The following is a 144,179-nucleotide window of genomic DNA, read 5'->3' on the forward strand; positions in this document are numbered from 1 at the left end:
CTTTTATTTTTGCGTTTCAGGCAAAACTACATAACACTTAAAGACACTTCCGGCATGTAAATGGAGAACGAAATTATAGTTATACCGAATCTCCTACACACAATACCAAGGTTACCAACTTTGCTCAGCTGACCGGAGTGAGACGTTCAATTCCCGTAAGATTTCTTTGCGCCAGCCTGAGAGTCTGAAAACACGTCACACCAGATGCATGATAGATGGAAACCTGGGATATTCAGTCGAATCAGATCAAATATGATGCTAAGTTAGTACTAAGTTAAAATATGTTCCGGACTTGTAACATGCACCCATGATTTGGAACAGTCAGCAGGCTGTCTCTGGCCACGCCCCCTACACTCGGTCCGGCCCCTGGCTTTTCCTGAATTCTGATTTCTTTAGATAAACATTGACTTCATTCATATTGTTATTGATTTATCGACAGACCATCATACGTTTTAGACGTCATAATAACAACACTCTATTGATCCCCAAAGAGAGAAATTCTCTCCTTGCCTGCCCCCTCTTACTGTCCATGATACACAAGCACATATGTAGAAAAACGTCAGCTTGGAAGCCAAGGCTGGACTTAACCTACTCCTTAGGGTTCAACTGGAAACTGCCCCATGGCCGAGCGGTCTCAAGCCTCCCACGCAGCGTAAATGGCCTTTCAAAGTAAGGTGTATTCTGTTCTCCGAAGTAAGGCGTGGGTTCAAATCCAACTTCCGACAAAAGTTCTTCAATCGCTACAGCAGAATTTGAGCAACTGCTTGGCTTTAATTGCTTTGTTTTATTTTTGCGTTTCAGGCAAAACTACATAACACTTAAAGACACTTCCGGCATGTAAATGGAGAACGAAATTATAGTTATACCGAATCTCCTACACACAATACCAAGGTTACCAACTTTGCTCAGCTGACCGGAGTGAGACGTTCAATTCCCGTAAGATTTCTTTGCGCCAGCCTGAGAGTCTGAAAACACGTCACACCAGATGCATGAGAGATGGAAACCTGGGATATTCAGTCGAATTAGATCAAATATGATGCTAAGTTAGTACTAAGTTAAAATATGTTCCGGACTTGTAACATGCACCCATGATTTGGAACAGTGGCCAGGCTGTCTCTGGCCACGCCCCCTACAGTCAGTCCGGCCCCTGCCTTTTCCAGCGTCTAGTCGGGAAACTTCGACGCATTTCGTACCGCTGGCACGAGTTCGGCTGCTTCGTTTCAAAATGTTTAATGTAGAACAGCGCTATGAAAGCAAATGTTAAAAGACATTATGTCAGGACTTTCACTGAAGGCAGCAGAGCATCATATGTTACTGCTAACGTTTCGTGTTGTGTTCAGGTTGTTAAATAACATATACTGTCATTCTGATTTCTTTAGATAAACATTGACTTCATTCATATTGTTATTGATTTATCGACAGACCATCATACGTTTTAGACATTATAATAATAACACTCTATTGATCACCAAAGAGAAATTCTCTCCTTGCCTGCCCCCTCTTACTGTCCATGATACACAAGCACATATGTAGAAAAACGTCAGCTTGGAAGCCAAGGCTGGACTTAACCTACTCCTTAGGGTTTAAACCTGAAGAACAAAACAGTGAATCTGTTCTGACTGAAGTAAAACCACCTTGATAATCGACAGCAGCACCGATCAGCTCAGTCCTACATACAGAGCCAGCTGGACCAAAGAGCTGAATAAGAGGGTGGATGTGAACAGTAAAGTCTTACATGCTTTATAGAAACACGGTACAGCCACATCTGTACTATTACACAGGACACATGTGAGGAACAGGAGACATTAACAAAGAGCATGAAAATAGCTAGAGATTATCACACAACATGTTGCACTATTTTGTAAAAACAGGCCTGCAGTTGTTCCCCAGCAGCACAGGGCACAAGGCAAGGGCTCACTCTGGATGGGATGGGATCTCAAGTTTATTATTAAGAAAATGAAATAAAAAATATTTTTTTCCCTTAAAATTAAAATGACAGTTTCCCATTACTGTGTGATCAGGTAAATGCTGCTAGCTGGACCCCCACACTACTGTAAATGCTGCTGAATGCTTACCTCCGTTTTTCATTATCCCCTCCTTCTTCATCATGTGCAGAGAAACAGGAGAAAGGATAGTTAATAAAAAGCAGGGTTTGCACTGTCGCCTCACTCCTCTGGCACGTGTACTCAAGTCTTCGCTGGAGTTCCGTGTGTATGGAGTTTGCATGCTCCCCCTGTGTCATTGTGGGGTTCCCTCCAGGGACTCTGATTTCCCCCCACAGTCCAAAAACATGCTGAGGCTAATTGGAGTTGTCAAATTGCCGGTAGGTGTGCTTGTGCGAGGGAATGGAGTGTGAGCGTGTCCTGCAATGGGTTGGCACCCTGTCATGGGACGTTCCCTGCCTTGCGCCCATAGGGACCCTGAGTTAGACAAGCAGTTTCAGACAATGGATGGATGCAGCACTGGAACAGATATTACAGAGTACAACTGTAACACTGGTCTACGCTGCAATGAAAAACCACCTACAGACATGTTAGTCAGTCTGCACACCATTAGTAACAATTCATCCTCACAAAGATGAAAAAATGCCTGAATTATGTTGCAAGCTACATGGATTTGTCTGGATTTGTATACATGACAAGTGACTGGCTGTATGTCTGTGGAAAACGCTGTGATTTTTGTCATATTACAGACTGATCATAAACTAGAAGACACACATTCAATATTAAAGACACCAATTAGCCTGACTGTGCGTTTTTGGATTGTTGGAGGAAACCCACACAGCATGTGGAGAACATGCAGACTCCACACAGACAGAGCAGAAGCCAGATTCAAACCCCTAAACATGGAGGCGTGAAGCAACAGCGCCGCCTACTGGACCACCGTGCCACTATCATTGAAACAATAATCCCAATAAATAACTCTGTTTCACAACAGCTGATAAATAGGGGATTATCCCCACAAAGAAGCACAAACCCCTTCGTGAGTGAAACTGCTGGGTTGATTAGTATGTATCTATATTCAAGCATAAATAATTCACAGGCAGATTTAAATCAATTACTTATGTTTAACAGTAATATGAACTGGAATCTGCAGGATTCCAGCAGCACACCAATACCAGCCAGTGTCCTTCCTCTCCAGCCCACTCATTGTCACAATGAAGGTTTTATTTTCTGTGTCATCCCTGATCAGGACAGGCCTCCCATGCAAACTCACTGATCTCTCTGATGCACAGGAACCCCCAATCTTACACAACATCCTATGTCTTTTGTTGTTTCCATAGTAACACTGACACTGTCTCCATCCACACCCGTCACCTCCTGTTTGTCCACAGACAGCCCTGGAGGACCTGAACACACAGGTAAAACACTCAAAGATTTGCATAGCAATGAAATGTTTATGAATATCAGCCCATCACAACATGCATATGTAAATGTTTGCCCAATAAACTGACATTTTTTAACATATTACTTATCATATTTAACCTCATCAAGTCGCCCAATTTAGCTGACACTGTTACTTCTTCCAAGTCTCGTTTATCACATTGAATTAAATTAAAATGCAGATTTTTTAAATATTAAAACAATTTTCCTTCAGTGTTTGTGTTAATGTCCTTCCTTTTTGACTCCATGACATGTTACATACTGTGCATCTCATTGGCTACAGTCTGCAGTACAGACATCTTCCCATGAGTGACTGACAGATTAACCTGATCAAAGAGGCTCCACTGATCTTCACACCACACCAGTACCGATCAGAGTCCTCAGCTGTCAGATTGCTGATGGTCACAGTGAAGACTCGGTAGTCAAGATCATCTCTGACTGACACTTTACCCTCCTGTGGAGAGTCAGTGTGTACTATGGGAGTACATGACCTCACATGATACCCTCTGCACCAGTATTTCACATGAGTTTTATATCTGTCACCATAGAAACATGGGATTGTAACAGATCATCCTCTCTGTACACAGACCCATTTCACTATGGACACACTGTCAGCACCTGTGGGGAAAATAATTAACCGAATAAGGATTTTCCACATCATGACATCTCTAAGTGATGATGCTTGGCTTGTATAATACTTAGATTAGGTCATGTGTAATTAACAGAACAGTGATGATGTTGCCTGAAAAGGCAAAGACCATCATTTTATTATAAGAACAAGGAAAACAAAACTAGTGTCTGATCTTGGGAAGGGCTTCAGCAGGATGTGGGATTGGGAATCTGAGCCTGGCAGTGTGTTCTAGGGTCTGAGAGGAAAACCAGGACCTTAAATCCCTAGTAAAAGGCCTAGATGAGGTGAATGAATGGGCTTGTCACTGTGTGGGATGGCCACACCCCTTCAGTACTATGACCTTACTTGTAAACATATCCAGTCCTGTGATACAGGCCCTCTCCTATTCCGTCTATACATGCTTCCTTTGGGCTCTATTTGTGAATGTTATTATGTAAAATATCATTGCTATGCCAGTGATATGCAGCTCTATCTGCCATTAAAACCTGGATACTGCTGCTCTCTGATGGCCCTTTCTAACTGTCTGGAGGACATTAAGAACAGGACCGCAATGACTTTGGTCCTGATTAATGAAAACAAGACAGAGGTAATGAGTTTTGGTCACTCAAGGTCTGTTCATGATCTCAGAGAACAATTAGGGTCTCATTCAGAAAACTTCCGGTCACATACTAAAAATCTTGGTTTCATCTTTGATTCATCATTGAGTTTGATAAACAAATAAATTCTGTTGTGAAGGGGTGTTTCTGTCAGCTGAGTTCAATAGCCAGGCTTAAATCACACCTTTCAGCCAAAGACCTGGAGACAGTTACTCCTGCTTTTATCTTATCCCCATTGAATTACTAAAATTATATATTTTATGTAACTTTGTCCAATGTCTCTGATTGTATTACGTATTTCATGTTTTTATTGTAGCATTTTTAATTACAGCATTTTGCCATAACATGTATTGTTTGTTAATGTGCCTTTTAAATACAAATCACTTGACATGACTTGTACAAAAAGCATTTCAATGTACGTTAGTTCAGCCATCTATCTTGCATATTCTTATTAAGTACAGGGTCAGTACAGTAAAGGGAGCGTGGAGCTGATCTGAGGCAGAACAGGGCTCAAGGCAGGGGAACACCCAGGACAGGATGCCAGTCTGTCACAGGGCAAACACTCACACACAGTCACTATGGGTACTTTTAGAGGCACCAATTCACCTGAACCACGTGTCTTTGGACTGCGGGAGGAAACCAGAGAACTGAGAGGAATCCAACGTGGAGACCATGTAAACTGCCCATGTAACACCCTCAATAAAGGGGAAATGTAAATAAACACATCCAGGGACCATGCTTCCTCCGTGGTAGCATTATCGAGAATATATGTGTATTATTTTCAAAACATCTGCAGAGATACATCGTTTTGTCCAAAATAAAATATTCCAACAATTAAATATGCATTTATAAGGTTATTCTCAAAACAAAATATTGCACCAATTATATGCACTTTCAGCTCATCCAGCTGTTAGATCCGAATGTAATTCCATTCTGCTGTAAAGGTAAATAAACACTAACATCTCTCACTTTTCTTAAAACAGATAAAATCAAGTGTAACAGGTAAGTATAACAAGGATCTATTAATCAATAAACATGACCTTAAATTGACAAATGAGAATCTACAGAAAATAAACAAAAAAATACATATAGCATTTGTCCCTTCGTATTATCCGTTTCTTATCATGGCGACTCACTTAAGAAGTGAACATACGAATAAATGTGTAACAAAGTACACCCACAAACATACCAAAACCCAAATGCTTTGTGTGCGTCTTACTGAGCTTGACCTGAGCAGAGTGCACACGCTGTACAACAAGCTGGCCTCAGGTCGTTCTGTTCCCGCCACTGGGGAAGAAGTTTCAGCTAGCCGCTTAGCCATATACTGATTAACAATTTACAACTGACAATACAGCTTCAAAACACACTCAACATACAATCGACATGTTAATAAAACACACATAAAATAGCGCAGCAAACATATTAACAATTGAGAAGCTAATATGCTCATACCGTACCTGAATAAAGGGGAAATGTAAATAAACACATCCAGGCACGACGCTTCCTCCGTGGTAGCATTACTGAGAATGAGGCATCGCGCTGAAAGTTTCCCCTTTCCGGCCTCCGCAGACATAATCAATCAACCCGTTGTGAGCAGAAAGGCTCAGCAGGTAGACCGCAAGTTAAATATGGATGTACAGGCAGGTATCATTTTTTTTCTTTAAAAGCTTTTAACCCCGGCAGCCCATTTTTAACGTTTTAACTTTTCTCAGAGCTTTGACATTTTAACTTTTTTTAAATAAGGCTTTGTTTTTATCAGACATTTTATATTTGTAATTATGAATTTATTAATGTATTAATAAATGAATTCTGCTTTCCTCAATGACTGTTTTATTTTTTCAAAACTACTGTGATACAGCTTTCAAATAAAAATTAATCTATCACACCCAAAGAGAGCTGGGCCGGATATCGAAACCACAAGCCCAGCTAGAGGTTAACTTGCTCTCCAAACCTGCTGCAGAGTGAAAGGCAACCAGGTCTAGTCTCAACCCCTGAGGCTGATCGTGACCGCTGATCTGGACCCCCTTGCCTTCTCACTGTGGATCTTCAATTCCACGTCACTCATCCCCCTCCCTCTGAGCCTCAACACCTACATCTAGCAGAAAACAGCAATATTACCATTATTTTGCAATTATTATACTTTTAACATCACATCTGTCTGTGACAGACAGTTTGACCCAAGACCAAGCTACGCCCTGCCCTTAGTACCCCAGTTGACATCCCTGGTGGATCATTTCATCCTATGCCTATGCAAGGAGGGACGTGATGATGAAACGCCTCCATCTGTTACCAAAGAACAAGGGATAAGTTCTTTTCCTAACTTCGCTGGGTGTTTCACTGTGGGAGATACAGACGGCTCCCAGAATGCACTGCTGTATCCCGAATCAGGAAACTATAAACACCCAAAAGTTGATTCTTACACCAGTTCTGAGGGTTTATGTCGTGGTTTTTCTCCTTCCCCGCCAAATCAGAAGTCAGAGGGCCGCTTGTGTAGTATCCAGAATTCAGTCTTTACTGCAACAATGAAGTTACAACCAAGGCTGGACACGTAAAGTGTGTCCAGTACTGTTTTACACCAAGTTCTTATCATTATCATTCTCTTCTTATCTCATCACTTAAGCATCATCATTCCTTCATCCATTCACAATCATTGTTTTTTCCCTTAATCCACACCCCTAGGTGATAAGTTTGTCCATCATTTCTTTTACCGTTTGGCCTCTCGGCTGAACATAATGGTGGCGCGAGCAGCTCCACTTGGTTTTTTAAAAATGCTCAGCCGTGAACTTCTGGTGAACTCAGGCGAATCCCTTCCTTCAGTAGTAAACCTTGGCAGTTTCAGCCTGTTACACATTGTCTAACTAGAAGGTTGATAATATATTTGTCCTTTAACATAGTGATAAAATATACGCTAATAAAAGTGAATATTCATAGATTCAGGACTAACAAAGTAACATAAACAGAAACTCAGACTAACAAAAGGTGCAAATACATACTCAGTTGATTACATTGTGTTGATTACATTATAATGTTTACATTGTAAACATAATATCATGGATATTTGGCATACTTTTTAATAATATTATAATACTTGTATTCTACGTTATATAGTGCTAAATAATATTCAATATATTTCCCCCACACACAATCCTGTCCATCCAGCCCAGGAGGGAGGGCAAAAACCCTATCACCCAGGGAAATTCCACTCCCAGCCCGCCACAGGCGCGCCCCCCCCCCTTCGGGGTCCATGGCAGGCATGGCTCACAAACTACTAACACTGAGAATCAACCAACAGCAGCACAGAGGGTACATCAGGAAGGGAGGGGAGGATCGCCATAAAATGACCTCCCATGAATATATTGCATGTATAGCAGGACTACAAAATCTAGATATATCTAATACAAAGATAAGTAAAAGGTTAACTAATAACATTGCATACTACTATAACAGACAGTCTGTCATAATCAGAAAATCCCAGATGTCGTGGGAGGCAGGCATGCTGCAGGTCTCCCGCCCGGAGTATTCACACACGGTACGGCCGAACTTCAGCTATGGGCAGGACTGCATCCAAGGTGTCTATGTCGCTATCCGTTTCCGTGTTGGTCCAGGAGGATGCCGCTCCAAACGGTCCTCCCACCACTCTAGACATTGCAGCTATAGTCGCCTGCCAGGCCAGTGCTCTCCCCACTAGGGAGCGAACAAGAGGAACTACACAACAAAAGATTAGTAGCAGAGCAAAAATGAGCACAGCACCCACACAGAGTGCTTTCATAAGGGCTTGCTGCCAATTTCCCCACATATCATACCACCAGTCAAACAACCCATCATGTTGTCCTGCATTACTTGCCATCTCATCCTGTAACCCCGGCAACTTTCTCATAGCCTCAGTAAAGGAACCATCCGGGGCTGTATTATTAAAAATAAACGTACAGCACTGATCCCCGAACAGCACACACACTCCCCCTTTTTCTGCCAGGAGCCAATCCAGGGCTATCCTGTTCTGCCAGGCCATCAGACTGGTGGCCTGAAGCTGCTCCCCCAGAGATGCGAGTGCCTCCTGAGTATAGTTGGTAAACCTCTGCTGATTATAGTACAAATAATTTATCCATTCCACATTTTTGTTAATAGTAGGCCAAATCAATATCGATTCGAAACCAGCAGCTATCACTTCTCACCTTATATTTCTCTGGAATGCCCCTTGGCTGGCCAATTGCATCTATATATACATTGGGATCATTCTCGTAATTTGCAACAAATCTGCGGGACCTAGACGGTCGTCTTCTAGAATATATATCCACCTTGCTGACTAACATTATCCTAGCACAGAGGCCTCCCCAATTATAGGGAAGAGTAGGCCTCAATCCGCCCTCCTTACCACACAGCCACTACACATCTGCCAGGGGCACACTCTGGTTTTCTAGCGCATCCAGCGGAACACGTGATAGTTCTCCGTTCTGTAATCAGGGACCTTTCACATTCCAAACAGTTCCACATATTCCCCAGAAGATGCCTACCTCCTCTGGCCTATCATTTGTAAAACACTCATAAATAAGTCCCTTGAAAAAACTCAATTTGTTCGCCATAATATCTTGCTGTCCCCCTTTCCAGGGCTTAAACTGCCCACAATGCTTTTCCACCCTGTACGCATATTTAGAATTTCCCTGATATATCAGACATTGATATGGGCAGTATGGTATGCGCTCTGACTGGTTAGATATGGGTCTGCAGTCTTTCTCAGGGGCCTGCCCCTCCTGACACAGACTCTTCCAGAATCTTATAATCCTCTCCATTTCCCATTCTTCACACTGTTTATTAGTTTATGGGAATGGGACTACTCTAACTGAAGGGTCAGGACCTGCACACAACACACAACCCTCCTGCCCTAATGAAGCGGCGGTATACTTAGCCTATTTATACCACCAATTTCCAAGCATACGTTTTGCTAACCCATCCAGGTCTACTTCATCCTGGGTATATTCTACAATTTGCTCACTCTCCTCACTCCCATATCTCCTCCCTATCTCTCCGCTTTCGCTCATTGTTATCTGAGAGGTTATTCAGCATCAAAGGACAAGGCGGAGTCAGTGAAGTCAATTGTTCTGAACTCACCTGACCTGTGGTCCTGCTGTGCCCCCAGACCTGAAGGGCCGGATATATCATTAGCATCACCAATATCATCGCTATCAGCCCTACCAGAACCCACAGCTTCGTGTCCTGTCTGGAGTGGCTGGTCTGCTTGCGACGCTCCCTCTTGACCCTCAGTCTGCTCTGAACCTGAAACTGGCTCCTCTCCAAGCTGTGGAGCTCCTCTGGGAGCTCCATCAGGGCCATCTGAGTCAAGGGCAGCTACATCCTCTGTGTCGTTTTCAGTGACTATCTGCCTTTCGTGCAGTACTCTAGTGCAGTGGTTCAAATGATACCACGTGTTACTCCCTTCTACCTGTACTGCTGTTGCTGTGGCTCGTGTCACCTTGAAGGGTCCCTCTCGTCGGGGCTTGTGCCACTTTCGCCGGAACACTCGCAGGTAGACTTTATCTCCTGGAAAGATGACTGGCTCCTTCTGGTCTGTGTCTTCTTTCTGTGCTTTCTCCCTTTCCTGTTTGGAAATAGCTTTGTGTATTTTGGTTAACGTCCTCATGTACAACTTTAATTCATCCCCCAGCTGATCTAGGCTGGGTCCCTTATACGGCCCCCTCCAAGTCGATCCAGGCATTGGTCTCCCTGTCAGCATTTCATGCGGAGACAAATGCGTCACCCTGTGCGCTTCCATCCGATACGCCATCAAGGCTGTTGGCAGTGCATCTACCCAGTTCATTTTCGTGGTGGCGCAAATCTTATTCAGCTTCTGCTTAAGTGTGCCATTCACTCTCTGCACCATGCCCTGCGACTGAGGGTGATACACACATCCCAACCTTTGTTTTATTCTCAGCTGTTGAACCACTAACTTAGTAACTTTCCCCACAAATGCAGCTCCATTATCAGAGCTGATTTCAGTTGGTATCCCAAACCTCGGAATCACCTCTCTGATCAGGAATTTCACCACTGTCATCGCCCCCATGTCCTTGGACGGTATTGCCTCCACCCATCTGCTGAACCTGTCCACAATCACAAGCATATATCGCTTTCCATATGCTGTTTTTCCCATGTCCACATAGTCCATCACCAAGTGTCTGAATAGTCCCTCCGGCACTGGAATGTGCCCTACTGGGGCTGTGATTGCTTTGCGTACATTGTTCTTAATGCACACCTCACATTCTGACAACCTTGTATCCACCATTGCTTGCAGCTGTGGTGCCCAGAAACCTTGCGGTGTAAAAACACCTCCCCCCTTGTGCAATGGTCAAGACCATGCGCATCCGTTATCAAAATGTTCACCAAAGACAGAGGTGCGGCCAAAAGCCCCTCATGGTTGCTATACAGACCATTAGCATCCTTAGAGGCCCCCCTTTTTAGCCACACTGAGGCCTCATAGGGGCCCGCACGCTCCTGCAGGGCCACCAGATCAGAAACAGTAAGGTCCAGCTCTATAGTCACCATAGGCAAAAGATGAGCAGTCCTGACCTGCGCAGCCGCCCTGGCTGCCGCATCAGAGGCCGCATTGCCTTGAATAACAAAATCACGACCTTTGCGGTGGGCATGACACTAAACAATAGCCAAACGCTTGGGATGCATCATTGCGTGTAGCAACTCCAAAATCTGATTATAATGCTGAATGGGGGAGCCGTCAATTTTGCAAAACCCCCTTTGCTTCCAGACTGCTCCAAACAGATGGCATACATCATGTGCGTATGCAGAGTCTGTGTAGATTGTAACCGTCTTATGTTGTCCTCGCCAGCACGCTGCAGTCAAAGCCTTTATCTCCACTAATTGAGCGGAACAGGGTTGTGCCACTGGCTCTGAAACGAGAGTGTGAAAATCATCACCCTGAGGCTGAACTACAGCAAACCCAGCCTTCAAGGCATCCCCATCTCTCCAACATGAGCCATCCACAAACAAAACCATCTCGCTATTTTCAGTGGGAGAGCTCTCCAGGTCTGGTCTCAGTTTAATGTAAACCAAAGACTCTGCCACACACTCATGTGGCTGCCCCTCATCCTCCAGGGGAATGCTGTCTGCAGGGTTCACTGTAGTGCAGCGCTTTATTGTCACATCCGGGTAAGAGAGAAATGCAAAGTACGCTAGCTGCCTTGCTGGGATCAACACAAATTTGCCTTTGTCAATAAGGTCCACCACCTTATGTGAAGTATAAATTGTCACTGGATAACCCATTGTGATGGCAGTGGCCTTTTCATAGCCTAAATAGGCAGCCACCACTGCCTGGAAACAGGGTGGGTATCCCTGAGCCACATTGTCCAGCTTCATACTATAGTATGCCAATGGCTGCTTCCGTCTGCCAGGACACAAGTCCTGAGTGAGCAGGGCTGTCCCAAAGCCGTCCTTCCTGTTCCTGACATACAGATAAAACGGCTTGGTGTAGACTGGGAGGCCCAGAGCAGGTGCATTCTGGTGCTTCTGCTTGATAGATTCAAATGCTACTGAGTTCAAATTAAGGGGGCCTTCAAATTAGTGTGGCCCTCCTCCTTTATCAGTGCCCACTACGGTGCCACCTTCACAGCACAGTCCTCAATCCAGTCCACGCTGAATCCTGTCGTCCCTAAAAAATGTCAGCATCTGTGACACAGTCATGGGTTTCGGAGCCTTAGTGATTCCCTTTAGCTGTTCTGCTATAGCTTTCCTCCCGTGGCTGATCTCACGCCCCAAGTACGTAACCTGCTCTTGGTAGTACTGCAACTTGGCCTTGGACACCTTATGGCCCCCTTTTGCCAAGACCTTCAGCAACTGCACTGAGTCCTGGTGGCAGTCTGCCAGCGTTTCCGCACACAACAATAGATACTCCACATATTGTATCACTGTACTTTTTAAATTCAGTCTAAGTCTGCCTTAAGCACCTGATTAAAAACATGCAGCGAATGCTTAAATCCCTGTGGCATCCTCGTGTAGGTATACTGCTGACCCCTGTAGGTGAAAGCAAACAGAAACTGTGACTGTTCTGCAAGGGGCACACTGAAAAATGCTGAACACAAATCCACAACTGTAAACCATTTTGCATTGGGGGGGCACATTTGTCAACAGGGTGTGTGGATTGGGAACTTCTGCTGTCTGATCCTCCACTACCTCATTTACTGCACACAAATCATGTACCAGCCTCCACTTTTCACCTCCTGCCTTTGGCACAGGGAAGAGGGGGGTGTTGCAGCAGCTAATGGTAGGCACCAACACCCTTGCATCCAGTGATCCCTCTATCGTTTCCCTTACACCTTCCTCGGCCTCAGGTTTCAAGGGGTACTGGTTTTTCCAGGGTGGTGTGCACCCTGGCTTAAGATAAATTTCCAGTGGGCTAGCTGAATTAACTAGGCCTACATCTGTATCATGAGCAGTCCACACCTCCTCAGGCACTTCTCTTTCCATTTCCTGCCAACATTCCTCTGTACTTTCTTTTGAATCACACAAAACTCCTATCATGCTCCACAGCCAGGAATCTCTGTTGTCTAACTTCAAATCACCTACAACCTTTGCACTCTAATCCTTACAATCCTTAACATCTTCTCTCCTGCCGCTGCCTGCACACCTTCATGCACCGTCGGCACCCAAACCACCTGCTTTGCTCGCCGCATCATTTCTCCCAGATCCAGCATGGACTGATTAAAAGCCATCGCTATGAGAATATGTTCTTTATGGCCCAGTTCAAAATAATGTCAGCTGCAGAAATATGGAGCACATGTAATTTATCTGTATTTTAGACGGCAGACGAGGGGCTGGGTGACGTCGTGGCTGGACGACTTGCAGTGTAGCTTGTTATCTGTGCATTCTGGGCAGCGTGCTAACTTCTGATTACTTTTGGCATTTGGTTCGATGTTACGTCATTTCCAGGTGTGTCGGTGCCCAGTATGAAGCTAATCGCCGCATTATAGGTATGAAAAGAAGACAGAATAGCAAAAAAGTGAGAAAAAAATTATACCTAGAAGACCACTAGAGGGAGCTCACACATTCTGTCGTACTTGATACAGTAACAACAGTGATGTATAGGAACAGAGTTAGAAGACAGTAATTTATATATAAAGAATGCAGTTTCATTAATCTAATTGGGTGGGCCCAACTGTCAATACCACCCAGACCTATCCATAGCTCCGCCTCTGCGTCAGTCCATCTACCAAACTGGACAGCAAATTTACAACCGTTCTGTTTCAGTGGTTATATTTAAGGAATGTCACATTAGTAAATTCACACTTTACATGAACATCTGAAATGGGCAGAGTCAAAATCGGCAGTACAGGCAGACCGATGTCTTTGAAACTCCTTTTTCCTTCAGCACCCTCTTACTGCAAAACCTCAATCCAAAGTATTCTATGTTGTTCATCTCTGTGTAACTGTGGTCCATTAAAAGAGGTGATGCTGCCTGAACCACCAGCCAAGGCTGGGAGGAAAGGGAGGAACACTAGTAAAATGAAGGAAGAAAAGCAGCCCACCCTATCTCAAGGTCACGAATACAAAAGTCAGGGAGTGTTATGAAGAAGACACCACACTTAAGACCATTGGTTTTATGCAGTGAATTACACCAGAGAGAGTTTTTGCATTTTACCTGTCTTACGTAACATTCCTCAGCCTTCAGATTTTTCCACAGATTGCAGGACATAATTTAGGGTGCCAAACAAAACAGCGGAACTGCAGTTGTCAGGTATCCCGGGTAGCGACGGGCAGGTAAGTGGGCAGGAGGCAGGGAAAGACAAGGCAGGCAGGTGGAATACAGGGAAAACTGGGGATTTATTAAGGGAAAGAAGGCTACAGGCAGGACAGATCAACGGTAGTAACATCCAACATCAATGACGGACAAATTTGTTTAATTCATTTTAATCCAAAAGTATACAACAACTAAATAAATCAACATAAATAGAAACGAATAAAACCATTCCGACAGCTGCTAGTTTTTATTATGTATCAGACTATTGCTTGCCTTCGGCATTCCTGGTGTAATTACCTGAATAAATGTTTGACAGGAAATCTAATGAGTTTCCTTTTCCTCAGAGACAAATAGCGCCGAGTCTGTGCCGTCAAGCTGCTTGTGTGACCAAATAAAGCTTCAGACATAACTTGTTATCTGTGAGTAAACCTTACCTCTAATCACTTCAGTATTAATAAAGGTTTATAAACAGGACTCTACGGCGATCTGTCACTTTGAATTCCAGTGGTTTTTATAAGGCAACCTATATTGTCACACCCTGCCAGTCCTGTCCTCGTGTGTGCCACGGCCCCTCGTTAACCTCGTGTGGAATCCCCTTGTCATCAGCTGTTGTGAGTTGGTTTTCATTAGTTCTGTGTATTTAAGTCCACGTCAGAGTTTGTTTCACTAGTCCTGTCATTGCATTTTTATGACTATTCTGTCCCGTATGCCTCTCTGTGTGCCCATTAAAACTCTTACCTTGTGCCTCTAATAAATACCCACGGCTTCCTGTCTGTTACAAAGTTTTCGATCCAAGCTGCTACAGTTCCTAAAATCCGTGCAGCTTTGAGCTTAAGCAAGAGCCATTTGTGGGGGACAACATCAAAGACCTCCTGGAAAGCGAAGTAGATGACATCATAGGCCTTTTTGTGATCAATTTCTCTTGTAGCTTCCTCAAAGAAATCAAACAGATTAGTCAAACAGGACCTTCCTCACCTGAATCCATGTTGGTTATCCCTCAGAATGTTACTTACCATTTTCACTTGGATTATAGCTTCCATTATTTTTTCCAGTTAAACTGATTGGCCTATAGTTTGCTGGATTACTTCGATCCCCTTTTTTGAATATGGGTGTTATATTAGCATGCTTCCAATCAGAAGGTATCACACTAGCAGATAAGGATTTCTGGAATAATAAAGTTAAAGGTCGGCTAATAATATTCCTCATCTCCTTTAAAACTGTAGGCAAGATGCCATCTATTTATTTTGAGCTTAGCTAGGCTTAGTACCACATCAGCCTCAGTTATACATATATTGATCATAGACGACATTTGTTGGGGAATGAGGGGTTCAGATATGACCTTTCCATCAGTGAAAATCCCCTGCAACTCTCACAAGAAAGTCTGAAAAAAGGGAAATGTCTCTTCTGTCTTTACAACCCACACTGGTTTCCAATTTTTGTGCATAGCTCAGCAAGAGTACTGCTGTATCCTGGAACAAGAGTTGTATACCATGCAGAAGATGGAGGAGAGAAGGGAGAGGGTCTTGGCAAAGGTTATTTGGGTGTTTTAGTACGAGAGGGGGATATAGGGCTGTCGGAGGAACAAACAGGTACGCTTTGGTCTCTTCAGGAATATTAAAAGTATGAAATATAAAGCGAGACAAAATCATGAAATATTATAAGCAATAGTAAGTAGTCCCTTTAATGATTACAAAATTATGGAATATCAGACAAAATTACGAAATATCATAAGCATTGCTAAGTAGTCCTGTCGGTGTCGGGAGTGGTGGGCGGCGAGTGCCACCTTGCGGACCGCGTAGGAACTGTAGTTTTGAGTTTTAGCACCCTGCTTGTTCAGTCCAAGAGCCGTACGTTTGTATTTGGTTAACGTTTGCTCCCTTAACTGTAATCCTTTATTAAGGTTCCAAAGCACGAAGTGCTATGGAAACTTATTGTTTTTCTTAGGATTATTAAGGTTCCAAAGCACGAAGTGCAATGGAACCTTATTGTTTTTCTTAGGATTATTAAGGTTCCAAAGCACGAAGTGCAATGGAACCTTATTGTTTTTCTTAGGATTATTATTATTAAGGTTCCAAAGCACGAAGTGCTATGGAAACTTATTGTTTTTCTTAGGATTATTAAGGTTCCAAAGCACGAAGTGCATTGGAAACTTATTGTTTTTCTTAGGATTATTATTATTATTATTAAGGTTCCAAAGCACGAAGTGCATTGGAAACTTATTGTTTTTCTTAGGATTATTATTATTATTAAGGTTCCAAAGCACGAAGTGCAATGGAACCTTATTGTTTTTCTTAGGATTATTAAGGTTCCAAAGCACGAAGTGCATTGGAAACTTATTGTTTTTCTTAGGATTATTATTATTATTATTATTATTATTATTTTTCTGCCCTAGAACTGAATGTACAGCCTAAACCGTAAGTGCTAGAATTGTGAAACTTGGTAGGATGATGTCAATTCCTCCCCGCTACTCAGATAATCCGATCCAACCATGTCGGCCAGATGGGGGCGCCGTGGCGCCCCCTAACGCGTTTTGATTGATATCTCCTGTCCTGTTAGTCCTATAATTGAAATTCATATTTCTTCTGATAGAGACATCCTTGCCCTACCAACTTGCCATTTGGACTATGAAGCTCCGCCTACTTAGATTTTTTGCTAATTTGCATAATTTGCAAAACCTACTTTTGCTTGTAATTCCTACACCGTCTGACGGAATCAGACAAATGAGGTATCAAACCGATCAGGTCTCTGAGCTGATGAATACTAATTCAAATAACCCTGATATTGGTCTATCATACGGCCACGAGCCACGCCCAAAGTCTATGTAAATTTAGCCAGTATTGGTCTGACTGTTATAACTTGGCCATACCTTAGCCTACCTTCACCAAATTTGAAATCCTATCTCCGTACCCCATTCTGGGGACACTGTTGAAGGCGGGCCGCATTTCGTCAATAGGGGGCGCTACAACTAAAAACTGCCAATATCTCCTGACTTCCTTGACCGATCCAAATGAAATTTGGCATACATGTACTACTCTGAAGCCTGAGGTCAGGAATCTATCAGGGCAGTCATTAATCATAAAACCATAGCCACCATCAGCCAATCAAAATCAAGCAGCATTCTGACAGGCCTTTGACAGGCTTAACAACAGCTGATCTGAACAAAAATAGGCTTGTACATTTGTCTCCTAACCCCTAGCAACCCCTGCGAAGGCCACCCCAATTGTCCACATGGGGGCGCTACAGCGACAGGATTTGCATTTCTGCTTATTTCTATTGAACTGTTAATGATAAAATTGAGATTTGTTACTTATCTAATGCACTGGCCCATGCCAAATTCAAATCCATGTAGAACTTCATCCTATCTCTTTCCGCTTTTGCGTATTTTATAGGAGTCTAAAAACATGACATTTCGTTAACCTCCTTGGATTTTCAACCAACCTATGTATATCTAGTATTATTCAAATCAGGAGACAGTCCTGGTATACAATTATTCAAAAAATCCTAAACTTTCTATAAGGTACGGCGACCAGCCACATCCAGACCATACAGGTGCCACGCCCACTTCAATCAGACAGCTGTATCTCAGGCCTGCCTCAGCCAATCACTACCAAACTTGAATATGTCATCAAGGACGGTAGTGGGTAAGGGCCCTCCAAATTTGGTGCCGATTGGTCAAACGGGGGCGCTACAGCAATGCAATATGTGTCTCTAAACCTGCAAAACCAGTGAAAGTGACATTTATCTCATTTCTGTTCAAGTCTCACATTACTGGTAAAAATCCTTTGTATTGCAAGTTCTGTGAGTCATGCCAAATCAAGATATATGTATTGAATAATAACAGTCATCTGCATTCCCTTGTGATATTTAAAAACGGATTAAATGAAATATTCCTATAACTTTAACAATCTACACCCCATGTAAGTGATTCTGGTGTCAAGTCAATCAAGACACTGCCGTCAGGGATGATTATTAAAAAATACCTGACCTTTCTGTATAATATGGCCACCAGCCACACCCAACCTGCATCATTTATAAGCCGATTTCAATCAAACAGCTAAATCTCAGGCATGCTTCATCCAATCCTCACGAAATTTGATCCACTAATGTAGCACTGGTCTACAGACATACGCTCAAACTTTGATGCCGATCGGTCAAACGGGGGTGCTATGGCCACTATCTGTATACTCCTAAGATCCACCTTAGGTCAAACAGCTAAATCTCAGGCTTGCTTCATCCAATCCTCACAAAATTTCACCCACTAATGTAGCACTGGCCCACAGACAGACCCTCCAACTTTGATGTCGATCGGTCAAACGGGGGCGCTATGGCGACTGTTCATATGTGTCTAAGAGCAAACTTGGCTGAGAAGGCCTAAAAATATTGAATAGAATTTATCCATGGAGCGCAGGCTCCACCTGCTGGCCAAACCATTTCAATTCCTATTTCAATCAAACAGCTAAATCTCAGGCATGCTTCATCCGATTCTCACCAAATTTTACCCACTAATGTAGCACGGCCTCCCAGAGAGACCAACCAACATTGGTGCCGATCAGTCAAACGGGGGCGCTACAGCCACTGTTCATATATGTCTAAGACCCACCTTAGTTAATTCAGCTGAAATATCCTTATTTTCCATCAAACATTCAAAGATTAATCACCCACTCCTTCATCTGAGTCCATATTTTCAATTTCCTTTTACTGTCCTGCCATCTGACTTTTACAAATTTATCAGCCTTCAATTATACTTTAGGCTGTGTAAACTGCAGCAATTGCAATTTTGTAATAAATTATCTAGCAGGTGGAGCCCTTGCTCCATTTATAAAATGCCATTGAATACTTTCAGCCTTTCTTCTGTCTAAATGATCAGCCTATTCTGTCCATTAGCTTCTCATGCTATTGTAGTAGTATTTCCTACTTTCAGACTATTTAAATGCATTGGCCAGCAATTACAGTCTCTATTTCATGTCCCATTATTATTGAACTTTTCATTTTATGCTGTGTACTCCATGTCTACCCACCTATTCTTTCCATTAGCTTTGGAACCATTTATCACTGCTTGCAGTTATATTTATTATTATTATTTTTCTGCCCTAAAACTGAATGTACAGCCTAAACCGTAAGTGCTAGAATTATGAAACTTGGTAGGATGATGTCAATTCCTCCCCGCTACTCAGATCATCCGACCCAACCATGTCGGCCAGATGGGGGCGCCGTGGCGCCCCCTAACGCGTTTTGATTGATATCTCCTGTCCTGTTAGTCCTATAATTGAAATTCATATTTCTACTGATAGAGACATCCTTGCCCTACCAACTTGCCATTTGGACTATTAAGCTCCGCCTACTTAGATTTTTTGCTAATTTGCATAATTTGCAAAACCTACTTTTGCTTGTAATTCCTACACCGTCTGACGGAATCAGACAAATGAGGTATCAAACCGATCAGGTCTCTGAGCTGATGAATAATAATTCAAATAACCCTGATATTGGTCTATCATACGGCCACTAGCCACGCCCAAAGTCTACGTAAATTTAGCCAGTATTGGTCTGACTGTTATAACTTGGCCATACCTTAGCCTACCTTCACCAAATTTGAAATCCTATCTCCGTACCCCATTCTGGGGACACTGTTGAAGGCGGGCCGCATTTAGTCAATAGGGGGCGCTACAACTAAAAACTGCCAATATCTCCTGACTTCCTTGACCGATCCAAATGAAATTTGGCATACATGTACTACTCTGAAGCCTGAGGTCAGGAATCTATCAGGGCAGTCATTAATCATAAAACCCTAGCCACCATCAGCCAATCAAAATCAAGCAGCATTCTGACAGGCCTTTGACAGGCTTAACAACAGCTGATCTGAACAAAAATAGGCTTCTACATTTGTCTCCTAACCCCTAGCAACCCCTGCGAAGGCCACACCAATTGTCCACATGGGGGCGCTACAGCGACAGGATTTGCATTTCTGCTTATTTCTATTGAACTGTTAATGATAAAATTGAGATTTGTTACTTATCTAATGCACTGGCCCATGCCAAATTCAAAGCCATGTAGATCTTCATCCTATCTCTTTCCGCTTTTGCGTATTTTATAGGAGTCTAAAAACATGACATTTCGTTAACCTCCTTGGATTTTCAACCAACCTATGTAAATCTGGTATCATTCAAATCAGGAGACAGTCCTGGTATACAATTATTCAACAAATCCTAAACTTTCTATAAGGTACGGCGACCAGCCACATCCAGACCATACAGGTGCCACGCCCACTTCAATCAGACAGCTGTATCTCAGGCCTGCCTCAGCCAATCACTACCAAACTTGAATATGTCATCAAGGACGGTAGTGGGTAAGGGCCCTCCAAATTTCTTGCCGATCGGTCAAACGGGGGCGCTACAGCAATGCAATATGTGTCTCTAAACCTGCAGAACCAGTGAAAGTGACATTTATCTCATTTCTGTTCAAGTCTCATATTACTGGTAAAAATCCTTTGTACTGCAAGTTCTGTGAGTCATGTCAAATCAAGATATATGTATTGGATAATAACAGTCATCTGCATTCCCTTGTGATATTTAAAAACTGATTAAATGAAATATTCCTATAACTTTAACAATCTACACCCCATGTAAGTGATTCTGGTGTCAAGTCAATCAAGACACTGCCGTCAGGGATGATTATTAAAAAATACCTGACCTTTCTGTATAATATGGCCACCAGCCACACCCAACCTGCATCATTTATAAGCCGATTTCAATCAAACAGCTAAATATCAGGCATGCTTCATCCAATCCTCACGAAATTTGATCCACAAATGTACCACTTGCCCACAGACAGACCCTCCAACTTTGATGCCGATCGGTCAAACGGGGGCGCTACGGCGACTGTTCATATGTGTCTAAGAGCAAACTTGGCTGAGAAGGCCTAAAAGTATTGAATCGAATTTATCCATGGAGCGCAGGCCCCACCTGCTGGGCAAACCATTTCAATTCCTATTTCAATCAAACAGCTAAATCTCAGGCATTCTTCATCCGATTCTGACCAAATTTTACCCACTAATGTACCACGGCCTCCCAGAGAGACCCACCAACTTTGGTGCCGATCAGTCAAACAGGGGCGGTACAGCCACTGTTCATATGCCATCATCCCAAACCATATATTCAGTCAAGCTCAGGCACTTCACCAGACAGATCTACATTGGTGATATTTCTCCTAAGCAGGTGCAATTACATTTTCCTCCTGTTTCTCATCCACCCTTTTTCTTATCCTAACTAAACGTTTCTACTGTAACATCAACATGTCAGATCTCATGCTATTTGTTGGGGAAAGCGCCCGGCGTTTCCACCCCAACTCCACATTTACGAGACACACACAGGTTACAGTTTTACTTGCAAGGGTACCCACACTCTCTGCAATGCAAACTACAGCAGAATGTGTTACAAAGGGTGGTTCCCCTTGACTTCTTTATTTATAGTCAATGGGGGGCGCAAGAGAGGGAAGTGAGATTCTTATCTAAGTAGGCAGCTGTTAACCACTTACTTAGAGTACAATAGCTAAGAGTATGTGGCTAGAAGATAAGAAATAACGTATACATATATATTTACACTCATTGCTGATCATACAGAAATGATTAACAACTGTTTCTTCAACCTAACAGTCCCTCCTGTTTATCATGACAGTATGATCAGAAGCATCAACATTGTACAAGTTGCAAAGGCACTTTAGGTACAACCTTCATTTAGACCACATTGTCATTATCCTGGAAAACATTTAATTCCGGTTCTTCAGGTCCGAGCCCTGCACGGGTGCTTTCGGCTCGGCCGTCATTATGAATTATATGTCTTCTTCATCGCCATCGCTGGAAACAGGCTCTGTCTCTATAGTTTGGGTAAGGGAGAGAAACATTGTACTGCGTGTCCGAAAAGCAGCATTAAGAGCTTGATTAATAAACATTTTCAAACATGGTATAACAGTAATAAAACAACAGAAAAATAAAATGAAAAACAAAAGAAAATATAAGTGAAACATTACTTTGATATCCTATACCTGCAGAAGATATTCATAGCTCTGCCATACACCGTAGGTCCTTCACTATGAGTGAGCATTACTGAACAAACATAGCAATTTGTCACATTTTTCGCTGTTACAGTATCATGTACATATCGGTACCAGTAGTTTTGCATAAATGGATGTGAGTGGTCAGCGGGCAACGGGCGTAGATGGAAGTCATCATGGGTCCATCGCCGTAGGTGCTGTAATGGAGCTGGTGAGAGCCAGGACAACCATACAAGTCCTACAACAAGAATGACCCCTAGAGTCACTTTACCACATCCCCACCCTATCAGGGCCATCCTAAATAGAGTGCAGCTCAGTTGTTTTCTTCACCGGGTTGAGACAACAGCACCCTATTGGTTACTGTGCCTTTGTAGCGGACTTCCACTGCTACTCTGTCGCTGAGGCCTCTGATAAGGGCTTGATGGGTTTACAGTGACTTTTGTGTATCCAGGAAGGTCGTTCTGCGATCTTTACTGCTGTTGGTGTTGTAAGGAGGACTTGATAAGGACCGTCCCACCGAGGTGTGCTCCAATCTTTCCGCAACAGGACCTTGACCAGGACCCAATCTCCCGGCTGCAAGTTATCCTGTTGAGTAGAAACAGAATTTACCGGCAGACTACTGGGGCTATGTTTTTGTTGTGATGTTAGTAGTTTACGCATCCAATCAGCCAGCGTATTTTCTCTGTCTGCTTTTCCTATATCACTCATTTCGGTTGCTAAGGGAAACGGTCTACCATACACTATTTCAAAAGGTGTTAATCCTGCAGGAGTGGGAGTTATTCTCATCCATAATTTTACTAGAGACAAACATTCTGGCCACGGCCTTTTTGTCTCTTCCATTGTCTTTTTTAGCCTTGTTTTAATAGTGCCGTTGGTCCTTTCCACTAAGCCTGCGCTCTGGGGGTGATACGCACAATGATTCTTAAGCGTAAAACCTAATGCTTGTGAGCAAAGGGACATAGTCTGATTTACAAAATGAGTCCCATTGTCTGATCTTATAATATGAGGTATGCCATAGGTAGGGAAATAATGGCTTACCAAACATTTTGCAACGGTCATTGCATCACAATGCTTTACAGGGTATATTTCTACCCACTTAGAAAAGGTGTCTATAATAACTAGACAGTATTTCTTTCCTTGTGACCAAGATAATTCAATAAAATCCATATGTACAACTTGAAATGGATACTCAGCTGTGGGGAACTGGCCACGTTTTGGTCTGATGTTTCCTTGTGCATTGTGTTTACAACAAATTAAGCATGTCCTACAAAATTGTTTTGCATAATCAGAAAAATTTATAGCATAGAAATATTGTTGTATGATATGTACCATCCCTCCTGTTGAGACATGAGTATTTCCATGGCTCACCAAAGCAGCTGTTTTGTATAAATTTTTTGGTAGGATGGGCTTGTCATTCATATAGTAAACTTTCTCTCGTTGTATTGCTCCTCTTTTGATCCAACTTTGTACTTCTATTTTAGGAGCATGAATCTGTGCATCACATAGCACATCGCTATCTATAAAAAGAATGTCTGCCACTGATAAGGTAGGTTGTTTCAGTGCCGCTTCTTTGGCGGTTTTATCTGCAAAACTATTTCCTGCGGTTTCTGCAGAGTCATCAGTCTGGTGTGCTTTGCATTTGCACAGTGCAAAGTGAGTCGGTAAATGCACAACGTCTAATAATCTAAGTAGCAAATTTGTATGAGTAAGAGATGTGCCCTGTGATGTTCTAAAACCTCTATTTTTCCAGACTCTTGCATGGTGATGGACAGCTGCAAACACATATTGACTATCAGTGTAGATAGTAAGTGACTTGTTCTTGAACAGTTCACATGCCCTGATCACAGCATAAAGTTCAGCCGCTTGTGCTGAACAAGTAGAAGGGAGTGCATTGGCTTCTAACACTTCAGTAGATGTAACTACAGCATACCCAACTTTATTTTTTCCCATATCATTTTTTGATGCCGAGCCATCTACATAAACAACTTCTGATCCTGGTATAAAAGTTTGCAGAATATCTGCTCTTGGTTTTGTTTGTTCTTCTATTGTTGCTTTGCAAGAATGTGGCTCCCCATCCTCTGCGGTGGGGAGGAGCGTACTAGGGTTCAATAGGCCACACCGCTGAAGTTCAATGTTAGGTTGTGAGAGCAAAAGTGACACTAAGGTAAGATGTCTTGTATGTGTTAAGAATGGAAGCGGTGTCTGCAACAAGATTAAAGACACCGAATGAGGAACTTTAAGTATGAGGGGGTGACAAAGTACCAATTCTGCTGATACCTTTACTGCTTCTGCAGCAGCTGCACATGCCTGTAAACACTGTGGAAAACCAGCTGCTACTGCATCTAATCGTTTTGAATAGAATGCTAACGGTCTCTCTTTTGCTCCGAATGGCTGTGTTAATACTGCTTTCATATAACCTTGATTAGCATCTACACATAGGGTGAATGGTTGTTGATAATCTGGTAGAGCAAGGGTCACATTGGTTTGCAACATTCTTTTTAAATTTGTAAAAACATTTTCTCCGTCCTCAGTCCATTGTATTTTGTCCTTTAGAGTCATCTCCTTCCCGTATATTAAATTTTGCAAAGGTTGAACTAGAAAAGCATAATCTGGTAACCATTCTCTACAATAATTGCAGAGCCCTAAAAAGGACATCATCTGTTGTTTAGTCTGTGGTTTAGGTGCTTCCTGTATAGCTTGTTTCCTTATCTCTAGCAACGAGCGACCTTTTTGTGAAAGGTTATGCCCTAAATAGACAACTGTCTTTTTGCAATACTGCAACTTCTGTTTAGAAGCTTTATGTCCAGTATTGTATAAGTGCTGAAGCACAGTTAGGGTAGTTTCTTTGCAATGTTGTTCTGAATCTGCTGCTATTAAGATATCATCCACGTATAGTAATACCTGACTATGTGATGGAATTTCACAGGTACTCATAGAGTATCTAAGGGCCATGGTATATACATGTGGACTTTCAGAAAATCCCTGAGGGAGTCTAGTATATGTATATTTTTTCCCTTTATAGGTAAATCCAAATAAATGTTGAGAATCAGGGTGCAATGGTACTGAGAAAAATGCATTACTAAGATCCACTACTGAGAAGTAGCTTTTATCAGGAGTCAATGAGTTGAGCAATAAGTGTGGGTTAGGCACGTCTGGTGCTGCATGTTGCACTATGTTATTAACCGGTCTTAAATCCTGCACCATGCGCCATTTCCCTGTATGTCCCTTCTGGACTGGAAAGATAGGAGTGTTGCAAGTGGCTTCAGGAGCCTCTCGCAATATTCCTGATGCTAACATGTCTTGTACTACAGGGGCTATACCTTTCTCTGCTTCAGGTTTTAATGGGTATTGCCTAACTACCGGACGGTGTTCTGATTTCACAGTTACTTTGTAAGGTGGGAATCCCTTTACCAGCACTACATCAGTGGGGGAGGAGGACCATAACCCTTCTGGGAGGCGATCTAGATCTGGACATGATCCCTCCTCCAGGGCTGAAAAAATTTGTCAGGCTGGGTCCTTTAAGTGTGTGGTGGGAGTGGTTTGAACTCTAGATCCCAAAGGAAACCGCCACACATTGTGTTTCTCATCATAGCTCCAACAGGAGCCAGATACGGGTTGGTAGTCATTGTAACTGTGCATAGAATCTCGTAAGAACATTTCTACATCTCTCCACTGCATCTGGGGTGGTTTTGAAAGAGATACGTGTGGTGTTCTCTCTCTAAATACAGCCTGTTGCTTGTTAGATAAAATGACTGAGGCTGCTGAAAACCCAGTGGTGGGGTTAACATACATATATTGTAAGGTAATACAAGTGTCTTGGAGGGCATGAAACGTTTTGTCATAGGCATAATCTGGTCCTAGGGTGTCTTTGTACCACATAGTAACGTGTAAGGCATCGTCAGGCATGAACTGGGCCTGTCTAGGGGACTGCTTTTCTCTAGTTTTCCGCAATAATTCTCGTGTCTGTGCAGTTCCCCCTAGGTCCAGAGACCAGTAATATTGTGGTGTTGTGGTTCCTTGCACAACATAAGCTTCCTCATTTACGATTGCTTTCATGCCAGTGGCTGTGGCAACCACGCTAATGCCCATTTGTACCATAAGGTCTCGACCTAACAAGTTAACAGGACAAGAAGGGCTTATTAACACCTGTGCTTGACATTCAAGTCCAGTTTCCTTATCTTTTACTGCAACTGGGTTTGTTAACTGATGTCTGTCTGTCTGACCTCCTGCCGTTTTTATATTTATGACTGATGAAGAATATGTGACTCCGGGAGGACTGGAGGTTAGGACAGTCCTACATGCTCCAGTGTCACACAGACATTCATATACTTTGCCGTTTATGACTAACTTCCGACTTGGCAAGGTTTCCCACTGCCTTTCTGCTAATAACTGACACACTGCTTGTAAATCTATTTCCTTATCTAAGAAGTCTTGTAAAGTGACCTCCGTTTCCTTTCTTAAAATCACCTCTGTTTTGCCTCGGATGGTGTCGGTAACAGGGGCCTCCGAGGGGGGTCATTGATCATTGTTTTCAATGGAGTTTGGGTTATATGGTTGTTTCCCTACTCTACAATTCCTAGCTAAGTGTCCAGGTTTCCTGCATGTCCAGCAAATGTTATCTTGCTGAGACGAATTCCTGTAATTGTTTCTGAAAACACCTCTCCCCCTTCCTCGGCCTCTTGACCTTCCTCTGAATCCTCCCCTCCCCGGAGGATTCATTTGCACTAGTGCTACTACTTCTGAGGCGCTGAATACTGTGTCTGTCTTTTCCTGTTTCTGCGCTCTCTGCGCGTGTTGGGCATATTCTAGTGCTTGTTGGACTGAACCAGTATTCTGATGTACCCAATGTTTGTCAAGATATTTTCGCAATTCGGGCTTTAGGCCTGCGACAAAAGCTCGATTTAGCTGTTGTTGGTACACTCCTACTGCCTCTTCATCAAATGGGATCCCTGAGTTTCCTCTAAATACAACTCTCATTCTATCCATAAAATCCTCAGGTTCCTCTCCATCTTTTTGTTTACATTGCGCTCTTCTGCCATAATCTGCTCGTCTCATAAACACTATCTCTATCCTTCCATGTAATTGTTGCATACTCTGTTTTCTACGTACATCTCTTAACTTACTTTGTTCCAACCATGCATCAGAAAAAACATATTCTTTTTTTCTGTCTTTACCTTCTTTCTTATTGGTAGTCTGTAACATCTCCAGTTTTAAGTTTCCCTGTAATTTTAATATATCTGGAGTGTGGAGTTTTCCTCCAAACCCATGTTTTTTCCTCCATCTCTGACTACTTATTTGTCCTGATCCTGGCTTATATCCTTCCATAAACTTCTCATCTCCCTCTAGTTCCATTTGTTTACTTTGATTCTTCCCCATTGTTACCTTTTAATGGATACACTACAAAAAATAAAAAATCCTAAAAGCAAGTCCCTGGCATGAGACCTCAGGAGGACACCAACACGGCCTTCTACTGCTCACTATTAGAGCAGCGGTGTTAGTTTTCAGGGATGAAACCCGTCCTTTATCCTTCAGTCACCAGTATGTTGTTGCTTTTAGGGTGGATCGTGTAGGTTAATCTAAAACCTATAAAAACACATCCACATACAACACTGTATATATTTCCAATAACGCCTACTTTCTCTCCCGGTTAATTTCGGCTAACCTCAACCACATGCATGTCTTGGCCACCTACTTATTTAGGTGCCGTATCTCTCACTTGGCCACCTACTCACTTAGGTGCCATATCTCTCACCTGTATAGTGTGCTCTCTGATCCGTCACCGAGGTCCTTCAGACATCACCAGACGTCGAGCGCAGTTCTAACCACCGGCCTGATGACGAATTCACATCACAGGTCTTTCTTGCACCCGACTTCGAGTGGCTGTCGACAGACTTCGGTGTCGCTTCTCTCGGCGTACTGGAGACGTCTTCGGGGTTCCTCGGCTCCGGCTCGAAGGACCAAATTCTATGTTGGGGAAAGCGCCCGGCGTTTCCACCCCAACTCCACATTTACGAGACACACACAGGTTACAGTTTTACTTGCAAGGGTACCCACACTCTCTGCAATGCAAACTACAGCAGAATGTGTTACAAAGGGTGGTTCCCCTTGACTTCTTTATTTATAGTCAATGGGGGGCGCAAGAGAGGGAAGTGAGATTCTTATCTAAGTAGGCAGCTGTTAACCACTTACTTAGAGTACAATAGCTAAGAGTATGTGGCTAGAAGATAAGAAATAACGTATACATATATATTTACACTCATTGCTGATCATACAGAAATGATTAACAACTGTTTCTTCAACCTAACACTATTGTAGTACTGTTTCCTACTTTTTGACTATTTAAATGCATTGGCCAGCAATTACAGTTTCTATTTCATGTCCTATTATTATTGAACTTTTCATTTTATGCCATTGAACTTTTCATTTTATGCTGTGTACTCCATGTCTACCCACTTATTCTGTCCATTAGCTTCTCATGCTATCGTAGTAGTATTTCCTACTTTCTGACTATTTAAATGCATTGCCCAGCAGTTACGGTCTCTATTTTATGTCCTATTATTATTGAACTTTTCATTTTATTCCATGTACTCCATTTCTACCCACTTATTCTTTCCATTAGCTTTGGAACCGCTTATCACTGCTTGCAGTTATATTTATTATTATTTTTCTGCCCTAAAACTGAATGTACAGCCTAAACCGTAAGTGCTAGAATTATGAAACTTGGTAGGATGATGTCAATTCCTCCCCGCTACTCAGATAATCCGACCCAACCATGTCGGCCAGATGGGGGCGCCGTGGCGCCCCCTAACGCGTTTTGATTGATATCTCCTGTCCTGTTAGTCCTATAATTGAAAGTCATATTTCTACTGATAGAGACATCCTTGCCCTACCAACTTGCCATTTGGACTATTAAGCTCCGCCTACTTAGATTTTTTGCTAATTTGCATAATTTGCAAAACCTACTTTTGCTTGTAATTCCTACACCGTCTGACGGAATCAGACAAATGAGATATAAAACTGATCAGGTCTCTGAGCTGATGAATACTAATTCAAATAATCCTGATATTGGTCTATCATACGGCCACTAGCCACGCCCAAAGTCTACGTAAATTTAGCCAGTATTGGTCTGACTGTTATAACTTGGCCATACCTTAGCCTACCTTCACCAAATTTGAAATCCTATCTCTGTACCAAATTCTGGGGACACTGCTGAAGGCGGGCCGCATTTCGTCAATAGGGGGCGCTACAACTAAAAACTGCCAATATCTCCTGACTTCCTTGACCGATCCAAATAAAATTTGGCATACATGTACTACTCTGAAGCCTGAGGTCAGGAATCTATCAGGGCAGTCATTAGTCATAAAACCCTAGCCACCATCAGCCAATCAAAATCAAGCAGCATTCTGACAGGCCTTTGACAGGCTTAACAACAGCTGATCTGAACAAAAATAGGCTTGTACATTTGTCTCCTAACCCCTAGCAAACCCTGCGAAGGCCACCCCAATTGTCCACATGGGGGCGCTACAGCGACAGGATTTGCATTTCTGCTTATTTCTATTGAACTGTTAATGATAAAATTGAGATTTGTTACTTATCTAATGCACTGGCCCATGCCAAATTCAAATCCATGTAGAACTTCATCCTATCTCTTTCCGCTTTTGCGTATTTTATAGGAGTCTAAAAACATGACATTTCGTTAACCTCCTTGGATTTTCAACCAACCTATGTATATCTAGTATTATTCAAATCAGGAGACAGTCCTGGTATACAATTATTCAAAAAATCCTAAACTTTCTATAAGGTACGGCGACCAGCCACATCCAGACCATACAGGTGCCACGCCCACTTCAATCAGACAGCTGTATCTCAGGCCTGCCTCAGCCAATCACTACCAAACTTGAATATGTCATCAAGGACGGTAGTGGGTAAGGGCCCTCCATATTTGGTGCCGATCGGTCAAACGGGGGCGCTACAGCAATGCAATATGTGTCTCTAAACCTGCAAAACCAGTGAAAGTGACATTTATCTCATTTCTGTTCAAGTCTCATATTACTGGTAAAAATCCTTTCTACTGCAAGTTCTGTGAGTCATGCCAAATCAAGATATATGTATTGCACAATAACAGTCATCTGCATTCCCTTGTGATATTTAAAAACGGATTAAATGAAATATTCCTATAACTTTAACAATCTACACCCCATGTAAGTGATTCTGGTGTCAAGTCAATCAAGACACTGCCGTCAGGGATGATTATTAAAAAATACCTGACCTTTCTGTATAATATGGCCACCAGCCACACCCAACCTGCATCATTTATAAGCCGATTTCAATCAAACAGCTAAATCTCAGGCATGCTTCATCCAATCCTCACGAAATTTGATCCACTTATGTAGCACTGGTCTACAGACATACTCTCAAACTTTGATGCCGATCGGTCAAACGGGGGTGCTATGGCCACTATCTGTATACTCCTAAGATCCACCTTAGGTCAAACAGCTAAATCTCAGGCTTGCTTCATCCAATCCTCACAAAATTTCACCCACTAATGTAGCACTGGCCCACAGACAGACCCTCCAACTTTGATGTCGATCGGTCAAACGGGGGCGCTATGGCGACTGTTCATATGTGTCTAAGAGCAAACTTGGCTGAGAAGGCCTAAAAATATTGAATAGAATTTATCCATGGAGCGCAGGCTCCACCTGCTGGCCAAACCATTTCAATTCCTATTTCAATCAAACAGCTAAATCTCAGGCATGCTTCATCCGATTCTCACCAAATTTTACCCACTAATGTAGCACGGCCTCCCAGAGAGACCCACCAACTTTGGTGCCGATCAGTCAAACAGGGGCGCTACAGCCACTGTTCATATGCCATCATCCCAAACCATATATTCAGTCAAGCTCAGGCACTTCACCAGACAGATCTACATTGGTGATATTTCTCCTAAGCAGGTGCAATTACATTTTCCTCCTGTTTCTCATCCACCCTTTTTCTTATCCTAACTAAACGTTTCTACTGTAACATCAACATGTCAGATCTCATGCTATTGTAGTACTATTTCCTACTTTCTGACTATTTAAATGCATTGGCCAGCAATTACAGTCTCTATTTCATGTCCTATTATTATTGAACTTTTCATTTTATGCCATTGAACTTTTCATTTTATGCTGTGTACTCCATGTCTACCCACTTATTCTGTCCATTAGCTTCTCATGCTATTGTAGTAGTATTTCCTTCTTTCTGACTATTTAAATGCATTGCCCAGCAGTTACGGTCTCTATTTTATGTCCTATTATTATTGAACTTTTCATTTTATTCCATGTACTCCATTTCTACCCACTTATTCTTTCCATTAGCTTTGGAACCGCTTATCACTGCTTGCAGTTATATTTATTATTATTTTTCTGCCCTAAAACTGAATGTACAGCCTAAACCGTAAGTGCTAGAATTATGAAACTTGGTAGGATGATGTCAATTCCTCCCCGCTACTCAGATCATCCGACCCAACCATGTCGGCCAGATGGGGGCGTCGTGGCGCCCCCTAACGCGTTTTGATTGATATCTCCTGTCCTGTTAGTCCTATAATTGAAATTCATATTTCTACTGATAGAGACATCCTTGCCCTACCAACTTGCCATTTGGACTATTAAGCTCCGCCTACTTAGATTTTTTGCTAATTTGCATAATTTGCAAAACCTACTTTTGCTTGTAATTCCTACACCGTCTGACGGAATCAGACAAATGAGGTATAAAACCGATCAGGTCTCTGAGCTGATGAATACTAATTCAAATAACCCTGAAATTGGTCTATCATACGGCCACTAGCCACGCCCAAAGTCTACGTAAATTTAGCCAGTATTGGTCTGACTGTTATAACTTGGCCATACCTTAGCCTACCTTCACCAAATTTGAAATCCTATCTCTGTACCAAATTCTGGGGACACTGTTGAAGGCGGGCCGCATTTCGTCAATAGGGGGCGCTACAACTAAAAACTGCCAATATCTCCTGACTTCCTTGACCGATCCAAATGAAATTTGGCATACATGTACTACTCTGAAGCCTGAGGTCAGGAATCTATCAGGGCAGTCATTAGTCATAAAACCCTAGCCACCATCAGCCAATCAAAATCAAGCAGCATTCTGACAGGCCTTTGACAGGCTTAACAACAGCTGATCTGAACAAAAATAGGCTTGTACATTTGTCTCCTAACCCCTAGCAACCCCTGCGAAGGCCACACCAATTGTCCACATGGGGGCGCTACAGCGACAGGATTTGCATTTCTGCTTATTTCTATTGAACTGTTAATGATAAAATTGAGATTTGTTACTTATCTAATGCACTGGCCCATGGCAAATTCAAAGACATGTAGAACTTCATCCTATCTCTTTCCGCTTTTGCGTATTTTATAGGAGTCTAAAAACATGACATTTCGTTAACCTCCTTGGATTTTCAACCAACCTATGTATATCTAGTATTATTCAAATCAGGAGACAGTCCTGGTATACAATTATTCAAAAAATCCTAAACTTTCTATAAGGTACGGCGACCAGCCACATCCAGACCATACAGGTGCCACGCCCACTTCAATCAGACAGCTGTATCTCAGGCCTGCCTCAGCCAATCACTACCAAACTTGAATATGTCATCAAGGACGGTAGTGGGTAAGGGCCCTCCAAATTTGGTGCCGATCGGTCAAACGGGGGCGCTACAGCAATGCAATATGTGTCTCTAAACCTGCAAAACCAGTGAAAGTGACATTTATCTCATTTCTGTTCAAGTCTCATATTACTGGTAAAAATCCTTTGTACTGCAAGTTCTGTGAGTCATGCCAAATCAAGATATATGTATTGCATAATAACAGTCATCTGCATTCCCTTGTGATATTTAAAAACTGATTAAATGAAATATTCCTATAACTTTAACAATCTACACCCCATGTAAGTGATTCTGGTGTCAAGTCAATCAAGACACTGCCGTCAGGGATGATTATTAAAAAATACCTGACCTTTCTGTATAATATGGCCACCAGCCACACCCAACCTGCATCATTCATAAGCCGATTTCAATCAAACAGCTAAATCTCAGGCGTGCTTCATCCAATCCTCACGAAATTTGATCCACTAATGTAGCACTGGTCTACAGACATACCCTCAAACTTTGATGCCGATCGGTCAAACGGGGGTGCTATGGCCACTATCTGTATACTCCTAAGATCCACCTTAGGTCAAACAGCTAAATCTCAGGCTTGCTTCATCCAATCCTCACAAAATTTCACCCACTAATGTAGCACTGGCCCACAGACAGACCCTCCAACTTTGATGTCGATCGGTCAAACGGGGGCGCTATGGCGACTGTTCATATGTGTCTAAGAGCAAACTTGGCTTAGAAGGCCTAAAAATATTGAATAGAATTTATCCATGGAGCGCAGGCTCCACCTGCTGGCCAAACCATTTCAATTCCTATTTCAATCAAACAGCTAAATCTCAGGCATGCTTCATCCGATTCTCACCAAATTTTACCCACTAATGTAGCACGGCCTCCCAGAGAGACCCACCAACTTTGGTGCCGATCAGTCAAACAGGGGCGCTACAGCCACTGTTCATATGCCATCATCCCAAACCATATATTCAGTCAAGCTCAGGCACTTCACCAGACAGATCTACATTGGTGATATTTCTCCTAAGCAGGTGCAATTACATTTTCCTCCTGTTTCTCATCCACCCTTTTTCTTATCCTAACTAAACGTTTCTACTGTAACATCAACATGTCAGATCTCATGCTATTGTAGTACTGTTTCCTACTTTCTGACTATTTAAATGCATTGGCCAGCAATTACAGTCTCTATTTCATGTCCTATTATTATTGAACTTTTCATTTTATGCCATTGAACTTTTCATTTTATGCTGTGTACTCCATGTCTACCCACTTATTCTGTCCATTAGCTTCTCATGCTATCGTAGTAGTATTTTCTACTTTCTGACTATTTAAATGCATTGCCCAGCAGTTACGGTCTCTATTTTATGTCCTTTTATTATTGAACTTTTCATTTTATTCCATGTACTCCATTTCTACCCACTTATTCTTTCCATTAGCTTTGGAACCGCTTATCACTGCTTGCAGTTATATTTAAGGTTCCAAAGCACGAAGTGCTATGGAACCTTATTGTTTTTCTTAGGATTATTATTATTATTATTATTATTATTTTTCTGCCCTAAAACTGAATGTACAGCCTAAACCGTAAGTGCTAGAATTATGAAACTTGGTAGGATGATGTCAATTCCTCCCCGCTACTCAGATAATCCGACCCAACCATGTCGGCCAGATGGGGGCGCCGTGGCGCCCTCTAACGCGTTTTGATTGATATCTCCTGTCCTGTTAGTCCTATAATTGAAATTCATATTTCTACTGATAGAGACATCCTTGCCCTACCAACTTGCCATTTGGACTATGAAGCTCCGCCTACTTAGATTTTTTGCTAATTTGCATAATTTGCAAAACTTACTTTTGCTTGTAATTCCTACACCGTCTGACGGAATCAGACAAATGAGGTATCAAACCGATCAGGTCTCTGAGCTGATGAATAATAATTCAAATAACCCTGATATTGGTCTATCATACGGCCACTAGCCACGCCCAAAGTCTACGTAAATTTAGCCAGTATTGGTCTGACTGTTATAACTTGGCCATACCTTAGCCTACCTTCACCAAATTTGAAATCCTATCTCCGTACCCCATTCTGGGGACACTGTTGAAGGCGGGCCGCATTTCGTCAATAGGGGGCGCTACAACTAAAAACTGCCAATATCTCCTGACTTCCTTGACCGATCCAAATGAAATTTGGCATACATGTACTACTCTGAAGCCTGAGGTCAAGAATCTGTCAGGGCAGTCATTAGTCATAAAACCCTAGCCACCATCAGCCAATCAAAATCAAGCAGCATTCTGACAGGCCTTTGACAGGCTTAACAACAGCTGATCTGAACAAAAATAGGCTTGTACATTTGTCTCCTAACCCCTAGCAAACCCTGCGAAGGCCACCCCAATTGTCCACATGGGGGCGCTACAGCGACAGGATTTGCATTTCTGCTTATTTCTATTGAACTGTTAATGATAAAATTGAGATTTGTTACTTATCTAATGCACTGGCCCATGCCAAATTCAAATCCATGTAGAACTTCATCCTATCTCTTTCCGCTTTTGCGTATTTTATAGGAGTCTAAAAACATGACATTTCGTTAACCTCCTTGGATTTTCAACCAACCTATGTATATCTAGTATTATTCAAATCAGGAGACAGTCCTGGTATACAATTATTCAAAAAATCCTAAACTTTCTATAAGGTACGGCGACCAGCCACATCCAGACCATACAGGTGCCACGCCCACTTCAATCAGACAGCTGTATCTCAGGCCTGCCTCAGCCAATCACTACCAAACTTGAATATGTCATCAAGGACGGTAGTGGGTAAGGGCCCTCCAAATTTGGTGCCGATCGGTCAAACGGGGGCGCTACAGCAATGCAATATGTGTCTCTAAACCTGCAAAACCAGTGAAAGTGACATTTATCTCATTTCTGTTCAAGTCTCATATTACTGGTAAAAATCCTTTGTACTGCAAGTTCTGTGAGTCATGCCAAATCAAGATATATGTATTGCATAATAACAGTCATCTGCATTCCCTTGTGATATTTAAAAACTGATTAAATGAAATATTCCTATAACTTTAACAATCTACACCCCATGTAAGTGATTCTGGTGTCAAGTCAATCAAGACACTGCCGTCAGGGATGATTATTAAAAAATACCTGACCTTTCTGTATAATATGGCCACCAGCCACACCCAACCTGCATCATTCATAAGCCGATTTCAATCAAACAGCTAAATCTCAGGCGTGCTTCATCCAATCCTCACGAAATTTGATCCACTTATGTAGCACTGGTCTACAGACATACCCTCAAACTTTGATGCCGATCGGTCAAACGGGGGTGCTATGGCCACTATCTGTATACTCCTAAGATCCACCTTAGGTCAAACAGCTAAATCTCAGGCTTGCTTCATCCAATCCTCACAAAATTTCACCCACTAATGTAGCACTGGCCCACAGACAGACCCTCCAACTTTGATGTCGATCGGTCAAACGGGGGCGCTATGGCGACTGTTCATATGTGTCTAAGAGCAAACTTGGCTTAGAAGGCCTAAAAATATTGAATAGAATTTATCCATGGAGCGCAGGCTCCACCTGCTGGCCAAACCATTTCAATTCCTATTTCAATCAAACAGCTAAATCTCAGGCATGCTTCATCCGATTCTCACCAAATTTTACCCACTAATGTAGCACGGCCTCCCAGAGAGACCCACCAACTTTGGTGCCGATCAGTCAAACAGGGGCGCTACAGCCACTGTTCATATGCCATCATCCCAAACCATATATTCAGTCAAGCTCAGGCACTTCACCAGACAGATCTACATTGGTGATATTTCTCCTAAGCAGGTGCAATTACATTTTCCTCCTGTTTCTCATCCACCCTTTTTCTTATCCTAACTAAACGTTTCTACTGTAACATCAACATGTCAGATCTCATGCTATTGTAGTACTGTTTCCTACTTTCTGACTATTTAAATGCATTGGCCAGCAATTACAGTCTCTATTTCATGTCCTATTATTATTGAACTTTTCATTTTATGCCATTGAACTTTTCATTTTATGCTGTGTACTCCATGTCTACCCACTTATTCTGTCCATTAGCTTCTCATGCTATCGTAGTAGTATTTTCTACTTTCTGACTATTTAAATGCATTGCCCAGCAGTTACGGTCTCTATTTTATGTCCTTTTATTATTGAACTTTTCATTTTATTCCATGTACTCCATTTCTACCCACTTATTCTTTCCATTAGCTTTGGAACCGCTTATCACTGCTTGCAGTTATATTTAAGGTTCCAAAGCACGAAGTGCTATGGAACCTTATTGTTTTTCTTAGGATTATTAAGGTTCCAAAGCACGAAGTGCAATGGAACCTTATTGTTTTTCTTAGGATTATTATTATTATTTTTCTGCCCTAAAACTGAATGTACAGCCTAAACCGTAAGTGCTAGAATTATGAAACTTGGTAGGATGATGTCAATTCCTCCCCGCTACTCAGATCATCCGACCCAACCATGTCGGCCAGATGGGGGCGCCGTGGCGCCCTCTAACGCGTTTTGATTGATATCTCCTGTCCTGTTAGTCCTATAATTGAAATTCATATTTCTACTGATAGAGACATCCTTGCCCTACCAACTTGCCATTTGGACTATTAAGCTCCGCCTACTTAGATTTTTTGCTAATTTGCATAATTTGCAAAACCTACTTTTGCTTGTAATTCCTACACCGTCTGACGGAATCAGACAAATGAGGTATCAAACTGATCAGGTCTCTGAGCTGATGAATATTAATTCAAATAATCCTGATATTGGTCTATCATACGGCCACTAGCCACGCCCAAAGTCTACGTAAATTTAGCCAGTATTGGTCTGACTGTTATAACTTGGCCATACCTTAGCCTACCTTCACCAAATTTTAAATCCTATCTCTGTACCAAATTCTGGGGACACTGTTGAAGGCGGGCCGCATTTCGTCAATAGGGGGCGCTACAACTAAAAACTGCCAATATCTCCTGACTTCCTTGACCGATCCAAATGAAATTTGGCATACATGTACTACTCTGAAGCCTGAGGTCAGGAATCTATCAGGGCAGTGATTAGTCATAAAACCCTAGCCACCATCAGCCAATCAAAATCAAGCAGCATTCTGACAGGCCTTTGACAGGCTTAACAACAGCTGATCTGAACAAAAATAGGCTTGTACATTTGTCTCCTAACCCCTAGCAACCCCTGCGAAGGCCACCCCAATTGTCCACATGGGGGCGCTACAGCGACAGGATTTGCATTTCTGCTTATTTCTATTGAACTGTTAATGATAAAATTGAGATTTGTTACTTATCTAATGCACTGGCCCATGCCAAATTCAAATCCATGTAGAACTTCATCCTATCTCTTTCCGCTTTTGCGTATTTTATAGGAGTCTAAAAACATGACATTTTGTTAACCTCCTTGGATTTTCATCCAACCTATGTATATCTAGTATTATTCAAATCAGGAGACAGTCCTGGTATACAATTATTAAAAAAATCCTAAACTTTCTATAAGGTACGGCGACCAGCCACATCCAGACCATACAGGTGCCACGCCCACTTCAATCAGACAGCTGTATCTCAGGCCTTCCTCAGCCAATCACTACCAAACTTGAATATGTCATCAAGGACGGTAGTGGGTAAGGGCCCTCCAAATTTCTTGCCGATCGGTCAAACGGGGGCGCTACAGCAATGCAATATGTGTCTCTAAACCTGCAAAACCAGTGAAAGTGACATTTATCTCATTTCTGTTCAAGTCTCATATTACTGGTAAAAATCCTTTGTACTGCAAGTTCTGTGAGTCATGCCAAATCAAGATATATGTATTGCATAATAACAGTCATCTGCATTCCCTTGTGATATTTAAAAACGGATTAAATGAAATATTCCTATAACTTTAACAATCTACACCCCATGTAAGTGATTCTGGTGTCAAGTCAATCAAGACACTGCCGTCAGGGATGATTATTAAAAAATACCTGACCTTTCTGTATAATATGGCCACCAGCCACACCCAACCTGCATCATTTATAAGCCGATTTCAATCAAACAGCTAAATCTCAGGCAAGCTTCATCCAATCCTCACGAAATTTGATCCACTTATGTAGCACTGGTCTACAGACATACCCTCAAACTTTGATGCCGATCGGTCAAACGGGGGTGCTATGGCCACTATCTGTATACTCCTAAGATCCACCTTAGGTCAAACAGCTAAATCTCAGGCTTGCTTCATCCAATCCTCACAAAATTTCACCCACTAATGTAGCACTGGCCCCCAGACAGACCCTCCAACTTTGATGTCGATCGGTCAAACGGGGGCGCTATGGCGACTGTTCATATGTGTCTAAGAGCAAACTTGGCTGAGAAGGCCTAAAAATATTGAATAGAATTTATCCATGGAGCGCAGGCTCCACCTGCTGGCCAAACCATTTCAATTCCTATTTCAATCAAACAGCTAAATCTCAGGCATTCTTCATCCGATTCTCACCAAATTTTACCCACTAATGTAGCACGGCCTCCCAGAGAGACCCACCAACTTTGGTGCCGATCAGTCAAACAGGGGCGCTACAGCCACTGTTCATATGCCATCATCCCAAACCATATATTCAGTCAAGCTCAGGCACTTCACCAGACAGATCTACATTGGTGATATTTCTCCTAAGCAGGTGCAATTACATTTCCCTCCTGTTTCTCATCCACCCTTTTTCTTATCCTAACTAAACGTTTCTACTGTAACATCAACATGTCAGATCTCATGCTATTGTAGTACTGTTTCCTACTTTCTGACTATTTAAATGCATTGGCCAGCAATTACAGTCTCTATTTCATGTCCTATTATTATTGAACTTTTCATTTTATGCCATTGAACTTTTCATTTTATGCTGTGTACTCCATGTCTACCCACTTATTCTGTCCATTAGCTTCTCATGCTATCGTAGTAGTATTTCCTACTTTCTGACTATTTAAATGCATTGCCCAGCAGTTACGGTCTCTATTTTATGTCCTATTATTATTGAACTTTTCATTTTATTCCATGTACTCCATTTCTACCCACTTATTCTTTCCATTAGCTTTGGAACCGCTTATCACTGCTTGCAGTTATTAAGGTTCCAAAGCACGAAGTGCTATGGAAACTTATTGTTTTTCTTAGGATTATTAAGGTTCCAAAGCACGAAGTGCAATGGAACCTTATTGTTTTTCTTAGGATTATTATTATTATTTTTCTGCCCTAAAACTGAATGTACAGCCTAAACCGTAAGTGCTAGAATTATGAAACTTGGTAGGATGATGTCAATTCCTCCCCGCTACTCAGATCATCCGACCCAACCATGTCGGCCAGATGGGGGCGCCGTGGCGCCCTCTAACGCGTTTTGATTGATATCTCCTGTCCTGTTAGTCCTATAATTGAAATTCATATTTCTACTGATAGAGACATCCTTGCCCTACCAACTTGCCATTTGGACTATTAAGCTCCGCCTACTTAGATTTTTTGCTAATTTGCATAATTTGCAAAACCTACTTTTGCTTGTAATTCCTACACCGTCTGACGGAATCAGACAAATGAGGTATCAAACCGATCAGGTCTCTGAGCTGATGAATACTAATTCAAATAACCCTGATATTGGTCTATCATACAGCCACTAGCCACGCCCAAAAACTACCTAAATTTAGCTAGTATTTGTCTGACTGTTATAACTTGGCCATACCCTAGCCTACCTTCACCAAATTTTAAATCCTATCCCCGTACCCCATTCTGGGGACACTGTTGAAGGCGGGCCGCATTTCGTCAATAGGGGGCGCTACAACTAAAAACTGCCAATATCTCCTGACTTCCTTGACCGATCCAAATGAAATTTGGCATACATGTACTACTCTGAAGCCTGAGGTCAGGTATCTATCAGGGCAGTCATTAATCATAAAACCCTAGCCACCATCAGCCAATCAAAATCAAGCAGCATTCTGACAGGCCTTTGACAGGCTTAACAACAGCTGATCTGAACAAAAATAGGCTTGTACATTTGTCTCCTAACCACTAGCAATCCCTGCGAAGGCCACACCAATTGTCCACATGGGGGCGCTACAGCGACAGGATTTGCATTTCTGCTTATTTCTATTGAACTGTTAATGATAAAATTGAGATTTGTTACTTATCTAATGCACTGGCCCATGCCAAATTCAAAGCCATGTAGAACTTCATCCTCTCTCTTTCCGCTTTTGCGTATTTTATAGGAGTCTAAAAACATGACATTTCGTTAACCTCCTTGGATTTTCAACCAACCTATGTAATTCTGATATCATTCAAATCAGGAGACAGTCCTGGTATACAATTATTCAAAAAATCCTAAACTTTCTATAAGGTACGGCGACCAGCCACATCCAGACCATACAGGTGCCACGCCCACTTCAATCAGACAGCTGTATCTCAGGCCTGCCTCAGCCAATCATGACCAAACTTGAATAAGTCATCAAGGACGGTAGTGGGTAAGGGCCCTCCAAATTTGGTGCCGATCGGTCAAACGGGGGCGCTACAGCAATGCAATATGTGTCTCTAAACCTGCAAAACCAGTGAAAGTGACATTTATCTCATTTCTGTTCAAGTCTCATATTACTGGTAAAAATCCTTTGTACTGCAAGTTCTGTGAGTCATGCCAAATCAAGATATATGTATTGCATAATAACAGTCATCTGCATTCCCTTGTGATATTTAAAAACGGATTAAATGAAATATTCCTATAACTTTAACAATCTACACCCCATGTAAGTGATTCTGGTGTCAAGTCAATCAAGACACTGCCGACAGGGATGATTATTAAAAAATACCTGACCTTTCTGTATAATATGGCCACCAGCCACACCCAACCTGCATCATTTATAAGCCGATTTCAATCAAACAGCTAAATCTCAGGCGTGCTTCATCCAATCCTCACGAAATTTGATCCACTTATGTAGCACTGGTCTACAGACATACCCTCAAACTTTGATGCCGATCGGTCAAACGGGGGTGCTATGGCCACTATCTGTATACTCCTAAGATCCACCTTAGGTCAAACAGCTAAATCTCAGGCTTGCTTCATCCAATCCTCACAAAATTTCACCCACTAATGTAGCACTGGCCCACAGACAGACCCTCCAACTTTGATGTCGATCGGTCAAACGGGGGCGCTATGGCGACTGTTCATATGTGTCTAAGAGCAAACTTGGCTGAGAAGGCCTAAAAATATTGAATAGAATTTATCCATGGAGCGCAGGCTCCACCTGCTGGCCAAACCATTTCAATTCCTATTTCAATCAAACAGCTAAATCTCAGGCATGCTTCATCCGATTCTCACCAAATTTTACCCACTAATGTAGCACGGCCTCCCAGAGAGACCAACCAACTTTGGTGCCGATCAGTCAAACGGGGGCGCTACAGCCACTGTTCATATATGTCTAAGACCCACCTTAGTTAATTCAGCTGAAATATCCTTATTTTCCATCAAACATTCAAAGATTAATCACCCACTCCTTCATCTGAGTCCATATTTTCAATTTCCTTTTACTGTCCTGCGATCTGACTTTTACAAATTTATCAGCCTTCAATTATACTTTAGGCTGTGTAAACTGCAGCAATTGCAATTTTGTAATAAATTATCTAGCAGGTGGAGCCCTTGCTCCATTTATAAAATGCCATTGAATACTTTCAGCCTTTCTTCTGTCTAAATGATCAGCCTATTCTGTCCATTAGCTTCTCATGCTATTGTAGTAGTATTTCCTTCTTTCTGACTATTTAAATGCATTGCCCAGCAGTTACGGTCTCTATTTTATGTCCTATTATTATTGAACTTTTCATTTTATTCCATGTACTCCATTTCTACCCACTTATTCTTTCCATTAGCTTTGGAACCGCTTATCACTGCTTGCAGTTATATTTATTATTATTATTAAGGTTCCAAAGCACGAAGTGCAATGGAACCTTATTGTTTTTCTTAGGATTATTATTATTATTTTTCTGCCCCAAAACTGAATGTACAGCCTAAACCGTAAGTGCTAGAATTATGAAACTTGGTAGGATGATGTCAATTCCTCCCCGCTACTCAGATAATCCGACCCAACCATGTCGGCCAGATGGGGGCGCCGTGGCGCCCTCTAACGCGTTTTGATTGATATCTCCTGTCCTGTTAGTCCTATAATTGAAATTCATATTTCTACTGATAGAGACATCCTTGCCCTACCAACTTGCCATTTGGACTATGAAGCTCCGCCTACTTAGATTTTTTGCTAATTTGCATAATTTGCAAAACCTACTTTTGCTTGTAATTCCTACACCGTCTGACGGAATCAGACAAATGAGGTATAAAACCGATCAGGTCTCTGAGCTGATGAATAATAATTCAAATAACCCTGATATTGGTCTATCATACGGCCACTAGCCACGCCCAAAGTCTACGTAAATTTAGCCAGTATTGGTCTGACTGTTATAACTTGGCCATACCTTAGCCTACCTTCACCAAATTTTAAATCCTATCCCCGTACCCCATTCTGGGGACACTGTTGAAGGCAGGCCGCATTTCGTCAATAGGGGGCGCTACAACTAAAAACTGCCAATATCTCCTGACTTCCTTGACCGATCCAAATGAAATTTGGCATACATGTACTACTCTGAAGCCTGAGGTCAGCTATCTATCAGGGCAGTCATTAATCATAAAACCCTAGCCACCATCAGCCAATCAAAATCAAGCAGCATTCTGACAGGCCTTTGACAGGCTTAACAACAGCTGATCTGAACAAAAATAGGCTTGTACATTTGTCTCCTAACCCCTAGCAATCCCTGCAAAGGCCACACCAATTGTCCACATGGGGGCGCTACAGCGACAGGATTTGCATTTCTGCTTATTTCTATTGAACTGTTAATGATAAAATTGAGATTTGTTACTTTTCTATTGCACTGGCCCATGGCAAATTCAAAGACATGTAGAACTTCATCCTATCTCTTTCCGCTTTTGCGTATTTTATAGGAGTCTAAAAACATGACATTTCGTTAACCTCCTTGGATTTTCAACCAACCTATGTAAATCTGGTATCATTCAAATCAGGAGACAGTCCTGGTACACAATTATTCAAAAAATCCTAAACTTTCTATAAGGTACGGCGACCAGCCACATCCAGACCATACAGGTGCCACGCCCACTTCAATCAGACAGCTGTATCTCAGGCCTGCCTCAGCCAATCACTACCAAACTTGAATATGTCATCAAGGACCGTAGTGGGTAAGGGCCCTCCAAATTTGGTGCCGATTGGTCAAATGGGGGCGCTACAGCAATGCAATATGTGTCTCTAAACCTGCAAAACCAGTGAAAGTGACATTTATCTCATTTCTGTTCAAGTCTCATATTACTGGTAAAAATCCTTTGTACTGCAAGTTCTGTGAGTCATGCCAAATCAGGATATATGTATTGCATAATAACAGTCATCTGCATTCCCTTGTGATAGTTAAAAACTGATTAAATGAAATATTCCTATAACTTTAACAATCTACACCCCATGTAAGTGATTCTGGTGTCAAGTCAATCAAGACACTGCCGTCAGGGATGATTATTAAAAAATACCTGACCTTTCTGTATAATATGGCCACCATCCACACCCAACCTGCATCATTTATAAGCCGATTTCAATCAAACAGCTAAATCTCAGGCATGCTTCATCCAATCCTCACGAAATTTGATCCACTTATGTAGCACTGGTCTACAGACATACCCTCAAACTTTGATGCCGATCGGTCAAACGGGGGTGCTATGGCCACTATCTGTATACTCCTAAGATCCACCTTAGGTCAAACAGCTAAATCTCAGGCTTGCTTCATCCAATCCTCACAAAATTTCACCCACTAATGTAGCACTGGCCCACAGACAGACCCTCCAACTTTGATGTCGATCAGTCAAACGGGGGCGCTATGGCGACTGTTCATATGTGTCTAAGAGCAAACTTGGCTGAGAAGGCCTAAAAATATTGAATAGAATTTATCCATGGAGCGCAGGCTCCACCTGCTGTCCAAACCATTTCAATTCCTATTTCAATCAAACAGCTAAATCTCAGGCATTCTTCATCCGATTCTCACCAAATTTTACCCACTAATGTAGCACGGCCTCCCAGAGAGACCCACCAACTTTGGTGCCGATCAGTCAAACAGGGGCGCTACAGCCACTGTTCATATGCCATCATCCCAAACCATATATTCAGTCAAGCTCAGGCACTTCACCAGACAGATCTACATTGGTGATATTTCTCCTAAGCAGGTGCAATTACATTTTCCTCCTGTTTCTCATCCACCCTTTTTCTTATCCTAACTAAACGTTTCTACTGTAACATCAACATGTCAGATCTCATGCTATTGTAGTACTGTTTCCTACTTTCTGACTATTTAAATGCATTGGCCAGCAATTACAGTCTCTATTTCATGTCCTATTATTATTGAACTTTTCATTTTATGCCATTGAACTTTTCATTTTATGCTGTGTACTCCATGTCTACCCACTTATTCTGTCCATTAGCTTCTCATGCTATCGTAGTAGTATTTCCTACTTTCTGACTATTTAAATGCATTGCCCAGCAGTTACGGTCTCTATTTTATGTACTATTATTATTGAACTTTTCATTTTATTCCATGTACTCCATTTCTACCCACTTATTCTTTCCATTAGCTTTGGAACCGCTTATCACTGCTTGCAGTTATATTTATTATTATTATTTTTCTGCCCTAAAACTGAATGTACAGCCTAAACCGTAAGTGCTAGAATTATGAAACTTGGTACGATGATGTCAATTCCTCCCCGCTACTCAGATAATCTGACCCAACCATGTCGGCCAGATGGGGGCGCCGTGGCGCCCCCTAACGCGTTTTGATTGATATCTCCTGTCCTGTTAGTCCTATAATTGAAATTCATATTTCTACTGATAGAGACATCCTTGCCCTACCAACTTGCCATTTAGACTATTAAGCTCCGCCTACTTAGATTTTTTGCTAATTTGCATAATTTGCAAAACCTACTTTTGCTTGTAATTCCTACACCGTCTGACGGAATCAGACAAATGAGGTATCAAACTGATCAGGTCTCTGAGCTGATGAATAATAATTCAAATAACCCTGATATTGGTCTATCATACGGCCACTAGCCACGCCCAAAGTCTACGTAAATTTAGCCAGTATTGGTCTGACTGTTATAACTTGGCCATACCTTAGCCTACCTTCACCAAATTTGAAATCCTATCTCCGTACCAAATTCTGGGGACACTGTTGAAGGCGGGCCGCATTTCGTCAATAGGGGGCGCTACAACTAAAAACTGCCAATATCTCCTGACTTCCTTTACCGATCCAAATGAAATTTGGCATACATGTACTACTCTGAAGCCTGAGGTCAGGAATCTATCAGGGCAGTCATTAGTCATAAAACCCTAGCCACCATCAGCCAATCAAAATCAAGCAGCATTCTGACAGGCCTTTGACAGGCTTAACAACAGCTGATCTGAACAAAAATAGGCTTGTACATTTGGCTCATAACCCCTAGCAACCCCTGCGAAGGCCACCCCAATTGTCCACATGGGGGCGCTACAGCGACAGGATTTGCATTTCTGCTTATTTCTATTGAACTGTTAATGATAAAATTGAGATTTGTTACTTATCTAATGCACTGGCCCATGCCAAATTCAAATCCATGTAGAACTTCATCCTATCTCTTTCCGCTTTTGCGTATTTTATAGGAGTCTAAAAACATGACATTTCGTTAACCTCCTTGGATTTTCAACCAACCTATGTATATCCAGTATTATTCAAATCAGGAGACAGTCCTGGTATACAATTATTCAAAAAATCCTAAACTTTTTATAAGGTACGGCGACCAGCCACATCCAGACCATACAGGTGCCACGCCCACTTCAATCAGACAGCTGTATCTCAGGCCTGCCTCAGCCAATCACTACCAAACTTGAATATGTCATCAAGGACGGTAGTGGGTAAGGGCCCTCCAAATTTGGTGCCGATTGGTCAAACGGTGGCGCTACAGCAATGCAATATGTGTCTCTAAACCTGCAAAACCAGTGAAAGTGACATTTATCTCATTTCTGTTCAAGTCTCATATTACTGGTAAAAATCCTTTGTACTGCAAGTTCTGTGAGTCATGCCAAATCAAGATATATGTATTGCATAATAACAGTCATCTGCATTCCCTTGTGATATTTAAAAACGGATTAAATGAAATATTCCTATAACTTTAACAATCTACACCCCATGTAAGTGATTCTGGTGTCAAGTCAATCAAGACACTGCCGTCAGGGATGATTATTAAAAAATACCTGACCTTTCTGTATAATATGGCCACCAGCCACACCCAACCTGCATCATTTATAAGCCGATTTCAATCAAACAGCTAAATCTCAGGCGTGCTTCATCCAATCCTCACGAAATTTGATCCACTTATGTAGCACTGGTCTACAGACATACCCTCAAACTTTGATGCCGATCGGTCAAACGGGGGTGCTATGGCCACTATCTGTATACTCCTAAGATCCACCTTAGGTCAAACAGCTAAATCTCAGGCTTGCTTCATCCAATCCTCACAAAATTTCACCCACTAATGTAGCACTGGCCCACAGACAGACCCTCCAACTTTGATGTCGATCGGTCAAACGGGGGCGCTATGGCGACTGTTCATATGTGTCTAAGAGCAAACTTGGCTGAGAAGGCCTAAAAATATTGAATAGAATTTATCCATGGAGCGCAGGCTCCACCTGCTGGCCAAACCATTTCAATTCCTATTTCAATCAAACAGCTAAATCTCAGGCATTCTTCATCCGATTATCACCAAATTTTACCCACTAATGTAGCACGGCCTCCCAGAGAGACCCACCAACTTTGGTGCCGATCAGTCAAACAGGGGCGCTACAGCCACTGTTCATATGCCATCATCCCAAACCATATATTCAGTCAAGCTCAGGCACTTCACCAGACAGATCTACATTGGTGATATTTCTCCTAAGCAGGTGCAATTACATTTTCCTCCTGTTTCTCATCCACCCTTTTTCTTATCCTAACTAAACGTTTCTACTGTAACATCAACATGTCAGATCTCATGCTATTGTAGTACTGCTTCCTACTTTCTGACTATTTAAATGCATTGGCCAGCAATTACAGTCTCTATTTCATGTCCTATTATTATTGAACTTTTCATTTTATGCTGTGTACTCCATGTCTACCCACTTATTCTGTCCATTAGCTTCTCATGCTATCGTAGTAGTATTTCCTACTTTCTGACTATTTAAATGCATTGCCCAGCAGTTACGGTCTCTATTTTATGTCCTATTATTATTGAACTTTTCATTTTATTCCATGTACTCCATTTCTACCCACTTATTCTTTCCATTAGCTTTGGAACCGCTTATCAATGCTTGCAGTTATATTATTAAGGTTCCAAAGCACGAAGTGCTATGGAAACTTATTGTTTTTCTTAGGATTATTATTATTATTATTATTATTATTATTTTTCTGCCCTAAAACTGAATGTACAGCCTAAACCGTAAGTGCTAGAATTATGAAACTTGGTAGGATGATGTCAATTCCTCCCCGCTACTCAGATAATCCGACCCAACCATGTCGGCCAGATGGGGGCGCCGTGGCGCCCCCTAACGCGTTTTGATTGATATCTCCTGTCCTGTTAGTCCTATAATTGAAATTCATATTTCTACTGATAGAGACATCCTTGCCCTACCAACTTGCCATTTGGACTATTAAGCTCCGCCTACTTAGATTTTTTGCTAATTTGCATAATTTGCAAAACCTACTTTTGCTTGTAATTCCTACACCGTCTGACGGAATCAGACAAATGAGGTATCAAACTGATCAGGTCTCTGAGCTGATGAATAATAATTCAAATAACCCTGATATTGGTCTATCATACGGCCACTAGCCACGCCCAAAGTCTACGTAAATTTAGCCAGTATTGGTCTGACTGTTATAACTTGGCCATACCTTAGCCTACCTTCACCAAATTTGAAATCCTATCTCCGTACCAAATTCTGGGGACACTATTGAAGGCGGGCCGCATTTCGTCGATAGGGGGCGCTACAACTAAAAACTGCCAATATCTCCTGACTTCCTTTACCGATCCAAATGAAATTTGGCATACATGTACTACTCTGAAGCCTGAGGTCAGGAATCTATCAGGGCAGTCATTAGTCATAAAACCCTAGCCACCATCAGCCAATCAAAATCAAGCAGCATTCTGACAGGCCTTTGACAGGCTTAACAACAGCTGATCTGAACAAAAATAGGCTTGTACATTTGGCTCATAACCCCTAGCAACCCCTGCGAAGGCCACCCCAATTGTCCACATGGGGGCGCTACAGCGACAGGATTTGCATTTCTGCTTATTTCTATTGAACTGTTAAGGATAAAATTGAGATTTGTTACTTATCTAATGCACTGACCCATGCCAAATTCAAATCCATGTAGAACTTCATCCTATCTCTTTCCGCTTTTGCGTATTTTATAGGAGTCTAAAAACATGACATTTCGTTAACCTCCTTGGATTTTCAACCAACCTATGTATATCTAGTATTATTCAAATCAGGAGACAGTCCTGGTATACAATTATTCAAAAAATCCTAAACTTTCTATAAGGTACGGCGACCAGCCACATCCAGACCATACAGGTGCCACGCCCACTTCAATCAGACAGCTGTATCTCAGGCCTGCCTCAGCCAATCACTACCAAACTTGAATATGCCATCAAGGACGGCAGTGGGTAAGGGCCCTCCAAATTTGGTGCCGATTGGTCAAACGGGGGCGCTACAGCAATGCAATATGTGTCTCTAAACCTGCAAAACCAGTGAAAGTGACATTTATCTCATTTCTGTTCAAGTCTCATATTACTGGTAAAAATCCTTTGTACTGCAAGTTCTGTGAGTCATGCCAAATCAAGATATATGTATTGCATAATAACAGTCATCTGCATTCCCTTGTGATATTTAAAAATGGATTAAATGAAATATTCCTATAACTTTAACAATCTACACCGCATGTAAGTGATTCTGGTGTCAAGTCAATCAAGACACTGCCGTCAGGGATGATTATTAAAAAATACCTGACCTTTATGTATAATATGGCCACCAGCCACACCCAACCTGCATCATTTATAAGCCGATTTCAATCAAACAGCTAAATCTCAGGCATGCTTCATCCAATCCTCACGAAATTTGATCCACTTATGTAGCACTGGTCTACAGACATACCCTCAAACTTTGATGCCGATCGATCAAACGGGGGTGCTATGGCCACTATCTGTATACCCCTAAGATCCACCTTAGGTCAAACAGCTAAATCTCAGGCTTGCTTCATCCAATCTTCACAAAATTTCACCCACTAATGTAGCACTGGCCCACAGACAGACCCTCCAACTTTGATGTCGATCGGTCAAACGGGGGCGCTACAGCCACTGTTCATATGCCATCATCCCAAACCATATATTCAGTCAAGCTCAGGCACTTCACCAGACAGATCTACATTGGTGATATTTCTCCTAAGTAGATGCAATTACATTTTCCTCCTGTTTCTCATCCACCCTTTTTCTTATCCTAACTAAACATTTCTACTGTAACATCAACATGTCAGATCTCATGCTATTGTAGTACTGCTTCCTACTTTCTGACTATTTAAATGCATTGGCCAGCAATTACAGTCTCTATTTCATGTCCTATTATTATTGAACTTTTCATTTTATGCTGTGTACTCCATGTCTACCCACTTATTCTGTCCATTAGCTTCTCATGCTATCGTAGTAGTATTTCCTACTTTCTGACTATTTAAATGCATTGCCCAGCAGTTACGGTCTCTATTTTATGTCCTATTATTATTGAACTTTTCATTTTATTCCATGTACTCCATTTCTACCCACTTATTCTTTCCATTAGCTTTGGAACCGCTTATCACTGCTTGCAGTTATATTTATTATTATTATTATTATTTTTCTGCCCTAAAACTGAATGTACAGCCTAAACCGTAAGTGCTAGAATTATGAAACTTGGTAGGATGATGTCAATTCCTCCCCGCTACTCAGATAATCCGACCCAACCATGTCGGCCAGATGGGGGCGCCGTGGCGCCCTCTAACGCGTTTTGATTGATATCTCCTGTCCTGTTAGTCCTATAATTGAAATTCATATTTCTACTGATAGAGACATCCTTGCCCTACCAACTTGCCATTTGGACTATGAAGCTCCGCCTACTTAGATTTTTTGCTAATTTGCATAATTTGCAAAACTTACTTTTGCTTGTAATTCCTACACCGTCTGACGGAATCAGACAAATGAGGTATCAAACCGATCAGGTCTCTGAGCTGATGAATAATAATTCAAATAACCCTGATATTGGTCTATCATACGGCCACTAGCCACGCCCAAAGTCTACGTAAATTTAGCCAGTATTGGTCTGACTGTTATAACTTGGCCATACCTTAGCCTACCTTCACCAAATTTGAAATCCTATCTCCGTACCCCATTCTGGGGACACTGTTGAAGGCGGGCCGCATTTCGTCAATAGGGGGCGCTACAACTAAAAACTGCCAATATCTCCTGACTTCCTTGACCGATCCAAATGAAATTTGGCATACATGTACTACTCTGAAGCCTGAGGTCAAGAATCTGTCAGGGCAGTCATTAGTCATAAAACCCTAGCCACCATCAGCCAATCAAAATCAAGCAGCATTCTGACAGGCCTTTGACAGGCTTAACAACAGCTGATATGAACAAAAATAGGCTTGTACATTTGTCTCCTAACCCCTAGCAATCCCTGCGAAGGCCACACCAATTGTCCACATGGGGGCGCTACAGCGACAGGATTTGCATTTCTGCTTATTTCTATTGAACTGTTAATGATAAAATTGAGATTTGTTACTTATCTAATGCACTGGCCCATGGCAAATTCAAAGACATGTAGAACTTCATCCTATCTCTTTCCGCTTTTGCGTATTTTATAGGAGTCTAAAAACATGACATTTCGTTAACCTCCTTGGATTTTCAACCAACCTATGTAAATCTGGTATCATTCAAATCAGGAGACAGTCCTGGTACACAATTATTCAAAAAATCCTAAACTTTCTATAAGGTACGGCGACCAGCCACATCCAGACCATACAGGTGCCACGCCCACTTCAATCAGACAGCTGTATCTCAGGCCTGCCTCAGCCAATCACTACCAAACTTGAATATGTCATCAAGGACGGTAGTGGGTAAGGGCCCTCCAAATTTGGTTCCGATTGGTCAAACAGGGGCGCTACAGCAATGCAATATGTGTCTCTAAACCTGCAAAACCAGTGAAAGTGACATTTATCTCATTTCTGTTCAAGTCTCATATTACTGGTAAAAATCCTTTGTACTGCAAGTTCTGTGAGTCATGCCAAATCAAGATATATGTATTGCATAATAACAGTCATCTGCATTCCCTTGTGATATTTAAAAACGGATTAAATGAAATATTCCTCTAACTTTAACAATCTACACCCCATGTAAGTGATTCTGGTGTCAAGTCAATCAAGACACTGCCGTCAGGGATGATTATTAAAAAATACCTGACCTTTCTGTATAATATGGCCACCAGCCACACCCAACCTGCATCATTTATAAGCCGATTTCAATCAAACAGCTAAATCTCAGGCTTGCTTCATCCAATCCTCACAAAATTTCACCCACTAATGTAGCACTGGCCCACAGACAGACCCTCCAACTTTGATGTCGATCGGTCAAACGGGGGCGCTATGGCGACTGTTCATATGTGTCTAAGAGCAAACTTGGCTGAGAAGGCCTAAAAATATTGAATAGAATTTATCCATGGAGCGCAGGCTCCACCTGCTGGCCAAACCATTTCAATTCCTATTTCAATCAAACAGCTAAATCTCAGGCATTCTTCATCCGATTCTCACCAAATTTTACCCACTAATGTAGCACGGCCTCCCAGAGAGACCCACCAACTTTGGTGCCGATCAGTCAAACAGGGGCGCTACAGCCACTGTTCATATGCCATCATCCCAAACCATATATTCAGTCAAGCTCAGGCACTTCACCAGACAGATCTACATTGGTGATATTTCTCCTAAGCAGGTGCAATTACATTTTCCTCCTGTTTCTCATCCACCCTTTTTCTTATCCTAACTAAACGTTTCTACTGTAACATCAACATGTCAGATCTCATGCTATTGTAGTACTGTTTCCTACTTTCTGACTATTTAAATGCATTGGCCAGCAATTACAGTCTCTATTTCATGTCCTATTATTATTGAACTTTTCATTTTATGCCATTGAACTTTTCATTTTATGCTGTGTACTCCATGTCTACCCACTTATTCTGTCCATTAGCTTCTCATGCTATCGTAGTAGTATTTCCTACTTTCTGACTATTTAAATGCATTGCCCAGCAGTTACGGTCTCTATTTTATGTCCTATTATTATTGAACTTTTCATTTTATTCCATGTACTCCATTTCTACCCACTTATTCTTTCCATTAGCTTTGGAACCGCTTATCACTGCTTGCAGTTATATTTATTATTATTATTTTTCTGCCCTAAAACTGAATGTACAGCCTAAACCGTAAGTGCTAGAATTATGAAACTTGGTAGGATGATGTCAATTCCTCCCCGCTACTCAGATAATCCGACCCAACCATGTCGGCCAGATAGGGGCGCCGTGGCGCCCCCTAACGCGTTTTGATTGATATCTCCTGTCCTGTTAGTCCTATAATTGAAATTCATATTTCTACTGATAGAGACATCCTTGCCCTACCAACTTGCCATTTGGACTATTAAGCTCCGCCTACTTAGATTTTTTGCTAATTTGCATAATTTGCAAAACCTACTTTTGCTTGTAATTCCTACACCGTCTGACGGAATCAGACAAATGAGGTATAAAACCGATCAGGTCTCTGAGCTGATGAATAATAATTCAAATAACCCTGATATTGGTCTATCATACGGCCACTAGCCACGCCCAAAGTCTACGTAAATTTAGCCAGTATTGGTCTGACTGTTATAACTTGGCCATACCTTAGCCTACCTTCACCAAATTTTAAATCCTATCCCCGTACCCCATTCTGGGGACACTGTTGAAGGCAGGCCGCATTTCGTCAATAGGGGGCGCTACAACTAAAAACTGCCAATATCTCCTGACTTCCTTGACCGATCCAAATGAAATTTGGCATACATGTACTACTCTGAAGCCTGAGGTCAGCTATCTATCAGGGCAGTCATTAATCATAAAACCCTAGCCACCATCAGCCAATCAAAATCAAGCAGCATTCTGACAGGCCTTTGACAGGCTTAACAACAGCTGATCTGAACAAAAATAGGCTTGTACATTTGTCTCCTAACCCCTAGCAATCCCTGCGAAGGCCACACCAATTGTCCACATGGGGGCGCTACAGCGACAGGATTTGCATTTCTGCTTATTTCTATTGAACTGTTAATGATAAAATTGAGATTTGTTACTTATCTAATGCACTGGCCCATGCCAAATTCAAATCCATGTAGAACTTCATCCTATCTCTTTCCGCTTTTGCGTATTTTATAGGAGTCTAAAAACATGACATTTCGTTAACCTCCTTGGATTTTCAACCAACCTATGTAAATCTGATATCATTCAAATCAGGAGACAGTCCTGGTATACAATTATTCAAAAAATCCTAAACTTTCTATAAGGTACGGCGACCAGCCACATCCAGACCATACAGGTGCCACGCCCACTTCAATCAGACAGCTGTATCTCAGGCCTGCCTCAGCCAATCACTACCAAACTTGAATATGTCATCAAGGACGGTAGTGGGTAAGGGCCCTCCAAATTTGGTGCCGATTGGTCAAACGGGGGCGCTACAGCAATGCAATATGTGTCTCTAAACCTGCAAAACCAGTGAAAGTAACATTTATCTCATTTCTGTTCAAGTCTCATATTACTGGTAAAAATCCTTTGTACTGCAAGTTCTGTGAGTCATGCCAAATCAAGATATATGTATTGCATAATAACAGTCATCTGCATTCCCTTGTGATATTTAAAAACGGATTAAATGAAATATTCCTATAACTTTAACAATCTACACCCCATGTAAGTGATTCTGGTGTCAAGTCAATCAAGACACTGCCGTCAGGGATGATTATTAAAAAATACCTGACCTTTCTGTATAATATGGCCACCAGCCACACCCAACCTGCATCATTTATAAGCCGATTTCAATCAAACAGCTAAATCTCAGGCATGCTTCATCCAATCCTCACGAAATTTGATGCACAAATGTACCACTTGCTCACAGACAGACCCTCCAACTTTGATGCCGATCGGTCAAACGGGGGTGCTATGGCCACTATCTGTATACTCCTAAGATCCACCTTAGGTCAAACAGCTAAATCTCAGGCTTGCTTCATCCAATCCTCACAAAATTTCACCCACTAATGTAGCACTGGCCCACAGACAGACCCTCCAACTTTGATGTCGATCGGTCAAACGGGGGCGCTATGGCGACTGTTCATATGTGTCTAAGAGCAAACTTGGCTGAGAAGGCCTAAAAATATTGAATAGAATTTATCCATGGAGCGCAGGCTCCACCTGCTGGCCAAACCATTTCAATTCCTATTTCAATCAAACAGCTAAATCTCAGGCAAGCTTCATCCCATCCTCACGAAATTTGATCCACTTATGTAGCACTGGCCCACAGACAGACCCTCCAACTTTGGTGCCGATCAGTCAAACGGGGGCGCTACAGCCACTGTTCATATATGTCTAAGACCCACCTTAGTTAATTCAGCTGAAATATCCTTATTTTCCATCAAACATTCAAAGATTAATCACCCACTCCTTCATCTGAGTCCATATTTTCAATTTCCTTTTACTGTCCTGCCATCTGACTTTTACAAATTTATCAGCCTTCAATTATACTTTAGGCTGTGTAAACTGCAGGAATTGCAATTTTGTAATAAATTATCCAGCAGGTGGAGCCCTTGCTCCATTTATAAAATGCCATTGAATACTTTCAGCCTTTCTTCTGTCTAAATGAGCAGCCTATTCTGTCCATTAGCTTCTCATGCTATTGTAGTAGTATTTCCTACTTTCAGACTATTTAAATGCATTGGCCAGCAAATACAGTCTCTATTTCATGTCCCATTATTATTGAACTTTTCATTTTATGCTATGTACTCCATGTCTACGCACTTATTCTGTCCATTAGCTTCTCATGCTATTGTAGTAGTATTTCCTTCTTTCTGACTATTTAAATGCATTGCCCAGCAGTTACGGTCTCTATTTTATGTCCTATTATTATTGAACTTTTCATTTTATTCCATGTACTCCATTTCTACCCACTTATTCTTTCCATTAGCTTTGGAACCGCTTATCACTGCTTGCAGTTATATTTTATTATTATTTTTCTGCCCTAAAACTGAATGTACAGCCTAAACCGTAAGTGCTAGAATTATGAAACTTGGTAGGATGATGTCAATTCCTCCCCGCTACTCAGATCATCCGACCCAACCATGTCGGCCAGATGGGGGCGCCGTGGCGCCCCCTAACGCGTTTTGATTGATATCTCCTGTCCTGTTAGTCCTATAATTGAAATTCATATTTCTACTGATAGAGACATCCTTGCCCTACCAACTTGCCATTTGGACTATTAAGCTCCGCCTACTTAGATTTTTTGCTAATTTGCATAATTTGCAAAACCTACTTTTGCTTGTAATTCCTACACCGTCTGACGGAATCAGACAAATGAGGTATCAAACTGATCAGGTCTCTGAGCTGATGAATACTAATTCAAATAATCCTGATATTGGTCTATCATACGGCCACTAGCCACGCCCAAAGTCTACGTAAATTTAGCCAGTATTGGTCTGACTGTTATAACTTGGCCATACCTTAGCCTACCTTCACCAAATTTTAAATCCTATCCCCGTACCCCATTCTGGGGACACTGTTGAAGGCCGGCCGCATTTCGTCAATAGGGGGCGCTACAACTAAAAACTGCCAATATCTCCTGACTTCCTTGACCGATCCAAATGAAATTTGGCATACATGTACTACTCTGAAGCCTGAGGTCAGCTATCTATCAGGGCAGTCATTAATCATAAAACCCTAGCCACCATCAGCCAATCAAAATCAAGCAGCATTCTGACAGGCCTTTGACAGGCTTAACAACAGCTGATCTGAACAAAAATAGGCTTGTACATTTGTCTCCTAACCCCTAGCAATCCCTGCGAAGGCCACACCAATTGTCCACATGGGGGCGCTACAGCGACAGGATTTGCATTTCTGCTTATTTCTATTGAACTGTTAATGATAAAATTGAGATTTGTTACTTATCTAATGCACTGGCCCATGCCAAATTCAAATCCATGTAGAACTTCATCCTATCTCTTTCCGCTTTTGCGTATTTTATAGGAGTCTAAAAACATGACATTTCGTTAACCTCCTTGGATTTTCAACCAACCTATGTAAATCTGATATCATTCAAATCAGGAGACAGTCCTGGTATACAATTATTCAAAAAATCCTAAACTTTCTATAAGGTACGGCGACCAGCCACATCCAGACCATACAGGTGCCACGCCCACTTCAATCAGACAGCTGTATCTCAGGCCTGCCTCAGCCAATCACTACCAAACTTGAATATGTCATCAAGGACGGTAGTGGGTAAGGGCCCTCCAAATTTGGTGCCGATTGGTCAAACGGGGGCGCTACAGCAATGCAATATGTGTCTCTAAACCTGCAAAACCAGTGAAAGTAACATTTATCTCATTTCTGTTCAAGTCTCATATTACTGGTAAAAATCCTTTGTACTGCAAGTTCTGTGAGTCATGCCAAATCAAGATATATGTATTGCATAATAACAGTCATCTGCATTCCCTTGTGATATTTAAAAACGGATTAAATGAAATATTCCTATAACTTTAACAATCTACACCCCATGTAAGTGATTCTGGTGTCAAGTCAATCAAGACACTGCCGTCAGGGATGATTATTAAAAAATACCTGACCTTTCTGTATAATATGGCCACCAGCCACACCCAACCTGCATCATTTATAAGCCGATTTCAATCAAACAGCTAAATCTCAGGCATGCTTCATCCAATCCTCACGAAATTTGATCCACTTATGTAGCACTGGTCTACAGACATACCCTCAAACTTTGATGCCGATCGGTCAAACGGGGGTGCTATGGCCACTATCTGTATACTCCTAAGATCCACCTTAGGTCAAACAGCTAAATCTCAGGCTTGCTTCATCCAATCCTCACAAAATTTCACCCACTAATGTAGCACTGGCCCACAGACAGACCCTCCAACTTTGATGTCGATCGGTCAAACGGGGGCGCTATGGCGACTGTTCATATGTGTCTAAGAGCAAACTTGGCTGAGAAGGCCTAAAAATATTGAATAGAATTTATCCATGGAGCGCAGGCTCCACCTGTTGGCCAAACCATTTCAATTCCTATTTCAATCAAACAGCTAAATCTCAGGCATTCTTCATCCGATTCTCACCAAATTTTACCCACTAATGTAGCACGGCCTCCCAGAGAGACCCACCAACTTTGGTGCCGATCAGTCAAACAGGGGCGCTACAGCCACTGTTCATATGCCATCATCCCAAACCATATATTCAGTCAAGCTCAGGCACTTCACCAGACAGATCTACATTGGTGATATTTCTCCTAAGCAGGTGCAATTACATTTTCCTCCTGTTTCTCATCCACCCTTTTTCTTATCCTAACTAAACGTTTCTACTGTAACATCAACATGTCAGATCTCATGCTATTGTAGTACTGTTTCCTACTTTCTGACTATTTAAATGCATTGGCCAGCAATTACAGTCTCTATTTCATGTCCTATTATTATTGAACTTTTCATTTTATGCCATTGAACTTTTCATTTTATGCTGTGTACTCCATGTCTACCCACTTATTCTGTCCATTAGCTTCTCATGCTATCGTAGTAGTATTTCCTACTTTCTGACTATTTAAATGCATTGCCCAGCAGTTACGGTCTCTATTTTAAGTCCTATTATTATTGAACTTTTCATTTTATTCCATGTACTCCATTTCTACCCACTTATTCTTTCCATTAGCTTTGGAACCGCTTATCACTGCTTGCAGTTATATTATTAAGGTTCCAAAGCACGAAGTGCTATGGAAACTTATTGTTTTTCTTAGGATTATTATTATTAAGGTTCCAAAGCACGAAGTGCTATGGAACCTTATTGTTTTTCTTAGGATTATTATTATTATTATTATTTTTCTGCCCTAAAACTGAATGTACAGCCTAAACCGTAAGTGCTAGAATTATGAAACTTGGTACGATGATGTCAATTCCTCCCCGCTACTCAGATAATCCGACCCAACCATGTCGGCCAGATGGGGGCGCCGTGGCGCCCTCTAACGCGTTTTGATTGATATCTCCTGTCCTGTTAGTCCTATAATTGAAATTCATATTTCTACTGATAGAGACATCCTTGCCCTACCAACTTGCCATTTGGACTATGAAGCTCCGCCTACTTAGATTTTTTGCTAATTTGCATAATTTGCAAAACCTACTTTTGCTTGTAATTCCTACACCGTCTGACGGAATCAGACAAATGAGGTATCAAACCGATCAGGTCTCTGAGCTGATGAATAATAATTCAAATAACCCTGATATTGGTCTATCATACGGCCACTAGCCACGCCCAAAGTCTACGTAAATTTAGCCAGTATTGGTCTGACTGTTATAACTTGGCCATACCTTAGCCTACCTTCACCAAATTTGAAATCCTATCTCCGTACCCCATTCTGGGGACACTGTTGAAGGCGGGCCGCATTTCGTCAATAGGGGGCGCTACAACTAAAAACTGCCAATATCTCCTGACTTCCTTGACCGATCCAAATGAAATTTGGCATACATGTACTACTCTGAAGCCTGAGGTCAGGAATCTATCAGGGCAGTCATTAGTCATAAAACCCTAGCCACCATCAGCCAATCAAAATCAAGCAGCATTCTGACAGGCCTTTGACAGGCTTAACAACAGCTGATCTGAACAAAAATAGGCTTGTACATTTGTCTCCTAACCCCTAGCAATCCCTGCGAAGGCCACACCAATTGTCCACATGGGGGCGCTACAGCGACAGGATTTGCATTTCTGCTTATTTCTATTGAACTGTTAATGATAAAATTGAGATTTGTTACTTATCTAATGCACTGGCCCATGCCAAATTCAAAGCCATGTAGAACTTCATCCTATCTCTTTCCGCTTTTGCGTATTTTATAGGAGTCTGAAAACATGACATTTCGTTAACCTCCTTGGATTTTCAACCAACCTATGTAAATCTGGTATCATTCAAATCAGGAGACAGTCCTGGTATACAATTATTCAAAAAATCCTAAACTTTCTATAAGGTACGGCGACCAGCCACATCCAGACCATACAGGTGCCACGCCCACTTCAATCAGACAGCTGTATCTCAGGCCTGCCTCAGCCAATCACTACCAAACTTGAATATGTCATCAAGGACGGTAGTGGGTAAGGGCCCTCCAAATTTGGTGCCGATTGGTCAAACGGGGGCGCTACAGCAATGCAATATGTGTCTCTAAACCTGCAAAACCAGTGAAAGTGACATTTATCTCATTTCTGTTCAAGTCTCATATTACTGGTAAAAATCCTTTGTACTGCAAGTTCTGTGAGTCATGCCAAATCAAGATATATGTATTGCATAATAACAGTCATCTGCATTCCCTTGTGATATTTAAAAACGGATTAAATGAAATATTCCTATAACTTTAACAATCTACACCCCATGTAAGTGATTCTGGTGTCAAGTCAATCAAGACACTGCCGTCAGGGATGATTATTAAAAAATACCTGACCTTTCTGTATAATATGGCCACCAGCCACACCCAACCTGCATCATTTATAAGCCGATTTCAATCAAACAGCTAAATCTCAGGCATGCTTCATCCAATCCTCACGAAATTTGATCCACTTATGTAGCACTGGTCTACAGACATACCCTCAAACTTTGATGCCGATCGGTCAAACGGGGGTGCTATGGCCACTATCTGTATACTCCTAAGATCCACCTTAGGTCAAACAGCTAAATCTCAGGCTTGCTTCATCCAATCCTCACAAAATTTCACCCACTAATGTAGCACTGGCCCACAGACAGACCCTTCAACTTTGATGTCGATCGGTCAAACGGGGGCGCTATGGCGACTGTTCATATGTGTCTAAGAGCAAACTTGGCTGAGAAGGCCTAAAAGTATTGAATAGAATTTATCCATGGAGCGCAGGCTCCACCTGCTGGCCAAACCATTTCAATTCCTATTTCAATCAAACAGCTAAATCTCAGGCATTCTTCATCCGATTCTCACCAAATTTTACCCACTAATGTAGCACGGCCTCCCAGAGAGACCCACCAACTTTGGTGCCGATCAGTCAAACAGGGGCGCTACAGCCACTGTTCATATGCCATCATCCCAAACCATATATTCAGTCAAGCTCAGGCACTTCACCAGACAGATCTACATTGGTGATATTTCTCCTAAGCAGGTGCAATTACATTTTCCTCCTGTTTCTCATCCACCCTTTTTCTTATCCTAACTAAACGTTTCTACTGTAACATCAACATGTCAGATCTCATGCTATTGTAGTACTGTTTCCTACTTTCTGACTATTTAAATGCATTGGCCAGCAATTACAGTCTCTATTTCATGTCCTATTATTATTGAACTTTTCATTTTATGCCATTGAACTTTTCATTTTATGCTGTGTACTCCATGTCTACCCACTTATTCTGTCCATTAGCTTCTCATGCTATCGTAGTAGTATTTCCTACTTTCTGACTATTTAAATGCATTGCCCAGCAGTTACGGTCTCTATTTTATGTCCTATTATTATTGAACTTTTCATTTTATTCCATGTACTCCATTTCTACCCACTTATTCTTTCCATTAGCTTTGGAACCGCTTATCACTGCTTGCAGTTATATTTAAGGTTCCAAAGCACGAAGTGCATTGGAAACTTATTGTTTTTCTTAGGATTATTATTATTATTATTATTATTATTATTTTTCTGCCCTAGAACTGAATGTACAGCCTAAACCGTAAGTGCTAGAATTGTGAAACTTGGTAGGATGATGTCAATTCCTCCCCGCTACTCAGATAATCCGATCCAACCATGTCGGCCAGATGGGGGCGCCGTGGCGCCCCCTAACGCGTTTTGATTGATATCTCCTGTCCTGTTAGTCCTATAATTGAAATTCATATTTCTTCTGATAGAGACATCCTTGCCCTACCAACTTGCCATTTGGACTATGAAGCTCCGCCTACTTAGATTTTTTGCTAATTTGCATAATTTGCAAAACCTACTTTTGCTTGTAATTCCTACACCGTCTGACTGAATCAGACAAATGAGGTATCAAACCGATCAGGTCTCTGAGCTGATGAATACTAATTCAAATAACCCTGATATTGGTCTATCATACGGCCACGAGCCACGCCCAAAGTCTATGTAAATTTAGCCAGTATTGGTCTGACTGTTATAACTTGGCCATACCTTAGCCTACCTTCACCAAATTTGAAATCCTATCTCCGTACCCCATTCTGGGGACACTGTTGAAGGCGGGCCGCATTTCGTCAATAGGGGGCGCTACAACTAAAAACTGCCAATATCTCCTGACTTCCTTGACCGATCCAAATGAAATTTGGCATACATGTACTACTCTGAAGCCTGAGGTCAGGAATCTATCAGGGCAGTCATTAATCATAAAACCATAGCCACCATCAGCCAATCAAAATCAAGCAGCATTCTGACAGGCCTTTGACAGGCTTAACAACAGCTGATCTGAACAAAAATAGGCTTGTACATTTGTCTCCTAACCCCTAGCAACCCCTGCGAAGGCCACCCCAATTGTCCACATGGGGGCGCTACAGCGACAGGATTTGCATTTCTGCTTATTTCTATTGAACTGTTAATGATAAAATTGAGATTTGTTACTTATCTAATGCACTGGCCCATGCCAAATTCAAATCCATGTAGAACTTCATCCTATCTCTTTCCGCTTTTGCGTATTTTATAGGAGTCTAAAAACATGACATTTCGTTAACCTCCTTGGATTTTCAACCAACCTATGTATATCTAGTATTATTCAAATCAGGAGACAGTCCTGGTATACAATTATTCAAAAAATCCTAAACTTTCTATAAGGTACGGCGACCAGCCACATCCAGACCATACAGGTGCCACGCCCACTTCAATCAGACAGCTGTATCTCAGGCCTGCCTCAGCCAATCACTACCAAACTTGAATATGTCATCAAGGACGGTAGTGGGTAAGGGCCCTCCAAATTTGGTGCCGATTGGTCAAACGGGGGCGCTACAGCAATGCAATATGTGTCTCTAAACCTGCAAAACCAGTGAAAGTGACATTTATCTCATTTCTGTTCAAGTCTCACATTACTGGTAAAAATCCTTTGTATTGCAAGTTCTGTGAGTCATGCCAAATCAAGATATATGTATTGAATAATAACAGTCATCTGCATTCCCTTGTGATATTTAAAAACGGATTAAATGAAATATTCCTATAACTTTAACAATCTACACCCCATGTAAGTGATTCTGGTGTCAAGTCAATCAAGACACTGCCGTCAGGGATGATTATTAAAAAATACCTGACCTTTCTGTATAATATGGCCACCAGCCACACCCAACCTGCATCATTTATAAGCCGATTTCAATCAAACAGCTAAATCTCAGGCATGCTTCATCCAATCCTCACGAAATTTGATCCACTTATGTAGCACTGGTCTACAGACATACCCTCAAACTTTGATGCCGATCGGTCAAACGGGGGTGCTATGGCCACTATCTGTATACTCCTAAGATCCACCTTAGGTCAAACAGCTAAATCTCAGGCTTGCTTCATCCAATCCTCACAAAATTTCACCCACTAATGTAGCACTGGCCCACAGACAGACCCTCCAACTTTGATGTCGATCGGTCAAACGGGGGCGCTATGGCGACTGTTCATATGTGTCTAAGAGCAAACTTGGCTGAGAAGGCCTAAAAATATTGAATAGAATTTATCCATGGAGCGCAGGCTCCACCTGCTGGCCAAACCATTTCAATTCCTATTTCAATCAAACAGCTAAATCTCAGGCATGCTTCATCCGATTCTCACCAAATTTTACCCACTAATGTAGCACGGCCTCCCAGAGAGACCAACCAACATTGGTGCCGATCAGTCAAACGGGGGCGCTACAGCCACTGTTCATATATGTCTAAGACCCACCTTAGTTAATTCAGCTGAAATATCCTTATTTTCCATCAAACATTCAAAGATTAATCACCCACTCCTTCATCTGAGTCCATATTTTCAATTTCCTTTTACTGTCCTGCCATCTGACTTTTACAAATTTATCAGCCTTCAATTATACTTTAGGCTGTGTAAACTGCAGCAATTGCAATTTTGTAATAAATTATCTAGCAGGTGGAGCCCTTGCTCCATTTATAAAATGCCATTGAATACTTTCAGCCTTTCTTCTGTCTAAATGATCAGCCTATTCTGTCCATTAGCTTCTCATGCTATTGTAGTAGTATTTCCTACTTTCAGACTATTTAAATGCATTGGCCAGCAATTACAGTCTCTATTTCATGTCCCATTATTATTGAACTTTTCATTTTATGCTGTGTACTCCATGTCTACCCACCTATTCTTTCCATTAGCTTTGGAACCATTTATCACTGCTTGCAGTTATATTTATTATTATTATTTTTCTGCCCTAAAACTGAATGTACAGCCTAAACCGTAAGTGCTAGAATTATGAAACTTGGTAGGATGATGTCAATTCCTCCCCGCTACTCAGATAATCCGACCCAACCATGTCGGCCAGATAGGGGCGCCGTGGCGCCCCCTAACGCGTTTTGATTGATATCTCCTGTCCTGTTAGTCCTATAATTGAAATTCATATTTCTACTGATAGAGACATCCTTGCCCTACCAACTTGCCATTTGGACTATTAAGCTCCGCCTACTTAGATTTTTTGCTAATTTGCATAATTTGCAAAACCTACTTTTGCTTGTAATTCCTACACCGTCTGACGGAATCAGACAAATGAGGTATAAAACCGATCAGGTCTCTGAGCTGATGAATAATAATTCAAATAACCCTGATATTGGTCTATCATACGGCCACTAGCCACGCCCAAAGTCTACGTAAATTTAGCCAGTATTGGTCTGACTGTTATAACTTGGCCATACCTTAGCCTACCTTCACCAAATTTTAAATCCTATCCCCGTACCCCATTCTGGGGACACTGTTGAAGGCAGGCCGCATTTCGTCAATAGGGGGCGCTACAACTAAAAACTGCCAATATCTCCTGACTTCCTTGACCGATCCAAATGAAATTTGGCATACATGTACTACTCTGAAGCCTGAGGTCAGCTATCTATCAGGGCAGTCATTAATCATAAAACCCTAGCCACCATCAGCCAATCAAAATCAAGCAGCATTCTGACAGGCCTTTGACAGGCTTAACAACAGCTGATCTGAACAAAAATAGGCTTGTACATTTGTCTCCTAACCCCTAGCAATCCCTGCGAAGGCCACACCAATTGTCCACATGGGGGCGCTACAGCGACAGGATTTGCATTTCTGCTTATTTCTATTGAACTGTTAATGATAAAATTGAGATTTGTTACTTATCTAATGCACTGGCCCATGCCAAATTCAAATCCATGTAGAACTTCATCCTATCTCTTTCCGCTTTTGCGTATTTTATAGGAGTCTAAAAACATGACATTTCGTTAACCTCCTTGGATTTTCAACCAACCTATGTAAATCTGATATCATTCAAATCAGGAGACAGTCCTGGTATACAATTATTAAAAAAATCCTAAACTTTCTATAAGGTACGGCGACCAGCCACATCCAGACCATACAGGTGCCACGCCCACTTCAATCAGACAGCTGTATCTCAGGCCTGCCTCAGCCAATCACTACCAAACTTGAATATGTCATCAAGGAAGGTAGTGGGTAAGGGCCCTCCAAATTTGGTGCCGATTGGTCAAACGGGGGCGCTACAGCAATGCAATATGTGTCTCTAAACCTGCAAAACCAGTGAAAGTGACATTTATCTCATTTCTGTTCAAGTCTCATATTACTGGTAAAAATCCTTTGTACTGCAAGTTCTGTGAGTCATGCCAAATCAAGATATATGTATTGCATAATAACAGTCATCTGCATTCCCTTGTGATATTTAAAAACGGATTAAATGAAATATTCCTATAACTTTAACAATCTACACCCCATGTAAGTCATTTCCTGTTTCCTGCGAGAGTGATACTGACTGCTAGCGCGCGAACTTTGAAACCATAGATATCACCTAAATAATAATTCGAGTTAAGTCATTGGGAAAAAGCTTCGCAAGATTAATAATCCTCCAAAATAAATAAATAAAATTTCCCAGTCCCCGACGGATTAATCACCTACGCAAGTACCGACCCACGATCTTCGTTAAATTAAGAAGGTGCTTCCAGCCTTACAGCCTCAGTTTACGTAAGTACAACGCCATGTCTACTGTTCCGTGTTCTGAGTGTAATATGTTTAGCTATTCTTCTCCAGTCATTAGCGGTATTTATACATGTGAGAAGTGTCAGTTAGTCGCTAGACTGACGGAGAAGATTGTAGTGTTAGAGGGACGTATCCGGACGTTACATAACATTCAGGAGAATGAGAGTTTTATTGACTCAGTGTTAGCGGCTCCGGATATGTCCGCGATAGCCAGTAAGTCTCCCCCTGCTCCGGCAGCAGAGCCTTCGCAGCAAGGCGAGTGGGTGACGACCCGGCGGCATAGTCGCAAATCCAAACCAAACTTACACCGGCACCATTCGCCTATCCGCGTTTCCAACAGGTTCTCCCCACTCAGTGAAACTCCCACTGAGACGCCTGTTGAAAGTGCTCTAATAATTGGTGATTCTATTCTAAGAAACGTGAGAGTAGCGACTCCAGCGACCATTGTAAATTGTCTCCCGGGTGCCAGAGCGACCGACATCTCGGCAAATTTAAAAGTGCTGGCTAAAAGTAAACGTAAATACTCTCAGATAGTTATCCACGTCGGCACTAATGATGTCCGATTGAGGCAATCGGAGATCACAAAGGCAAATTTTAAAGAGGTGTGCAACATTGCGAAGAAGATGTGTGTGTCAGTAACGTGCTCTGGCCCCATCCCTGCTAGACGTGGCGATGAAATGTACAGCAGATTATCGTCGCTACATCGCTGGCTGTCGGAATGGTGCCCGATAAATGGTGTAGGTTATATAGACAACTGGAGGATGTTCTGGGGTAGGCCTGGGCTTTTGAAGAGGGACGGTATTCACCCCTCGCGGGCTGGTGCCGACCTCCTGTCTAAAAGCATAGCTCGTAGTCTACAGGCAAATCGCTGACTAACTAGAGCCAAGTCCAGGCGGCAGGCAAACCGGCATAACCGACCGCCTGCTAGTCGCTTAGAGTCGTCGCCTAGGGTTCATTTCATTGAGACTGTGTCTGCTCCCCGCGTCTTTAATCATGGAGGACTATTCCACCGTGGAGTGTGCCATAATAACTTAATTAAAATCACAATGAATCCGTTACTAGAAAACAGTTGTGATGCAATATTTAAACTTAAACTTGGACTTCTGAATATAAGATCACTGGCCCCTAAAGCACTATTAATAAATGAAATAATTACTGATTTTAGTCTTGGTGCCCTGTGCCTTACTGAGACCTGGCTTAAACCAGATGAATTCATGGCACTAAATGAATCTACTCCAGCGGAATACAGTTATAAGCATAACCCGCGACCAAATCGCAAAGGTGGTGGTGTTGCTGCAATTTTTCAGTCCAACTTAGGAGTGTCTGAGAAATGTGGTGTGAGTTTCAGCACATTTGAAACTCTTGTTCTTAGCCTTGCTGGCTCATCTCTTTCTAGTTCGTCACCCCAAATCACCATGGTTATTGTGTATAGACCGCCTGGGCCGTACAGTGATTTTCTTAAGGAATTTGCTGATTTCTTAACAAACCTGGTGGTCAGTACTGACAAAGCCGTTATTGTGGGTGATTTTAACATTCATATGGAGAAGGATAATGATCCTTTAAAAACAGCGTTTGCAGCTATTCTTGACTCTGTAGGTGTATGTCAGAATGTAGTCGGGCCTACTCATGTCTGTAACCATACCCTTGATTTGATCATTAGTCATGGCATCCTGGTAGAACATGTGTCTATTATGCCACAGAGTCCTCTGCTCTCAGATCATTACTTGTTAACATTTGAAATCCAGTATAGCCTCCTGTTGACCACCACTCCAAAGTATAGAATCAGACGTTCTATTAAGACACTAACTACAACAACATTTATGAAACAACTTCCACAGTCCTTTAGCCTTACATCTGAAGCATCGTGTGTAAATGAACTTGAACAGGCAACTTCAAACATGGAAAAATCCCTTCGCAGCACTCTAGATCTTGTGGCTCCACTTAGGAGTATAAAGCATAGCAATAACAAACCTGCCCCCTGGTACTCTGATAATACACGTGAACTCAAACAGGCATCACGCAAGCTAGAGCGAAAATGGCGCTCAACTAAACTGGAAGTTTTCAAATCTGCCTGGAAAGAGAGCCTCTCTAAATACAGACAAGCACTAGTAACTGCTCGGTCTGTGTATCTCTCCAGATTAATAGACATGAACAAAACCAATCCTAAATTCCTATTTGAATCCGTGGCTAGGATAACACAGAATTCCTCATTAAACTTGCAAATCCCACAAGCTCTTAAGAGTGATGACTTTCTTACATTTTTTAATGGTAAGATAACTACAATTAGACAGACTATACAGTGCACACCTTTACCTACTTACGGCTGCCTGCCTCCTGCTAGTCTTATGCCTACCAATAATGAGACCTTTGAATCATTCATTCCTATTACACACTCAGAACTTTTGAGCTTAATTTTCTCCTGTAAATCCTCTACTAGCCTTGTAGACCCAATTCCTACAAAATTCTTCAAGGAAATTGCACCACAGATTGGCACTACCGTGTTAAATGTGTTAAACTCTTCTCTTAGGCTTGGATATGTTCCAAAACCTTTTAAAATGGCTGTTATCAGACCCGTCCTAAAGAAACCAAATCTTGAACCCAGTGTTTTAGGAAACTATAGACCTATCTCAAATCTTCCTTTCATTTCAAAGATCATGGAAAAGGTTGTAGTTCGTCAGTTGTCCTCTTTCCTACAAAAAACTAATGCCAATGAATTATATCAGTCTGGCTTTAGACCAAACCATAGCACAGAAACTGCTCTAGTCAAAGTAATGAATGATCTACTTGTGGCTTCTGACCGTGGCTGTGTATCTCTGTTGGTATTGCTAGATTTAACTGCAGCGTTCGATACTGTGGACCATAATATCCTCTTGGACCGGTTAGAAGGTGTAGTTGGCATTACAGGGACAGCGCTCTCTTGGTTCCGCTCATATTTGTCTGATCGCTATCAGTATGCCCATGTGAACAATGAATCATCCAAGGCCACTAAAGTTGAATATGGTGTCCCACAGGGATCAGTCCTGGGCCCGCTACTGTTTACCCTATACATGCTACCTCTTGGTAACATTATTAGAAATCATGGTATTGGGTTTCATTGTTATGCAGATGATACACAGTTATACATATCTGTTAACCCTGATGATATATCACTGCTATCTCGGTTAGAAGACTGTCTATTAGATATCCAGTGCTGGATGGCAAAAAATTTCCTTATGTTAAACACAGAAAAAACAGAAGTTCTGGTAATTGGTCCCAAGGCTGCTAGAAATAAGTTCCGCCACCTCAACGTTGGTAACCTTCCTACACAACCTAACATGGTAGTTAGAAATCTTGGCGTTCTTGTCGATTCAGATCTATGCTTTGATGCTCACATAAGAAGTATTACTAGAACTGCATTTTATCATCTACGGAACATAGCCAAGCTTCGTAAGATGCTCTCACTTAATGATGCAGAAAAACTAATACATGCCTTCGTAAGTTCCAGACTGGATTACTGTAATGCCCTCCTATCGGGTTGCTCGTCTGGATCCTTGCATAAACTTCAGATGGTACAGAATGCTGCAGCCAGAGTTCTAACAAACACTAAAAAATTTGATCATATTACACCGGTCTTATCCTCTCTTCATTGGCTGCCAGTTAAGTCTCGAATTGACTATAAAATACTGCTATTAACTTATAAAGCACTAAATGGCCTTGCACCAGAATACCTTAGTGAACTGCTGACCACATACAACCCTCCACGCTTGCTTCGCTCTCAAGCCATGGGATATCTGTTAGTGCCTAGGGTAGAAAGAGCTACGGCAGGCTGCAGAGCTTTCTCCTACAAAGCTCCTCTGCTGTGGAATGGTCTTCCACCGGATGTGCGGGTTTCAGGTTCACTCTCAATATTCAAGTCCAGACTAAAAACACACCTGTTTAGTTTAGCGTATAGGGACACTAGTTCTAGCCCTAGCTAACTCTTCACTCCCAGTCAGACCTGTAGTGTGAGGTGTAGAGCTGGGTGGGGATCGGTGCCATTGGCTTTGGATGAACTGGATTGTCAGTGCTGTCACTCTAGCTTTGCAATCTCTTGTGGAACTGGAGTGCTGACATTTCAGGGACTCCCCATGCCGGCATTCCCACTTGCCTCTCCCTCCTACTGATGCTGCCATAGCCATATCTGCCGGAGCTTGCAGATTGCACTTCATATTGTACTCACCTAGCTTTTAGCACTGCCAATAGCCTCCTCTACTATGCCTAATTGTACATTTTATTTCCCCTACTCCTCCTGGGGGTGATGCCTGGAGACCTCAATCTATCAAGATATCCAGCACACCCGACCACCACCAGTGACGTCCCTGCATCCAGCTCGCCGTTCTGTTCTTCCGTGTATGACCCGCTGCCTTACCTCTGGTTGCCTGACAATTGGAAGAAGACTCGGCTTCGGCATTGGCTTATCTTCCTTGCTCTCCTCTCTCTATTTGACTATCCCTGCCGGCCCCTGGAGGATGGGCTTCCCCTTTGAGTCTGGTCCCTCTCAAGGTTTCTTCCTTCTAGGGAGTTTTTCCTTGCCACTGTCGCCTATGGCTTACTCACTGGGGGCTTTGGGTGAGGATACTGTAAAGCGCTTTGAGACAATGTAATGTTGTGATAATGCGCTATATAAAAATAAATTTGTTGTTGTTGTTGTTGTTGTAAGTGATTCTGGTGTCAAGTCAATCAAGACACTGCCGTCAGGGATGATTATTAAAAAATACCTGACCTTTCTGTATAATATGGCCACCAGCCACACCCAACCTGCATCATTTATAAGCCGATTTCAATCAAACAGCTAAATCTCAGGCATGCTTCATCCAATCCTCACGAAATTTGATCCACTTATGTAGCACTGGTCTACAGACATACCCTCAAACTTTGATGCCGATCGGTCAAACGGGGGTGCTATGGCCACTATCTGTATACTCCTAAGATCCACCTTAGGTCAAACAGCTAAATCTCAGGCTTGCTTCATCCAATCCTCACAAAATTTGATCCACTTATGTAGCCCTGGTCTACAGACATACCCTCAAACTTTGATGCCGATCGGTCAAACGGGGGTGCTATGGCCACTATCTGTATACTCCTAAGATCCACCTTAGGTCAAACAGCTAAATCTCAGGCTTGCTTCATCCAATCCTCACAAAATTTCACCCACTAATGTAGCACTGGCCCACAGACAGACCCTCCAACTTTGATGTCGATCGGTCAAACGGGGGCGCTATGGCGACTGTTCATATGTGTCTAAGAGCAAACTTGGCTGAGAAGGCCTAAAAATATTGAATAGAATTTATCCATGGAGCGCAGGCTCCACCTGCTGGCCAAACCATTTCAATTCCTATTTCAATCAAACAGCTAAATCTCAGGCATGCTTCATCCGATTCTCACCAAATTTTACCCACTAATGTAGCACGGCCTCCCAGAGAGACCAACCAACTTTGGTGCCGATCAGTCAAACGGGGGCGCTACAGCCACTGTTCATATATGTCTAAGACCCACCTTAGTTAATTCAGCTGAAATATCCTTATTTTCCATCAAACATTCAAAGATTAATCACCCACTCCTTCATCTGAGTCCATATTTTCAATTTCCTTTTACTGTCCTGCCATCTGACTTTTACAAATTTATCAGCCTTCAATTATACTTTAGGCTGTGTAAACTGCAGCAATTGCAATTTTGTAATAAATTATCTAGCAGGTGGAGCCCTTGCTCCATTTATAAAATGCCATTGAATACTTTCAGCCTTTCTTCTGTCTAAATGATCAGCCTATTCTGTCCATTAGCTTCTCATGCTATTGTAGTAGTATTTCCTACTTTCTGACTATTTAAATGCATTGGCCAGCAATTACAGTCTCTATTTCATGTCCCATTATTATTGAACTTTTCATTTTATGCTGTGTACTCCATGTCTACCCACCTATTCTTTCCATTAGCTTTGGAACCATTTATCAATGCTTGCAGTTATATTTAAGGTTCCAAAGCACGAAGTGCTATGGAAACTTATTGTTTTTCTTAGGATTATTATTATTAAGGTTCCAAAGCACGAAGTGCAATGGAACCTTATTGTTTTTCTTAGGATTATTATTAAGGTTCCAAAGCACGAAGTGCAATGGAACCTTATTGTTTTTCTTAGGATTATTATTATTATTTTTCTGCCCTAAAACTGAATGTACAGCCTAAACCGTAAGTGCTAGAATTATGAAACTTGGTAGGATGATGTCAATTCCTCCCCGCTACTCAGATCATCCGACCCAACCATGTCGGCCAGATGGGGGCGCCGTGGCGCCCTCTAACGCGTTTTGATTGATATCTCCTGTCCTGTTAGTCCTATAATTGAAATTCATATTTCTACTGATAGAGACATCCTTGCCCTACCAACTTGCCATTTGGACTATTAAGCTCCGCCTACTTAGATTTTTTGCTAATTTGCATAATTTGCAAAACCTACTTTTGCTTGTAATTCCTACACCGTCTGACGGAATCAGACAAATGAGGTATCAAACCGATCAGGTCTCTGAGCTGATGAATACTAATTCAAATAACCCTGATATTGGTCTATCATACAGCCACTAGCCACGCCCAAAAACTACCTAAATTTAGCTAGTATTTGTCTGACTGTTATAACTTGGCCATACCCTAGCCTACCTTCACCAAATTTTAAATCCTATCCCCGTACCCCATTCTGGGGACACTGTTGAAGGCGGGCCGCATTTCGTCAATAGGGGGCGCTACAACTAAAAACTGCCAATATCTCCTGACTTCCTTGACCGATCCAAATGAAATTTGGCATACATGTACTACTCTGAAGCCTGAGGTCAGGTATCTATCAGGGCAGTCATTAATCATAAAACCCTAGCCACCATCAGCCAATCAAAATCAAGCAGCATTCTGACAGGCCTTTGACAGGCTTAACAACAGCTGATCTGAACAAAAATAGGCTTGTACATTTGTCTCCTAACCACTAGCAATCCCTGCGAAGGCCACACCAATTGTCCACATGGGGGCGCTACAGCGACAGGATTTGCATTTCTGCTTATTTCTATTGAACTGTTAATGATAAAATTGAGATTTGTTACTTATCTAATGCACTGGCCCATGCCAAATTCAAAGCCATGTAGAACTTCATCCTATCTCTTTCCGCTTTTGCGTATTTTATAGGAGTCTAAAAACATGACATTTCGTTAACCTCCTTGGATTTTCAACCAACCTATGTAATTCTGATATCATTCAAATCAGGAGACAGTCCTGGTATACAATTATTCAAAAAATCCTAAACTTTCTATAAGGTACGGCGACCAGCCACATCCAGACCATACAGGTGCCACGCCCACTTCAATCAGACAGCTGTATCTCAGGCCTGCCTCAGCCAATCATGACCAAACTTGAATAAGTCATCAAGGACGGTAGTGGGTAAGGGCCCTCCAAATTTGGTGCCGATCGGTCAAACGGGGGCGCTACAGCAATGCAATATGTGTCTCTAAACCTGCAAAACCAGTGAAAGTGACATTTATCTCATTTCTGTTCAAGTCTCATATTACTGGTAAAAATCCTTTGTACTGCAAGTTCTGTGAGTCATGCCAAATCAAGATATATGTATTGCATAATAACAGTCATCTGCATTCCCTTGTGATATTTAAAAACGGATTAAATGAAATATTCCTATAACTTTAACAATCTACACCCCATGTAAGTCATTTCCTGTTTCCTGCGAGAGTGATACTGACTGCTAGCGCGCGAACTTTGAAACCATAGATATCACCTAAATAATAATTCGAGTTAAGTCATTGGGAAAAAGCTTCGCAAGATTAATAATCCTCCAAAATAAATAAATAAAATTTCCCAGTCCCCGACGGATTAATCACCTACGCAAGTACCGACCCACGATCTTCGTTAAATTAAGAAGGTGCTTCCAGCCTTACAGCCTCAGTTTACGTAAGTACAACGCCATGTCTACTGTTCCGTGTTCTGAGTGTAATATGTTTAGCTATTCTTCTCCAGTCATTAGCGGTATTTATACATGTGAGAAGTGTCAGTTAGTCGCTAGACTGACGGAGAAGATTGTAGTGTTAGAGGGACGTATCCGGACGTTACATAACATTCAGGAGAATGAGAGTTTTATTGACTCAGTGTTAGCGGCTCCGGATATGTCCGCGATAGCCAGTAAGTCTCCCCCTGCTCCGGCAGCAGAGCCTTCGCAGCAAGGCGAGTGGGTGACGACCCGGCGGCATAGTCGCAAATCCAAACCAAACTTACACCGGCACCATTCGCCTATCCGCGTTTCCAACAGGTTCTCCCCACTCAGTGAAACTCCCACTGAGACGCCTGTTGAAAGTGCTCTAATAATTGGTGATTCTATTCTAAGAAACGTGAGAGTAGCGACTCCAGCGACCATTGTAAATTGTCTCCCGGGTGCCAGAGCGACCGACATCTCGGCAAATTTAAAAGTGCTGGCTAAAAGTAAACGTAAATACTCTCAGATAGTTATCCACGTCGGCACTAATGATGTCCGATTGAGGCAATCGGAGATCACAAAGGCAAATTTTAAAGAGGTGTGCAACATTGCGAAGAAGATGTGTGTGTCAGTAACGTGCTCTGGCCCCATCCCTGCTAGACGTGGCGATGAAATGTACAGCAGATTATCGTCGCTACATCGCTGGCTGTCGGAATGGTGCCCGATAAATGGTGTAGGTTATATAGACAACTGGAGGATGTTCTGGGGTAGGCCTGGGCTTTTGAAGAGGGACGGTATTCACCCCTCGCGGGCTGGTGCCGACCTCCTGTCTAAAAGCATAGCTCGTAGTCTACAGGCAAATCGCTGACTAACTAGAGCCAAGTCCAGGCGGCAGGCAAACCGGCATAACCGACCGCCTGCTAGTCGCTTAGAGTCGTCGCCTAGGGTTCATTTCATTGAGACTGTGTCTGCTCCCCGCGTCTTTAATCATGGAGGACTATTCCACCGTGGAGTGTGCCATAATAACTTAATTAAAATCACAATGAATCCGTTACTAGAAAACAGTTGTGATGCAATATTTAAACTTAAACTTGGACTTCTGAATATAAGATCACTGGCCCCTAAAGCACTATTAATAAATGAAATAATTACTGATTTTAGTCTTGGTGCCCTGTGCCTTACTGAGACCTGGCTTAAACCAGATGAATTCATGGCACTAAATGAATCTACTCCAGCGGAATACAGTTATAAGCATAACCCGCGACCAAATCGCAAAGGTGGTGGTGTTGCTGCAATTTTTCAGTCCAACTTAGGAGTGTCTGAGAAATGTGGTGTGAGTTTCAGCACATTTGAAACTCTTGTTCTTAGCCTTGCTGGCTCATCTCTTTCTAGTTCGTCACCCCAAATCACCATGGTTATTGTGTATAGACCGCCTGGGCCGTACAGTGATTTTCTTAAGGAATTTGCTGATTTCTTAACAAACCTGGTGGTCAGTACTGACAAAGCCGTTATTGTGGGTGATTTTAACATTCATATGGAGAAGGATAATGATCCTTTAAAAACAGCGTTTGCAGCTATTCTTGACTCTGTAGGTGTATGTCAGAATGTAGTCGGGCCTACTCATGTCTGTAACCATACCCTTGATTTGATCATTAGTCATGGCATCCTGGTAGAACATGTGTCTATTATGCCACAGAGTCCTCTGCTCTCAGATCATTACTTGTTAACATTTGAAATCCAGTATAGCCTCCTGTTGACCACCACTCCAAAGTATAGAATCAGACGTTCTATTAAGACACTAACTACAACAACATTTATGAAACAACTTCCACAGTCCTTTAGCCTTACATCTGAAGCATCGTGTGTAAATGAACTTGAACAGGCAACTTCAAACATGGAAAAATCCCTTCGCAGCACTCTAGATCTTGTGGCTCCACTTAGGAGTATAAAGCATAGCAATAACAAACCTGCCCCCTGGTACTCTGATAATACACGTGAACTCAAACAGGCATCACGCAAGCTAGAGCGAAAATGGCGCTCAACTAAACTGGAAGTTTTCAAATCTGCCTGGAAAGAGAGCCTCTCTAAATACAGACAAGCACTAGTAACTGCTCGGTCTGTGTATCTCTCCAGATTAATAGACATGAACAAAACCAATCCTAAATTCCTATTTGAATCCGTGGCTAGGATAACACAGAATTCCTCATTAAACTTGCAAATCCCACAAGCTCTTAAGAGTGATGACTTTCTTACATTTTTTAATGGTAAGATAACTACAATTAGACAGACTATACAGTGCACACCTTTACCTACTTACGGCTGCCTGCCTCCTGCTAGTCTTATGCCTACCAATAATGAGACCTTTGAATCATTCATTCCTATTACACACTCAGAACTTTTGAGCTTAATTTTCTCCTGTAAATCCTCTACTAGCCTTGTAGACCCAATTCCTACAAAATTCTTCAAGGAAATTGCACCACAGATTGGCACTACCGTGTTAAATGTGTTAAACTCTTCTCTTAGGCTTGGATATGTTCCAAAACCTTTTAAAATGGCTGTTATCAGACCCGTCCTAAAGAAACCAAATCTTGAACCCAGTGTTTTAGGAAACTATAGACCTATCTCAAATCTTCCTTTCATTTCAAAGATCATGGAAAAGGTTGTAGTTCGTCAGTTGTCCTCTTTCCTACAAAAAACTAATGCCAATGAATTATATCAGTCTGGCTTTAGACCAAACCATAGCACAGAAACTGCTCTAGTCAAAGTAATGAATGATCTACTTGTGGCTTCTGACCGTGGCTGTGTATCTCTGTTGGTATTGCTAGATTTAACTGCAGCGTTCGATACTGTGGACCATAATATCCTCTTGGACCGGTTAGAAGGTGTAGTTGGCATTACAGGGACAGCGCTCTCTTGGTTCCGCTCATATTTGTCTGATCGCTATCAGTATGCCCATGTGAACAATGAATCATCCAAGGCCACTAAAGTTGAATATGGTGTCCCACAGGGATCAGTCCTGGGCCCGCTACTGTTTACCCTATACATGCTACCTCTTGGTAACATTATTAGAAATCATGGTATTGGGTTTCATTGTTATGCAGATGATACACAGTTATACATATCTGTTAACCCTGATGATATATCACTGCTATCTCGGTTAGAAGACTGTCTATTAGATATCCAGTGCTGGATGGCAAAAAATTTCCTTATGTTAAACACAGAAAAAACAGAAGTTCTGGTAATTGGTCCCAAGGCTGCTAGAAATAAGTTCCGCCACCTCAACGTTGGTAACCTTCCTACACAACCTAACATGGTAGTTAGAAATCTTGGCGTTCTTGTCGATTCAGATCTATGCTTTGATGCTCACATAAGAAGTATTACTAGAACTGCATTTTATCATCTACGGAACATAGCCAAGCTTCGTAAGATGCTCTCACTTAATGATGCAGAAAAACTAATACATGCCTTCGTAAGTTCCAGACTGGATTACTGTAATGCCCTCCTATCGGGTTGCTCGTCTGGATCCTTGCATAAACTTCAGATGGTACAGAATGCTGCAGCCAGAGTTCTAACAAACACTAAAAAATTTGATCATATTACACCGGTCTTATCCTCTCTTCATTGGCTGCCAGTTAAGTCTCGAATTGACTATAAAATACTGCTATTAACTTATAAAGCACTAAATGGCCTTGCACCAGAATACCTTAGTGAACTGCTGACCACATACAACCCTCCACGCTTGCTTCGCTCTCAAGCCATGGGATATCTGTTAGTGCCTAGGGTAGAAAGAGCTACGGCAGGCTGCAGAGCTTTCTCCTACAAAGCTCCTCTGCTGTGGAATGGTCTTCCACCGGATGTGCGGGTTTCAGGTTCACTCTCAATATTCAAGTCCAGACTAAAAACACACCTGTTTAGTTTAGCGTATAGGGACACTAGTTCTAGCCCTAGCTAACTCTTCACTCCCAGTCAGACCTGTAGTGTGAGGTGTAGAGCTGGGTGGGGATCGGTGCCATTGGCTTTGGATGAACTGGATTGTCAGTGCTGTCACTCTAGCTTTGCAATCTCTTGTGGAACTGGAGTGCTGACATTTCAGGGACTCCCCATGCCGGCATTCCCACTTGCCTCTCCCTCCTACTGATGCTGCCATAGCCATATCTGCCGGAGCTTGCAGATTGCACTTCATATTGTACTCACCTAGCTTTTAGCACTGCCAATAGCCTCCTCTACTATGCCTAATTGTACATTTTATTTCCCCTACTCCTCCTGGGGGTGATGCCTGGAGACCTCAATCTATCAAGATATCCAGCACACCCGACCACCACCAGTGACGTCCCTGCATCCAGCTCGCCGTTCTGTTCTTCCGTGTATGACCCGCTGCCTTACCTCTGGTTGCCTGACAATTGGAAGAAGACTCGGCTTCGGCATTGGCTTATCTTCCTTGCTCTCCTCTCTCTATTTGACTATCCCTGCCGGCCCCTGGAGGATGGGCTTCCCCTTTGAGTCTGGTCCCTCTCAAGGTTTCTTCCTTCTAGGGAGTTTTTCCTTGCCACTGTCGCCTATGGCTTACTCACTGGGGGCTTTGGGTGAGGATACTGTAAAGCGCTTTGAGACAATGTAATGTTGTGATAATGCGCTATATAAAAATAAATTTGTTGTTGTTGTTGTTGTTGTAAGTGATTCTGGTGTCAAGTCAATCAAGACACTGCCGTCAGGGATGATTATTAAAAAATACCTGACCTTTCTGTATAATATGGCCACCAGCCACACCCAACCTGCATCATTTATAAGCCGATTTCAATCAAACAGCTAAATCTCAGGCATGCTTCATCCAATCCTCACGAAATTTGATCCACTTATGTAGCACTGGTCTACAGACATACCCTCAAACTTTGATGCCGATCGGTCAAACGGGGGTGCTATGGCCACTATCTGTATACTCCTAAGATCCACCTTAGGTCAAACAGCTAAATCTCAGGCTTGCTTCATCCAATCCTCACAAAATTTGATCCACTTATGTAGCCCTGGTCTACAGACATACCCTCAAACTTTGATGCCGATCGGTCAAACGGGGGTGCTATGGCCACTATCTGTATACTCCTAAGATCCACCTTAGGTCAAACAGCTAAATCTCAGGCTTGCTTCATCCAATCCTCACAAAATTTCACCCACTAATGTAGCACTGGCCCACAGACAGACCCTCCAACTTTGATGTCGATCGGTCAAACGGGGGCGCTATGGCGACTGTTCATATGTGTCTAAGAGCAAACTTGGCTGAGAAGGCCTAAAAATATTGAATAGAATTTATCCATGGAGCGCAGGCTCCACCTGCTGGCCAAACCATTTCAATTCCTATTTCAATCAAACAGCTAAATCTCAGGCATGCTTCATCCGATTCTCACCAAATTTTACCCACTAATGTAGCACGGCCTCCCAGAGAGACCAACCAACTTTGGTGCCGATCAGTCAAACGGGGGCGCTACAGCCACTGTTCATATATGTCTAAGACCCACCTTAGTTAATTCAGCTGAAATATCCTTATTTTCCATCAAACATTCAAAGATTAATCACCCACTCCTTCATCTGAGTCCATATTTTCAATTTCCTTTTACTGTCCTGCCATCTGACTTTTACAAATTTATCAGCCTTCAATTATACTTTAGGCTGTGTAAACTGCAGCAATTGCAATTTTGTAATAAATTATCTAGCAGGTGGAGCCCTTGCTCCATTTATAAAATGCCATTGAATACTTTCAGCCTTTCTTCTGTCTAAATGATCAGCCTATTCTGTCCATTAGCTTCTCATGCTATTGTAGTAGTATTTCCTACTTTCTGACTATTTAAATGCATTGGCCAGCAATTACAGTCTCTATTTCATGTCCCATTATTATTGAACTTTTCATTTTATGCTGTGTACTCCATGTCTACCCACCTATTCTTTCCATTAGCTTTGGAACCATTTATCAATGCTTGCAGTTATATTTTATTATTATTATTATTATTTTTCTGCCCTAAAACTGAATGGGCAGCCCAAACTGTAAGTGCTAGAATTATGAAACTTGGTAGGATGATGTCAATTCCTCCCCGCTACTCAGATAATCCGACCCAACCATGTCGGCCAGATGGGGGCGCCGTGGCGCCCCCTAACGTGTTTTGATTGATATCTCCTGTCCTGTTAGTCCTATAATTGAAATTCATATTTCTACTGATAGAGACATCCTTGCCCTACCAACTTGCCATTTGGACTATTAAGCTCCGCCTACTTAGATTTTTTGCTAATTTGCATAATTTGCAAAACCTACTTTTGCTTGTAATTCCTACACCGTCTGACGGAATCAGACAAATGAGGTATCAAACTGATCAGGTCTGTGAGCTGATCCATAATCATTCAAATAACCCTGACATTTGTGTATGATACAGCCACTAGCCACGCCCAAAGACTACCTAAATTTAGCTAGTATTGGTCTGACTGTTATAACTTGGCCATACCCTAGCCTACCTTCACCAAATTTTAAATCCTATCCCCGTACCCCATTCTGGGGACACTGTTGAAGGCGGGCCGCATTTCGTCAATAGGGGGCGCTACAACTAAAAACTGCCAATATCTCCTGACTGCCTTTACCGATCCAAATGAAATTTGGCATACATGTACTACTCTGAAGCCTGAGGTCAGGTATCTATCAGGGCAGTCATTAATCATAAAACCCTAGCCACCATCAGCCAATCAAAATCAAGCAGCATTCTGACAGGCCTTTGACAGGCTTAACAACAGCTGATCTGAACAAAAATAGGCTTGTACATTTGTCTCCTAACCCCTAGCAACCCCTGCGAAGGCCACCCCAATTGTCCACATGGGGGCGCTACAGCGACAGGATTTGCATTTCTGCTTATTTCTATTGAACTGTTAATGATAAAATTGAGATTTGTTACTTATCTAATGCACTGGCCCATGCCAAATTCAAATCCATGTAGAACTTCATCCTATCTCTTTCCGCTTTTGCGTATTTTATAGGAGTCTAAAAACATGACATTTCGTTAACCTCCTTGGATTTTCAACCAACCTATGTATATCTAGTATTATTCAAATCAGGAGACAGTCCTGGTATACAATTATTCAAAAAATCCTAAACTTTCTATAAGGTACGGCGACCAGCCACATCCAGACCATACAGGTGCCACGCCCACTTCAATCAGACAGCTGTATCTCAGGCCTGCCTCAGCCAATCACTACCAAACATGAATATGTCATCAAGGACGGTAGTGGGTAAGGGCCCTCCAAATTTGGTGCCGATTGGTCAAACGGGGGCACTACAGCAATGCAATATGTGTCTCTAAACCTGCAAAACCAGTGAAAGTGACATTTATCTCATTTCTGTTCAAGTCTCATATTACTGGTAAAAATCCTTTGTACTGCAAGTTCTGTGAGTCATGCCAAATCAAGATATATGTATTGCATAATAACAGTCATCTGCATTCCCTTGTGATATTTAAAAACGGATTAAATGAAATATTCCTATAACTTTAACAATCTACACCCCATGTAAGTGATTCTGGTGTCAAGTCAATCAAGACACTGCCGTCAGGGATGATTATTAAAAAATACCTGACCTTTCTGTATAATATGGCCACCAGCCACACCCAACCTGCATCATTTATAAGCCGATTTCAATCAAACAGCTAAATCTCAGGCATGCTTCATCCAATCCTCACGAAATTTGATCCACTTATGTAGCACTGGTCTACAGACATACCCTCAAACTTTGATGCCGATCGGTCAAACGGGGGTGCTATGGCCACTATCTGTATACTCCTAAGATCCACCTTAGGTCAAACAGCTAAATCTCAGGCTTGCTTCATCCAATCCTCACAAAATTTCACCCACTAATGTAGCACTGGCCCACAGACAGACCCTCCAACTTTGATGTCGATCGGTCAAACGGGGGCGCTATGGCGACTGTTCATATGTGTCTAAGAGCAAACTTGGCTGAGAAGGCCTAAAAATATTGAATAGAATTTATCCATGGAGCGCAGGCTCCACCTGCTGGCCAAACCATTTCAATTCCTATTTCAATCAAACAGCTAAATCTCAGGCATTCTTCATCCGATTCTCACCAAATTTTACCCACTAATGTAGCACGGCCTCCCACAGAGACCCACCAACTTTGGTGCCGATCAGTCAAACAGGGGCGCTACAGCCACTGTTCATATGCCATCATCCCAAACCATATATTCAGTCAAGCTCAGGCACTTCACCAGACAGATCTACATTGGTGATATTTCTCCTAAGCAGGTGCAATTACATTTTCCTCCTGTTTCTCATCCACCCTTTTTCTTATCCTAACTAAACGTTTCTACTGTAACATCAACATGTCAGATCTCATGCTATTGTAGTACTGTTTCCTACTTTCTGACTATTTAAATGCATTGGCCAGCAATTACAGTCTCTATTTCATGTCCTATTATTATTGAACTTTTCATTTTATTCCATGTACTCCATTTCTACCCACTTATTCTTTCCATTAGCTTTGGAACCGCTTATCACTGCTTGCAGTTATATTTAAGGTTCCAAAGCACGAAGTGCATTGGAAACTTATTGTTTTTCTTAGGATTATTATTAAGGTTCCAAAGCACGAAGTGCAATGGAACCTTATTGTTTTTCTTAGGATTATTATTATTATTTTTCTGCCCTAAAACTGAATGTACAGCCTAAACCGTAAGTGCTAGAATTATGAAACTTGGTAGGATGATGTCAATTCCTCCCCGCTACTCAGATAATCCGACCCAACCATGTCGGCCAGATGGGGGCGCCGTGGCGCCCCCTAACGCGTTTTGATTGATATCTCCTGTCCTGTTAGTCCTATAATTGAAATTCATATTTCTACTGATAGAGACATCCTTGCCCTACCAACTTGCCATTTGGAATATGAAGCTCCGCCTACTTAGATTTTTTCTAATTTGCATAATTTGCAAAACCTACTTTTGCTTGTAATTCCTACACCGTCTGACGGAATCAGACAAATGAGGTATAAACCCGATCAGGTCTCTGAGCTGATGAATAATAATTCAAATAACCCTGATATTGGTCTATCATACGGCCACTAGCCACGCCCAAAGTCTACGTAAATTTAGCCAGTATTGGTCTGACTGTTATAACTTGGCCATACCTTAGCCTACCTTCACCAAATTTGAAATCCTATCTCTGTACCAAATTCTGGGGACACTATTGAAGGCGGGCCGCATTTCGTCAATAGGGGGCGCTACAACTAAAAACTGCCAATATCTCCTGACTTCCTTGACCGATCCAAATGAAATTTGGCATACATGTACTACTCTGAAGCCTGAGGTCAGGAATCTATCAGGGCAGTCATTTGTCATAAAACCCTAGCCACCATCAGCCAATCAAAATCAAGCAGCATTCTGACAGGCCTTTGACAGGCTTAACAACAGCTGATCTGAACAAAAATAGGCTTGTACATTTGTCTCCTAACCCCTAGCAACCCCTGCGAAGGCCACCCCAATTGTCCACATGGGGGCGCTACAGCGACAGGATTTGCATTTCTGCTTATTTCTATTGAACTGTTAATGATAAAATTGAGATTTGTTACTTATCTAATGCACTGGCCCATGCCAAATTCAAATCCATGTAGAACTTCATCCTATCTCTTTCCGCTTTTGCGTATTTTATAGGAGTCTAAAAACATGACATTTCGTTAACCTCCTTGGATTTTCAACCAACCTATGTAAATCTGGTATCATTCAAATCAGGAGACAGTCCTGGTACACAATTATTCAAAAAATCCTAAACTTTCTATAAGGTACGGCGACCAGCCACATCCAGACCATACAGGTGCCACGCCCACTTCAATCAGACAGCTGTATCTCAGGCCTGCCTCAGCCAATCACTACCAAACTTGAATATGTCATCAAGGACCGTAGTGGGTAAGGGCCCTCCAAATTTGGTGCCGATTGGTCAAATGGGGGCGCTACAGCAATGCAATATGTGTCTCTAAACCTGCAAAACCAGTGAAAGTGACATTTATCTCATTTCTGTTCAAGTCTCATATTACTGGTAAAAATCCTTTGTACTGCAAGTTCTGTGAGTCATGCCAAATCAGGATATATGTATTGCATAATAACAGTCATCTGCATTCCCTTGTGATAGTTAAAAACTGATTAAATGAAATATTCCTATAACTTTAACAATCTACACCCCATGTAAGTGATTCTGGTGTCAAGTCAATCAAGACACTGCCGTCAGGGATGATTATTAAAAAATACCTGACCTTTCTGTATAATATGGCCACCATCCACACCCAACCTGCATCATTTATAAGCCGATTTCAATCAAACAGCTAAATCTCAGGCATGCTTCATCCAATCCTCACGAAATTTGATCCACTTATGTAGCACTGGTCTACAGATATACCCTCAAACTTTGATGCCGATCGGTCAAACGGGGGTGCTATGGCCACTATCTGTATACTCCTAAGATCCACCTTAGGTCAAACAGCTAAATCTCAGGCTTGCTTCATCCAATCCTCACAAAATTTCACCCACTAATGTAGCACTGGCCCACAGACAGACCCTCCAACTTTGATGTCGATCAGTCAAACGGGGGCGCTATGGCGACTGTTCATATGTGTCTAAGAGCAAACTTGGCTGAGAAGGCCTAAAAATATTGAATAGAATTTATCCATGGAGCGCAGGCTCCACCTGCTGTCCAAACCATTTCAATTCCTATTTCAATCAAACAGCTAAATCTCAGGCATTCTTCATCCGATTCTCACCAAATTTTACCCACTAATGTAGCACGGCCTCCCAGAGAGACCCACCAACTTTGGTGCCGATCAGTCAAACAGGGGCGCTACAGCCACTGTTCATATGCCATCATCCCAAACCATATATTCAGTCAAGCTCAGGCACTTCACCAGACAGATCTACATTGGTGATATTTCTCCTAAGCAGGTGCAATTACATTTTCCTCCTGTTTCTCATCCACCCTTTTTCTTATCCTAACTAAACGTTTCTACTGTAACATCAACATGTCAGATCTCATGCTATTGTAGTACTGTTTCCTACTTTCTGACTATTTAAATGCATTGGCCAGCAATTACAGTCTCTATTTCATGTCCTATTATTATTGAACTTTTCATTTTATGCCATTGAACTTTTCATTTTATGCTGTGTACTCCATGTCTACCCACTTATTCTGTCCATTAGCTTCTCATGCTATCGTAGTAGTATTTCCTACTTTCTGACTATTTAAATGCATTGCCCAGCAGTTACGGTCTCTATTTTATGTACTATTATTATTGAACTTTTCATTTTATTCCATGTACTCCATTTCTACCCACTTATTCTTTCCATTAGCTTTGGAACCGCTTATCACTGCTTGCAGTTATATTTATTATTATTATTATTATTATTTTTCTGCCCTAAAACTGAATGGGCAGCCCAAACTGTAAGTGCTAGAATTATGAAACTTGGTAGGATGATGTCAATTCCTCCCCGCTACTCAGATAATCCGACCCAACCATGTCGGCCAGATGGGGGCGCCGTGACGCCCCCTAACGTGTTTTGATTGATATCTCCTGTCCTGTTAGTCCTATAATTGAAATTCATATTTCTACTGATAGAGACATCCTTGCCCTACCAACTTGCCATTTGGACTATTAAGCTCCGCCTACTTAGATTTTTTGCTAATTTGCATAATTTGCAAAACCTACTTTTGCTTGTAATTCCTACACCGTCTGACGGAATCAGACAAATGAGGTATCAAACTGATCAGGTCTGTGAGCTGATCCATAGTCATTCAAATAACCCTGACATTTGTGTATGATACAGCCACTAGCCACGCCCAAAGACTACCTAAATTTAGCTAGTATTGGTCTGACTGTTATAACTTGGCCATACCCTAGCCTACCTTCACCAAATTTTAAATCCTATCCCCGTACCCCATTCTGGGGACACTGTTGAAGGCGGGCCGCATTTCGTCAATAGGGGGCGCTACAACTAAAAACTGCCAATATCTCCTGACTGCCTTTACCGATCCAAATGAAATTTGGCATACATGTACTACTCTGAAGCCTGAGGTCAGGTATCTATCAGGGCAGTCATTAATCATAAAACCCTAGCCACCATCAGCCAATCAAAATCAAGCAGCATTCTGACAGGCCTTTGACAGGCTTAACAACAGCTGATCTGAACAAAAATAGGCTTGTACATTTGTCTCCTAACCACTAGCAATCCCTGCGAAGGCCACACCAATTGTCCACATGGGGGCGCTACAGCGACAGGATTTGCATTTCTGCTTATTTCTATTGAACTGTTAATGATAAAATTGAGATTTGTTACTTATCTAATGCACTGGCCCATGCCAAATTCAAAGCCATGTAGAACTTCATCCTATCTCTTTCCGCTTTTGCGTATTTTATAGGAGTCTGAAAACATGACATTTCGTTAACCTCCTTGGATTTTCAACCAACCTATGTAAATCTGATATCATTCAAATCAGGAGACAGTCCTGGTATACAATTATTCAAAAAATCCTAAACTTTCTATAAGGTACGGCGACCAGCCACATCCAGACCATACAGGTGCCACGCCCACTTCAATCAGACAGCTGTATCTCAGGCCTGCCTCAGCCAATCACGACCAAACTTGAATATGTCATCAAGGACGGTAGTGGGTAAGGGCCCTCCAAATTTGGTGCCGATTGGTCAAACGGGGGCGCTACAGCAATGCAATATGTGTCTCTAAACCTGCAAAACCAGTGAAAGTGACATTTATCTCATTTCTGTTCAAGTCTCATATTACTGGTAAAAATCCTTTGTACTGCAAGTTCCGTGAGTCATGCCAAATCAAGATATATGTATTGCATAATAACAGTCATCTGCATTCCCTTGTGATATTTAAAAACGGATTAAATGAAATATTCCTATAACTTTAACAATCTACACCCCATGTAAGTGATTCTGGTGTCAAGTCAATCAAGACACTGCCGTCAGGGATGTTTATTAAAAAATACCTGACCTTTCTGTATAATATGGCCACCAGCCACACCCAACCTGCATCATTTATAAGCCGATTTCAATCAAACAGCTAAATCTCAGGCATGCTTCATCCAATCCTCACGAAATTTGATCCACTTATGTAGCACTGGTCTACAGACATACCCTCAAACTTTGATGCCGATCGGTCAAACGGGGGTGCTATGGCCACTATCTGTATACTCCTAAGATCCACCTTAGGTCAAACAGCTAAATCTCAGGCTTGCTTCATCCAATCCTCACAAAATTTCACCCACTAATGTAGCACTGGCCCACAGACAGACCCTCCAACTTTGATGTCGATCGGTCAAACGGGGGCGCTATGGCGACTGTTCATATGTGTCTAAGAGCAAACTTGGCTGAGAAGGCCTAAAAGTATTGAATAGAAATTATCCATGGAGCGCAGGCTCCACCTGCTGGCCAAACCATTTCAATTCCTATTTCAATCAAACAGCTAAATCTCAGGCATTCTTCATCCGATTCTCACCAAATTTTACCCACTAATGTAGCACGGCCTCCCACAGAGACCCACCAACTTTGGTGCCGATCAGTCAAACAGGGGCGCTACAGCCACTGTTCATATGCCATCATCCCAAACCATATATTCAGTCAAGCTCAGGCACTTCACCAGACAGATCTACATTGGTGATATTTCTCCTAAGCAGATGCAATTACATTTTCCTCCTGTTTCTCATCCACCCTTTTTCTTATCCTAACTAAACATTTCTACTGTAACATCAACATGTCAGATCTCATGCTATTGTAGTACTGTTTCCTACTTTCTGACTATTTAAATGCATTGGCCAGCAATTACAGTCTCTATTTCATGTCCTATTATTATTGAACTTTTCATTTTATGCCATTGAACTTTTCATTTTATGCTGTGAACTCCATGTCTACCCACTTATTCTGTCCATTAGCTTCTCATGCTATCGTAGTAGTATTTCCTACTTTCTGACTATTTAAATGCATTGCCCAGCAGTTACGGTCTCTATTTTATGTCCTATTATTATTGAACTTTTCATTTTATTCCATGTACTCCATTTCTACCCACTTATTCTTTCCATTAGCTTTGGAACCGCTTATCACTGCTTGCAGTTATATTTATTATTATTTTTCTGCCCTAAAACTGAATGTACAGCCTAAACCGTAAGTGCTAGAATTATGAAACTTGGTAGGATGATGTCAATTCCTCCCCGCTACTCAGATCATCCGACCCAACCATGTCGGCCAGATGGGGGCGCCGTGGCGCCCTCTAACGCGTTTTGATTGATATCTCCTGTCCTGTTAGTCCTATAATTGAAATTCATATTTCTACTGATAGAGACATCCTTGCCCTACCAACTTGCCATTTGGACTATTAAGCTCCGCCTACTTAGATTTTTTGCTAATTTGCATAATTTGCAAAACCTACTTTTGCTTGTAATTCCTACACCGTCTGACGGAATCAGACAAATGAGGTATAAAACCGATCAGGTCTCTGAGCTGATGAATAATAATTCAAATAACCCTGATATTGGTCTATCATACGGCCACTAGCCACGCCCAAAGTCTACGTAAATTTAGCCAGTATTGGTCTGACTGTTATAACTTGGCCATACCTTAGCCTACCTTCACCAAATTTTAAATCCTATCCCCGTACCCCATTCTGGGGACACTGTTGAAGGCGGGCCGCATTTCGTCAATAGGGGGCGCTACAACTAAAAACTGCCAATATCTCCTGACTTCCTTGACCGATCCAAATGAAATTTGGCATACATGTACTACTCTGAAGCCTGAGGTCAGGTATCTATCAGGGCAGTCAGTAATCATAAAACCCTAGCCACCATCAGCCAATCAAAATCAAGCAGCATTCTGACAGGCCTTTGACAGGCTTAACAACAGCTGATCTGAACAAAAATAGGCTTGTACATTTGTCTCCTAACCACTAGCAATCCCTGCGAAGGCCACACCAATTGTCCACATGGGGGCGCTACAGCGACAGGATTTGCATTTCTGCTTATTTCTATTGAACTGTTAATGATAAAATTGAGATTTGTTACTTATCTAATGCACTGGCCCATGCCAAATTCAAATCCATGTAGAACTTCATCCTATCTCTTTCCGCTTTTGCGTATTTTATAGGAGTCTAAAAACATGACATTTCGTTAACCTCCTTGGATTTTCAACCAACCTATGTATATCTAGTATTATTCAAATCAGGAGACAGTCCTGGTATACAATTATTCAAAAAATCCTAAACTTTCTATAAGGTACGGCGACCAGCCACATCCAGACCATACAGGTGCCACGCCCACTTCAATCAGACAGCTGTATCTCAGGCCTGCCTCAGCCAATCACTACCAAACTTGAATATGTCATCAAGGACGGTAGTGGGTAAGGGCCCTCCAAATTTGGTGCCGATCGGTCAAACGGGGGCGCTACAGCAATGCAATATGTGTCTCTAAACCTGCAAAACCAGTGAAAGTGACATTTATCTCATTTCTGTTCAAGTCTCATATTACTGGTAAAAATCCTTTGTACTGCAAGTTCTGTGAGTCATGCCAAATCAAGATATATGTATTGCATAATAACAGTCATCTGCATTCCCTTGTGATATTTAAAAACTGATTAAATGAAATATTCCTATAACTTTAACAATCTACACCCCATGTAAGTGATTCTGGTGTCAAATCAATCAAGACACTGCCGTCAGGGATGATTATTAAAAAATACCTGACCTTTCTGTATAATATGGCCACCAGCCACACCCAACCTGCATCATTTATAAGCCGATTTCAATCAAACAGCTAAATCTCAGGCAAGCTTCATCCCATCCTCACGAAATTTGATCCACTTATGTAGCACTGGCCCACAGACAGACCCTCCAACTTTGGTGCCGATCAGTCAAACGGGGGCGCTACAGCCACTGTTCATATATGTCTAAGACCCACCTTAGTTAATTCAGCTGAAATATCCTTATTTTCCATCAAACATTCAAAGATTAATCACCCACTCCTTCATCTGAGTCCATATTTTCAATTTCCTTTTACTGTCCTGCCATCTGACTTTTACAAATTTATCAGCCTTCAATTATACTTTAGGCTGTGTAAACTGCAGGAATTGCAATTTTGTAATAAATTATCCAGCAGGTGGAGCCCTTGCTACATTTATAAAATGCCATTGAATACTTTCAGCCTTTCTTCTGTCTAAATGAGCAGCCTATTCTGTCCATTAGCTTCTCATGCTATTGTAGTAGTATTTCCTACTTTCAGACTATTTAAATGCATTGGCCAGCAATTACAGTCTCTATTTCATGTCCCATTATTATTGAACTTTTCATTTTATGCTATGTACTCCATGTCTACGCACTTATTCTGTCCATTAGCTTCTCATGCTATTGTAGTAGTATTTCCTTCTTTCTGACTATTTAAATGCATTGCCCAGCAGTTACGGTCTCTATTTTATGTCCTATTATTATTGAACTTTTCATTTTATTCCATGTACTCCATTTCTACCCACTTATTCTTTCCATTAGCTTTGGAACCGCTTATCACTGCTTGCAGTTATATTTAAGGTTCCAAAGCACGAAGTGCTATGGAACCTTATTGTTTTTCTTAGGATTATTATTATTATTATTATTTTTCTGCCCTAAAACTGAATGTACAGCCTAAACCGTAAGTGCTAGAATTATGAAACTTGGTAGGATGATGTCAATTCCTCCCCGCTACTCAGATAATCCGACCCAACCATGTCGGCCAGATGGGGGCGCCGTGGCGCCCTCTAACGCGTTTTGATTTATATCTCCTGTCCTGTTAGTCCTATAATTGAAATTCATATTTCTACTGATAGAGACATCCTTGCCCTACCAACTTGCCATTTGGACTATGAAGCTCCGCCTACTTAGATTTTTTGCTAATTTGCATAATTTGCAAAACCTACTTTTGCTTGTAATTCCTACACCGTCTGACGGAATCAGACAAATCAGGTATCAAACCGATCAGGTCTCTGAGCTGATGAATAATAATTCAAATAACCCTGATATTGGTCTATCATACGGCCACTAGCCACGCCCAAAATCTACGTAAATTTAGCCAGTATTGGTCTGACTGTTATAACTTGGCCATACCTTAGCCTACCTTCACCAAATTTGAAATCCTATCTCCGTACCCCATTCTGGGGACACTGTTGAAGGCGGGCCGCATTTCGTCAATAGGGGGCGCTACAACTAAAAACTGCCAATATCTCCTGACTTCCTTGACCGATCCAAATGAAATTTGGCATACATGTACTACTCTGAAGCCTGAGGTCAGGAATCTATCAGGGCAGTCATTAGTCATAAAACCCTAGCCACCATCAGCCAATCAAAATCAAGCAGCATTCTGACAGGCCTTTGACAGGCTTAACAACAGCTGATCTGAACAAAAATAGGCTTGTACATTTGTCTCCTAACCCCTAGCAATCCCTGCGAAGGCCACACCAATTGTCCACATGGGGGCGCTACAGCGACAGGATTTGCATTTCTGCTTATTTCTATTGAACTGTTAATGATAAAATTGAGATTTGTTACTTATCTAATGCACTGGCCCATGCCAAATTCAAAGCCATGTAGAACTTCATCCTATCTCTTTCCGCTTTTGCGTATTTTATAGGAGTCTGAAAACATGACATTTCGTTAACCTCCTTGGATTTTCAACCAACCTATGTAAATCTGGTATCATTCAAATCAGGAGACAGTCCTGGTATACAATTATTCAAAAAATCCTAAACTTTCTATAAGGTACGGCGACCAGCCACATCCAGACCATACAGGTGCCACGCCCACTTCAATCAGACAGCTGTATCTCAGGCCTGCCTCAGCCAATCACTACCAAACTTGAATATGTCATCAAGGACGGTAGTGGGTAAGGGCCCTCCAAATTTGGTGCCGATTGGTCAAACGGGGGCGCTACAGCAATGCAATATGTGTCTCTAAACCTGCAAAACCAGTGAAAGTGACATTTATCTCATTTCTGTTCAAGTCTCATATTACTGGTAAAAATCCTTTGTACTGCAAGTTCTGTGAGTCATGCCAAATCAAGATATATGTATTGCATAATAACAGTCATCTGCATTCCCTTGTGATATTTAAAAACGGATTAAATGAAATATTCCTATAACTTTAACAATCTACACCCCATGTAAGTGATTCTGGTGTCAAGTCAATCAAGACACTGCCGTCAGGGATGATTATTAAAAAATACCTGACCTTTCTGTATAATATGGCCACCAGCCACACCCAACCTGCATCATTTATAAGCCGATTTCAATCAAACAGCTAAATCTCAGGCATGCTTCATCCAATCCTCACGAAATTTGATCCACTTATGTAGCCCTGGTCTACAGACATACCCTCAAACTTTGATGCCGATCGGTCAAACGGGGGTGCTATGGCCACTATCTGTATACTCCTAAGATCCACCTTAGGTCAAACAGCTAAATCTCAGGCTTGCTTCATCCAATCCTCACAAAATTTCACCCACTAATGTAGCACTGGCCCACAGACAGACCCTCCAACTTTGATGTCGATCGGTCAAACGGGGGCGCTATGGCGACTGTTCATATGTGTCTAAGAGCAAACTTGGCTGAGAAGGCCTAAAAGTATTGAATAGAATTTATCCATGGAGCGCAGGCTCCACCTGCTGGCCAAACCATTTCAATTCCTATTTCAATCAAACAGCTAAATCTCAGGCATTCTTCATCCGATTCTCACCAAATTTTACCCACTAATGTAGCACGGCCTCCCAGAGAGACCCACCAACTTTGGTGCCGATCAGTCAAACAGGGGCGCTACAGCCACTGTTCATATGCCATCATCCCAAACCATATATTCAGTCAAGCTCAGGCACTTCACCAGACAGATCTACATTGGTGATATTTCTCCTAAGCAGGTGCAATTACATTTTCCTCCTGTTTCTCATCCACCCTTATTCTTATACTAACTAAACGTTTCTACTGTAACATCAACATGTCAGATCTCATGCTATTGTAGTACTGTTTCCTACTTTCTGACTATTTAAATGCATTGGCCAGCAATTACAGTCTCTATTTCATGTCCTATTATTATTGAACTTTTCATTTTATGCCATTGAACTTTTCATTTTATGCTGTGTACTCCATGTCTACCCACTTATTCTGTCCATTAGCTTCTCATGCTATCGTAGTAGTATTTCCTACTTTCTGACTATTTAAATGCATTGCCCAGCAGTTACGGTCTCTATTTTATGTCCTATTATTATTGAACTTTTCATTTTATTCCATGTACTGCATTTCTACCCACTTATTCTTTCCATTAGCTTTGGAACCGCTTATCACTGCTTGCAGTTATATTTATTAAGGTTCCAAAGCACGAAGTGCTATGGAAACTTATTGTTTTTCTTAGGATTATTATTATTATTATTATTATTATTATTTTTCTGCCCTAAAACTGAATGTACAGCCTAAACCGTAAGTGCTAGAATTATGAAACTTGGTAGGATGATGTCAATTCCTCCCCGCTACTCAGATAATCCGACCCAACCATGTCGGCCAGATGGGGGCGCCGTGGCGCCCTCTAACGCGTTTTGATTGATATCTCCTGTCCTGTTAGTCCTATAATTGAAATTCATATTTCTACTGATAGAGACATCCTTGCCCTACCAACTTGCCATTTGGACTATGAAGCTCCGCCTACTTAGATTTTTTGCTAATTTGCATAATTTGCAAAACTTACTTTTGCTTGTAATTCCTACACCGTCTGACGGAATCAGACAAATGAGGTATCAAACCGATCAGGTCTCTGAGCTGATGAATAATAATTCAAATAACCCTGATATTGGTCTATCATACGGCCACTAGCCACGCCCAAAGTCTACGTAAATTTAGCCAGTATTGGTCTGACTGTTATAACTTGGCCATACCTTAGCCTACCTTCACCAAATTTGAAATCCTATCTCCGTACCCCATTCTGGGGACACTGTTGAAGGCGGGCCGCATTTCGTCAATAGGGGGCGCTACAACTAAAAACTGCCAATATCTCCTGACTTCCTTGACCGATCCAAATGAAATTTGGCATACATGTACTACTCTGAAGCCTGAGGTCAGGAATCTGTCAGGGCAGTCATTAGTCATAAAACCCTAGCCACCATCAGCCAATCAAAATCAAGCAGCATTCTGACAGGCCTTTGACAGGCTTAACAACAGCTGATATGAACAAAAATAGGCTTGTACATTTGTCTCCTAACCCCTAGCAATCCCTGCGAAGGCCACACCAATTGTCCACATGGGGGCGCTACAGCGACAGGATTTGCATTTCTGCTTATTTCTATTGAACTGTTAATGATAAAATTGAGATTTGTTACTTATCTAATGCACTGGCCCATGGCAAATTCAAAGACATGTAGAACTTCATCCTATCTCTTTCCGCTTTTGCGTATTTTATAGGAGTCTAAAAACATGACATTTCGTTAACCTCCTTGGATTTTCAACCAACCTATGTATATCTAGTATTATTCAAATCAGGAGACAGTCCTGGTATACAATTATTCAAAAAATCCTAAACTTTCTATAAGGTACGGCGACCAGCCACATCCAGACCATACAGGTGCCACGCCCACTTCAATCAGACAGCTGTATCTCAGGCCTGCCTCAGCCAATCACTACCAAACTTGAATATGTCATCAAGGACGGTAGTGGGTAAGGGCCCTCCAAATTTGGTGCCGATCGGTCAAACGGGGGCGCTACAGCAATGCAATATGTGTCTCTAAACCTGCAAAACCAGTGAAAGTGACATTTATCTCATTTCTGTTCAAGTCTCATATTACTGGTAAAAATCCTTTGTACTGCAAGTTCTGTGAGTCATGCCAAATCAAGATATATGTATTGCATAATAACAGTCATCTGCATTCCCTTGTGATATTTAAAAACTGATTAAATGAAATATTCCTATAACTTTAACAATCTACACCCCATGTAAGTGATTCTGGTGTCAAGTCAATCAAGACACTGCCGTCAGGGATGATTATTAAAAAATACCTGACCTTTCTGTATAATATGGCCACCAGCCACACCCAACCTGCATCATTTATAAGCCGATTTCAATCAAACAGCTAAATCTCAGGCTTGCTTCATCCAATCCTCACAAAATTTCACCCACTAATGTAGCACTGGCCCACAGACAGACCCTCCAACTTTGATGTCGATCGGTCAAACGGGGGCGCTATGGCGACTGTTCATATGTGTCTAAGAGCAAACTTGGCTGAGAAGGCCTAAAAATATTGAATAGAATTTATCCATGGAGCGCAGGCTCCACCTGCTGGCCAAACCATTTCAATTCCTATTTCAATCAAACAGCTAAATCTCAGGCATTCTTCATCCGATTCTCACCAAATTTTACCCACTAATGTAGCACGGCCTCCCAGAGAGACCCACCAACTTTGGTGCCGATCAGTCAAACAGGGGCGCTACAGCCACTGTTCATATGCCATCATCCCAAACCATATATTCAGTCAAGCTCAGGCACTTCACCAGACAGATCTACATTGGTGATATTTCTCCTAAGCAGGTGCAATTACATTTTCCTCCTGTTTCTCATCCACCCTTTTTCTTATCCTAACTAAACGTTTCTACTGTAACATCAACATGTCAGATCTCATGCTATTGTAGTACTGTTTCCTACTTTCTGACTATTTAAATGCATTGGCCAGCAATTACAGTCTCTATTTCATGTCCTATTATTATTGAACTTTTCATTTTATGCCATTGAACTTTTCATTTTATGCTGTGTACTCCATGTCTACCCACTTATTCTGTCCATTAGCTTCTCATGCTATCGTAGTAGTATTTCCTACTTTCTGACTATTTAAATGCATTGCCCAGCAGTTACGGTCTCTATTTTATGTCCTATTATTATTGAACTTTTCATTTTATTCCATGTACTCCATTTCTACCCACTTATTCTTTCCATTAGCTTTGGAACCGCTTATCACTGCTTGCAGTTATATTTAAGGATCCAAAGCACGAAGTGCTATGGAACCTTATTGTTTTTCTTAGGATTATTATTATTATTATTAAGGTTCCAAAGCACGAAGTGCAATGGAACCTTATTGTTTTTCTTAGGATTATTATTATTATTTTTCTGCCCTAAAACTGAATGTACAGCCTAAACCGTAAGTGCTAGAATTATGAAACTTGGTAGGATGATGTCAATTCCTCCCCGCTACTCAGATAATCCGACCCAACCATGTCGGCCAGATGGGGGCGCCGTGGCGCCCCCTAACGCGTTTTGATTGATATCTCCTGTCCTGTTAGTCCTATAATTGAAATTCATATTTCTACTGATAGAGACATCCTTGCCCTACCAACTTGCCATTTGGACTATTAAGCTCCGCCTACTTAGATTTTTTGCTAATTTGCATAATTTGCAAAACCTACTTTTGCTTGTAATTCCTACACCGTCTGACGGAATCAGACAAATGAGGTATAAAACCGATCAGGTCTCTGAGCTGATGAATAATAATTCAAATAACCCTGATATTGGTCTATCATACGGCCACTAGCCATGCCCAAAGTCTACGTAAATTTAGCCAGTATTGGTCTGACTGTTATAACTTGGCCATACCTTAGCCTACCTTCACCAAATTTGAAATCCTATCTCCGTACCCCATTCTGGGGACACTGTTGAAGGCGGGCCGCATTTCGTCAATAGGGGGCGCTACAACTAAAAACTGCCAATATCTCCTGACTTCCTTGACCGATCCAAATGAAATTTGGCATACATGTACTACTCTGAAGCCTGAGGTCAGGAATCTGTCAGGGCAGTCATTAGTCATAAAACCCTAGCCACCATCAGCCAATCAAAATCAAGCAGCATTCTGACAGGCCTTTGACAGGCTTAACAACAGCTGATATGAACAAAAATAGGCTTGTACATTTGTCTCCTAACCCCTAGCAATCCCTGCGAAGGCCACACCAATTGTCCACATGGGGGCGCTACAGCGACAGGATTTGCATTTCTGCTTATTTCTATTGAACTGTTAATGATAAAATTGAGATTTGTTACTTATCTAATGCACTGGCCCATGGCAAATTCAAAGACATGTAGAACTTCATCCTATCTCTTTCCGCTTTTGCGTATTTTATAGGAGTCTAAAAACATGACATTTCGTTAACCTCCTTGGATTTTCAACCAACCTATGTAAATCTGGTATCATTCAAATCAGGAGACAGTCCTGGTACACAATTATTCAAAAAATCCTAAACTTTCTATAAGGTACGGCGACCAGCCACATCCAGACCATACAGGTGCCACGCCCACTTCAATCAGACAGCTGTATCTCAGGCCTGCCTCAGCCAATCACTACCAAACTTGAATATGTCATCAAGGACGGTAGTGGGTAAGGGCCCTCCAAATTTGGTTCCGATTGGTCAAACGGGGGCGCTACAGCAATGCAATATGTGTCTCTAAACCTGCAAAACCAGTGAAAGTGACATTTATCTCATTTCTGTTCAAGTCTCATATTACTGGTAAAAATCCTTTGTACTGCAAGTTCTGTGAGTCATGCCAAATCAAGATATATGTATTGCATAATAACAGTCATCTGCATTCCCTTGTGATATTTAAAAACGGATTAAATGAAATATTCCTCTAACTTTAACAATCTACACCCCATGTAAGTGATTCTGGTGTCAAGTCAATCAAGACACTGCCGTCAGGGATGATTATTAAAAAATACCTGACCTTTCTGTATAATATGGCCACCAGCCACACCCAACCTGCATCATTTATAAGCCGATTTCAATCAAACAGCTAAATCTCAGGCTTGCTTCATCCAATCCTCACAAAATTTCACCCACTAATGTAGCACTGGCCCACAGACAGACCCTCCAACTTTGATGTCGATCGGTCAAACGGGGGCGCTATGGCGACTGTTCATATGTGTCTAAGAGCAAACTTGGCTGAGAAGGCCTAAAAATATTGAATAGAATTTATCCATGGAGCGCAGGCTCCACCTGCTGGCCAAACCATTTCAATTCCTATTTCAATCAAACAGCTAAATCTCAGGCATTCTTCATCCGATTCTCACCAAATTTTACCCACTAATGTAGCACGGCCTCCCAGAGAGACCCACCAACTTTGGTGCCGATCAGTCAAACAGGGGCGCTACAGCCACTGTTCATATGCCATCATCCCAAACCATATATTCAGTCAAGCTCAGGCACTTCACCAGACAGATCTACATTGGTGATATTTCTCCTAAGCAGGTGCAATTACATTTTCCTCCTGTTTCTCATCCACCCTTTTTCTTATCCTAACTAAACGTTTCTACTGTAACATCAACATGTCAGATCTCATGCTATTGTAGTACTGTTTCCTACTTTCTGACTATTTAAATGCATTGGCCAGCAATTACAGTCTCTATTTCATGTCCTATTATTATTGAACTTTTCATTTTATGCCATTGAACTTTTCATTTTATGCTGTGTACTCCATGTCTACCCACTTATTCTGTCCATTAGCTTCTCATGCTATCGTAGTAGTATTTCCTACTTTCTGACTATTTAAATGCATTGCCCAGCAGTTACGGTCTCTATTTTATGTCCTATTATTATTGAACTTTTCATTTTATTCCATGTACTCCATTTCTACCCACTTATTCTTTCCATTAGCTTTGGAACCGCTTATCACTGCTTGCAGTTATATTTAAGGATCCAAAGCACGAAGTGCTATGGAACCTTATTGTTTTTCTTAGGATTATTATTATTATTATTAAGGTTCCAAAGCACGAAGTGCAATGGAACCTTATTGTTTTTCTTAGGATTATTAAGGTTCCAAAGCACGAAGTGCATTGGAAACTTATTGTTTTTCTTAGGATTATTATTATTATTATTATTATTATTATTTTTCTGCCCTAAAACTGAATGGGCAGCCCAAACTGTAAGTGCTAGAATTATGAAACTTGGTAGGATGATGTCAATTCCTCCCCGCTACTCAGATAATCCGACCCAACCATGTCGGCCAGATGGGGGCGCCGTGACGCCCCCTAACGTGTTTTGATTGATATCTCCTGTCCTGTTAGTCCTATAATTGAAATTCATATTTCTACTGATAGAGACATCCTTGCCCTACCAACTTGCCATTTGGACTATTAAGCTCCGCCTACTTAGATTTTTTGCTAATTTGCATAATTTGCAAAACCTACTTTTGCTTGTAATTCCTACACCGTCTGACGGAATCAGACAAATGAGGTATCAAACTGATCAGGTCTGTGAGCTGATCCATAGTCATTCAAATAACCCTGACATTTGTGTATGATACAGCCACTAGCCACGCCCAAAGACTACCTAAATTTAGCTAGTATTGGTCTGACTGTTATAACTTGGCCATACCCTAGCCTACCTTCACCAAATTTTAAATCCTATCCCCGTACCCCATTCTGGGGACACTGTTGAAGGCGGGCCGCATTTCGTCAATAGGGGGCGCTACAACTAAAAACTGCCAATATCTCCTGACTGCCTTTACCGATCCAAATGAAATTTGGCATACATGTACTACTCTGAAGCCTGAGGTCAGGTATCTATCAGGGCAGTCATTAATCATAAAACCCTAGCCACCATCAGCCAATCAAAATCAAGCAGCATTCTGACAGGCCTTTGACAGGCTTAACAACAGCTGATCTGAACAAAAATAGGCTTGTACATTTGTCTCCTAACCACTAGCAATCCCTGCGAAGGCCACACCAATTGTCCACATGGGGGCGCTACAGCGACAGGATTTGCATTTCTGCTTATTTCTATTGAACTGTTAATGATAAAATTGAGATTTGTTACTTATCTAATGCACTGGCCCATGCCAAATTCAAAGCCATGTAGAACTTCATCCTATCTCTTTCCGCTTTTGCGTATTTTATAGGAGTCTGAAAACATGACATTTCGTTAACCTCCTTGGATTTTCAACCAACCTATGTAAATCTGATATCATTCAAATCAGGAGACAGTCCTGGTATACAATTATTCAAAAAATCCTAAACTTTCTATAAGGTACGGCGACCAGCCACATCCAGACCATACAGGTGCCACGCCCACTTCAATCAGACAGCTGTATCTCAGGCCTGCCTCAGCCAATCACGACCAAACTTGAATATGTCATCAAGGACGGTAGTGGGTAAGGGCCCTCCAAATTTGGTGCCGATTGGTCAAACGGGGGCGCTACAGCAATGCAATATGTGTCTCTAAACCTGCAAAACCAGTGAAAGTGACATTTATCTCATTTCTGTTCAAGTCTCATATTACTGGTAAAAATCCTTTGTACTGCAAGTTCCGTGAGTCATGCCAAATCAAGATATATGTATTGCATAATAACAGTCATCTGCATTCCCTTGTGATATTTAAAAACGGATTAAATGAAATATTCCTATAACTTTAACAATCTACACCCCATGTAAGTGATTCTGGTGTCAAGTCAATCAAGACACTGCCGTCAGGGATGTTTATTAAAAAATACCTGACCTTTCTGTATAATATGGCCACCAGCCACACCCAACCTGCATCATTTATAAGCCGATTTCAATCAAACAGCTAAATCTCAGGCATGCTTCATCCAATCCTCATGAAATTTGATCCACTTATGTAGCACTGGTCTACAGACATACCCTCAAACTTTGATGCCGATCGGTCAAACGGGGGTGCTATGGCCACTATCTGTATACTCCTAAGATCCACCTTAGGTCAAACAGCTAAATCTCAGGCTTGCTTCATCCAATCCTCACAAAATTTCACCCACTAATGTAGCACTGGCCCACAGACAGACCCTCCAACTTTGATGTCGATCGGTCAAACGGGGGCGCTATGGCGACTGTTCATATGTGTCTAAGAGCAAACTTGGCTGAGAAGGCCTAAACATATTGAATAGAATTTATCCATGGAGCGCAAGCTCCACCTGCTGGCCAAACCATTTCAATTCCTATTTCAATCAAACAGCTAAATCTCAGGCATGCTTCATCCGATTCTCACCAAATTTTACCCACTAATGTAGCACGGCCTCCCAGAGAGACCCACCAACTTTGGTGCCGATCAGTCAAACAGGGGCGCTACAGCCACTGTTCATATGCCATCATCCCAAACCATATATTCAGTCAAGCTCAGGCACTTCACCAGACAGATCTACATTGGTGATATTTCTCCTAAGCAGGTGCAATTACATTTTCCTCCTGTTTCTCATCCACCCTTTTTCTTATCCTAACTAAACGTTTCTACTGTAACATCAACATGTCAGATCTCATGCTATTGTAGTACTGTTTCCTACTTTCTGACTATTTAAATGCATTGGCCAGCAATTACAGTCTCTATTTCATGTCCTATTATTATTGAACTTTTCATTTTATGCCATTGAACTTTTCATTTTATGCTGTGTACTCCATGTCTACCCACTTATTCTGTCCATTAGCTTCTCATGCTATCGTAGTAGTATTTCCTACTTTCTGACTATTTAAATGCATTGCCCAGCAGTTACGGTCTCTATTTTATGTCCTATTATTATTGAACTTTTCATTTTATTCCATGTACTGCATTTCTACCCACTTATTCTTTCCATTAGCTTTGGAACCGCTTATCACTGCTTGCAGTTATATTTAAGGTTCCAAAGCACGAAGTGCTATGGAAACTTATTGTTTTTCTTAGGATTATTATTATTATTATTATTATTATTATTTTTCTGCCCTAAAACTGAATGGGCAGCCCAAACTGTAAGTGCTAGAATTATGAAACTTGGTAGGATGATGTCAATTCCTCCCCGCTACTCAGATAATCCGACCCAACCATGTCGGCCAGATGGGGGCGCCGTGGCGCCCCCTAACGTGTTTTGATTGATATCTCCTGTCCTGTTAGTCCTATAATTGAAATTCATATTTCTACTGATAGAGACATCCTTGCCCTACCAACTTGCCATTTGGACTATTAAGCTCCGCCTACTTAGATTTTTTGCTAATTTGCATAATTTGCAAAACCTACTTTTGCTTGTAATTCCTACACCGTCTGACGGAATCAGACAAATGAGGTATCAAACTGATCAGGTCTGTGAGCTGATCCATAGTCATTCAAATAACCCTGACATTTGTGTATGATACAGCCACTAGCCACGCCCAAAGACTACCTAAATTTAGCTAGTATTGGTCTGACTGTTATAACTTGGCCATACCCTAGCCTACCTTCACCAAATTTTAAATCCTATCCCCGTACCCCATTCTGGGGACACTGTTGAAGGCGGGCCGCATTTCGTCAATAGGGGGCGCTACAACTAAAAACTGCCAATATCTCCTGACTGCCTTTACCGATCCAAATGAAATTTGGCATACATGTACTACTCTGAAGCCTGAGGTCAGGTATCTATCAGGGCAGTCATTAATCATAAAACCCTAGCCACCATCAGCCAATCAAAATCAAGCAGCATTCTGACAGGCCTTTGACAGGCTTAACAACAGCTGATCTGAACAAAAATAGGCTTGTACATTTGTCTCCTAACCCCTAGCAACCCCTGCGAAGGCCACCCCAATTGTCCACATGGGGGCGCTACAGCGACAGGATTTGCATTTCTGCTTATTTCTATTGAACTGTTAATGATAAAATTGAGATTTGTTACTTATCTAATGCACTGGCCCATGCCAAATTCAAAGCCATGTAGAACTTCATCCTATCTCTTTCCGCTTTTGCGTATTTTATAGGAGTCTAAAAACATGACATTTCGTTAACCTCCTTGGATTTTCAACCAACCTATGTAAATCTGATATCATTCAAATCAGGAGACAGTCCTGGTATACAATTATTCAAAAAATCCTAAACTTTCTATAAGGTACGGCGACCAGCCACATCCAGACCATACAGGTGCCACGCCCACTTCAATCAGACAGCTGTATCTCAGGCCTGCCTCAGCCAATCACGACCAAACTTGAATATGTCATCAAGGACGGTAGTGGGTAAGGGCCCTCCAAATTTGGTGCCGATTGGTCAAACGGGGGCGCTACAGCAATGCAATATGTGTCTCTAAACCTGCAAAACCAGTGAAAGTGACATTTATCTCATTTCTGTTCAAGTCTCATATTACTGGTAAAAATCCTTTGTACTGCAAGTTCTGTGAGTCATGCCAAATCAAGATATATGTATTGCATAATAACAGTCATCTGCATTCCCTTGTGATATTTAAAAACGGATTAAATGAAATATTCCTATAACTTTAACAATCTACACCCCATGTAAGTGATTCTGGTGTCAAGTCAATCAAGACACTGCCGTCAGGGATGATTATTAAAAAATACCTGACCTTTCTGTATAATATGGCCACCAGCCACACCCAACCTGCATCATTTATAAGCCGAATTCAATCAAACAGCTAAATCTCAGGCGTGCTTCATCCAATCCTCACGAAATTTGATCCACTTATGTAGCACTGGTCTACAGACATACCCTCAAACTTTGATGCCGATCGGTCAAACGGGGGTGCTATGGCCACTATCTGTATACTCCTAAGATCCACCTTAGGTCAAACAGCTAAATCTCAGGCTTGCTTCATCCAATCCTCACAAAATTTCACCCACTAATGTAGCACTGGCCCACAGACAGACCCTCCAACTTTGATGTCGATCGGTCAAACGGGGGCGCTATGGCGACTGTTCATATGTGTCTAAGAGCAAACTTGGCTGAGAAGGCCTAAAAATATTGAATAGAATTTATCCATGGAGCGCAGGCTCCACCTGTTGGCCAAACCATTTCAATTCCTATTTCAATCAAACAGCTAAATCTCAGGCATTCTTCATCCGATTCTCACCAAATTTTACCCACTAATGTAGCACGGCCTCCCAGAGAGACCCACCAACTTTGGTGCCGATCAGTCAAACAGGGGCGCTACAGCCACTGTTCATATGCCATCATCCCAAACCATATATTCAGTCAAGCTCAGGCACTTCACCAGACAGATCTACATTGGTGATATTTCTCCTAAGCAGGTGCAATTACATTTTCCTCCTGTTTCTCATCCACCCTTTTTCTTATCCTAACTAAACGTTTCTACTGTAACATCAACATGTCAGATCTCATGCTATTGTAGTACTGTTTCCTACTTTCTGACTATTTAAATGCATTGGCCAGCAATTACAGTCTCTATTTCATGTCCTATTATTATTGAACTTTTCATTTTATGCCATTGAACTTTTCATTTTATGCTGTGTACTCCATGTCTACCCACTTATTCTGTCCATTAGCTTCTCATGCTATCGTAGTAGTATTTCCTACTTTCTGACTATTTAAATGCATTGCCCAGCAGTTACGGTCTCTATTTTAAGTCCTATTATTATTGAACTTTTCATTTTATTCCATGTACTCCATTTCTACCCACTTATTCTTTCCATTAGCTTTGGAACCGCTTATCACTGCTTGCAGTTATATTTATTATTATTTTTCTGCCCTAAAACTGAATGTACAGCCTAAACCGTAAGTGCTAGAATTATGAAACTTGGTAGGATGATGTCAATTCCTCCCCGCTACTCAGATAATCCGACCCAACCATGTCGGCCAGATGGGGGCGCCGTGGCGCCCCCTAACGCGTTTTGATTGATATCTCCTGTCCTGTTAGTCCTATAATTGAAATTCATATTTCTACTGATAGAGACATCCTTGCCCTACCAACTTGCCATTTGGACTATTAAGCTCCGCCTACTTAGATTTTTTGCTAATTTGCATAATTTGCAAAACCTACTTTTGCTTGTAATTCCTACACCGTCTGACGGAATCAGACAAATGAGGTATAAAACCGATCAGGTCTCTGAGCTGATGAATAATAATTCAAATAACCCTGATATTGGTCTATCATACGGCCACTAGCCACGCCCAAAGTCTACGTAAATTTAGCCAGTATTGGTCTGACTGTTATAACTTGGCCATACCTTAGCCTACCTTCACCAAATTTTAAATCCTATCCCCGTACCCCATTCTGGGGACACTGTTGAAGGCGGGCCGCATTTCGTCAATAGGGGGCGCTACAACTAAAAACTGCCAATATCTCCTGACTTCCTTGACCGATCCAAATGAAATTTGGCATACATGTACTACTCTGAAGCCTGAGGTCAGGTATCTATCAGGGCAGTCATTAATCATAAAACCCTAGCCACCATCAGCCAATCAAAATCAAGCAGCATTCTGACAGGCCTTTGACAGGCTTAACAACAGCTGATCTGAACAAAAATAGGCTTGTACATTTGTCTCCTAACCACTAGCAATCCCTGCGAAGGCCACACCAATTGTCCACATGGGGGCGCTACAGCGACAGGATTTGCATTTCTGCTTATTTCTATTGAACTGTTAATGATAAAATTGAGATTTGTTACTTATCTAATGCACTGGCCCATGCCAAATTCAAATCCATGTAGAACTTCATCCTATCTCTTTCCGCTTTTGCGTATTTTATAGGAGTCTAAAAACATGACATTTCGTTAACCTCCTTGGATTTTCAACCAACCTATGTAAATCTGATATAATTCAAATCAGGAGACAGTCCTGGTATACAATTATTAAAAAAATCCTAAACTTTCTATAAGGTACGGCGACCAGCCACATCCAGACCATACAGGTGCCACGCCCACTTCAATCAGACAGCTGTATCTCAGGCCTGCCTCAGCCAATCACTACCAAACTTGAATATGTCATCAAGGACGGTAGTGGGTAAGGGCCCTCCAAATTTGGTGCCGATTGGTCAAACGGGGGCGCTACAGCAATGCAATATGTGTCTCTAAACCTGCAAAACCAGTGAAAGTGACATTTATCTCATTTCTGTTCAAGTCTCATATTACTGGTAAAAATCCTTTGTACTGCAAGTTCTGTGAGTCATGCCAAATCAAGATATATGTATTGCATAATAACAGTCATCTGCATTCCCTTGTGATATTTAAAAACTGATTAAATGAAATATTCCTATAACTTTAACAATCTACACCCCATGTAAGTGATTCTGGTGTCAAGTCAATCAAGACACTGCCGTCAGGGATGATTATTAAAAAATACCTGACCTTTCTGTATAATATGGCCACCAGCCACACCCAACCTGCATCATTTATAAGCCGATTTCAATCAAACAGCTAAATCTCAGGCATGCTTCATCCAATCCTCACGAAATTTGATCCACTTATGTAGCACTGGTCTACAGACATACCCTCAAACTTTGATGCCGATCGGTCAAACGGTGGTGCTATGGCCACTATCTGTATACTCCTAAGATCCACCTTAGGTCAAACAGCTAAATCTCAGGCTTGCTTCATCCAATCCTCACAAAATTTCACCCACTAATGTAGCACTGGCCCACAGACAGACCCTCCAACTTTGATGTCGATCGGTCATTGGGGGCGCTATGGCGACTGTTCATATGTGTCTAAGAGCAAACTTGGCTGAGAAGGCCTAAAAATATTGAATAGAATTTATCCATGGAGCGCAGGCTCCACCTGCTGGCCAAACCATTTCAATTCCTATTTCAATCAAACAGCTAAATCTCAGGCATGCTTCATCCGATTCTCACCAAATTTTACCCACTAATGTAGCACGGCCTCCCAGAGAGACCAACCAACATTGGTGCCGATCAGTCAAACGGGGGCGCTACAGCCACTGTTCATATATGTCTAAGACCCACCTTAGTGAATTCAGCTGAAATATCCATATTTTCCATCAAACATTCAAAGATTAATCACCCACTCCTTCATCTGAGTCCATATTTTCAATTTCCTTTTACTGTCCTGCCATCTGACTTTTACAAATTTATCAGCCTTCAATTATACTTTAGGCTGTGTAAACTGCAGCAATTGCAATTTTGTAATAAATTATCTAGCAGGTGGAGCCCTTGCTCCATTTATAAAATGCCATTGAATACTTTCAGCCTTTCTTCTGTCTAAATGATCAGCCTATTCTGTCCATTAGCTTCTCATGCTATTGTAGTAGTATTTCCTACTTTCAGACTATTTAAATGCATTGGCCAGCAATTAGAGTCTCTATTTCATGTCCCATTATTATTGAACTTTTCATTTTATGCTGTGTACTCCATGTCTACCCACCTATTCTTTCCATTAGCTTTGGAACCATTTATCACTGCTTGCAGTTATATTTAAGGTTCCAAAGCACGAAGTGCAATGGAACCTTATTGTTTTTCTTAGGATTATTAAGGTTCCAAAGCACGAAGTGCAATGGAACCTTATTGTTTTTCTTAGGATTATTAAGGTTCCAAAGCACGAAGTGCAATGGAACCTTATTGTTTTTCTTAGGATTATTAAGGTTCCAAAGCACGAAGTGCAATGGAACCTTATTGTTTTTCTTAGGATTATTATTATTATTTTTCTGCCCTAAAACTGAATGTACAGCCTAAACCGTAAGTGCTAGAATTATGAAACTTGGTAGGATGATGTCAATTCCTCCCCGCTACTCAGATCATCCGACCCAACCATGTCGGCCAGATGGGGGCGCCGTGGCGCCCCCTAACGCGTTTTGATTGATATCTCCTGTCCTGTTAGTCCTATAATTGAAATTCATATTTCTACTGATAGAGACATCCTTGCCCTACCAACTTGCCATTTGGACTATGAAGCTCCGCCTACTTAGATTTTTTGCTAATTTGCATAATTTGCAAAACCTACTTTTGCTTGTAATTCCTACACCGTCTGACGGAATCAGACAAATGAGGTATAAAACTGATCAGGTCTCTGAGCTGATGAATAATAATTCAAATAATCCTGATATTGGTCTATCATACGGCCACTAGCCACGCCCAAAGTCTACGTAAATTTAGCCAGTATTGGTCTGACTGTTATAACTTGGCCATACCTTAGCCTACCTTCACCAAATTTGAAATCCTATCTCTGTACCAAATTCTGGGGACACTGTTGAAGGCGGGCCGCATTTCGTCAATAGGGGGCGCTACAACTAAAAACTGCCAATATCTCCTGACTTCCTTGACCGATCCAAATGAAATTTGGCATACATGTACTACTCTGAAGCCTGAGGTCAGGAATCTATCAGGGCAGTCATTAGTCATAAAACCCTAGACACCATCAGCCAATCAAAATCAAGCAGCATTCTGACAGGCCTTTGACAGGCTTAACAACAGCTGATCTGAACAAAAATAGGCTTGTACATTTGTCTCCTAACCCCTAGCAACCCCTGCGAAGGCCACCCCAATTGTCCACATGGGGGCGCTACAGCGACAGGATTTGCATTTCTGCTTATTTCTATTGAACTGTTAATGATAAAATTGAGATTTGTTACTTATCTAATGCACTGGCCCATGCCAAATTCAAATCCATGTAGAACTTCATCCTATCTCTTTCCGCTTTTGCGTATTTTATAGGAGTCTAAAAACATGACATTTCGTTAACCTCCTTGGATTTTCATCCAACCTATGTATATCTAGTATTATTCAAATCAGGAGACAGTCCTGGTATACAATTATTAAAAAAATCCTAAACTTTCTATAAGGTACGGCGACCAGCCACATCCAGACCATACAGGTGCCACGCCCACTTCAATCAGACAGCTGTATCTCAGGCCTTCCTCAGCGAATCACTACCAAACTTGAATATGTCATCAAGGACGGTAGTGGGTAAGGGCCCTCCAAATTTGGTGCCGATTGGTCAAACGGGAGCGCTACAGCAATGCAATATGTGTCTCTAAACCTGCAAAACCAGTGAAAGTGACATTTATCTCATTTCTGTTCAAGTCTCATATTACTGGTAAAAATCCTTTGTACTGCAAGTTCTGTGAGTCATGCCAAATCAAGATATATGTATTGCATAATAACAGTCATCTGCATTCCCTTGTGATATTTAAAAACTGATTAAATGAAATATTCCTATAACTTTAACAATCTACACCCCATATAAGTGATTCTGGTGTCAAGTCAATCAAGACACTGCAGTCAGGGATGATTATTAAAAAATACCTGACCTTTCTGTATAATATGGCCACCAGACACACCCAACCTTCATCATTTATAAGCCGATTTCAATCAAACAGCTAAATCTCAGGCATGCTTCTTCCAATCCTCACAAAATTTGATCCACTTATGTAGCACTGGTCTACAGACATACCCTCAAACTTTGATGCCGATCGGTCAAACGGGGGTGCTATGGCCACTATCTGTATACTCCTAAGATCCACCTTAGGTCAAACAGCTAAATCTCAGGCTTGCTTCATCCAATCCTCACAAAATTTCACCCACTAATGTAGCACTGGCCCTCAGACAGACCCTCCAACTTTGATGTCGATCGGTCAAACGGGGGCGCTATGGCGACTGTTCATATGTGTCTAAGAGCAAACTTGGCTGAGAAGGCCTAAAAATATTGAATAGAATTTATCCATGGAGCGCAGGCTCCACCTGCTGGCCAAACCATTTCAATTCCTATTTCAATCAAACAGCTAAATCTCAGGCATTCTTCATCCGATTCTCACCAAATTTTACGCACTAATGTAGCACGGCCTCCCAGAGAGACCCACCAACTTTGGTGCCGATCAGTCAAACAGGGGCGCTACAGCCACTGTTCATATGCCATCATCCCAAACCATATATTCAGTCAAGCTCAGGCACTTCACCAGACAGATCTACATTGGTGATATTTCTCCTAAGCAGGTGCAATTACATTTTCCTCCTGTTTCTCATCCACCCTTTTTCTTATCCTAACTAAACGTTTCTACTGTAACATCAACATGTCAGATCTCATGCTATTGTAGTACTGTTTCCTACTTTCTGACTATTTAAATGCATTGGCCAGCAATTACAGTCTCTATTTCATGTCCTATTATTATTGAACTTTTCATTTTATGCCATTGAACTTTTCATTTTATGCTGTGTACTCCATGTCTACCCACTTATTCTGTCCATTAGCTTCTCATGCTATCGTAGTAGTATTTCCTACTTTCTGACTATTTAAATGCATTGCCCAGCAGTTACGGTCTCTATTTTATGTCCTATTATTATTGAACTTTTCATTTTATTCCATGTACTCCATTTCTACCCACTTATTCTTTCCATTAGCTTTGGAACCGCTTATCACTGCTTGCAGTTATATTTAAGGTTCCAAAGCACGAAGTGCTATGGAACCTTATTGTTTTTCTTAGGATTATTATTAAGGTTCCAAAGCACGAAGTGCAATGGAACCTTATTGTTTTTCTTAGGATTATTAAGGTTCCAAAGCACGAAGTGCTATGGAACCTTATTGTTTTTCTTAGGATTATTATTATTATTATTATTTTTCTGCCCTAAAACTGAATGTACAGCCTAAACCGTAAGTGCTAGAATTATGAAACTTGGTACGATGATGTCAATTCCTCCCCGCTACTCAGATAATCCGACCCAACCATGTCGGCCAGATGGGGGCGCCGTGGCGCCCTCTAACGCGTTTTGATTGATATCTCCTGTCCTGTTAGTCCTATAATTGAAATTCATATTTCTACTGATAGAGACATCCTTGCCCTACCAACTTGCCATTTGGACTATGAAGCTCCGCCTACTTAGATTTTTTGCTAATTTGCATAATTTGCAAAACCTACTTTTGCTTGTAATTCCTACACCGTCTGACGGAATCAGACAAATGAGGTATCAAACCGATCAGGTCTCTGAGCTGATGAATAATAATTCAAATAACCCTGATATTGGTCTATCATACGGCCACTAGCCACGCCCAAAGTCTACGTAAATTTAGCCAGTATTGGTCTGACTGTTATAACTTGGCCATACCTTAGCCTACCTTCACCAAATTTGAAATCCTATCTCCGTACCCCATTCTGGGGACACTGTTGAAGGCGGGCCGCATTTCGTCAATAGGGGGCGCTACAACTAAAAACTGCCAATATCTCCTGACTTCCTTGACCGATCCAAATGAAATTTGGCATACATGTACTACTCTGAAGCCTGAGGTCAGTAATCTATCAGGGCAGTCATTAGTCATAAAACCCTAGCCACCATCAGCCAATCAAAATCAAGCAGCATTCTGACAGGCCTTTGACAGGCTTAACAACAGCTGATCTGAACAAAAATAGGCTTGTACATTTGTCTCCTAACCCCTAGCAATCCCTGCGAAGGCCACACCAATTGTCCACATGGGGGCGCTACAGCGACAGGATTTGCATTTCTGCTTATTTCTATTGAACTGTTAATGATAAAATTGAGATTTGTTACTTATCTAATGCACTGGCCCATGCCAAATTCAAAGCCATGTAGAACTTCATCCTATCTCTTTCCGCTTTTGCGTATTTTATAGGAGTCTGAAAACATGACATTTCGTTAACCTCCTTGGATTTTCAACCAACCTATGTAAATCTGGTATCATTCAAATCAGGAGACAGTCCTGGTATACAATTATTCAAAAAATCCTAAACTTTCTATAAGGTACGGCGACCAGCCACATCCAGACCATACAGGTGCCACGCCCACTTCAATCAGACAGCTGTATCTCAGGCCTGCCTCAGCCAATCACTACCAAACTTGAATATGTCATCAAGGACGGTAGTGGGTAAGGGCCCTCCAAATTTGGTGCCGATTGGTCAAACGGGGGCGCTACAGCAATGCAATATGTGTCTCTAAACCTGCAAAACCAGTGAAAGTGACATTTATCTCATTTCTGTTCAAGTCTCATATTACTGGTAAAAATCCTTTGTACTGCAAGTTCTGTGAGTCATGCCAAATCAAGATATATGTATTGCATAATAACAGTCATCTGCATTCCCTTGTGATATTTAAAAACGGATTAAATGAAATATTCCTATAACTTTAACAATCTACACCCCATGTAAGTGATTCTGGTGTCAAGTCAATCAAGACACTGCCGTCAGGGATGATTATTAAAAAATACCTGACCTTTCTGTATAATATGGCCACCAGCCACACCCAACCTGCATCATTTATAAGCCGATTTCAATCAAACAGCTAAATCTCAGGCATGCTTCATCCAATCCTCACGAAATTTGATCCACTTATGTAGCACTGGTCTACAGACATACCCTCAAACTTTGATGCCGATCGGTCAAACGGGGGTGCTATGGCCACTATCTGTATACTCCTAAGATCCACCTTAGGTCAAACAGCTAAATCTCAGGCTTGCTTCATCCAATCCTCACAAAATTTCACCCACTAATGTAGCACTGGCCCACAGACAGACCCTTCAACTTTGATGTCGATCGGTCAAACGGGGGCGCTATGGCGACTGTTCATATGTGTCTAAGAGCAAACTTGGCTGAGAAGGCCTAAAAGTATTGAATAGAATTTATCCATGGAGCGCAGGCTCCACCTGCTGGCCAAACCATTTCAATTCCTATTTCAATCAAACAGCTAAATCTCAGGCATTCTTCATCCGATTCTCACCAAATTTTACCCACTAATGTAGCACGGCCTCCCAGAGAGACCCACCAACTTTGGTGCCGATCAGTCAAACAGGGGCGCTACAGCCACTGTTCATATGCCATCATCCCAAACCATATATTCAGTCAAGCTCAGGCACTTCACCAGACAGATCTACATTGGTGATATTTCTCCTAAGCAGGTGCAATTACATTTTCCTCCTGTTTCTCATCCACCCTTTTTCTTATCCTAACTAAACGTTTCTACTGTAACATCAACATGTCAGATGTCATGCTATTGTAGTACTGTTTCCTACTTTCTGACTATTTAAATGCATTGGCCAGCAATTACAGTCTCTATTTCATGTCCTATTATTATTGAACTTTTCATTTTATGCCATTGAACTTTTCATTTTATGCTGTGTACTCCATGTCTACCCACTTATTCTGTCCATTAGCTTCTCATGCTATCGTAGTAGTATTTCCTACTTTCTGACTATTTAAATGCATTGCCCAGCAGTTACGGTCTCTATTTTATGTACTATTATTATTGAACTTTTCATTTTATTCCATGTACTCCATTTCTACCCACTTATTCTTTCCATTAGCTTTGGAACCGCTTATCACTGCTTGCAGTTATATTTATTAAGGTTCCAAAGCACGAAGTGCAATGGAACCTTATTGTTTTTCTTAGGATTATTATTATTATTTTTCTGCCCTAAAACTGAATGTACAGCCTAAACCGTAAGTGCTAGAATTATGAAACTTGGTAGGATGATGTCAATTCCTCCCCGCTACTCAGATAATCCGACCCAACCATGTCGGCCAGATGGGGGCGCCGTGGCGCCCCCTAACGCGTTTTGATTGATATCTCCTGTCCTGTTAGTCCTATAATTGAAATTCATATTTCTACTGATAGAGACATCCTTGCCCTACCAACTTGCCATTTGGACTATTAAGCTCCGCCTACTTAGATTTTTTGCTAATTTGCATAATTTGCAAAACCTACTTTTGCTTGTAATTCCTACACCGTCTGACGAAATCATACAAATGAGGTATGAAACTGATCAGGTCTGTGAGCTGATCCATAATCATTCAAATAACCCTGACATTTGTGTATGATACAGCCACTAGCCACGCCCAAAGTCTACCTAAATTTAGCCAGTATTGGTCTGACTGTTATAACTTGGCCATACCTTAGCCTACCTTCACCAAATTTGAAACCCTATCTCCGTACCCCATTCTGGGGACACTGTTGAAGGCGGGCCGCATTTCGTCAATAGGGGGCGCTACAACTAAAAACTGCCAATATCTCCTGACTGCCTTTACCGATCCAAATGAAATTTGGCATACATGTACTACTCTGAAGCCTGAGGTCAGGTATCTATCAGGGCAGTCAATAGTCATAAAACCCTGACCACCATCAGCCAATCAAAGTGAAGCAGCATTCTGACAGGCCTTTGACAGGCTTAACAACAGCTGATCTGAATAAAAATAGGCTTGTACATTTGTCTCCTAACCCCTAGCAACCCCTGCGAAGGCCACACCAATTGTCCACATGGGGGCGCTACAGCGACAGGATTTGCATTTCTGCTTATTTCTATTGAACTGTTAATGATAAAATTGAGATTTGTTACTTATCTAATGCACTGGCCCATGCCAAATTCAAAGCCATGTAGATCTTCATCCTATCTCTTTCCGCTTTTGCGTATTTTATAGGAGTCTAAAAACATGACATTTCGTTAACCTCCTTGGATTTTCAACCAACCTATGTAAATCTGGTATCATTCAAATCAGGAGACAGTCCTGGTATACAATTATTCAAAAAATCCTAAACTTTCTATAAGGTACGGCGACCAGCCACATCCAGACCATACAGGTGCCACGCCCACTTCAATCAGACAGCTGTATCTCAGGCCTGCCTCAGCCAATCACTACCAAACTTGAATATGTCATCAAGGACGGAAGTGGGTAAGGGCCCTCCAAATTTCTTGCCGATCGGTCAAACGGGGGCGCTACAGCAATGCAATATGTGTCTCTAAACCTGCAAAACCAGTGAAAGTGACATTTATCTCATTTCTGTTCAAGTCTCATATTACTGGTAAAAATCCTTTGTACTGCAAGTTCTGTGAGTCATGTCAAATCAAGATATATGTATTGGATAATAACAGTCATCTGCATTCCCTTGTGATATTTAAAAACTGATTAAATGAAATATTCCTATAACTTTAACAATCTACACCCCATGTAAGTGATTCTGGTGTCAAGTCAATCAAGACACTGCCGTCAGGGATGATTATTAAAAAATACCTGACCTTTCTGTATAATATGGCCACCAGCCACACCCAACCTGCATCATTTATAAGCCGATTTCAATCAAACAGCTAAATCTCAGGCGTGCTTCATCCAATCCTCACGAAATTTGATCCACTTATGTAGCACTGGTCTACAGACATACCCTCAAACTTTGATGCCGATCGGTCAAACGGGGGTGCTATGGCCACTATCTGTATACTCCTAAGATCCACCTTAGGTCAAACAGCTAAATCTCAGGCTTGCTTCATCCAATCCTCACAAAATTTCACCCACTAATGTAGCACTGGCCCACAGACAGACCCTCCAACTTTGATGTCGATCGGTCAAACGGGGGCGCTATGGCGACTGTTCATATGTGTCTAAGAGCAAACTTGGCTGAGAAGGCCTAAAAGTATTGAATAGAAATTATCCATGGAGCGCAGGCTCCACCTGCTGGCCAAACCATTTCAATTCCTATTTCAATCAAACAGCTAAATCTCAGGCATTCTTCATCCGATTCTCACCAAATTTTACCCACTAATGTAGCACGGCCTCCCAGAGAGACCCACCAACTTTGGTGCCGATCAGTCAAACAGGGGCGCTACAGCCACTGTTCATATGCCATCATCCCAAACCATATATTCAGTCAAGCTCAGGCACTTCACCAGACAGATCTACATTGGTGATATTTCTCCTAAGCAGATGCAATTACATTTTCCTCCTGTTTCTCATCCACCCTTTTTCCTATCCTAACTAAACATTTCTACTGTAACATCAACATGTCAGATCTCATGCTATTGTAGTACTGTTTCCTACTTTCTGACTATTTAAATGCATTGGCCAGCAATTACAGTCTCTATTTCATGTCCTATTATTATTGAACTTTTCATTTTATGCCATTGAACTTTTCATTTTATGCTGTGTACTCCATGTCTACCCACTTATTCTGTCCATTAGCTTCTCATGCTATCGTAGTAGTATTTCCTACTTTCTGACTATTTAAATGCATTGCCCAGCAGTTACGGTCTCTATTTTATGTCCTATTATTATTGAACTTTTCATTTTATTCCATGTACTCCATTTCTACCCACTTATTCTTTCCATTAGCTTTGGAACCGCTTATCACTGCTTGCAGTTATATTTATTATTATTTTTCTGCCCTAAAACTGAATGTACAGCCTAAACCGTAAGTGCTAGAATTATGAAACTTGGTACGATGATGTCAATTCCTCCCCGCTACTCAGATAATCCGACCCAACCATGTCGGCCAGATGGGGGCGCCGTGGCGCCCTCTAACGCGTTTTGATTGATATCTCCTGTCCTGTTAGTCCTATAATTGAAATTCATATTTCTACTGATAGAGACATCCTTGCCCTACCAACTTGCCATTTGGACTATGAAGCTCCGCCTACTTAGATTTTTTGCTAATTTGCATAATTTGCAAAACCTACTTTTGCTTGTAATTCCTACACCGTCTGACGGAATCAGACAAATGAGGTATCAAACCGATCAGGTCTCTGAGCTGATGAATAATAATTCAAATAACCCTGATATTGGTCTATCATACGGCCACTAGCCACGCCCAAAGTCTACGTAAATTTAGCCAGTATTGGTCTGACTGTTATAACTTGGCCATACCTTAGCCTACCTTCACCAAATTTGAAATCCTATCTCCGTACCCCATTCTGGGGACACTGTTGAAGGCGGGCCGCATTTCGTCAATAGGGGGCGCTACAACTAAAAACTGCCAATATCTCCTGACTTCCTTGACCGATCCAAATGAAATTTGGCATACATGTACTACTCTGAAGCCTGAGGTCAGGAATCTATCAGGGCAGTCATTAGTCATAAAACCCTAGCCACCATCAGCCAATCAAAATCAAGCAGCATTCTGACAGGCCTTTGACAGGCTTAACAACAGCTGATCTGAACAAAAATAGGCTTGTACATTTGTCTCCTAACCCCTAGCAATCCCTGCGAAGGCCACACCAATTGTCTACATGGGGGCGCTACAGCGACAGGATTTGCATTTCTGCTTATTTCTATTGAACTGTTAATGATAAAATTGAGATTTGTTACTTATCTAATGCACTGGCCCATGCCAAATTCAAAGCCATGTAGAACTTCATCCTATCTCTTTCCGCTTTTGCGTATTTTATAGGAGTCTGAAAACATGACATTTCGTTAACCTCCTTGGATTTTCAACCAACCTATGTAAATCTGGTATCATTCAAATCAGGAGACAGTCCTGGTATACAATTATTCAAAAAATCCTAAACTTTCTATAAGGTACGGCGACCAGCCACATCCAGACCATACAGGTGCCACGCCCACTTCAATCAGACAGCTGTATCTCAGGCCTGCCTCAGCCAATCACTACCAAACTTGAATATGTCATCAAGGACGGTAGTGGGTAAGGGCCCTCCAAATTTGGTGCCGATTGGTCAAACGGGGGCGCTACAGCAATGCAATATGTGTCTCTAAACCTGCAAAACCAGTGAAAGTGACATTTATCTCATTTCTGTTCAAGTCTCATATTACTGGTAAAAATCCTTTGTACTGCAAGTTCTGTGAGTCATGCCAAATCAAGATATATGTATTGCATAATAACAGTCATCTGCATTCCCTTGTGATATTTAAAAACGGATTAAATGAAATATTCCTATAACTTTAACAATCTACACCCCATGTAAGTGATTCTGGTGTCAAGTCAATCAAGACACTGCCGTCAGGGATGATTATTAAAAAATACCTGACCTTTCTGTATAATATGGCCACCAGCCACACCCAACCTGCATCATTTATAAGCCGATTTCAATCAAACAGCTAAATCTCAGGCATGCTTCATCCAATCCTCACGAAATTTGATCCACTTATGTAGCACTGGTCTACAGACATACCCTCAAACTTTGATGCCGATCGGTCAAACGGGGGCGCTACGGCGACTGTTAATATGTGTCTAAGAGCAAACTTGGCTGAGAAGGCCTTAAAATATTGAATAGAATTCATCCATGGAGCGCAGGCTCCACCTGCTGGCCAAACCATTTCAATTCCTATTTCAATCAAACAGCTAAATCTCAGGCATTCTTCATCCGATTCTCACCAAATTTTACCCACTAATGTAGCACGGACTCCCAGAGAGACCCACCAACTTTGGTGCCGATCAGTCAAACAGGGGCGCTACAGCCACTGTTCATATGCCATCATCCCAAACCATATATTCAGTCAAGCTCAGGCACTTCACCAGACAGATCTACATTGGTGATATTTCTCCTAAGCAGATGCAATTACATTTTCCTCCTGTTTCTCATCCACCCTTTTTCTTATCCTAACTAAACATTTCTACTGTAACATCAACATGTCAGATCTCATGCTATTGTAGTACTGTTTCCTACTTTCTGACTATTTAAATGCATTGGCCAGCAATTACAGTCTCTATTTCATGTCCTATTATTATTGAACTTTTCATTTTATGCCATTGAACTTTTCATTTTATGCTGTGTACTCCATGTCTACCCACTTATTCTGTCCATTAGTTTCTCATGCTATCGTAGTAGTATTTCCTACTTTCTGACTATTTAAATGCATTGCCCAGCAGTTACGGTCTCTATTTTATGTCCTATTATTATTGAACTTTTTATTTTATTCCATGTACTCCATTTCTACCCACTTATTCTTTCCATTAGCTTTGGAACCGCTTATCACTGCTTGCAGTTATATTTATTATTATTTTTCTGCCCTAAAACTGAATGTACAGCCTAAACCGTAAGTGCTAGAATTATGAAACTTGGTAGGATGATGTCAATTCCTCCCCGCTACTCAGATCATCCGACCCAACCATGTCGGCCAGATGGGGGCGCCGTGGCGCCCTCTAACGCGTTTTGATTGATATCTCCTGTCCTGTTAGTCCTATAATTGAAATTCATATTTCTACTGATAGAGACATCCTTGCCCTACCAACTTGCCATTTGGACTATTAAGCTCCGCCTACTTAGATTTTTTGCTAATTTGCATAATTTGCAAAACCTACTTTTGCTTGTAATTCCTACACCGTCTGACGGAATCAGACAAATGAGGTATAAAACCGATCAGGTCTCTGAGCTGATGAATAATAATTCAAATAACCCTGATATTGGTCTATCATACGGCCACTAGCCACGCCCAAAGTCTACGTAAATTTAGCCAGTATTGGTCTGACTGTTATAACTTGGCCATACCTTAGCCTACCTTCACCAAATTTTAAATCCTATCCCCGTACCCCATTCTGGGGACACTGTTGAAGGCGGGCCGCATTTCGTCAATAGGGGGCGCTACAACTAAAAACTGCCAATATCTCCTGACTTCCTTGACCGATCCAAATGAAATTTGGCATACATGTACTACTCTGAAGCCTGAGGTCAGGTATCTATCAGGGCAGTCAGTAATCATAAAACCCTAGCCACCATCAGCCAATCAAAATCAAGCAGCATTCTGACAGGCCTTTGACAGGCTTAACAACAGCTGATCTGAACAAAAATAGGCTTGTACATTTGTCTCCTAACCACTAGCAATCCCTGCGAAGGCCACACCAATTGTCCACATGGGGGCGCTACAGCGACAGGATTTGCATTTCTGCTTATTTCTATTGAACTGTTAATGATAAAATTGAGATTTGTTACTTATCTAATGCACTGGCCCATGCCAAATTCAAATCCATGTAGAACTTCATCCTATCTCTTTCCGCTTTTGCGTATTTTATAGGAGTCTAAAAACATGACATTTCGTTAACCTCCTTGGATTTTCAACCAACCTATGTATATCTAGTATTATTCAAATCAGGAGACAGTCCTGGTATACACTTATTCAAAAAATCCTAAACTTTCTATAAGGTACGGCGACCAGCCACATCCAGACCATACAGGTGCCACGCCCACTTCAATCAGACAGCTGTATCTCAGGCCTGCCTCAGCCAATCACTACCAAACTTGAATATGTCATCAAGGACGGTAGTGGGTAAGGGCCCTCCAAATTTGGTGCCGATCGGTCAAACGGGGGCGCTACAGCAATGCAATATGTGTCTCTAAACCTGCAAAACCAGTGAAAGTGACATTTATCTCATTTCTGTTCAAGTCTCATATTACTGGTAAAAATCCTTTGTACTGCAAGTTCTGTGAGTCATGCCAAATCAAGATATATGTATTGCATAATAACAGTCATCTGCATTCCCTTGTGATATTTAAAAACTGATTAAATGAAATATTCCTATAACTTTAACAATCTACACCCCATGTAAGTGATTCTGGTGTCAAGTCAATCAAGATACTGCCGTCAGGGATGATTATTAAAAAATACCTGACCTTTCTGTATAATATGGCCACCAGCCACACCCAACCTGCATCATTTATAAGCCGATTTCAATCAAACAGCTAAATCTCAGGCAAGCTTCATCCCATCCTCACGAAATTTGATCCACTTATGTAGCACTGGCCCACAGACAGACCCTCCAACTTTGGTGCCGATCAGTCAAACGGGGGCGCTACAGCCACTGTTCATATGTGTCTAAGAGCAAACTTGGCTGAGAAGGCCTAAAAGTATTGAATAGAAATTATCCATGGAGCGCAGGCTCCACCTGCTGGCCAAACCATTTCAATTCCTATTTCAATCAAACAGCTAAATCTCAGGCACTCTTCATCCGATTCTCACCAAATTTTACCCACTAATGTAGCACGGCCTCCCAGAGAGACCCACCAACTTTGGTGCCGATCAGTCAAACAGGGGCGCTACAGCCACTGTTCATATGCCATCATCCCAAACCATATATTCAGTCAAGCTCAGGCACTTCACCAGACAGATCTACATTGGTGATATTTCTCCTAAGCAGATGCAATTACATTTTCCTCCTGTTTCTCATCCACCCTTTTTCTTATCCTAACTAAACATTTCTACTGTAACATCAACATGTCAGATCTCATGCTATTGTAGTACTGTTTCCTACTTTCTGACTATTTAAATGCATTGGCCAGCAATTACGGTCTCTATTTCATGTCCTATTATTATTGAACTTTTCATTTTATGCCATTGAACTTTTCATTTTATGCTGTGTACTCCATGTCTACCCACTTATTCTGTCCATTAGCTTCTCATGCTATCGTAGTAGTATTTCCTACTTTCTGACTATTTAAATGCATTGCCCAGCAGTTACGGTCTCTATTTTATGTCCTATTATTATTGAACTTTTCATTTTATTCCATGTACTCCATTTCTACCCACTTATTCTTTCCATTAGCTTTGGAACCGCTTATCACTGCTTGCAGTTATATTTATTAAGGTTCCAAAGCACGAAGTGCAATGGAACCTTATTGTTTTTCTTAGGATTATTATTAAGGTTCCAAAGCACGAAGTGCAATGGAACCTTATTGTTTTTCTTAGGATTATTAAGGTTCCAAAGCACGAAGTGCAATGGAACCTTATTGTTTTTCTTAGGATTATTATTAAGGTTCCAAAGCACGAAGTGCAATGGAACCTTATTGTTTTTCTTAGGATTATTATTATTATTTTTCTGCCCTAAAACTGAATGTACAGCCCAAACTGTAAGTGCTAGAATTATGAAACTTGGTAGGATGATGTCAATTCCTCCCCGCTACTCAGATCATCCGACCCAACCATGTCGGCCAGATGGGGGCGCCGTGGCGCCCCCTAACGCGTTTTGATTGATATCTCCTGTCCTGTTAGTCCTATAATTGAAATTCATATTTCTACTGATAGAGACATCCTTGCCCTACCAACTTGCCATTTGGACTATTAAGCTCCGCCTACTTAGATTTTTTGCTAATTTGCATAATTTGCAAAACCTACTTTTGCTTGTAATTCCTACACCGTCTGACGGAATCAGACAAATGAGGTATCAAACCGATCAGGTCTCTGAGCTGATGAATACTAATTCAAATAACCCTGATATTGGTCTATCATACGGCCACTAGCCACGCCCAAAGTCTACGTAAATTTAGCCAGTATTGGTCTGACTGTTATAACTTGGCCATACCTTAGCCTACCTTCACCAAATTTGAAATCCTATCTCCGTACCCCATTCTGGGGACACTGTTCAAGGCGGGCCGCATTTAGTCAATAGGGGGCGCTACAACTAAAAACTGCCAATATCTCCTGACTTCCTTGACCGATCCAAATGAAATTTGGCATACATGTACTACTCTGAAGCCTGAGGTCAGGAATCTATCAGGGCAGTCATTAATCATAAAACCCTAGCCACCATCAGCCAATCAAAATCAAGCAGCATTCTGACAGGCCTTTGACAGGCTTAACAACAGCTGATCTGAACAAAAATAGGCTTCTACATTTGTCTCCTAACCCCTAGCAACCCCTGCGAAGGCCACACCAATTGTCCACATGGGGGCGCTACAGCGACAGGATTTGCATTTCTGCTTATTTCTATTGAACTGTTAATGATAAAATTGAGATTTGTTACTTATCTAATGCACTGGCCCATGCCAAATTCAAAGCCATGTAGATCTTCATCCTATCTCTTTCCGCTTTTGCGTATTTTATAGGAGTCTAAAAACATGACATTTCGTTAACCTCCTTGGATTTTCAACCAACCTATGTAAATCTGGTATCATTCAAATCAGGAGACAGTCCTGGTATACAATTATTCAAAAAATCCTAAACTTTCTATAAGGTACGGCGACCAGCCACATCCAGACTATACAGGTGCCACGCCCACTTCAATCAGACAGCTGTATCTCAGGCCTGCCTCAGCCAATCACTACCAAACTTGAATATGTCATCAAGGACGATAGTGGGTAAGGGCCCTCCAAATTTCTTGCCGATCGGTCAAACGGGGGCGCTACAGCAATGCAATATGTGTCTCTAAACCTGCAAAACCAGTGAAAGTGACATTTATCTCATTTCTGTTCAAGTCTCATATTACTGGTAAAAATCCTTTGTACTGAAAGTTCTGTGAGTCATGTCAAATCAAGATATATGTATTGGATAATAACAGTCATCTGCATTCCCTTGTGATATTTAAAAACTGATTAAATGAAATATTCCTATAACTTTAACAATCTACACCCCATGTAAGTGATTCTGGTGTCAAGTCAATCAAGACACTGCCGTCAGGGATGATTATTAAAAAATACCTGACCTTTCTGTATAATATGGCCACCAGCCACACCCAACCTGCATCATTTATAAGCCGATTTCAATCAAACAGCTAAATCTCAGGCATGCTTCATCCAATCCTCACGAAATTTGATCCACAAATGTACCACTTGCCCACAGACAGACCCTCCAACTTTGATGCCGATCGGTCAAACGGGGGCGCTACGGCGACTGTTCATATGTGTCTAAGAGCAAACTTGGCTGAGAAGGCCTAAAAGTATTGAATCGAATTTATCCATGGAGCGCAGGCTCCACCTGCTGGGCAAACCATTTCAATTCCTATTTCAATCAAACAGCTAAATCTCAGGCATTCTTCATCCGATTCTGACCAAATTTTACCCACTAATGTAGCACGGCCTCCCAGAGAGACCCACCAACTTTGGTGCCGATCAGTCAAACAGGGGCGGTACAGCCACTGTTCATATGCCATCATCCCAAACCATATATTCAGTCAAGCTCAGGCACTTCACCAGACAGATCTACATTGGTGATATTTCTCCTAAGCAGGTGCAATTACATTTTCCTCCTGTTTCTCATCCACCCTTTTTCTTATCCTAACTAAACGTTTCTACTGTAACATCAACATGTCAGATCTCATGCTATTTGTTGGGGAAAGCGCCCGGCGTTTCCACCCCAACTCCACATTTACGAGACACACACAGGTTACAGTTTTACTTGCAAGGGTACCCACACTCTCTGCAATGCAAACTACAGCAGAATGTGTTACAAAGGGTGGTTCCCCTTGACTTCTTTATTTATAGTCAATGGGGGGCGCAAGAGAGGGAAGTGAGATTCTTATCTAAGTAGGCAGCTGTTAACCACTTACTTAGAGTACAATAGCTAAGAGTATGTGGCTAGAAGATAAGAAATAACGTATACATATATATTTACACTCATTGCTGATCATACAGAAATGATTAACAACTGTTTCTTCAACCTAACAGTCCCTCCTGTTTATCATGACAGTATGATCAGAAGCATCAACATTGTACAAGTTGCAAAGGCACTTTAGGTACAACCTTCATTTAGACCACATTGTCATTATCCTGGAAAACATTTAATTCCGGTTCTTCAGGTCCGAGCCCTGCACGGGTGCTTTCGGCTCGGCCGTCATTATGAATTATATGTCTTCTTCATCGCCATCGCTGGAAACAGGCTCTGTCTCTATAGTTTGGGTAAGGGAGAGAAACATTGTACTGCGTGTCCGAAAAGCAGCATTAAGAGCTTGATTAATAAACATTTTCAAACATGGTATAACAGTAATAAAACAACAGAAAAATAAAATGAAAAACAAAAGAAAATATAAGTGAAACATTACTTTGATATCCTATACCTGCAGAAGATATTCATAGCTCTGCCATACACCGTAGGTCCTTCACTATGAGTGAGCATTACTGAACAAACATAGCAATTTGTCACATTTTTCGCTGTTACAGTATCATGTACATATCGGTACCAGTAGTTTTGCATAAATGGATGTGAGTGGTCAGCGGGCAACGGGCGTAGATGGAAGTCATCATGGGTCCATCGCCGTAGGTGCTGTAATGGAGCTGGTGAGAGCCAGGACAACCATACAAGTCCTACAACAAGAATGACCCCTAGAGTCACTTTACCACATCCCCACCCTATCAGGGCCATCCTAAATAGAGTGCAGCTCAGTTGTTTTCTTCACCGGGTTGAGACAACAGCACCCTATTGGTTACTGTGCCTTTGTAGCGGACTTCCACTGCTACTCTGTCGCTGAGGCCTCTGATAAGGGCTTGATGGGTTTACAGTGACTTTTGTGTATCCAGGAAGGTCGTTCTGCGATCTTTACTGCTGTTGGTGTTGTAAGGAGGACTTGATAAGGACCGTCCCACCGAGGTGTGCTCCAATCTTTCCGCAACAGGACCTTGACCAGGACCCAATCTCCCGGCTGCAAGTTATCCTGTTGAGTAGAAACAGAATTTACCGGCAGACTACTGGGGCTATGTTTTTGTTGTGATGTTAGTAGTTTACGCATCCAATCAGCCAGCGTATTTTCTCTGTCTGCTTTTCCTATATCACTCATTTCGGTTGCTAAGGGAAACGGTCTACCATACACTATTTCAAAAGGTGTTAATCCTGCAGGAGTGGGAGTTATTCTCATCCATAATTTTACTAGAGACAAACATTCTGGCCACGGCCTTTTTGTCTCTTCCATTGTCTTTTTTAGCCTTGTTTTAATAGTGCCGTTGGTCCTTTCCACTAAGCCTGCGCTCTGGGGGTGATACGCACAATGATTCTTAAGCGTAAAACCTAATGCTTGTGAGCAAAGGGACATAGTCTGATTTACAAAATGAGTCCCATTGTCTGATCTTATAATATGAGGTATGCCATAGGTAGGGAAATAATGGCTTACCAAACATTTTGCAACGGTCATTGCATCACAATGCTTTACAGGGTATATTTCTACCCACTTAGAAAAGGTGTCTATAATAACTAGACAGTATTTCTTTCCTTGTGACCAAGATAATTCAATAAAATCCATATGTACAACTTGAAATGGATACTCAGCTGTGGGGAACTGGCCACGTTTTGGTCTGATGTTTCCTTGTGCATTGTGTTTACAACAAATTAAGCATGTCCTACAAAATTGTTTTGCATAATCAGAAAAATTTATAGCATAGAAATATTGTTGTATGATATGTACCATCCCTCCTGTTGAGACATGAGTATTTCCATGGCTCACCAAAGCAGCTGTTTTGTATAAATTTTTTGGTAGGATGGGCTTGTCATTCATATAGTAAACTTTCTCTCGTTGTATTGCTCCTCTTTTGATCCAACTTTGTACTTCTATTTTAGGAGCATGAATCTGTGCATCACATAGCACATCGCTATCTATAAAAAGAATGTCTGCCACTGATAAGGTAGGTTGTTTCAGTGCCGCTTCTTTGGCGGTTTTATCTGCAAAACTATTTCCTGCGGTTTCTGCAGAGTCATCAGTCTGGTGTGCTTTGCATTTGCACAGTGCAAAGTGAGTCGGTAAATGCACAACGTCTAATAATCTAAGTAGCAAATTTGTATGAGTAAGAGATGTGCCCTGTGATGTTCTAAAACCTCTATTTTTCCAGACTCTTGCATGGTGATGGACAGCTGCAAACACATATTGACTATCAGTGTAGATAGTAAGTGACTTGTTCTTGAACAGTTCACATGCCCTGATCACAGCATAAAGTTCAGCCGCTTGTGCTGAACAAGTAGAAGGGAGTGCATTGGCTTCTAACACTTCAGTAGATGTAACTACAGCATACCCAACTTTATTTTTTCCCATATCATTTTTTGATGCCGAGCCATCTACATAAACAACTTCTGATCCTGGTATAAAAGTTTGCAGAATATCTGCTCTTGGTTTTGTTTGTTCTTCTATTGTTGCTTTGCAAGAATGTGGCTCCCCATCCTCTGCGGTGGGGAGGAGCGTACTAGGGTTCAATAGGCCACACCGCTGAAGTTCAATGTTAGGTTGTGAGAGCAAAAGTGACACTAAGGTAAGATGTCTTGTATGTGTTAAGAATGGAAGCGGTGTCTGCAACAAGATTAAAGACACCGAATGAGGAACTTTAAGGACGCTGTAACACTGCCCACCACATACCTGCTTCATTTATTGTTTTATACTTGCAGCTGCTTATTCAGACAGCTCGTCTACCTGTCTGTCCATGTTGCCCTCCCATGACAACTGGTCCAGCCTACAGGTGCCGTCCCATTCCGGCATGTTACCCATGAGTCATAGCGGCACCTCCGGGAGCAGCTCCAGGTGAGCCCGTGCCTCCCCTCCCCCACCTGTCCCCATGCTGAGTCTCGGGCCCCCGTCTTCCCTCTTGTTCTCGCCTATACCCACATCCTGGCCTGTGTCTGCATCGTCTCACCTCGTTAACAGGACTTTCGCCTTCTTCTGTCTTGATCCATTCAGGCCCATCATTCTGGGACATGCTTTGATTTATTTCGCCATAGTTACTCTTTGTTTTCCTTTGTACTTTGCACTCTACAAGTAAAATGAATAAAAAATAGGCATTATTTTGATATTGTTTTAGTACAGTGACACTAGTATATTTGTTGTTGTTTCCAGGCAACACTGCATGCTGATTTAACGTCTTTCCTTAATCTCCACCCCATTGCTCACACACAGCCAGTATCCCAGTTTGTGGTCAATGAGCTCCTCCTCACTCACCCCAGTCTCCTAGTCCAGTGGAATGTCCAACAGCTTGGGCTCTCAGTTCCTGCGTGTCATGCCCGGCTCGTCCGCTCCTCCTGTGTGCCACGCCCCCTGATTACCCACGTGTTTTCTCCCGATTTGTACCCAGCTGTATCTAGTTAATTTGCTCAGTCCTGTGTATTTCAGTCCGTGTCTTACCTGAGTCCAGTGTCTGTCATTGATGTTTGTATGCGTGAGATGTTTCCCCGTCCGCGCTTCCTAATTAAACTCCCGTTTTTGCCTGTCCGCTTGCTCCTTGCACGCCTTGCCCGCACGATCGCCTGCCTGCTTGTACCCGATCGTGACACTGCGCAGCTCTACAACTCATTACCCAGGGCTCTCGCACCCGGCCACAGTGCCCCTCTCAGGCTCCCCGCTGTATGACAGCACTGCCCCATCGGAAGTTCATGAAGCCTCACAGTACGACGCCTCTCCCCACGCGCGCTTAGCCACCACCGGGACTCCCATCACTCCTCCTTCCCTGTAGGGCGGCGCACTTCCATTATTATTACAGTTTCTACTGTCACTCTGTTGCTTTTCCTGGTGCTGGACTTTTGACAGATAAATACATTATTTGTTGCATTCAGTGACAAAAGATTGGTCTGTTTAACACCCTCAGTCTCCACCCTATGAGCCCCTTGTTGGCGGCAGAATCAGGAAGATGTCGGAGAAAGCAGAGGTAAAGTGAATAGTCACCTCGACAATAATGTGAAAACCGCTAATGGTGATCATGCCTGTGTGGGTGAAATGGATCACCACAGTATAAGCGGATGATGATTATAGACGATTTTTCCCTTTTTCTTTATGTCTGTTTACCATCTAATAGGCATTTTTTTTCTTTGGGATGCGTCTAGGTCAGATACGACCAAAATATTTTTCTCATTTCAGAAGTGAAAAAAAATATTGCTCTCAGATTCTGTTCAGTTGTAGTTTTTTAAAATAATGTACCTTGATTTGTGTTTGTTTAAAATGCCATTACCTGTTGCTTACTGGGCCGCTGAAAATGTCTGGCCCAGCTAAATTTCTTGGTTTAAAAATCTGGCCCAACTACTTTCCAGACCTGGACTAGCCCTACTGAATCATACACTAATGTTATTCTGTTATGTGGGCTGTTGTGATAGGGAGATTTGCTGGATGCTGCACGACGGGTGGTGTCCCTGCTGCAGAATGCCCTGTCTGAAGCAGCACCTAGAGACAGTGAGGGTTGTTGTTATCACCTTAATATTGTATATACGCAATCTGTTATTTCTTAACTAATATAATTGTAAGGTATTCTTCTAATATATTGTGCACAGCCAACAAAAAAGAGAAAAATGCAAAACCAAAGGAAGGCTTTCTTTTCTCTTAAAAGTCTTTTTTCTAAACCAACTGAGAGTCAGTTAGAGGGGTGTTCATTATCAGTATTGTTGCTGGCATTTCTGAAAATGTGCCAATTTTAGTCAAGTGGCTACTTTTCAAATGCAGTCCCTGGCCAAGATGAAGAAAGTTCATGAAGACTACATGATAATATTAAGCACTGACATAACAAACAACATTTTTTACATGCAAAATATACAGGAAATATACACTGCAACAGGCTAGGATAGACAAATAACCAAATACACTTGCAAGCCTGACCACTTTAGACCCCAGATTAGAAAATTGGTGAATGAGCATATATTTTTTCCAAGTTTTGTTTTGCTTTCAAGTTCTCACAAATAAAAAAAAAAAAAAGATTTTCCCACTATAGCCAGATCCAGTTTCTGTGGGGGGCGGGGGGGGGGTGACAATTTGTAGTAATAACTATTTCCTGCTGAAAACCACTGGTAAACTATCCACATGTCTCTGAATATCTGTGAGTCCCGAGACCTCCATGACAGATAGATATAAGTTGCTAGTGTTGATCGGCAGGAAATCTTCTCCAAAGCCCCACCACCACCTCACACCAATCCACCCAGGGTTTACTCCAAATAAATTTGCTGGTAATACAAACCGGATCAACTTGTGGTTTGTGTCCACGTGTACTAGAGACAAAGGCCCTGGTACATTCTGCGTACAACACAGCCAAGACTTGACAACCTTTATATGATGCGCATGGAATCAACCCTATGCATGGAGGCTGCAACTCTTCTCCACCGAACCCTGTAGCCCATTGACTGCAGCCTGCATTGACTATCCTGTAGCCTGCATTTGGTAGATCATTCTTGACAGAAGAAACCAAATTGTCAAGTTCCCTAACACAGAGCTCATACTCTTTTATTCTTCTTAAGATTGTTCTTCTTGAAACACCCATCAGTGTGGCTATGCAAGGCACAGGAAGTTGAGTATGGAGCATTTCTTTCAAACATTGTTCTTCAATCAAAATCTTGGGTCGTCTATTGGTGGCAGCGACTTCCTGTGTGACACATGGGGCTGGACGTTCCAGATGTGCCCTCACAAGGTCAAAGAGCTCTTGCAAAGCCAGGGTGATAGCAGGAGGTACTTCAATGTGATTAGACAGGGCCTGCAGAAGATACAGCTCCTGATGACAAAGGAACTCCAGGTAATCCAAATTTAGTGGAGTCGCGCTGAATCCTATTTCTATTTTATGCAGAAGACTTTCGAGAAGGTGGTATCTGAGCTGTTCACAGAACAAATTATAGTTAATGAGGTGTCAAGATCTTGTCTCTGATCCACACACTAGGCCTACCATTCAAAAGTTTTAATTATGAAAATGAAATGTTTTTGTTTTGTGAGGTGCTTGTTCATGTATGATGATGTAGTGGCTGCTCTGTTTGACCGTGGTAAACCTTTTCACAAACAATATAAGTGAAGAAGTATGACATTAGATCTAAGGACCAGAGTATAATAAAGTTAAATAAAATCCATCAAAAACACTTACTCAGTGGAGATTCCAATGTAGTAGGCAGACAACTTTATGGCTTAAATAATGAGTGTATTTAGCAGCTACAAGGATAAAAGATATTATAAACCTCTCCATTTTAATGCTAATTTAATAAACATTAACAGATAGCACTTAAGGTGGTTTCGCCTATAGTCTGCTAACACTAACCCGAGAACTAATATCTGAGGAGCGTTCTTCCCAGGATTTGAATTTATTAAATTGGTTTTGTGATGTTGTATTAAGAAATTTTATTCACAATGCAATTTACCGTACATTGGCCCATTCTTTTATATACGGTAAGACGAAGCGGGAAATTCGAGCGAGCGAGTGCTGTGCAGATGCGAGCGCGTAGAGGGGATGGGTTTTCAGCACTCGAGCACACGCACGCGCGTGGTTCGACTTTTGGCCCTAATTTAACGGCGAGCGAGTGAGTGAGTGCTGTGCAATCGCGAGCGCGTAGAGAGCATGGATTTTCTGTTTTTATGCGCACGACTTTTGGCACTAATTTAACGCCATAGAAATGTGTGTTTAAAAGGGGAGGAGATCGGGTTGCAGCGCTGGTGTGAGCGGTTTCTCCGGGCAGTTCGCTCGAGGCTAACGTGGCTTTGGGAACGTGGTGCACCCGTCACCCATGCCAGGGAAGAAATCAAAACCGAAATGCTAGGAATATGGACTTCATCTTACGTCAAGCGTTTTCCCCTCCATTGACGCCCATAAAGAAAAGGCTTAAAGTCCATATTCCTAGCATTTCGGTTTTGATTTCTTGTCAGGTAAGTCTTTATGGCCAGATACATTCGCGAGAAATTTGGTGATTTGTGGTGACTGTTTTAATACATTAAGTTGCGTTACGCATTTTCACATTAAGCGTTTTAGAATGTCCCGTGGCAGGTATCCCCTTCTATTGCCCTAGGGAGGGTTGTAACCCTCGTCTGTATATTAATAAAGAATAATCCTTCTATTCCTGTCTCATGTATCTGGACCTCCCCAGCAATTTAACGAAATTTGGTGGCAGCGGTTACAAGTGAACCCGTTTAAGTTTAGCGCTCATACTTCCGTCCATATGTTTAAGACCCACCTTGGCTGACTTAGCTGACATGTCCTGATTTCATAATCTTCAAATTTGTAATCTTTTCTCCTTCATCTAACTCCATGTTTTTAACTTCTTGTCATTTTCTTGCCGTTTGACTCATAGAAAATTATCAGACTTAAATGACACGTCAGCCTGTGCAGACAGCGATTTCAATGTTTTAATAAATTGGCCAGCAGGTGGGGGCAGTGCTCAATTTCATTAATGCCATTCAGAAAACTTTCAGGCTTTATGTCTTAATGAACAGCCTAGAAAAGGACAAAGCATTATATTACTGATGCATACAGCAGATCCCCAACTCAGGCTGTGTTGCATATTCTTAACAGTGCTACAGTATGTTCACACAGCCAGTACAAACAAACTTGCAAGATCTAGACCAGGGGTCACCAACCTTTTTAAAACGGAGAGCTACTTCACGGGTACTGAGCCATACGAAGTTTGATATCAGTTTTAAACGCCCTCCTAAACATGTCTAAACTTCATGCATGATAAACATGTTTTAAATGCTTTTTTATATTCAATTTCAAATCTATATAAATGCAAATGTGATAGATTAGAAACAGGACAAAATTAAATTTTAGATGATGTTCGCTGGTGAGTTGTGCTATTTTATAGAACAGGTCCACGGGCAACTCATGTGGTCATTGGGGGCATCCTTGGGGCACCATGTTGGTGACCCCTTATCTAGACCTACCACATCAGGTAGGAAGGTGCCTATTTCTACCAACTATTCAGACCATCAGACCCAAACCATACATTCAGTCATGCACAGGCACTCCACCAGAGGGCTCTACATTCTGTCCTACATCTGCTCACCTGTTAGACCCACACTCAGTCTCCATCCTGATTTCTACCTACTACTCGGACTATCTCACCAAAACCAGTCCTGTGGCCTGTTCTATGAAGCGGGGTTACTGGCTTATTGGGGAAACTTGTCGGATTTCTTGATCGGGACCTTCAACTGCTCTGCCATAGAGAGCATCCTAACATGCTGCCTTACGGTCTGGTATGCGGGCTGCTGGTGGCCTCCTACCGCTCTGCCATAGAGAGCATCCTAACATACGGCCTTACGGTGTGGTATTCGGGCTGCTGGTGGCCTCTATGACTTTTTTTGTAGACAGTCCATCTGTGTGGTGCTGTTTGCACGAATTGTTTTGGGAAATGCACTTACAGTTTTGCAGATGTTAAGGGTGATTCCAGAAATGCATCAAAGCAACTGAGGAACTGCAATGTCACTGTACAGTTACTTATAATGGGCGCCAATGTAATGTGTAGAGTGGCAAATAAACTGATTCACCATTTACTCTCATGTACATCACTTAAAATGCTTGTTTTAAATGCAAATGTGTGAATGTAAATCTAAGCAGTAAAGCTACAATTTACATTCTGTTTGCATGGTGGAAAGAACATTTAATCTGCCTTTTAAGTGTGATTAGAAGATCTAATGCCTGTGTGCTTGTAATAAGATGGTCGCTGGTTCAAACCCAGCCACAGCACATCTCTGCGTCCTTGAGCGAGGCCCTTAACCCCCAGCTCACTGGGCATCACTATGGGTGGCTGCCCTTCGCAGACAACTTACTCTGTTTACTCTAAAAAAAAGAGAGCAAGTTGAGAGAGAAGTTAAGACAATTTCTCCACAGGGACCAATAAAGTATCAATTATTATTACTGTATGAGAGACTGTCTAATATCAGATAGATAACAGACTCATACTGTGCTGAGCTTGTCTGAGAGAGATGATTAGCAAATGCTCTCCCACAGTATCTCAGCACTCTGTACAAAGAACTTTATATGCTCAGTATCTGCTCCTGTTTATCTAATTGTTCTCATTTTAACTGGATGTTAAGGAGTAAATTAATAAACGTCATGTAAGTGCACATTAAAATGCTTTTTCACTGTTACTTAAGTTCCCATGTGAACAGCCAATCAGATCAGCCTGATGTGTGTCTCTCTGTTTCCTCTCTGTTTCCTGCCCTTTCATCCCGACCACGACCATGATCTCTCACTTAGCAGCAGAGCAGTTTATTCTAAACAGTGGAAGCACAAAAATGTTCAGACTCTTTGGTCTTCTCATTTTCATTAGTAAGGCCCTATAATATAAATTATTTTGGGATTTTAATATTTTCATTTATCTGTATGATGTGATCAGTGGAATTCGGCCATTTAATCTGCATCATAGTTAATAGTTATTTAGATTACTATTATATGTCTTATTTGATTATGATTTTTTTTGTTTTTCTGTTTTTGCAGACACTGCACTGACTACAGATGTTGTTCAGCCCAGTCACCTGATGAGGGTTCAGCTTGGAGACAGTGTGACCCTGACATGCTTCTGTCAAGGAGAAACAACTTTTGTTACTTTGTTTAAGCAAGCTGTTGGTCGGAAGCCCCAGCCCATGGCGAAAGCACTTCTCTACGTACCTGGTGAATTTTACAAGGAATATAAAAGCATAAAACGTTACTCCTTACTGAATGCAGAGGGGAGTTTTAACCTCACTATTTCTAACGTGGAGCCGTCAGATTCTGCAGTGTATTATTGTGCTGCTGTGTTTCTTCATGAGGTCACCTTCGGGAATGGAACCTTTGTCATAATCACAGGTAAATGAGATTCCAACTATTTTCATATTTGCTTTATTATAATGTCAGTAAGATTATTCCCTGCAAAATAATTTTGACAGTTTAGTTGTTTGTCAATATAAAATTAGCAAAGATACCTTATTGTCTGCTTTGTTCCATAAATGTTTTTCTAAACATCAAACAAAAATCATTCATTATTATTATTATTATTATTATTATACAATTTGTTGCATTTTGCTTGCTGTCAGCCAAAAGCCTAACCTTCTCTTTATACAGATGTTAATGTTACACATTGCAGCCTCTTTAAAACAAATAACATAAAAAAATGTTTGAGTTGTTATATACAGTATAGGACTGTGCAAAAATCTTAAGCAACAAAAGAAAATTATTTTTGACGTTATTTATCTGAGCAGTCAGTGTGTATTCACTCTGAAAAAAAAAATGCATGATTTAAGATATGAACTAGGGATGTGCACCATTCAGAACTGATTTGAGAATGAAATTCTCAAATACGTATCCTAAAATTCAGGATTTTGAATACATATATGAACTTGAATTTCAGTTCATTTTGTTAATCTGAATTACATTTGAATTGTGGTTGAAAACAGGTTGTGGCATTGAAATTTATATTTGAATTTAAAGAAGAAGAACGAAAAAGGGTTTGGATTCAAATTCAAGTTCATATACGTACTGTAGGTGTAGCTTTTAACTAAAATATGAACTTTAATTTAAATATGAATTATACATAAACACATTAACATTGTTATACATCATTGTTATAAAAATGTCGTTTTGTAAAGAATGAAATAATGCAACATTTGAAGTGTCACCTAAAATAATAATTATACTGTCATTTTGTGCACCATGGTGGATCTGCTCATAGGAAGAGCTGAGTGTCTCTCCTTAATATGGTCAATACAGAAAAGGCATGTTATCATGTTATGTATATACTGCCTCCAGTTACTTAATGCCTAACTTTAATACATTGATTGATTTGTTCACTGCTGCAGCCTGTGTCAACTTTCCTTTCAGACAGATGTAAAGTCCATTCTGTTTTTGTTCTGTGTAGTTTTTTTTGAACAGCATATGGCTGAATTCTGTTAAACCTCAGACTGAAGAAAATTGTGTTAATTGAAAAGCAAATATCAAAAACTCAGTCTGCAGGAATGTTTTTCTAAATATTTCTGTGGACTTTTGGAAATTTCACGAAATTCCATTGCTCCATTACATAAACACTGAGTGAGATTTCATTCCCATTACTGCAACGTATGAAGAGGATTATGACTTATTACTTTAGGTTATCGGACTGAGTGAGTTTTGGAAATTTGCTCTTCGATAACTGAAGCAGTGCTGTGAATGCAGAGGTTATATGCGTCGCATATCAACAGAACTGTATGTTTATGTCTTGTCTTAATTATTTTGATTAAATGTCTAACTATTCCCAATATGTGTGAACATACTTGGCCAAATAAAGCTGATTCTGATTCAGTCAGAGGGTAATCGTCGGTGTGCTGTACTATCGTGGTGACCCACACAGAGAGCTTAGGACCATGATTTCAGTGTGTGCTTGTGTGAGGGGACAGGCAGGGCGGCGGCTCACTGGGTGATGCACTCCTGTGGGTATAGGGGCTGGGATAGGGGGCGGAGCAGTTACTCCTCAAGGAGGAGTAACAGTCACAGCCGTGGGGGGAGGAGAGGGAGAGGGTGCTCCCAAACTGGGGGTGTGGGTTTGATGAAGAGCAGAGAGACCCTGAGCCTGGGATGAACCAGCTGCCTACTGAAACGAAAGCGGATAAAGACAGAAACTAGAACCTCAAACTAAACAACACAAACAACAATATCAAGTTATATTCAATCATTAAACCGTTATATATTTAATCTAAACAATAGTAATAAATATCGTTCCGATTCAAAATATCATTTACGGGTGAATCTTATGACTTGCATTGGGAAACAGGAAACGGGCCAAGCTGCAGGGCCAGTTCAAAGGCATAGTGCGAGGCGCCCAGAAAGGGGGCGAGGTCTGGGCGGAGTCAGCTAAAGAAGAAAAAGGCCTGACCTTTTTCTGGATGCTGTGGACTGTGTTTGTGTGTGAGCTGCAGCTGCATGTTCCTTACATTTTTTTTATTAACACCAGCACCGTGAGGTTTGGCCTGGACTGGGTCCTGTCCTGCACGGTTGAAGACATGTTGACTGATGGTCAGCCCGTGTTCTGTTGGATCCCACAGAAAGGAAATGGGAATCCCGTTTGGATCGGATGCTGACAGTTGAAAAAAAACTCATGTCTGTGTGTTATGAAAGAATATCAATAAATGTTTCCGAAAGGGGATGACTCATTTGGTAATTATTTACGGCTTATGTTATGGCTGAGAAATTTACAGTCTTTACTAAAGTCTGACTTCTTTCGAGTCACCTTTAATATAGATTGGACACTCTCTATGCTATGTACAATACTTATATAGATGGTACATGTTTACTTGCTTGCACAGATGGTTGATTAGGTAATTAGTGTAAGTGTGTGTGTGTGTGTGTGTCCAATCGCATGTATGTCCAAGGTCCATAGTAAGTAATATACACTGATCAAGAGATGCCTGAAAGTGGATGAAAGAGGACATTAGTGGGTGTATCACTTAGTGTAACGGGTGCAGGAAAATGAGCAGGACTGCAAGCCATATAATGACCCACTGTCCTTATCTAGCTCTTAATACAGTATGCATACAGTGATGTATCTACAATGGACAGCTACTATAAGCAGATAGCACAGTACAGGTGCTTAATCTGTATGCTATTTCCATCCATCCATTGTCCAAACCGCTTATCCTACTGGGTCACAGGGGGTCCGGAGTCTATCCCGGAATCAATGGGCACGAGGCAGGGAAGAACCCAGGATGGGGGGCCAGCCCATCACAGCTCACACTCACACACCATTCACTCACACATGCACACCTACGGGCAATTTAGCTACTCCAATTAGCCTCAGCATGTTTTTGGACTGTGGGGGGAAACCGGAGGAAACTAGCAGCTTTGTGTGGTAATTGTTTGTATTAAAAATACATTGGATCAAGTCAAATTATTTTTATGAAGAATTAACATCTAAAAGCTGCTAGTAGACCGTGGGAAAATAATTTTTCTATTTTCTTGCTGCCATCTCGTGGCCAAAAGTAGGTATTGCAATTTCCATCATATGTAAGAGGGCCTGCCCATCAGAGTAATGTACATCCTGTGACATGTATTGACTATCAAGACAAACTGAAACACGGTGTATTAGGCTGTCAATGAGTACTGGACTAGGGTGAAAAACTGCCTGATAATCTACCTATTAACTAGAAGAGTACAAACTGGAGACGGATCCCCTAATACAGAGGGATTAACGTCTGTGCCACATCCAGAACCATTCAGTGTAGGAGTCTGGTGGTTCTACTGGATACTGACAAGTACCCAGCCCCTTTGTTCCCTCTGATAATCATCAGTCCTCCTCTGAATGCCTTCACCACTCTATTCCTGAATAGGTACACATTTAAATATGCTAGCAAGATCAAGGTATTGGGATAACTGTTAGGTTCGCTGTTAAGAGAGTTGCAGTGAAAACCATCATACACAGTGGCCCTTTCTGGATAAGATTACCTCCCTCTGATCTAACAGGTCAAGATCAAAGCAAGGTGCATTGCAATGTCTGACACCCAGCACACTACAGCATATAAAATACAGGTATCCATCGCCTTCCGCATTTGGAACCAGGACCACTTGTTGCAAGTCAATTTGGGCGTATCTCAAGTTATACGAGAGAGGCAAGACATTAAGGACAGTATACACAGTACTGAAATAATAATGTACATATTAAACCACAGCACTTAATAAACAGATACTGCACTTACATTTCACAAAAAAAAAATAAAGCACAGATTGCACTAAGAAATCAAAAGATGCATGTGCTAGCAAACAGTGGGAGCTGAGGAAGAAGCAGTGGTGAAATACTTTATTGTACAGTACAGTAAGTTTCTTTTTATAGAATGAAATAGCATACAGGGGGCGGCATGGTGGTGCAGTGGTTAGCACTGTTGCCTCACACCTCTGGGACCCGGGTTCGAGTCTCTGCCTGGGTCACATGGGTGTGGAGTTTGCATGTTCTCCCCATGTCGTCGTGGGGTTTCCTCCCGCAGTCCAAGAATATGCTGAGAATATGCTGAGGCTAACTGGAGTTACTAAATTGCCCGTAGGTATGCATGTATGAGTGAATAGTGTGTGAGTGTGCCCTGTGATGGGCTGGCTCCCCATCCTGGGTTGTTCCCTGCCTCGTGCCCATTGCTTCCGGGATAGGCTCCAGACCCCCCACGACCCAGTAGGATAAGCGGTTTGGACAATGGATGGATGGATGGAAATAGCATACAGATCTTATAAGCACCTGTACTGTGCTATCTGCTCATAGTAGCTGTCCATTGTAGATACATCACTGTATGCATACTGTATTAAGAGCTAGACAAGGGTCATTATATGGCTTGCAGTCCTGCTCATTTTCCTGCACGCGTTACACTAAGTGATACACCCACTAATGTCCTCTTTTATCCACTTTCGGGCATCTCTTGATCAGTGTATATTATTTACTATGGACCTTGGACATACATGCGATTGAACACACACACACACTTACACTAATTACCTAATCATCCATCTGTGCAAGCAGGTAAACATTTACCATCTATGTAAGTATTGCACATTGCATAGAGAGTGTCCAATCTATATTAAAGGTGACTCAAAAGAAGTCAGACTTCAGTAAAGACTGTAAATTGGCAGCCATAACATAAGCCGTAAATAATTACCAAATGAGTCATCCCCTTTCGGAAACATTTATTGATATTCTTTCATAACACACAGACATGAGTTTTTTTTCAACTGTCAGCATCCTTCTCGATTGTCAGAAGCTCTGCGCTAGAGGGAGGTTTACTGGTCTTATACTCTTCTGGCACCTTGTGTGATTCCTGACTTGGGACATCAGTTTGGCTCCTTCTGTATGTGGTTTACATTGTATTTGTTCTTTAAAGTTGCCCCTTCAGAATTAGACAGTGTAACCAGTTTGCCACATATTGCCTGGATGACATAAGGTCCGGTAAAATCCGGTTCCGTTCTTCCTCCTTTCCGTCCCCGCTTCCTCATGTTGAACAGAAGCGCCTCATCTCCAACATGATAAACTGTGTTTTGGTACCTCTTTTGTATTCGTTTACCACATGCCTGCTTCTGTTTTTCCTGTGACTAGGAGATGTTTTCAGCTGTTGTTGCTTATTGTCTCAACTACTTTATTTTTTTCATCAAAAAACGTGCCGTAGCTTTTCTCATCGGGAAGAATAATTGTGGAAAGCTGAAGTGGAAAAACATTCATAGCAAATTATTATTATTCACAGATCATTATAAAGAGTCATTTTCTAAAAGCATTAAGAACAATGTAATTTGCTGTTTCAAGATATGTTTTTAAATAACTACTTGTCAGTCATAAGAAACTCTTCAACACACATGATCCGATCTTGCCACAAATCATTTTTAATCTCACTTTTGTTGCCAGCAGTTCAGACATTAATGGCTGTGTGTTGAGTTATTTTGAGGGGACATCAAATTTACACCATTATACAAGCTGTACACTGATTACTTTACATTCTATCAGAGTTTCATATCTTTAACGTTGTCCCTTGAAAAGATATAATAAAATATTTACAAAAATGTGTGGGGTGTACTCACTTTTGTGAGATACTGTATATTAAGGGATTGATTGTCAATAATATCAGTAATTCCTGATGTAATGTTAAAAGAATAGAGCCTGTCTCACACAGTTCTAAAACAACCTCAAAAACAGACTTACCATTTTATGTCATCATTCGTTTTCTCATCCAGGCCATTGGTTTGGGGATGATATGCAGCAGTGATCAACGGCAGAACAGGGGCTCTGAACGCAGTATGGATTAAAAAGGAATTAACCATCTCTCTCAATATAAAATTAGGATCATTTATTCTCTACAGAGGCCCCCATAGAATAGTGCATCCATCCCCTCACTCATGTTTAGACAGACGTAAGGCAACAGGCCAATGACATTCAGAACAGCAACAACATCAACAATTGTACAGCTAGTTTTAAAATTTAATAAAAAAGACAAACCAATTAGGTAATATTAATGAAATTATTAAAATGTGCAGATTAATAGTCAGAAATAATTTGCGATTTTAAGAGCGGAAAGGATACATTAAAACTCAATTACATTTATCCCTTAATAATAAAAAAAAGGTTTTTGAATTTTACATCATGATAAATGAGAACTATATGTGATTACTAATTACTGTTGACTAATTTCCTGTCTGGACGTTTCCCTCCTCATTGTTAAAAGTCATTATATGTCTGGGTGCCAGTCAGTGGAAGCACACAGACATGTTGGCCAGCTGTCATATTCATTCAGCACCAGCCCATCAAGTAGAGAATTCAGCACCACGGACAGTGACCTGTGTTACAATGACATCAGGTCATTGGCTCTAAATATTTTTCTAGAAATAACTAAATGGCTCTATTGTAGAAATTTCCAGCCAGAGTCTTGTGGTGCGTTCGTTTTTCTCTCGGAACTTGGAAATTCCAAATTGGGTGACATCACATCCAACAATCTCCCGTTCAAGCTAGCACAACTCGGAACAAACATGGCTGCCTCCATGAATACGCTGCTGTGTTGTTGCTTTATATTTTAGCAGTTATGGAGTAAGATTATTATTTCAGACAAATAAACAAGAAACAGGAACTAGTCAAACCACATTAAAAGCTTTATAAAGTATTTTAGTACATTCATAGCGATATTCTTTTTTCGAGAGGCAAACAAACTACAAACAAACCAAAAACACTAACAAGTCTGGTAAAAATCTGATATTGCATGTTAGGATACTGTTTACGGTCACAATATGGTATTCTCTAAATCGAACACGTGCAATTACATTAATAATTACTAATAATTATAAATAATAATAATAATAAATGGGCGGTATGGTCGTGCACTGGTTAGCACTGTTGCCTCACACCTCTGGGACCCAGGTTCAAATCTCCGCCTGGGTCACATGTGTGTGGAGTTTGCATGTTCTCCCCATGTCGTCGTGGGGTTTCCTCCGGGTACTCCGGTTCCCCCCCACAGTCCAAAAACATGCTGAGGCTAATTGGACTTGCTAAATTGCCCGTAGGAATGCATGTGAGAGTGCATGGTGTGTGTGAGTGTGCCCTGCGATGGGCTGGCCCCCCATCCTGGGTTGTTCCCAGCCTCGTGCCCATTGCTTCCGGGATAGGCTCCGGACCCCCCGTGACCCAGTAGGATAAGCAGTTTGGAAAATGGATGGATGGGATAATAATAAATTTAACAAAATAAACATTTTTAAGGATTTGTAAAATAGAATTAATGTTGAGTGTGTAAGCCGCCATGTTGAAATTACGTCACAGGGGCAACTCAGACAAGAAGATTCTGTCAGACATTAACGTCATAAAAGAGGCGTTTCTAATGGGAAGTGATGTTTTTCGTGACGTTTTTGTCCGAGTTGGAGTGAAATAATCAAACGCAGCATGTGTTCCTATTTGAAGAGAATATTCTATTTTTATTCTAAGGAACTACAGAAAATCAGCTCTGCATGTGATCTCCCCTTTACTGCTCGAGCAGGGCACACGCACATCAACAAGTGTCAAGGCAGCAAGTGCATGCAAACAACTTCTCAGGACGGTTACAGTATAGGACCTTCAGAAAGAGCCAGACTGCGGCGTCATTCAGAGATTCCATTGTCTAAGGCTTGCACTAAAACATTACAGCATATTTAAACAAAGTAGCATGGCACCTGTGTCAGAATCCCTCCCTGCCTTGTTCTGTTCTCTCTTTGTTGTCCCCATTTAGCCAGCACATGTCACTGGCCATCCTGACTCCTCTTTTGATTGTGGGTTTTAAGGATATCAGTGGGTCTGTGTTTTCATAATTGTCCCCCAGGCCACCATGCTGCTCAGCCCTTGATTCCAACTACAGTTGCAATCAGGTGGTTCTCAATCTACTAGGACTGTATAACAGGATTGGCCACCTGTTCTACCTTTACTCGTTCAGCCGCATTCATGAGTCTGGCCTATAGGTTATTCAAATTTTGTCCTGCCAAATTTACCGGACAGGAGGTGGACACTGCAAATGAATGTGTGAATACTCCAATACCTACATCTTTACAAGTTACCTGAAGTGGTTTGGTAAATGATTGTGAGGTTGGAAGTCCTTCTTGATGTCTGTTTGCAGCTCATCCACCAGCAACTGCACGAGTTGTCGCTCCCAGAGGGAATCCCACTCTCGGTCCGCTGGAGGGTCCATCTCACTGTAGCTGGAGTATGTTTCCATCAGTCACTTGGCGTGGGGCTCACAGAATTTACCAGGCTCCTGTTTAATCTGACGCACCTTAGTCCAGTCCATGCATCTGGGGAACTTCTCTGAAAATCTCTGGCAGATTCTTTGCAGCTATACTTGATATTGGGTACTTGCCGCAACTAAGTAATGGGTTGTTGAATCAAAGTCCCGTTCCATGTCAAAAATAACCCCATTTTAGGGTTTTGTTAAACAACTGGTCTAATTTGGATGCAGAGGTTCTGCACGGAAGGCCCAGTCTCTGAAGGGCTGTGGCATAGCGAGGCCTGTTCTGCCTGGAATCCGGCAGGTCACTGGCAACATCCCCCAACTCCTTCATCTATAAGGTCGGGAAACCAGAACGTTTACTCCCCCTTATGGATAAGGACATACCAACGTTGGGGCAACTCCTGCTGCCTGAGTCTTCAACCAAGTCCAAAACAAAAGTATACAATGTTAGGAAGGGTAATTCAATGGTATGAGACTGAAACTAGAAACTGTAAATCGGATGGAGTTAAATAGCAATACTGTGGAAGAGGCATGGGAATTTTTTAAAAGCACATTGTTGCAAGTGCAAAAGAACTTCATACCCGTTTCCAGAAAAACTAAATCTAGGAAACTGCAACCAAGCTGGTGTCATGACCTGCTTGTACGATCCTCGTGTGTGCCACGCCCCCTCATTAACCATGTGTGCTGCCCCGATTGTAACCAGCTGTTTTCTGTCAGTTTGAGTAGTCCTGTGTATTTAGTCCACATTCAAGTCTGTTTCCCCAGTCCTGTCATTGAAATCTCTCGCTGTTGGTACCTGTTTTCATCAATAAACCCTCATTCCCGACTCTCCGTTTCCCGGATCCTTGATTCCTCGCTTCCTGCCTGTTCGTCCAGCACGCGATGTCACAGGTGGTTTACTACGAAAATTAAGAATAAAGTCAGGAGCAAAAGGGCTTTCTTGCACAAATGGAAATTAACTAATGATTTCAAAATAAAGCAGGAGTATCTAAGTCTACAGGTTTAGTTAATAACAGTTATAAGGATGACGTTAAAAGTTTCTTCCAATATTTTAACTCCGAAAGAGCTCTAAAAGCTGAAAATCACTCATTTGCAGGATAGTAAGGGCCTTATAATTGAAAATGAAATTGATATAAATGAGTTTAATGATTATTTTACAATGGCTGTTCACAGTAGAATAGCTTACCACCATTTAGTACAAATACAACGATGTCTATGACCAATATATGTATAACTGAGGCTGATGTGGTACAAAGCCTAGCTAAGCTCAAAATAAATAAATCGCAAGGCCCTGATGGCATCTTATCTATAGTTTTAAAAGAGATGAGGGGTATTATTAGCCAACCTTTAACTTTACTATTCCAGAAATCATTATCTGCTGGTGTGGTATCTTCTGATTGATGTTAGATCATGTCTCATGTCCAGAGAGGCTACAACAGGATCTGGATTTAATTAGCGACTGGGCTCATACGTGGCAGATGAAATTTAACATAGATAAATATAAGGTAATCCATGCAGGGAGCAGAAATATAGTAAATATAGTAAAGTACAGATATTTTATGGGTTCCACTGAAATAAAGGTAGCTGATTACGAGAAA

This window comes from Brienomyrus brachyistius, unplaced genomic scaffold (assembly GCF_023856365.1).
Source record: "Brienomyrus brachyistius isolate T26 unplaced genomic scaffold, BBRACH_0.4 scaffold107, whole genome shotgun sequence".
Lineage (NCBI taxonomy): Eukaryota > Metazoa > Chordata > Actinopteri > Osteoglossiformes > Mormyridae > Brienomyrus > Brienomyrus brachyistius.